Source organism: Peromyscus eremicus, chromosome 1, assembly GCF_949786415.1.
Source record: "Peromyscus eremicus chromosome 1, PerEre_H2_v1, whole genome shotgun sequence".
Lineage (NCBI taxonomy): Eukaryota > Metazoa > Chordata > Mammalia > Rodentia > Cricetidae > Peromyscus > Peromyscus eremicus.
In genome coordinates, this window is record NC_081416.1 from 59,948,708 (window position 1) to 60,091,049 (window position 142,342).

Genomic DNA, 142,342 nt, shown 5'->3' on the forward strand with positions numbered 1-142,342 from the left:
TCACTGGACTCAAGATCTTTCTATGGTCTCTCTGGGGATCTAAGGCATTCAGTAAGGTCTTTCTGCAACATAAGGCATCTCCAGGATCACTCTAGGGCCCAAGGACTTTACCAGGGTCTCACTGGGGGCTTCCTGACTTGACTAGCGCTTAAGGCCTCCCAACGGAACATAACATTCCCATGTACTCACTGAGGCATAAGGATTTCTCCAAATACCATCCTTAGCTAAAGCCTTCCTCAGGATCTCACCTGGGCCTTGGGCCTTTCCAGAGTAGTAACATCTTCAGGATTATAGCATCGTTCCCGGGGTCTCAAGGTGACTGAAGTTTATCTCCAAGTTCTAATGATACCTGATGAATTCCCAGGGTCTCACAAAGGTCAAAGGTTATCTTCAGGGCCATTCTGTGGCTTAAAGTCTGCACAGTGTCTCTCTGGGTCTCGGGCCTTCCCCAGAGGCCTCCATCCCTCCAAGGTTTATAATGGGAGCTGAGAAATTTCTCCAGGATGTCACAGATACTGAGGACTTATCCAAGATATCACAGAGGACCAAGATCTTATATCAGGTATCACACACTTTAGGTAGGCCTTCCTCATATTCTCACTGGGGCCTAAGGCCTTCTCAGATTCTGACTGGAGCCTAAGGCTTTCTGCCAGTACTTACTGAGTTCTAAGGCTTTTGCTCTATGGTTTAAGGGCTACACTGCATTCTCACTGGGGCCTAATGTCTTTACCAGGTCTTCACTGGGTCCTAAGGCTTTACTCAGGTTCTCTCTGGACCTGAGGGCTCCTCCATATTCTCAATGGGGTTGAAGGCCTCTTCTGGTACTTTCTAGAGTCTAGGGCTTTCTTTAGGTTTTCTCTGGGGCCTAAGGATTTCCCAGTTATCACTGGGACCTAAGGCCTTTCCCAGGTTCTCACTGGATCTTAAGCACTCTTCAAGGTCTCACTGGGGCCTAAGGTCTTCCCATGTTGTTACTGGATATTAAGGCCTTCCCCATATTCTCACTGGGTCTTAAAACCTTTCCCAGGTTCTCAATGGAGCCTAAAGCATTACCCAGGCTCTCGAAAGACCTAAATTTTTTTCCAAGTTCTCACAGGGCCTATAAGGCCTTCAACATGTTTTCAGGAGCTCTGAAAACATTCTCCATGTTCTCACTGTGGCCTAAAACCTTCAAAATGTTGTTCCTGGGGCTTAAGGTCTTCTCTCAGTTCTCACAGAGGCCTAAGCCCCAGGACCTAAGGCTGTCTCTAGAATCTTATTGATCTTCCCCACATTGTCAGTGGAGCCTAAAACTTTCTTTAGATAGCTACTGGGGCTTAAGGCCTTCCCAGGTTGTCACTGGATAGTAAGGCCTTCCCGGTGTTCTCGGTGAGTCTTAAATCCTTGCCCAGGTTCTCACTGGAGCCTAAGACATTACCCAGGCTCTCACCAAAAACTAAAACTTTCCCAAGTTCTTACAGGGTCTATAAGACCTTTAACTGTTTTCACTGGGTCTCTAGGCCTCACAAATGTGCTCATTTATCCTAAAAGTTTCTATAGGTTCTCGCTGGTGCTTAAAGACTTTTCCAGATTCTCACTGGGACCTAAGGCCTTCCCCAAAGACCCATTGAGGCCTTAGGTTTTCTTCAGGTTCTCACTGGGGCCTAAAATTGTCTATAGGTTCTCACTGAGGTCTAAGGCCTTTCCTATGTTCTCACTGGATCTTAAATCTTTGCCCAGGTACTCACTGGTACTAAGACATTACCCAGGGTCCAACTGGGCCTAAAAATTTTCCCTAGTTCACACAGGGTCTTTAAAGCCTTTAATGGGTTTTAACTGTGTGGTACTTTGAATAAGAATGACCACCATAGGCTCATATACTTGAATGCTTCCTTACCATGGAGTGACACTATTTGAAAGATTAGGGAGTGTGGCCTTGTTAGTGTAGGTGTGGCCTTGTTGGAGGATGTGTCACTAAGAGTGGGCTTTGAGATTATCAAAAGCCCAAGCCAGATTCAGTGACTCTCTCTTCCTTCTGTCCATAGATCTGAATATAGTACTCTCAATTATCATGTACGCCTGGGTGCCACCATGCTCCCTGCCATGAGGATAATGAACTTAGTCTCTGAAACTGTAAGCAAGCCCCAATTAAAGCTTTGCTTTATAAGAGTTACCATGGTCATGGAGTCTTTTCACAGCAACAGAACTGTGGGGCGTTTACCCAACCACCCCCACAGTTCCCCAGAGTTTTCTTGAGTGCGAGCAGCAGGAAATATTAGATAGAAGGATTTATTGCGGAGAATATCGCGGAGATAAACAGATAGAAAATAAAGGATAGCCTCGAGAGGGCCTGGAACCTATTCCAACGGGCCCCGACTGTCTCTGCCCCAGGGTTTTTATAGAGACGCCAAGGGGTGGAGCAAAAGACCTCCTCCCCCAGCACAGCCAAGTGCAGACCATCTCAGACACCTGCACTCAGTCCCGTGGTCCTAATCATCCTCTATGCGGACCTGCTGGGTAAAGCCACGAGGAACCCGAGAACGGGCTCCCACAGGTCCCCCTTTCTTAATATATAAAAAATAACTATTAATGGCTTACAGCAATCTCCATAGCTGTTACACCTCCCAATATGGGAGTAGAGGATGATAAAGATGGCATTTCTCTTTTGAATTAGGTTCAAGGTGACTACAGCAGTCTTAGCTGCCTCAAGCCCTTACTAAGCCAAAAACTCTTAAGGCGACTACAAACTTAAAGAATCCCTTAGCTTCATCATTACCATTAACAGGTTAACATAAATATTGCTATACATAGTCACAATTCTCTCAATCTTACAACTCAAAGCAAACTCTTAACAGAACCATTTGAATTAGCATATATGGTGCTATATATAGTTAACAATTTTCTCCGTCTTACAACTTTAACTCAATCATTTGAATTTTCTTGCTAACAGAACATAGGAAAAACTTCAATGTATTCACATCAAACTTAAATATTCCTTAACTCCACAAAACCAGGGTGCATTAATATCAATAGGGTAAATATAATTTCTGCAAACATAATTCAACCTCATAACTCCTCCTTTTCTTTATAATTTTTTAAACAAAATCTAAAACCTAGTTAGAAGAACCCAAACTCATACAATTCCTACAAACCCATATTGAAAAGCAATCTTCTCAATCTAACCATTAACACTTTGAAAACTTAGCAAAACATCCAAAAGCAGTTTCTTAATAAAACTCTTTACACTTTAAAAGTAGTCTCTTAATATACCCCATTTGCATTTCTTACTAACAAAAACATGACATTAATCCCTCAAACAACTTTTGAAATTAGACTAAGGAGTATTAACTCTCCCCCTTTTCTTTATAATTTAAGCAAAATCTCAAGCCTAGTTAGAAAACCCAAACTTCTGTTTAACCAGTTCCATAAGTAATTCCATTTTACATAAACAGTTCCACAAAACAATTCATGAATCACCAGTTAATAAAGCATATATGCATACACAAAACTGCATCTTGATTCTAGGTAGAAATAAATTTCTTCATTTAAACAGTTCCATTTTTTTCCCAATTCCAGCAAACAGTTCTAGGTCATTACTATGAATAAACTCAAAATTGTCCCATTGCAATGAAATCTCTACTGTTCATTTCATTTCTTAAGTCCCAAAATTCACATGATAAATTCTGGTACGAGCCTTCCAAATATGAAGAAATCCATAACCAAAATCTTTCTGTCGTTTTATCTCATTTTAAGTTCAAAAAGTTCAAACAAGAAATAAATTCTGGTATCAGGCTTTCACTTCCAAATATGAAGAGACATTTTTCAACCAAAACTTTTTGCTGTTATAAATTTTAGTTCAAACAAGCGTCTGTGAACTTATTCTCAAGCCAGAGACCTTTTTAGGTACAGTAGTATTCTAAACCGCACCGTTTTTGATGTTAGCTCAGGTTTTTCTGTGTTGCATTGATTTTCCATGATTCTCAGCTGCGGATGCCTTGTGCTAGTTCTGGCGTCCGCCATTCTTAGCTTCTTAGCGGTTTCTGGAGCTTTTGAAAACCGCTCAGACTGCCTGTTTTGCAGTCTGCTAGGACACTAAGTTCTGTATCTCAGGTTTTTTCAGCATATACATTAATAGACTCACACTTAACATTTACACTTTTTCACAAACTCACATATAACCTTTTGCCTTGCAAAGCATTTAGATTCATATTCAACATTTACACATTTTTACAAACTCATATAACATTAACATCTACTTATTTAAACTCCTTAAGGAAACTATAGAACTACTTTAGCAAATATATTTCTTATTACTTCTTATGTACTTATTTAAACTTACATTTACAACTAGCATCTTTACTTCTTACAAGCTCATCACTACATGTCTTAAGACTACCTTAGATACTTCTTGCAAGCTTATATTCTTAAAAGATCTATAGATCTATTTTACAAACTTATATAGGGCTACTATTAGCATATATTTAACTTAGCAAACACCTAAAGATTTTTTAACACAGATCTAACAAGAGAATTTCTACAAACTCACATATCTTATTTTCATCTTTTTCTATTTCTTACTCTTAATTATCACTATCTCTATTAGAAAGATTCTCTCAACTAGACAGGAAGTACATACATCATTTCTAAAGTTTAGAGTTTATAGTCAGCTTTGTTATAAAGCACTGGGATTTAGTGAGTGTTGTTGTAGAATTGTGATAGTTGTTGCTAGGGGACTGTAACCTTCCCAGGATGACACCACACTCCAAAGTTGCCAGTTCTCTCAGCCGTTCCGGACCCAGCAGAGATGCACTGTCAGCGGTAGACGGTGTTTAACTAGAGGCTGTCCCTTCACCCAAATTCATAATAGTTCCCCTAAGTGCTTCAATTCAGACAAATGTTTCTATTACAGCAGTACTCTTGGTTTGTTCTACCAAAAAACTTCCCTTCACGCTGACGGTGAAATTACCGTATTTAGCTGCTGTAAGCTCTTTGCCAAATATCGCACAGTTATTAGGTAATATAAAGTATTTTTCCAAAGGAGCTAGTAAAGCCAAAAGCGGCACAGCTCCGAACTCTATTTCCTCACTGTTTGCATTAACCAGTGACAAAACCTCAGAAACACTAATTGAGCCACTTTCATTCTGGTTCCATTGTAGGATCATCATTGGAGCTGACCTTTCTTAGTTCCAAGCTCCTTACGAAACACTCCGGTAATCACCGAGCTTCATTCTCCTCTTGTGAAAAAACACAAACATGTCCTCGACCCCATATTAACACAGGATCGGGACCCTTCCACAATCCCGAGCAGGGATCTTTCCATTTTGAATTACCCTCAGCTAAAGGACCAGGAAGATTGGAGTGAACTCTAATATGGCCCACAAAGCATGGCAGCTTTCTTTTGTAGATAGCATAAGTTTCCTTCATATCTAAGACAACGTTCAGTGTATAAACTGCTCTCTCTTGCTTTAAGGATTTTAAAGTGGCTTGTTTGATCTTATAGGTAGCTTTCTGTCATCCAACTACCGTTAAAACTTTGCACAGCTATTAGGGTAAATAAGTCATTTTACCAACCCCAAACCGCGAAGTGCCTAGTTCCATATCCTTTCAATGTTTCATTGGAACTGACACTTAAAACTCTTAGATGATTTTCCTCCTTATTCTTTTAAAAGCTGTATTTTCAGTTTACCATGAACGTATTTTTGAGCTGACAAACGTGTTTCAGGGCAATGTCGCCATCTTTAGTGGAAAAACTACCTTTCCCAGAATGCATTTCCCTTATATCAGTCCATAATAGTATCAGTCCCTTAAATCAGTCCTTTATATCATTTCCCTTATATCAGTCATTTCCCATAGTTCTTTTTGGGTCTGAGAGTCAACTTTTAAGTTCTTTTTTACCAGACTTGCTTACAAATTCTTGCCCGGGAGGTTTGAACAAAGTTTTTTGCTTTTGCAACGGGAGATTTGAACAGGCATTTTACATTTTCAATTATGGGACATTGGGAGGTTTCTGGTCTCTCCTCAGCTGGCTTTAACAGGTGTCTCTCCTTTAATTGACACTGGCCCCCAAATCAGAACTGCACCTGCCTCGTTAGCGCGCATTGAGGTGGGCAATTTCTGATAGCAACTTTCCTCGGGGCTTGTGTTTGTCTTAGCCAGTCAGTGAAAAACATTCACAACAGTTTTTTCATAGCTCTTTCAGAGAGATTTTCTCCCACTGATCTATTTCATTTTGCTTGTTCCTTCCTTCCCCAGATGCAGAGCTTCAAGTATCTGCGGCTCTGTACCTCTGCTAGCTGCCCTTGGAAGTAGGGGCTTTTTTTTTTTCTCCCCCCGAATCTGCCTCAAATTCTAGCAGCTTTTTCAGGTCATATTTTTCTGGGGAGGAATCGGTCCCTTCTGTTTCTTTAGAGTCTTTCTCCCAGACAGTTCCCAGTTTGGTCTCAGTTTATCCCCTCTACCCCAGAAACAGTTTCCGATACTACAGTGGCGGCTTTCCCTGCTACTGAAGGTAGGGCTTTTTGTCTGTTTTCCGGGTCTGTGTGATTTGCGTACAGACTGAAAAATCTAACAAGGGAGGTTTTTGCCATTTCTAAACCCCCATTAGCACAGGTGTTTTGCCTCATCAGGCCTTCACCTGGCTCAGTCCCCCAGTGGGTTGCATTTGCTTGTCTGGGTGCTCAAGGACAGAGCTTATGCCAGAGGCAATCACCCCTCAGGGCTACACTCCCTCATCTTATGGGAGTCAGTTGAAACAAAGCTTTTCTCTAAGAGGTGTTTTCTCTGACAGAAAAGAAAGCTTTACTCCTGGATAGTTCTGTTCTGCCCTGGGTGGGCTCTTTCCCCAGACAGTGTTCTGACTCAGCAGCACAACTGCTTCAGACACAGTTCAGCTTTACTGTTTTCTCAGAAAGGTCCTTACTCTGATAGGAAAGCTTTTCTCAGGTTTCTTTTTGCAGCTGTGGACCTATCAACCCGGGACTTGTAGGAAAGTGGACAACTGTGCCGTTCCCACTGGCTTTAGTTTTGTTCATTGGCAATCTTCCCCTGGGTCCTGCACCTTCCTGCCTCAGCTCTGTGCTCCAGGAAGTTTACCACTGCAGGAACCCTAGTATCCCCAAAATGCACCCCAACTCAGAGACGCTGGCCAGTCACCTCTGGGTTTTTGGTCAGAATCGAGATGCTAACAGTTTGCATGCTTCAGGGGATCTTTGCATAAGGACCATTAGGAGCACCTTTTCATTCTGAAATGCTCAACTCAGAAACAAAACCCTTGATGCCTCAGCTCGGTTGTAACTGAAAAGCTTGGCTTTTTTGCTTTTCTCAGGTAAAGTTTTCCGCCCTTTTGGGCTCTCTGTAGCTCTTTACCCACACTCTCCCAAGCGTTTCCCTCAGGGTACTCTGACCCACTGTCTTTTACTAGCTTGAAGAAACAGAGCTTAGAAGAGGTTTTTAGAACTTGTCCCTGCCTCCTGCATTGCAGGGAGGATTGTTAAAGCTTGAAAGAACTTAGGGTTTGCTGTCTTAAGAGGTTTGTTGTTTTCCCTTAGAGCTAATCACAGGTGGTCTCCATATTAATATCTTCAGGTGATTCTAATTTTTGTCCTTTTGAGAAAGTTAAAGGCTTTAGTTTTTAAGTTTAAGAGCTTTTAAGATTAAGGCTTTTTAGAGAGTTTTTTCCCCCCAAAATTTTCCAAGAAAAGCTTTTAGTTAAGAGAAAGATCTTTTTTCCCCCAGGAGAAAGACCAACTTTCCCCAAAACTTCCCAACTTTAAACTTTGGCTTTTTACACCCCCATTTTTGCCTCAGGGAGAAATCACTTTCTCCTGCCGCTTGGACTTAGCATTTCAGTTGTCCCCAGGACAAAAGCTTCCATAGGAAACTTTTTCTTCCCCATAAGCTCAAAGAGCTTTTTTACTACCCAAAAAGCCCAAAGAAAGATTTTTCCCCCAGTTTGCATTCAGAGCCCCCAAGTTAGAAAATTGAAGTTTTTCTGTCTAGTTGCCTTATTTTTTCCTACACAATCTTACACTTCTAAGTTTTTCCTAAACTATATTATTACCCTATGCCTTATACTTATTTTTCACAGATAGAAATTGAGAAAGGGATAGAAGATAGAAAATTTTGACAGAAGAGAATTTCGCTGCAGCATCGGACATCCTTCCAGTCCGCTTTCCTTTTCTCTCGAGGATAAAACCCCTGCCTCTCAAAAATATATATATAAAAAATATATAATTTCCATAACACCGGCATGCCTCATCCACTGGCAGGGCTGAACTCAGCACTTTCGCCAAAAACTCTGTAATAAAACTATTATTTTCCTTTATCTTTAGTCCCTATTACTTTGTCTTTAGTCCCTGTTCATTTGTCTTTAGTCCCCCCTTTTTTTCTTTAGTCCCTTTTTTCTTTTTTCTTTAGTCCCTGTTCATGGCGCCATTCTGTGGGGCGTTTACCCAACCACCCCCACAGTTCCCCAGAGTTTTCTTGAGTGCGAACAGCAGGAAATATTAGATAGAAGGATTTATTGCAGAGAATATCGCGGAGATAAACAGATAGAAAATAAAGGATAGCCTCGAGAGGGCCTGGAACCTATTCCAACGGGCCCCGACTGGCTCTGCCCCAGGGTTTTTATAGAGACGCCAAGGGGTGGAGCAAAAGACCTCCTCCCCCAGCACAGCCAAGTGCAGACCATCTCAGACACCTGCACTCAGTCCCGTGGTCCTAATCATCCTCTATGCGGACCTGCTGGGTAAAGCCACGAGGAACCCGAGAACGGGCTCCCACACAGAACACTAACTAAGACATATTAGGTCTAAAGATCTTCCCCAAATTCTCACTGTGGCATAAAATCTACAGGTTCTTACTGGGGTTTAAGGCCTTCTCCAGGTTCTCACAGGTATCTTGAAGGGTTTAAACTCTCCCACTCTCACAGCTGTGTTAAGGCTTCAGTTCTCTGAAAAAGGCAAAACAGGTGTCTGTCCTATGAAGGGCCATTTATCCACAATAGCCTTACACTCAGGGACGAGAGAAAACAAACACTGGCCTAAGTTAGGTCAGACTCATCATGCCTCAAGGACAAGTCCAGCAGCCCCTTCTGAGTCACGTCTGAATTTGCCCAAGCTTGTGCAAATATATCCAAAAATGATAGGACTAAATCTCAGCCAATTAAAAGTATACTAATGTAACTGCTGCTTGCTTAACCAATTATTCATGAGATGACCTAACTGTTCCTGAAACACCCCTTAGCTGTGCTTAAAAGGAACTTCCATGATCCTCTTGGGATCATAACCATTTTGTACAGGTGAACGATCCTGCATATGCTAGAATATTAATATCCACTCTTTGCTTTTATATACTATTTGGTCTGGGGTCTCCTTTAGTGTTTCCTCAGACCCTTACAATCTAAGGCCTTTCCCAAAGTCTTCATTTAGATCTTAGGCCTTCCCCAGATATTCTCTGGAGCCTAAAACTTTTACTAGTTCTCACTGGGACTCAAGGCTTCCCAGGTTGTCACTGGAATCTAAGGTTTTGCCATGTTCTCGCTGGGCCTTAAAACCTTGAGGGATAAAGCCTTCCCTATGCTACCACTATGGCCTAAAACCTTCTATAGGTTCTTACTGAAGTTCAAGGTATTCCTCAGTGTCTTAATGGTGCCTAAGGTCTTTCCCATATTCTCACAGCATCTGAAAGCTTCAGGTTCTTACTAGGGCTGAAGGCTTTCCCCAAGTTATCAATAGGGCCCAAGGCCTTCCCAGGTTCTCACTGGAACCTAAGGCATTAGCCAGGATTTAACTGGGCCCTGCAATTTTTCTCCCATTCTCAGAGGGTCTCTAAGGCCTTTGACAGATTTTCATTGGGTCTGAATATCTTCCCCATGTTCTCATTGTGGATTTTAATCTTCTATACCTTCTCAGTGGGGTTTAATCCTCACAAGATCAAAGCCCTTCTCCAAAGTCTCATTGAGGCTTTGGTCTTCCCCAGGTTCTCAGTGGAGCCTAAAACCTACTACAGGTTCTAACTGGAGCCTTCACTCTTCTGAAGGTTGTCACTGTGGTCTTGAAAGACTATAGCCCTTCAGGCTTACACCCCCAAGCCTCAGGAAAAGAGAAACTTCAAGCACCAGGAAATGAGAAACTAAAAATCTAGTTCCCAGGGCAACCTGACTCAGCCACTACTCAATCGCCCCTGTAACAATATAACAATGTAAAAAGATTTCTGTTAAGAGATGTGCTCAACTGTGACTGGGATAGTTGCAGGTGTTCCAGGAAGGATCACCGTGACCTGTGTGTAAGCTCCACTCCCGCCCTGATACCCCCCTTGAGGTTTACATAACTGTATCCCCTCTGTGATCACCCTGTGATCAGACCATGTTCTTGGTCTGATCAAAAAATTGTATGGAAATTGTAATCTTATGGTTTTTGTGGGTTTTCCTTTAAAAGCCCTTATGGGGCTGCAGTAAGATGCAACTCTTGCTCTTGGGAGCAGAGGAGCCCTTCTATATAGAAGCTTAATAAATCCTCGTGCTGTTGCATCAACTGGACTGGAGTCTGGGTTCTTGGGGCGCCCACTTGAGACCCTAAACTTTGGGGTCCAATAGTCTAAAGCCTTCCCCATGTTCTCACAAGGATCTAACATCTTATGCAAGTTTCCACTGGGTCTTAAAGCCTTGCTCAGTTTCTCAATGGGAAATTAAGTCATTACCCAAGTTCTCACTGATACATAAAAATTTTCATGAGTTCTCACAAGTTCTATAAGGCTATTGACATGTTTTCACTGGATCTCAAGACTTTCCCTTGGTTCTAACTCTGGCCTAAAACATTCTGCAGGTTCTCACTGTGGCCTAAGGCCTAAGGCCTTTCCAGGTTGTAACTGAGGTCTAAGGCCTTCCCTATGTTATCATTGAATCTTAAAGCCTTGCCAAGGCTCTTCTGGTGCCTGAGGCATTACCTAGGGTCTCAAATGTGCTTAAAATATTTTCCATGTTATCACAGAGTCTAGAAGACTTCAACAGATTTTCCCTGCATCTGAAGACTTCCCCATTTTCTCAGTGTGGCCTAAACCTTCTACAGGTTCCCACTGAATCTTAAGACAATTTCTATGTTCTCAATGTGATCTAATTCCTTTTCCATAGTTTCATTGAGGCCTACAGCCTCCCCAGCTTCTCATTGGTGCCTAAAACCTTCTACAGGTTCTTACTGAGGCCCAAGGCCTTTCCAAGTTTTAACTGGAAATTATGTCCTTCCCCATGTTCTCACTGTATTTTAAAGACTTGCCCAGGTTTCACTGGAGAAAAAGGCATTTGTAAGTGTCTCATAGGGACCTAAAAATTTCTGCATATTCCCACAGCATTTATAAGCCTTCAAGATATTTTCACTGTGTCTGAAGGCCTTCTCCATATACTCACCATGGCCTAAAGCCTTCTACATTTTTTCCACTGGAGCTTAAGACATTCCCCAGGTACTCAGTGAGATCTAAAATCTTTCTCACATTCTCACTGGTTCTTAAATCTTCCACCAGGTTCTCATCGGGGCCTAAAGCTTTCCTCCAGTTATCAGTGGCATCCTAAGACCTTCCCAGGTTGCCACTTGGGCATACAGCCTTCCTGTTTCTCATTGGTGTCTGAGGTATTTCCCAGGTTCTCATTGGGGCCTAAGGTCTTCCCATGTTGTTACTAGTCCTCAGTGTTCTCATTGGGTCTTCAAGCCTTTTCCAGGTTCTCACTGGATACAAAAGCATTACCAAGCTGTCTCATTGGGGCCCCAAAATTTTTACTAGATGTCCTGGGGTCTTTAAAGCCTCTAACTAGTTTTCACTGGGTCAAAAGACCCCATTCTCACTTTGGCATAAAACCTTTCCCAGGTTCTCATAGGTATCTGAGGCCTTCTCCAAAGTCTCACTGAGGCCTTAGGTCTTTCCCAGGTATTCACTGGTGCCTAAAATTTTCTACAGATACTCACTAGGGTCTAAGACCTTCCCATGTTCTTAATGTGTCTTTAAGCCTTGCTCAGGTTTTCATAGGAGCCTAAGGTATTACCCAGGATCTCACTGGAGCCTAAAAATTTTCTCAAATTCACACTGGTTCTATAAGGTCTTCAATACGTTTTCACTATGTCTGAAGGCCTTCTCCAGATTCTGACTGGTGCTTAAGGACTTCTCTAGGTACTCACTAGTATCTAAGGCCTTTTCCAAAGTCTCATTATGGCTTTCGGTTTTCCCCAAGTATTCACTGGAAACTAAAACCTTCTAAAGGTTCTCCCTGGGCCTAAGGATTTCTTAGGATTTCACTGGTATATAAGGCCTTCCACATGTACTCCCTGGGTCAAAAATCCTTGCCCAGGCTCTCATTGGATCCTAAGGCATTCATCAGGATCTCAATGGGACCTAAGGTCTTTCCCATGTTCTCACTGGTTCTTAAAGATTTTTCAGTTTCTCACTGGGGCCTAATGCCTTTCCTAGATTGTCAGCAGGGCTTAAGGTCTCCTCCAGGTTCTGAATGGGTCTTAAAGCCCTGTCTAGCTTCTCACAGGAGCCTAAGGTATTACCCAGGGTCTCACTGGAGCCTAAAATATTTCTCAAGTTCTCCCTGGTTCTATAAAACCCTCAACATGTTTTTACTATGTCTGAAGGCTTTCCCTATGTTCTCACTCTGGCCTTCTACAGGTTTTAACTGGGTCTAAAGGCCTTAACCACGTCCTCACTGTGATCTAAGGCCTTCCCTAAAATCTCATTGAGACATAACACTTTTTCCAGGTTATCACTGAGACCTAAAGCAATCTACAGGTTCTTACAGTGGCTTAGGGCCTTTCTAGGTTGTCACTGGAGTCTAAGTCCTTCCTCCTGTTCTCAATGAGTCTTCAAACCTTGCCCACATTCTCACTGAAGCCTAAGGCTTTCCACAGGGTTTCACTGCTGCCTAAAAACTTTCCCAAGTTCTCACAGGGTCTGTTAGACCTTTAGATTTTCTCTGGGTCTGAAGATTTTTCACATGTTCTCACTGATGCTTAAACCTTTGCCCTGGTTTTCACTGGAGCTTCAGGCATTGCCCAGGGTCTTACTGGAACGTAATAATTTTGTCAAATTCTCATTAAGTCTACAAGGCATTCAGAAAGTCTTTGCTGGGTTTGTAGGCCTTCTGCATGTTCTCTTGGTGGCTTAAAAATTTCTAGAAGTTTTCACTGGTGCCTACATTTTTCCAAAGTTATCACAGTGTCTCTAAGGTTTTTGACAGGTTCTCACTGTGTCTAAAGACTTTCTCCATGGGCTCCCTGTGGTCTACCACCTTCTACAGTTTTCTCACTGGAGCTAATGGCATTCTCCAGGTTCTCACTGTGATCTCAGGTCTTCTCTAGGTTTCTTTGAGGTCTTAAGACTTTTTTAGGATCTCACTGGAACCTAAAACCTTCTACTGATTCTCACTGGTGATTAAGTTCTCCAGTTTTTCATTATGAAATGAGGCTTCCCCTAAATTTTCATTGAGACCTTCCCTAAATTTTCTTTGAGGCCTTCTCTAGGTTCTCACTATGGCCTAAAACCTTCTACAGATTCTCACTGGAGTTTAAGGTATTCCTTAGGGTCTAAATGTGGCCTAAGGCCTTTCTCATGTTCTCAGTGTCCCTTAAATCTGCTCCAGTTTCTCAGTGTAATTTAAGGCCTCTGTGAGATTATCACTGGGTACTAAGGCTTTCACAGGTTGTCAGTGGGGCCTAAAGTCTTCCCAGATTCTCACATTTTTTTGAAGTCCTTTTGCAGTTTCTTACTGTAGCCTAAGGCTTTCTCAGGTTGTCACTGGGGTGTAAGGCTTCACCATGTTTTCACTGTGGCTTGAAGTCTCCAGGTTCTCACTGTGATCTGAACTTTCTCCAATGTGTCATTGAAGCCTTTGTCCTCCCTCAGGTTCTCACTGGAGCCTATAATCTTCCCCAGGTTCTCACTGTTTCCTAAAGACTTTTAGAGGTTCTCAGTGGGCCTAAAGGCCTTCTGCAGATTCTGACAGAGATCTAAGAAATTCTGAAAGTCTCACTGAGCCCTGTGCCTTCCCCAGGTTATCACTGGAGCCTAAAACTTCCTACAGGTTCTCTCAGGGGCCTAAAGCCTTCTCTAGCTTCTTACTGGGGACTAATGTGTTTCTTAGTTTTACTGGGGTTTAAGGCCTTCCTAGATTGTCATTGGGACCTAAGGCCTTCTGAGATACTCACTGGGGCCTTAGGACTTCTCAGGTTGTCACTATGGTCTACAGTATTCCCCATGTTCTCACTGGGTCTTAAAGCCTTGCCCAAGTTCTCAGTGGAGCCTAAGGTAATACCCATGGAATTCATGGGCCCCCATATTTTTCCATGTTCTCACAGGTTCTATAAATCCTTCATCAGTTTTTCACTGTGTCTAAAGGCTTTCCCCATGTTCTCACTGTGGCCTCAAACCTTCTGTTGATTCTCACTGAGACAAGGGCTTTCTCCAATGTCTACCTGAGGCCTGAGGCCTTCTTTGTGTTCTTATTAGAGCTAAAATGTTCTCTAAGTTCTCACTCATGCTTAAGGCCTTCTCCAGTTTCTCACTATGATCTAAGGCCTTCCTCACTGTTTCATTGAGGCCTAAGGCTTTGCTCAAGTTATCTCTGGGGCCTAAGCCTGCCCAGTTGTTGCTGGTGTCTAAGGCATTCCATAGATTCCTACTGTGGCCCAAGGCCTTCAGCAGTTGTCACTTGGGTCTAAGATATTTCTAATGTTCTCAATGGATCTTAATGCTTTGCATAAGGAGTTACTTTGTGTCTCAAGCTACCTGAAAATTTTCACACATTCTCACAGGTTACATATTAGGCCTTTGACAGGTCTGTACTAGGTCTCCAGACAGTCACCATGTTCTCACAGTGTCCCAAAAGCTCCAACATGTTATCACTGGAGCTTAAGGCCTTCTTAAGATTGTATCTGTGATCTAAAGTCTTCGCCAAAATCTCAATGTAGACTAAAGCATTCTTCAGGTTCTCACCAGGACCTAAGGCTTCTCCAAGGTAATAACTGGTGCCTAAGGCCATTCCAGGTTGTCATGGGAACTAGGCCATTCCCAGATTCTCACAGGAACCAAAAACCTCCTACAGTACTCACTAAGGCCTAAGGCATTCCCTATGTTCTCACCTGTGTTAAATCCTTGCCCAAATTCTCACTGGAGCCCGAGGTATTACCCAGGGTTTCAGGGTGACAAAAATTGTCCTAAGTTCGTACAGGTTCTATAAGACATATGAAAGCTTTTCTCTGGGTCTGAAGACCTTCCCATGTTCTCATTGTAGCCTAGAACTTTCAACATTCTCATTTGGACTTAAGGCCTTCTCTGTGTTCTCAATGATATCTAAGCACTTCTCCTTAGTGTCATTGAGGCCTTAGGCATTTCCCATGTTCTCACTGGGGCCTAAAACCTTCTACACGTACTAATTGGAGATTAAGGGTTTCCCATTTGTAACTGGGGACTAAGGCCTTATCTATGTTATCAAAGGGTCTTAAAGCCTTGCCCATGATCTAAGCAAAAGCTTAAAGTATTACCCAAGGACTCACTGGGGAATACAAACTTTCCCAAGTTCTCACAGGACTGTCTGCAATGTGTCATAGGAGATGGGTTTTGATCCAAATGTGCACTTAGAAAAACTTTGAGTCCCATTAAGAACCTTTAGGATGTTTAAGGCCGAAGGGAGAAACTAAGGATTGTTTTAGGCAAGAGAGAGAAACTGTGTAATGTTTCAGCCCCAGTGAGACTCTGAGAAAGGGCTTAGGCTCCAGTGAGAACCTGGGCATATTTGTAGATGCAGGCAGAACATGGGGAAGGCCTAAGACCCCTTTGACATCCTGACAAGATATTAAGACTGAGTGAAGACATGCATAAAGCCTCAGCCACCAGGGAGAATCTGGGAAGGTCTTAGGCTCCAAGGAATATCTTGGAAGATTTCAGACTCCAGAGATAACCCATGATGCTCCTCTGATCCCCAGTGAAAACCTGGGGAATGCCTCAGGCCTCCTTGAGTACTTCGGAAAGTCCTTAATCAACAGTGAGAAACTCTGAAAAGCCAGAGCTCCAGTGAGAATTTGTAGAAGGGTTTAGAATCCAGTGTTAACCTGGGAGAAGCAGGCAAAATGACCTCAGTGAGAATTTGGAAAAGACCTGTACCCCCTTGAGAACCTGTAGAATGTTGGTTGGTACAATGGGAACAGGAGGAACTTATCCAGGCCAGGTGAAAACCTGCTACAGGTAATTTTGATGGTGTGAAACCATGGCAAAATTTTAGGTCCAGGTGAAAGTCTGGCTTTAGGATCCAGGGAAAACCTGAACCCTAAACTTTAAAGATCCAGGGACAAGCAGAAAAAGGCCTTATGCACCAGTGATAATTGCATCCTGTGGAATTCTGTAAGGCATGATGCTCCTTTGGCCAAGGCCTTAGACAGCACAGAAAACCTGGAGGAGTTCCTGAGCCCCATTGGGAACCTATAAAAATACTTTTTCTCTAGTAAGAACTTGAGGAAGCCCTAGGTCTCAAGGAGGCATTGGAGAATGTCTCTGATCACAGTGAGAACCTGGAGGTCTCATGTGCCAAGAGACCCTGCAGTAAGTTTGAGGCCTTAATGAGAACATGGGGATGGCCTTTATACTCCAGTGAGTCCAGTGGAAGACCTTATAAAACTTGTGAGAACTGGAGCAAATTTTCAGCCTCTAGTGAGACTTGAGATGATGCTTTAGGTGCTTGTAAGAAATGAAGAGTCAAAGAGAACATGGAGAAGGCCTTAGCCACCAGTGGCTACCTGGGAAGGCCTTCCTCTCCAGGGAGAACCTTCAGAAGGCCTCTAAGTACCAGTAAGAACCTGAGGGGACCTCACATCAGAGTGAAATCCTTGGAAGACCTTAGGACCAGTGGATAACCTGGAAAAGGATGTAGGGCCCGGTGACACGCTAGGGGATCTGTAAGGCACAGTGAGAGCATAATGGAAACCTGAGCCCCTACTGAAATTCCGAGGGATGCCTTAAACTCTAGAGAGAACCATTAGAAGTCTTTAGGCTACAATGGGAATCTCTGATAGGTCTAAGATGTCGATGAGACTGGTCAGGGCCTTAGATTGAAGCGAAAAACACAGAGAAGGCCTTTAGACACATAGAGTACTTGTCAAAGATTAAGTCCCTGGAACTGGAGAGATTGCTCAATGGTTAAGAGCACTAGCTGTTCTTCCAGAGGTCCTGAGTTCAATTCCCAGCAACAACCTGGTGGCTCACAACCATCTGTAATGTGATCTGGTGCCATCTTCTGGCCTGCATGCATACATGCAGACAGAACACTGTATACATAATAAATAAATAAATCTAAAAAAAAAAAAAAAAAAAGATTAAGTCCCAGTGAGAACCTGAGCAAGGCCTCAGATACCAGTGAGAATCTGGGAAGGTCTTAGACCCCGGTGCAACCTGCAAAGGCCTTAAGCCCAACTGACAACATGGAGAAGCCTTTAGGCCCCATTGATTACTTTGGGAAACCTTAGGCTTCACTGGTTTGGGGATATTCTTAGTACAGGTCTTTAATCCCAGTACTCAGGAAGCAGAGCCAGGTGGATCTCTGTGAGTTTGAGGTCAGCCTAGGCTACAGAGTGAGTTCCAGGAAAGGCGCAAAGCTATACACAGAAACCCTGTTTCAAAAAAACAAAACCAAAAAACCCCACAAAAAAACCAAAACAAAACAAAAACCCAAAAAGAATCTGGAGAAACCATAAAGATCCAGTGAGATTCTGTTGAAAATTTTAGATCCCTGTCAGTATCAGAGGTTGGGGGGTGGGGGGGTAGGGGAAACCTCCGGAAAATTCGCAGAAGATCTTAGACTCAAGTGAGAACTTGCAGAAGGCCTTGGATCCCAGGGAGAATGTACAGAAAATTTTAGGCCACAGTGAGAACAAGGAGAAATTCTTCAGCTTCAGTGAAATCCTGGTAAAGGATTTCTAGACCCTGTGATGACTTTGGGGATAAATTTAGGCCATAGTGAATCTTTAGGTTATGCCTTAGGCTACAATAAGAACCCAGGCAAGGTTTTGAGACCCAGCAACAAACTGGGAAGGTCTTAGGCCCAAGGGACAACATGGATCTGGGAAATGCAAAGGCCTGGTGAGAACAGGAATAGACTCAGTTCTCAATGAGACTTTGGGGAAAGCCTTCTTAGACTGCAGTAGATACTTGGAGAAGGCCTTCTGGTTCAGTGAGAACACGGAGAAAGTTTTGTGAACATTGAGAACATGGGGAAGGCCTTAAGAACCAATGAAAATCTATACAAGGCCTGGTAGAGCCAGTGAGAGCTTGGGAAACATCTTTGCATCGCAAGACTCTTTGGAATGTTCTAGGAGTCAGTGCGAAGCTAGACAGGGCATCAGGCCCTGTGGAAATATGTGGAAAGACTTATGGCCTAGAGACAACCTGACATGGCCTGAGACACCAGTAATAAGCTGGGAGGGCCTTAGGTACCATCAAAAATCTGGGAAGACATGGGCCTTGGTTAAAACATTGGATAGGACATAGGCCCAAAGGAGAGACCCAGGAAGCTTTCAGACTGAGAGAACGTGGAAAAGACCACAGGCCACATCAAGACCCTGAAATATGCCTGAATCTCAAATGAAAACTGGGATAAGGTTTATAGGCCACAGCTGCAATGTGACATTGGAGATGGACCTAGTGAGTAACTGTAGAATGTTGAGAAGCCAGGGTAGCTCCTAGGCCTCAAAGAGACTTTTGAGAAGGCCTTAGAGAACAGTCAGAACCTAGAAAAGGCCTTCAGATCCAGAGAGAACAGTAATAACATGAGTATGTCTTCAGATCCAGTGTTGCAGATCTTATAAAAACTGTGAGAAATGGGGATAATTTTAAGCATCAGTGAGACCCTCTGTAATACATTAGCCTACAGTGAAAAACTGGGCAAGGATTTAAGACCAGGTGATTACATGGGGAAGGACTTAGACCTAAAGGACAACCTGAGAAGGCCTTAGGTCCCAGAGAGGACCAGGGGAAGCTTTACAACACAGTGAGAAACAAGGGGAAAAATCTTAGGCCCCACAGAGTCACTGAAGAAGGCCTTGAGCACCAATGAGAACCTGTAGAAGGCTTTGGGCACAGTGAGACCCAAGAAAGGCCTAGGGCTGCATTGAGACCTTGGAGAAGGCATTAGATACCAGTGTAAACCTGGACAAAGCCTTAAGTTCCAGTGAGAATCTGTAGAAGGTGTTAGGTTGCAGTGAGAACATTGGAGATCCTTTAGATCCAGTGAAAACCTATCAAAGGTGTTATAGAACCTATGTGAACTTGGGGAAATTTTCAGCCTTTAGTGGGATCTGTGTAATGCCTTAGGCTCCAGTGAGAACATGGGTAAGGCTATAAGACACAATGAGAACATGGAAGGCCTTAGACATCAGTGTCAACCTAGGGAGACCTTAGCCAGTGAGTATATGTAGAAGGTTTTAGGCCCCAGTGAGATCCCGGGAAAGGTCTAGGGTCTCAATGAGAATTTGAAGAAGGCCCTACATCACAGTCAGAACCTGGACGAGACCTTATGCCCCAATCAGAACCTATAGAAGGTTTTAGGTTCCAGTAAGAATTTGTGGAAGGCCTAAGGCATCAAGATGACTTTGGAGAAGGTCTTATTGCACAGTAAGAACATGAAAAAAATCCTTAAGCCCAAGTGAGAAGATATAGAAGATTTTAGGCTCTAGTGAGAATATCAGGAAGGTCTTCAGACCCAGTGAAAACCTGCTGAAGGCCGTATAGGACCTGTGAGAACTAGAAAAAAAAATTGTAGGCCTAATGTGACCTTGAGTGATACCTTAGACTGTAGTTAGAACCTGGGCAAGGCTTTAAGACACAGTGAGAAAATTGAGAAGGCCTTAGACCAGAGTGAAAACCTGTGGAAGGCCTTAGACATCATTGAGAAACTGGGAAGGTGTTAGGTTCCAGTGATAACCTGGGAAAGCCTTAGGCCTCACTGATAACCTTGGAAAGTCCTTATCCCTCTGTAAGTCTGTGAGGCAAGTCCTTAGATTACAATGAGAACCTGGCAAATTCCTTTAGCCTCAGTGAAAACTCAAGTGAGAACTAGTAGAGGTTTTAGGCCACAGTAAGAATAAGAGGAAATCCATCAGACAGAATGGAACTGGTTCAAGTTTTTATAGAACTTGTGAGAATTTAGGGAAGGTTTTAGGAGCAAGTGGAACCCCAGGTAATACCTTAGGGTCAAGTGAGAACCTGGAAAGGCTTACGACTCATTGAGAAAAAGGGGAATGCCATAGATTGCAGTGACAACCTAGAAAGTTTTTAGGTCACATTTAGAACCTTTAGAAGGTTTTATTGGCCAGTAAGAACCTGAAGAAGGCCTTCAGACACAATGGAAATACGTTGAAGGCCATATAAAACATGTGAGAAATTGGTAAAATTTTAGACACTAACGAGACCCTATGTAATGCTTTAAGCTCCAGTGAGAACATGGGTAAGGCTATAAGACATGGTAAGAACATGGAAGGTCTTAGACATCAGTGTCAACCTGAGAAGACCTTAGTCTCCAGTGAGTGCCTGTAGAAGATTTTAGGCTCCAGTGAGATCCCGAGGAAGGTCTACGGTCTCAGTGAGGATTTGAAGAAGGCCTTAGATCACAGTCAGAAGCTGGATGAGACCTTATGTCCCAATTAGAACCTATAGAAGGTTTTAGGCTCCAGTGAGAATTTGTGGAAAGCCTGAGGCATCAAGATGACTTTGGAGAAGGTCTTATACCACAGTAAGAATATGAAAAAAAAATCTTTAAGCCCAAATGAGAAGATATAGAAAATTTTAGGCTCCAGTGAGAATATCAGGAAGGTCTTCAGAATCAGTGAAAACCTGCTGAAAGCCTTGTAAAACCTGTGAGAACTAGAAAAAAAATTTAGGCACCACTGTGACCTTGAGTGGTACCTTAGACTGCAGTGAGAACATGGACAAGGCTTTAAGACCCAGTGAGAAAATTCAGAAGACCTTAGACACCAGTGAGAAACTGGGAAGGTCTTAGGTTCCAGTGATAACCTGGGAAAGTCCTTATCCCTCTGTAAGTCTGTGAGGCAAGTCCTTAGATTACAGTGAGAACCTGGCAAATGCCTTTAGCCTCAATGAAAACCTGTAGAAAGATTCAGGCCACACCCAGAACATGGGAAAATTCTTCAGACATGGTGAAAACCTGGCAAAGGATTTATAAACCATGTGAGATGTTGGGAAAATTTTAGGTCCCAGTGAAACTCTGGGTAATTCCTTAGGCTCCAGTGAAACCCTCTGAAAGGCTTTAAGACCTGGTGAGTACCTGGGGAGGCCTTAGGCCCCAGTGAAAACTAGTTGAAGGCTAATTAGACACCATTATGAATCTGGGAAGGACTTAGCCTCCATTGAGAACCTGCAGAAAGTTTTAGGCCCCAGTAAGAACATGGGGAAGCTCTTTATACCGAATGAAAATCCATCAAAGGCCTTTCAGAACTTGTGAGAAGTTGGGAAAAGTTTTAGGCCCCAGTGAGTCCCTTTGTAATGCCTTAGGCTTCATTAAAAACCTTGACAAGGGTTTAAGACCCAGTAAGAACATGAGAAAGGCCTTAGACCACAGTGAAAACCTGTGCCATCCATGGCTGTAGTGAGAAGCTACAGAGGCTTTATATAGCAGTAAGAATCTTGGAAGGCCTTAGGCCCCAGTGACCACCTGGGAAGAAATTATGCCCTAGTGATAACCTGTGAAAGGACTTAGGTACTGCTGAGAAACTGAAAAAGTTTAAAAACCCAGTGAGTACAAGGGAAAATCTTTAGGCCCCAATGAGACACTGAGGAATGCCTTTAGCTCCAGTGAGAACATCTAGAAGATTTTAGACCATAGTGAGAACATGGGAATGACCTAATGACTCATGAGAATTTGGAGAAGGCCTTAGAGACCAGTGTGAAACTGGAAAAGACCTAAAGCTCAGTCAGAACCTGCTAGAACATGGGAACATTTTATTGTTCCAGCGGGACCCTGGTTTAATGCCTTAGACACCCATGAAAACCTGGGTAAACTTTTATATCCCAGTGAAAACATGGGGAAGTCCTTAGATTCCAGTTACAACCTGGAAAGTCCCTAGGCCCCAGAAAGTACCTGTAGGTGGTTTTAGGCCCCAAGAGAACCCAGGGAAAGGCTTTAGGACTCACTGACAATTTGGAGAAGGTGTTAGAGTGTAGTCAGAATCTAGAGGATGCCTTATGTCCTAGTAAGATCCACTATGAAGCTTTAGGCCCCAGTGAGAAGCCAGAGAAGGCCTAAGGCCTCAATCAGATTTTACAAAAGGCCTTAGATCACAGTAAGAACCTGCAGAAGCCCGTAAGCCCCAACAAGAACATCTAAAATGTTTTAGGCCCTGGTGAGAACATGGGGGAAGGCTTTCAGACCCAGTGAAACACTTTCAAAGGCCTTATAGAAACTAGGAGAAGTTGGGAAATTTTTAGGATCAACTGAAACCCTGGGTAATGCCTTAGTCTCTAGTGAGAACCTTTACAAGGCTTTAATAGCCAACGAGACCATGGAGAAATCCACAGACCCTAGTGATGATGTGGGAAGACCTTAGCACCCAGTGAGGACCTGAAGAAGGCCAAAAAAGCAGTGAGAATGTGTGAAGGTCTTAGGCTCCAGGGACAAACTTGGAAGGGCTTAGGTCCCAGTGATACCCTGGAAAATGCCTTATGCCCCATGATAAACTACAGAATGCCTTATGCCACAGAGAGAACCTCTAAGATATTTAGGCTCCACTGGGAACCTGGTGAAGTCCAACTTAATAAGAGTTGGAAAAAGCGCCTTTAATCCCAGCACTCGGGAGGCAGAGCCAGGTGGATCTCTGTGAGTTCAAGGCCAGCCTGGGCTACCAAGTGAGTTCCAGGAGAGGCGCAAAGCTACACAGAGAAACCCTGTCTTGAAAAACAAAAAAACAAAAAAACAAAAAAAATTTTTTAAATAATAATAAAATAAAAACAAACCCAGGGCCAGGTATTGGGGTGAATACTGGAAGATCAGAGAGACAGAACACAAACCACAGCTGACCTCACCTGGCCAACTTCTCAGCCGATCCTGTATCCTCAAACTGAAAGCCTCTGAGTCCTCACATGAATGAATCTCAGCTGAACTGCTGCTAAAAGCCTAAAAGCTTAACCAGGCTCTAGTTCTTGGTCCTCACACTTTATATACCTTTCTGCTTCCTGCCATCACTTCCTAGGATTAAAGGCGTGTGTCACCATGCCTGGCTGTTTCCAGTATGGCTTTGAACTCACAGAGATCCAGACAGATCTCTGCCTTTAGAATGCTAGGATTAAAGGTGTGTGGGCCACCATTTTCTGGCCTCTATATCTAGTGGCTGTTCTATTCAATGATCTGAGATAAGTTTATTAGGGTGCACAATATATTGAGGAACACAATATCACCAAGGAGTGAAAACCCACTGAAGGCCTACAGTACCTGAGAGAAGTTGGGAAAATTTTAGGTTCTAGAGATACTCTGGGAAATGCTTTATGAGACCCAGTGAGAACATGGGTACTGTCTTAGACCACAGTGACAACCAGGTAAGACTTTGGACACCAGTGAGAATTTGAGAAGGCCTTAGTCCCAGGTGACAAACTAGGAAGGCCTTAGGCCCCTTAGATCCTGTAGATGGTTTTAGGCTGTAGTAAGAACCTAGAGAAGGCCTTTAGGCCCAGTGAGAACATATAGAAGGTTTAGGTCACAGGGAAGAAATGGGACAGTTCTATAGACCCAGTAAAACATGTCAAAGGCCATATGGATACTGTGAAAACTTGGGAAAATGTCTGTGCTCCAGTGAGATCCTGGGCAATGAATGCCTCAGGTTCAGTGAGAATCTGTTCAAGGATTTAAGATTCATTGAGAACTTTTGGAAGACCTTAAGGCTTATACAAACCTGTCAAAAATTTATAGAATATGTAAGAACTTGGAAACTATTTTAGGGAACAGTGAGTCCTTGGGTAATGCCTTAGTCTCCAGTGAGAACCTAGGCAAGTCTTTAAGACCCAGAGAAAACAAGGGTAAGGCCTTAGACCACAGTAACATATTGGAAGGTCTTGATTTCCATTGAGAATCTTGGAAAGCTTTAAGACCATGTGAGAACATGAGAAAGATGTTAGGCACCATTGAGACCCTGAGGAATGCCTTAAGAGTCAGTGATAACTTGTTGAAGTTTTTAGACTACAGTGAGGGCATGGGGAAGGTCTACAAACCCAGTGAAATATTTTGTAGGTCCTATAGACCCTGTGAGAACTTGTGAAAATTTTATGCCCCAGTTAGATCTTGGGTAATGCCTTATGCTCCAGGGAGAACCTGTCCAAGGTTTTTTTTTTTGTTTTGTTTTGTTTTGTTTTTTTTGGTTTTTCGAGACAGGGTTTCTCTGTGTAGCTTTGCGCCTTTCCTGGAACTCACTTGGTAGTCCAGACTGGCCTCAAACTCACAGAGATCTGCCTGGCTCTGCCTCCCGAGTGCTGGGATTAAAGGCGTGCACCACCACCGCCCGGCTGTGTCCAAGGTTTTAAGACACAGTGAGAATATAGAGAAGGCCACAGACCCCAGTTACAAACAGGAAAGGCCTTCAGCCTTGTGGTGGTTTGAATAGGAATGGCCCCATAGTCTCATGTATTTGAAAGATTTGTCATTATGGAATGGTGCTACTTGAGAGGAATTAAGAGGCAGTGTGTCACTGAGGGTGGACTTTTTGGTTTCAAAACCTCAAGCCAGCCCCAGTGTCTCTTCCTGCTACCTTCAGATCTGGATATAGAACTCTCAGATACCATATCTGCCTGTGTGCCACCACGCTTCCCACCATTGGAATAATGAACTAAACGTCTGAAACTGTAAGCAAGCCCCAATTAAATGCTTTTCTTTATAAGAAATATCATGGTCATGGTGTCTCTTCACAGCAGTAAAACACTGGTTAGCACAAGCCTCAGTGACTTTAGATTGCAGGGTGTCTTAGTTGGGGTTTCTATTGCTGTGAAGAGACACTATGACCATGACAGCTCTTATAAAGGAAAGCATTTAATTGGGAGCTGGCTTAAAATTCAGAGGTTTAGTCCACTGTCATCATGGCAGGAAGCATGGTGGCATGCAGGCAGACATGGTGCTGGAGAAGTAGCTAAGATTTCTACATCCAGATCCAAAGGCTTAGAAGGAAGAGAGAGTGACACTGGATTTGGCTTATACATCTGAGACCTCAAAGCTTGCTTCTAGTGACACACTTCCACCAAAAAGGCCACACCTACTCCAACAAGGCCATACCTCCTGACAGTGCCACTTCCTATGAGCCTATGGGGGTAAATTTCATTCAAACTGCCACACAGCTAGAACCTGGAGAAGGCCTTAAGATCCAGTGAAACATCTAGAATGTTTTAGGTGCCCTGGACTGCCTAAGATCTCAATGAAACTTTGGAGAAGGCCTTAGAATCCAGTGACAAGGCCTCAAGGAAACTTTGGGGAAGGCAACAAATCCCTGTGATAACCTGGAGAAGGCCTTAAGATTCAGTGAGAACCTGTAGAATGGTTTAGGCCCCAGTGAGGACCTAGGGGACTCAGTGAAACTTTTCAAAGCACTTACAGAGCCTATGAGAACTTGGGAACATATTTAGACCCAGGTATAACCTGGGGTAATGCCCAATGAGAATCTGGGCATAGATTTAAGATTCAATGAGAACATGAGGAAAGCCTGACACTTCTGTGACAATCTGGAAAGGCCTTGGACCCCAGTGAGAACCTGTAGAAGGTTTTAGACATCAGTGAGAACCTGAAGAAAGCCTCAGGGCTCAATGAGATTTGGAGGAAAGTCTTGGATCACAATGAAAAACTGGAGAAGGCCTTAATTTCCAGTGAGAACCTGTAGAAGAGTTTTCATCCTGGGTAGAATCTGAGGAATTCCTATGCATTGATGAAATTTGTAAAAGAAGGCTATAGCTTCACATAAGAACCTAGAGAAGGCCTTAATCCTGTATGAGAATCTTTGGAAGGTTTTAGGCCACAGTGAGAACTTGGGGAAGACACTCATACCAAATAAAATCTGTGAAAGGCCTTATAGAACCTGTGATAGCTTGGGAAATTTTTATGAACCAGTGAGATCCTGAGTAATGTCTTAGGCTCCATTGAAATTCCAGGCAAGGCTTTAAAACACAATGAGAACCTGGAGAGGCCTAAGGCCTCAATAGGACTTTGGAGAAGACCTTATAACTCAGTTACAACCTGGGAAGGCCTAAAGCTCCAGTAAGGACCTTTAGAAACTTTTAGGCCACCATGAGAACATGGGAGAGGCCCTCCAACCTAGTGGAACTTGTTGAAGGCCTTATAGAACCTGTGAGAACTTACAAAAAATTTTAGGTCTTAGTAAAACTTTGGGTAATGCTTTAGGCTTCAGTGAGACACTTGGTAAGTCTTTAAGATCCAGTCAGAAAAAGAGGAGAGCCTTAGACAGCAGTGACACCTTGTGAAGGCCTCAATCCTCAGTGATAACCTGGGGAAGCTGTGAGACCCAGTGAGAATGTGGAAAAGACCTCAGACAGCACTGAGACCTTGAAGAATGCCTTGAGCTATTGTTGGAACCTGTAGAAGTTTTGAGACCACAATGAGAATGTGATGAATGTCTACAGACCCAGTGAAAATCTTTTGAAGGCCCTATAAATTTATAAGAACTTGGGAAAATATTATGCCCCAATGAGATCCTGGGTAATGTTTTATGCTCCAGGGAGAACCTGGCCAAGGTTTTAAGACCCAGTGTGAACATGAGGATGGTCTTGGACCCTAGTTACAACCTAGGAAGGCCTTAGTCCACAATGATAACCCAGGCAGATTCTTAGTCCTTAGTGAGTTCCTGTAGAAACTTTAATACAGAGTAAAAACATGGGAAAGACCTTACCTCATTGAGAGCCTTAAGAATTCCTCAAGCTTCAGTGAAGACCTGTAGAAGGTTTTACGTCAAAATGAGAACCTTGAGAAGGTCTTAGACAATAATAAGACACTGGGTAAAAGCCTTAAATTCTAGAAAAAAGCCCGAGGAAAGTCTATAGCTCCAAAGAGAACGTCAAGAAGGTTGTAAGCCACAGTGAGAATATGGATAAAGTCCTCAAACCAACTCAAAAACTTTTGAAGGACTTATTGAAACATGTGAAAATTTGGAGAAAATTCTTCCAGCACCAATGAGACCCTGGGTAACGCCTTAGGCTCCTGAGAGAACATTGGCAAGGTTTTAAGAGCCAGTGAGAACACAGGGAATGCCTTAGACTCCAGTGACAACTTGGGAAGTGCTTAGGCTCCAGTGAGAACCAGTAGAAGGTTTCATGTTCAAGAGCAATCCTGGGGAAGAACTTAGGGTTCAGTGAGACCTGAAGAAGTGCTTAGATTGCAGAGAGAAACTGTACCAGGCCTAAAGCCCCAGTGAGAACCTGTAGACAGTTTTAGCACCTATAAGAACCTGGAGAAGGCCTAAGCTCTCAATGAAATCTAGCAAAGGACTTAGTGAAAACCTGGAGAAGGCCTTATGCCATAGTGAGAGCATGGGGAAGACCTTAGACCAATGAGAACCTTGGAAGTTCTTAGGCCCTACTGAGAACCTGTGGAAGGCCTTGGATGCCAGAAAGAATCTTGGAAGGCTTTAGAACACAGTGGCAGTCTGTGAAGGCCTCAGTCCCTACAGATAACCTGGGAAAAGCCTTAAGTCCTAGTAAGAACCTGGAGAAACTTTCAGATCCAGTAAGATCATGGAAAAGACCATAGTCCAAAATGAGACCCTGAGGATTGCCTTATGTTCCAGTGAGAACCTATAGAAGGTTTTAGGCCACGGTGAGAATCTGGGGAAAGACTTAGGCCTGAAACTTTAGTCAATGGGACTTTAGGGAAGGCCTTAGATCACAGTGAGAATGTGAGAAGGCCTTAAGCTACATTGAGAACATGTAGAAATTTTTAGGGTACAATGAGAACATGGGGGAGACCTTCAAACACAGTAAAACAAGTTTAAAGTCTTACAAAACCTATAGGAACTTGGGATAATTTTTAGGCCCCAGTGAAACCCTGTATAATGCCTTAGGTTCTGGTGAGAATCCCTGCAAGTCTTTAAGATCTAGAGAGAACTTGAGCAAAGCTTTAGAATCCAATTAAAACCTGGGAAGGACTTAGGCCACAGTGAGTACATGTAGAAGATTTTAGGCTCCAGTGAGAAACTGGGGAAGTTGTAAGGCCTCAATAAGATTTGGAGAAGGTCTTAGAACCCAGTTAAAATCTTGAGAAGGCCTTAACCTTTAGTGATAAGCTATAGAATGTTTTATGCTACAGTGAGAATGTGAGAGAGACCTTCAGACCCAGTTAAACCTATTGAAGGACTTTAGATCCTGTGAGAACCTAGGAAAATATATAGATCCTAGTGAAACCCTAGGTTATGTCTTAGGCAAGGTTTTATGACTCAGTGAAAATATGGGGAAGATTGTAGACCCCAGTGGTAAGCTTGGAAGTCTGTAGGCCCTGGTGAATACATATAGAAGGTTTTAAGCCCAACAAGGAACCTGGAGAAGCCATTCAGGAAATAGGTACACCTGTTGAAGGCCTTTTGAAACCTGTAAAATATTGGGAAAGTTTTTAGTCACCAATGAGACCCTGTGTAATGCCATATGCTCCAGTAAAATCGTGGTCAAAGCTTTAACACAGTGAGAGTAGGGAAAACACTTTAGACCCCAATGAAAATCTGTTAGGCTCCAACGACAACTAGACATGGAATAGGCCTCAATGATAACCATGTAAAGTACTTCAGCTCCAGTGAGAACATGGAGAAGCTTTATAACCCATTGAGATCATGGGAAAGACCTTAGGCCCTATTGAGCACATAAGGAATGCCTTAAGCTTCAGTGAGAACTTGTAGAAGGTTTTAGGACATGGTGAGAAATTGGGGATGGCCTAAGGCCTCAATGAGACTTTGGAGAAATCCTTATATCCCAGAAAGAACCTGTAGAAAGCTGTAGAAAATCTTCAGATCCAGTCATATAGGCCTTGAAGAAACTTAGGGAAATATTTAGGCCTCGGTGAGATCATGGGTAATGTCTTAAGCTTCAATGAGAACCTGGGCATATCTTTAATATGAAAGGCCTTAGATCCCAGTGACAACCTGGGAAGTCTCTAGGCCTCAGTTAGAACCTGTAGAAGATTTTAGGCCAAAGTGAAAACCTCTGGAAGGTCTTTGGCCACAATGAGATTCTAGGGAAAGTCTTCGATCCCAGTAAGAATCTAAAGAAGGCCACAAGCACCATTGAAAACCTATTAAAAGGTTTTGGCTCCTGTTAGAACCTGGTAAGTCTTTCTTTGCACCTCATTGAGAATATGGAGAAGGCCTTACATCCCAAAGAGAACCTAGTCAATGCCTTTAGAACCAGTGAGAAACTGTAGAAATTTGTAGGACACAGTGAGAACATGAGGAAATTCTTCAGACCCAATGATAAACTATCAAAGGTTTTAAAGCCTTTGTGAGATCTTGGGAAATTTTTCAGTACCAGAAGACCCTGAGTAATTCTTTAGGTTCTAGTGAGAACCAATGAGAACACATTGGTTTAAGACCCAGTGAGAACACAGGGAAGGTCTACACTAAAGTGAACATTTTAGAAGCCTTAGGCCCCACTGAGAACCTATAGAAGGACTTAGGTCCAAGAGAGAACCTGAGAAAGTCATTAGGCCTCAATAACTCTAAGGAGAATCTTGTATGTCATAGTTAGAACCTGGAAAAGCCCTAAGCCCAAGAGAGAACCTGTAGAAAGTTTAAGGCCACAGTGAAAACTTGGGAAGGCCTTCAGACTCAGAAAAAAAACTATTCAAAGCCTTATAGAAACTGCGAGAACTTTGGAAATTTTTAGGATTCAGCGAGACTCTGAGAAAAGCTTTAGACTCCAGAGAAGTTAGGCAAGACCATACGGGGAAAGTTTTAGACTCCAATGACAACCTGGTAAGGCCTTAGGCCCCAATGAGAATGTGCAGAAGGCCTTAGACAACAGTCAGAATTTGGGAAGGTCTTAGACCTCTGAGAAAACCTGGAAAGACCTTAGATTCCACTGAGAACTTTGTATTAGTCATGGTTCTGTAGAGTCACAGAACTTATGGAATGAATCTCTCTCTCTCTCTCTCTCTCTCTCTCTCTCTCTCTCTCTCTCTCTCTCTCCTCTTTCTCTCCATATGTGTGTGTGTGTGTGTGTGTGTGTGTGTGTGTGTGTGTGTGTGTGTAATTCATTGGAATGACTTACAGGCTGCAGTCCAACAATGGCTAGCTATGAATGGAAAGTTCAAGAACCTAGTAGTTGCTCAGTCCCAGAGACTGGGTGTTTCAGCTGGGCTTCTGTATATGCTGGAATCCTGAAGAAGTAGACTCTAGACTCTAAGGCCAATGAAGGAATGTGTGTACTGACAAGGTGAGGGCAAGCAGGTGAAGAATAAATGAACTCTTCCTTTTCTATTCTCCTTATATAAGCTTCCAGCAGAAAGTGTAGCCCAGATTAAAGTTGTGTCTTCCTGCCTCAAGATCTGGATTAAAGGTGAGTGTTTTCCAGCCTCAAGATCTGGATTGAAAGCCTGTGTCTTCCAGATCCAGATCACAAGTGTGGCCTCCATTTCTGGATTGTAGTTCATTCCAGATATAGTCAAGTTGACAACCAAGAAAAGCCATCACCAACCTGTAGAATGTTTTAGGCTACACTGAGAACCTGGGGTAGGCCTAAGGCTTCAAGGAGACTTTGGAGCAGGCCTTAGATCTCTATGGCAATCTGAATAATGCCTTTAGGCCATGGAGAATTTGTAGTTTTCAGATGTAACATTTACTTTGACTGATGTATCCATTTCTTCTGTCATATCTTCCATCTCTTGTATTCTGTTGGTGAAGCTTGCCTCTGCAGTTCCTGTTTAAATTCCTAAATTTTTTGTTTCCAGAATTCCCTCAGTGTGTGTGTTTTTTATTGCTTCTATTTCCATTCTCAGGTTTTGAACAGTTTTGTTTCTTTATACTGTTTGGTTGGTTGGTTGGTTTTTTTCCCCAGGCTTTCTTTAAAAGGTTTTTTCATTTCCTCCAATTGTTTGTATTTTTCTGGCTTTCTTTAAGGGATTTATTTATTTCCTCTTTAATGACCTCTCTCATCCTCATATATTGGTTTTATGGTCTTTTTGTCGTGCTCCAGCTAGGTTGGAAAATTCAGGGCCTGCTGTGGTAATATAGCTGGGCTCAAGTGAAGATGGATTGTCCTGGATGTTGTTGATTGTGTTCTTATGCTAGTATCTGAGCATCTGGTTTTGGGGTTATTATAGGTCTAGGTGCTGATTTCCAGGTTTTTCTTTCTTGGGTGAATGTTTTATTCCTTGCTTTCTGCTTCTTCTCCAGACTTTCAGGGAGTGTGATCACTGTGTGTTGTCTGCTTTCTGGCCTGTTCAGCAGGTGTGTTCACAGGGAATGTCTGCTGCTGTCAAAGGCTGTGACACAGTGACAAATAAGGGGAGAGAAGGCAGGAGGAGATGGTCTGTGGGATTCACAGGAGATGTGGACAGGTGAAGAGAGGCTGAAGCTAGTGTTCTGTTGCAGCACTAGGAACAAGCCTGAGACTGAGTCTGGGGGAACAGAGAGAGTAGAGAAGGTCTCTGAGGAGCATACCTTATTTTCTAAAAGGCATGGACTGTGCTAAAGGCCTTCTCTATTCACATTGGGGCATTTGGCCTTCCCCAGGTTCTCATTGTGGTCTATAATCTTCTACCAGTTTTCTCTGGATTTAAGGCTTTTTTCAAGATCTCAATGGGGCCTAAGATCTTAATCATGTTCTCACTGAGTCTTAAAGCCTTGGCCATGTTCTCATAGGATCCTAAAGCATTATTCAGGGTCTCACTGGGCCTAAAAATTTTCCCAAGTTCTCACAGGTTCTATATGGGATCCACAAGTTTTTACTGGGTCTAAAGTCCTTTCCCATGGTTCTCTCTGTTTCCTAAAACATTCTATATCTTCTCACGGGAGCTTAAGGTCTTCTCATGGTTCCACTGATTTCAAAGGCCTCTCCAAAGTCTCATATAGGCCTTCATCCTTTCCTAAATTCTCCCTGGAGCCTAAAACTTTCTAGAGTTTCTCATTCTGGCTTATGACCTTCTCCAGGTAAAGACTGTGAAAAGTTCTAAGGCCTAGACCTTGCAACAGATTCTCACTGAGGATCTAAGGCCTTCTGTAAAGTCTCCTTGAGGTCTTCTATCTTCCTTAGGTTCTAATTGGAGCCTAAAACAGTCTGCAGATTCTCACTGGAGTTTAAAGTTTTCCCCAGATTATACCTGTGGCCCTCCCCAAAGTATCATGTGGCCTAAGGCTTTCCCCAGGTTCTCATTGGGGCCTAAGGGATTTTCCTTGTTATCACTAGGGTATGAGGCCTTCCCAGGTAGTCATTGGTTCCATAGAATTTCCAGATTTCCACTAGTGTTTAAGTCCTTCTTCATGTTCTCACTAAGGTCTAAGCCCTACCCAGCTTTTTAATGGGGTCTCCTTACCCATTTCTCACTTGGTTTTAAAACTTTCCCCAGGTTCTCACTGAATCTTAATGCCTTCCCCAGATTCTCACCAGGGAAGCTTAAGTCTTGTGTAAGTTTGCTCTGGAGCTAAATGCCTGCTCTACTTTCTCACTTGGATCTAAGGACTTCTCTAGTCACATTGAGTCCTTAGGCCTACCCCCATGTTCTCATTGTGGCCTAAAACCTTCTACAGGTTCTCACTGGAGCTTAAGCAATTCCTCATGTTTGAAAGGGGATCTAAGGTTATATTCATGTTCTCACTTGGTCTTAATGCTTCCCCAGGGTATAACTGGGGCCTAAGATCTTTTCCTAGTTATCATCTGATCCTAAGGCCTTCCAAGATTTTCATTCTGACATGAGGTCTTCCCTGATTCTTACTGGAATTCCATAGATTCTCCCTGGGGCCTAGGTAGTCAATGGAGCCTAAGGCATTCCCCATGTTCTCACTGGATCTTAAATACTCACTGGAGCCCAAAGTATTACCCAGGGACTCAATGGAGCCTAAAAATTTTCCCAAGTTCTATAAGGTTGTTGATATGTTTTTACTGGGTCTGAAGGCTTTTCACATGTTCTCATTGTGGCCTAAAACTTTCTGCACGTTCTCAGTGAAGCTTAAAGTCATCTGAAGTTTCTCATTGTGATCAAAGGACTTCTCCAAAATTTTCTTGAGCCCTTAGGCCTTCCCTGTGTTCACATTGGCTCCCAAAATTTCTATAGGCTCTCACTATTGCTTAGGGACTTCTCCATGTTCTCAAGGATATCTCAGGCCCTCCCCAAAGTCTCATTGGACATTAAAATTTTGCTCAGGTTCTTAATGCTGCTTTAGCTAAGGGTTTCACTCGTGCCTAAAAGTTTTCCTAACTATTCACAGGCTCTAGAAAGCCTTTCTCAGGTTCTCACTGAGGCCTTAAACATTCTACAGTTTCTCAGTGGAACCTAGCACATGTTGTAACCTAGTGCCTAAAACATTCTACAGGTTCTTATTGGGCCTAAAGGCTTTTTCCAAGTTCCCACTTGGATAGAAAGCCTTCTTCAAAGTTTATTGAGGCCCTAGGCCTTCTCCAGATTCTCACTCTGGATAAATTTTTGTACAGGTTTTCACTGGACTTTGTGGCATTCCTCAGAGACTCATTGAGGCTTTAGGTATTTCCCATATTGTCACTGTATCTTAAAGATTCACCAGGTCCTAACTGGGGAATAAAGCCTCCCCCAGATTATCACTGGGGACTAAGTTCCCAGGTAGTCACAGGTGCCTGAGGCCTTCCCAGATCCTCACTATTGTATAAGGCCTTCTGCAGGTTCTTCCCGGGGCCTAAGGCCTCACAAGTTGTCACTATGGGCTAAGGCCTTCCTAATACATTAACTGTGTCATAAAGACTTGCCAAGGTTTTCATTGGATTCTAAAGTATAATAAAGTGTTTCACTGGTGCCTAAAAAATTTCCCAAGTTCTCACAGGTTTATAAGTGAATTTAAAAGGAATTCACTGAGTCTAAATAGTTTCCGCCACCCCATATTCTCATTGTGGCTTAAACTTTCAGAAGTTTTTATCTCAGGTTTAAAGCCTTCTCCAGGTTCTCACAGGGACCTAAGGCCCTGTCCAAAGTCTCAAGGGGACTTAAGCCTTACCCACATTTTCAATGGAGCCTAAGACTTTTTATCAAGTTCTGACTGGGTTAAAGGTATCTCACAGATTCTCACTGTGGTCTAAGGCCTTCCACAAAGTCCCATTAAGACCTAAGATTCAGAGTTAAAGATAGAAAAAAAAGTTATGGAATAAAGCCACTGAGGCCAGGCATATGTCATTTTTGTTCCTGAATAGAGACCTAGTTAGAGAGGCCATTAAGTGAAGCTGTGAAGTTGAAACCTGGATTGCCATGGAGAACCCAAGATGTTAGAGATGCTAGAGTCATGGGATACCAGCCAAGGAGAGCTGCTAACATGGAGTGGGACAAGCCCAAGAGAAGGAAGTGTGTTGCAGTCAACAAAGCTGAACAAAGTTGGGGACCTGAAGAGCACTTCAACATCAGATGAAGATGCAGAGTTTGGAGTTTGCCCAGCTGGTTTTCAAGTCTTGTTTTGCTCCAGTATTTCCTCTCTTTGCTCCCTTCCCTGTGTTTTGGAATGGTAATGTATATCCTATGTCAATATATGTTAGAAGTATGTGAACTGTGTTTTTATTTTAACTTTATAGGAGATTACAGTTAAGAGATTGCATGAGTCTCAGAAGAGATGTTGGACTTTGAAACAAGTTTGGAACCATTATGAACTATGAGGACTTTTGAAGTTGGACTGAATGCATTTTTGCATTATGATATGGCTATAAGCCTTTGGGGGCCAGGGAGTGGTATGTGGTGGTTTGAAAAAAAAAATGGCCCCCAACGGGAGTGGCACTACTAGGAGGTGTGGCCTTGATAGAGTAGGAGTGCTCTTGTTGGAGGAAGTGTGTCACCATGAGGGTGGGCTTTGAGGTTTCTTTTCTCAAGCTTCACTCAGAGTGACAGTCAACTTCCTGCTGCCTTCTGTTCAAGCTGTAGCCAGCACCACTTCTGCCTGCATGCTGCCATGCTCCCCATCATGATGATAATGGACCGAACCTCTGAAACTGTAAGCTGCCACCTCAATTAAATGTTTTCTTTGTAAGAATTGCCATGGTCATGGTGTCTATTCACAGCAAACAAACAAACAAACAAACAAACAAAAAACCCTAACTAAGACAGACACCTACATGGCCTTAGGTGGCTGACCAGACGCTGGGCATCCACATGGCCCTTGGTGACAACAGGAGACACAGATGGCAACTCAGACTCTTGCTGCTCTAGGGCAATGGACCCAGACATGGCTCTCAGCAGCAGCTTGGGCCTGGATGACATTATGGCCCTGGGTGGCAGCACAGGCCACTTAGATCAGTGTGGCTCCAGTAGCGGCCTCAGTGGCTTTATTCCATAACTTTTTTTTCTATCTTTAACTCTAAATCCAGAAACACGTTGCTTAAGCTGCCAAGTTCTGCTGCTTATTGGGGCTGGAACGTGGCCCCTTTGTTCAACTATATCACTAGCTTTTGTCCTTCACTGCCTAAGCTTGGCTGTCCTGAAACTTGCTCTATAGACCAGGCTGTCCTCAAACTCAGAGATCTGCTAACCTTTGCCTTTCCAGTGCTGAGATTAAAGGTGTGTGTCACTAACTCCTGGTTCTAAGCTTTTCTTTTCACAAGTTAGAAATTTAGAGGGGTGAGATCTTGCCCTGAGGTCATCACTCCATTTGTTCCATTTCTCAATCTATTTCTCTCCTTGAACACAGGATTTAGCTCTATTCCACTTCCTGGTGCTCTTTTTCTCCTCAAAATTTACATTTTGTAATTTACTCTTCTCAACTTGTGACTTTTAATTATAAATCTCCATTAGAATTAACACTAATATCCATACAACAGAGTCTAAACTAGGCTGTTTTGAGATGTCTTCTGCCAATAGAATTAATCCAAAACTCTTTAGCCTCAGGCAGACTCTTTGGACAAGGGCAAAAGACAATCACTCTCTTTACCAAAATATCACGAGAATGATTTCTAGGCAACATACTAATACTTTTCTGAAACATCTTGAGCCAGCTCCCAACATTTCAAATCATTATCAGCACCATTGTCTTCCATGCTCCTAATAATATCCTCTATTAAGCACTGCTTAACGCATCCTACTGCTTCCTAACCCAAAGTACCAAGGTCCATATTACTCCACACAAAGGCATGCATGGTTGGGCCTATCACAGCAATACTCCAGCCTCTGGTACTAACTTCTGTCTTAGCTAGGGTTTTTAATTGCTGTGAAGAGACACTATGGCTATGGTAACTCTTACAAAGAAAACATTTAATTGAGGTGGTGGCTTACAGTTTCAGAGGTTCTGTCCATTATCACCATGAAGGGGAGCATTGGTGGCATGCAAGCAGACATGGTACTGGCTACATCTTGATCAAATGCAGCAGAAAGTCAACTGACTGTCATACTGAGTGAAGCTTGAGAAAAGAGATCTCAAAGCCCACCCCCACAGTGACATACTTCCTCAAAAAAAAAAAAAAAAAAAAAAAGACCTAAGATTCTTGGTGTTTTCTGATAGTTCATTGTGGCCTAAGGTTTTCTCCCATTTTTTAATTAGGCCTAAAACTTCCTACAGTTTCTCACTGTGGCCTAAGGCATTGCCAGGCTATAACTGGAGTCTATAGCTCTGCCCCCATGTTCTGACTGGGTCTTACACCCTTACCCAGTGTGGTGGTTTGAATGAAAATGTTCCCTATAGGGTCATAGGGAGTGGCTCTATTAGGAGGTATGGCCTTGTTGAAGGGAGTGTGTCACTGGGGAATGGGCTTTGAGGTTTCAGAAGCTCAAGCCCTGCCTAGTGTCACTCTCTCTTTGTGCAGCCTGCTGATCCAGATGTAGAACTCTCTGTTCCTTCTCCAGCACCATGTCTGCTGGCACACCGCTTTGCTTCCTGCCATTTTGATAATGGACTAAACTTCTGAACCTGTAAGCCAGCCCCAACTAAGTGTTTTCTGTTATAAGAGTAGCCAAGGTCATGGTATCTCTTCATAGAAAAAAAAATCCTACCTAAGACACCCAGATTCTCACTGATGCCTAAGGCACTACCCAGAGTCTGAATGGGTCTTTAAAATTTACCCAAGTTCTCACATGTTCTATGAAAACAACAGGGTATATAGACCTTCCCTGTGTTCTCAGTGTGAACTATAATGCTCTACAGTTTCTTACTGGAGCTTAGAAAATTCCTCAGGATCTCTAAGGGACCTATTGTCTTTCCCATGCTCTCACGCATTCTTAAACTTCACCAGGTTCTAACTGGAGCCTATGGCCTACCATAAGTTATCACAGGGTTCTCAGGTTCCAAGGTTGTCTCTGGGACCTGAGGTCTTCCCAGAGTCTCACTGGTGTATAAGACTTTCAACCAGTCTACACTGAGGCCTAGGGCCTTATATACTGGGGTATAAGGCCTTCCCCATGTTTTCCCTGGGTCTTAAAAATCTTACAAAGTTTCTCACTATAGTCTAAGATATATTCCAGAGTCTCAGTAGTGGCCCTCAAATTTACCAAAATCTCAGTTTCTATAAGTCCTTTGACAGGTTTTTTAAAATCTTCTCTGGGTATTCATTTGGGCCTAAGGATTTCACAGGTTGTCACTGGGTCTAAGTAAGGACTTCTACATTTTTTACTGGGTCTTAAAGTTTTGCCCAGGTTCTCAATTGAGCCTAAGGCATTACCAAGGATTGGACTAAAGCCAAAATTTCCCCAAATTTCTCACAGAGTCTATAAGGTCTTTGTTGTGTAGGCAGACTTTATTTTCCAACCCACCAGTTCCCAAATAACCAACACAGAGTCTCAATATCAATTATAAATGCTCAGAAAATAGCTCAGGATTGTTACTAACTAGCTCTTACAACTTAAATTAACCTCTTTCTATTAATATATGTGCTAAAACATGGTTTGTGGTTTTACATCTCCAGCATGTCTTGTTCCCTCTGTGTCTCATGGTGACTCTTCTGACTTTGCCCTTCTTCTTCCCAGAATTCTCCTAATCTGGCTCTCTTGCCCAGCTATTGGCCAGACAGCTCTTTATTAAAATGACATATTCACAGTGTATAAAATGTGTCCCACGGCATTGAAGGGTTGTCATATCATTGGCTCTTAAAACTTTCTCATGTTCTCACTGTGACCTAAAACATTCTTCAGGTTCTCACTCATGTTTAAGACCTTCTCAAGGTTCTTACTGCTATCTAAGGCCTTCCCCAAAGTCTCATGGAGGCCACAGGCCTTCCCTAGGTTCTCACTGGGGTCTAAGACCTTTCCCAGGTTATCACTAGTGCCTTTGTCACTAGATCACAAACCTTCCCAGATTCTCACTAGTGTGTAAGATCTTCGGAACCTTCTCTCTTGGAACTATGACCTTCCCAGGATGTCACTGGGTCCTAAGCCCTTCTCTATGTTCTCAGTCAATCATAAATTCTTTTCCAGGTTCTCAATATAGCCTAAAGCTTTCCTCAAGGTCTTACTGGGGAGTAAAACTTTCTAAGGTTCCCTCTGAAGCTAAAGACATTCTCCATATTCTCAATGGAGTCTAGGGTTTTCTCCAAAGTCTTATTGAGATCTTAGGCATTGCCCAAGTTCTAAGGAACCCTAAAATCTACAGATTTTCACATAGACTTGAAACATTCTCTAGGTTTTAACCGCAACCTAAGGCATTCCCCAATGTCTCATTGAGGCCTAAGGCATTCTTCATGTTCTCCTTTGGGCCCATGTGTTTCCTTAGTTTTTACTGAAGCCTTCCCACATTGGTGATGGGATACAAGGCCTTCTAAAATTCTTACTGGTATCTAAGGCCTTTAGCGGGTTGTCACTTGGGCTTAAGGTCTTCTCAGATAGTCAATGGGATCTAAGGCTTCCCCATGTTCTCAATTGGTCTAAAGCCATCACCACATTGTTATTGGAGCATCTGGCCTTCCTTCAGATCCTCACTTGGTATAAAACCTTTTATAGGTTCTTACTGGAGTTAACAGCATTCTCAAGATGCTCATGTAGATCTGAAGCCTTCTCCAAAGCCATATTGAAGCTTTAGGCCTTCCCTTGGTTCTCACTGTGGCCTAAAATCATGTATAGGCTTCTGACTGGAGTTTAAGGCATTACTCAGAGTCTCAATTGGTCCTAAGGTCTTTCCCTTGTCCTCACTGGGTCTTAAAGCTTCCCAATGTTCTCACTGGGCACTAAGGCCTTCCCCAAGTTCTCACTGGTACCAATGGCCTTCCTAGATTTGTTTGTGTGTCTAAGAACTTCCCCAGGTTCTCATTGGGACCTAAAGTCTTAAAAGATTCTTACTGGTGTCCAAAATCCTGCTTTAGGTTCTCACTGTGCCCTATGACCTCCCTGTGTTGTCACGGGAGGCTAAGGCCTTCCCTATGTTCTCACTGGACCTTAGAGACTTGTCCAGGTTCTCATTATAGACTAAGGCATTACCCAGGTTCTCCTGTTTTTGTGGGATATTTGATAACACTGTGTAAAATTATGTCAGTGTTTATTTTAATTGCTTGATTAAAGAGCTGGATGGCTGATACCTAGGCAGGAGAGGATAGATGGAACATCCAGGAAGAGAGAGGAACTCTGGCTTAAAGAGAAAAGTGAGACATGGAGGGAGTCAGACATACTGAATGGAAGAGAGGTAAAAATCAATGTGGCAGAATGTAGATTAATATAAGCAGGTTACTTTAAGTTATAAGAGCTAGTTGGGAATAAGCCTAAACTAAAGGTCAAATTTTCAAAATTAATAGTAAGTCTCCATGTCATTATTTGGGGACTGGGGGTCCCCAAAAAAATCTGACAAGAAAGCCCAACTACTATTGGCACCCTATGTGGGGCGTGTATATCTACATAGGGCCTGAGAAAGCTGTGAAAAAATTCTGAACAAGGAGGACGCAGTTTCCTGGCAACCATGGTCTGTCATTAGGCTCAGTGCTCACAGTGTATAGAGAAATGAATTCTTTAAGAGGCCCTGCTGTACAGCCAAGCACTTGAACATCCTGCACATAACTTGGGCTAGAGACTAGATAGAAATGCCTGCTAAAGCTCAGACACAACAACTTCCCAGAGCTGGGATGATTAAGTGTGTCTGGGACAGTTAGGCACAGCTAGGATGTCCCTGAAGGGAACAGAGCTAGCTGCCAGAGCCATGTGCTAAGCAGAGCTACAAAGCAGTTTAAGGCAGTTTAAGGCTTGGCTCACATGGTCAGAGAGCTGCACAAAAAGTCAGGTCCAGATAGGAAAAAAAAAACTCTGAAAAGGTGCAATATGTTGAAAAATGTGCTTAGATGCTGAAGGAAGAAAAGAAAATGTGTAGATGTAACCAACCATCTTATTAAATAAGAAACACAGAGCCGATTCAGAGAAGAAAGCCAAGAGGTCAGAACTAAGAGCCTTATCCTTCCTGCTTCAGCTATCCTGCTTCAGCCAAGAGAGCTCTCCGAAAAAGAGACCTACTTCCTGTGTGTATGTCTTTAAATAGTCTAGATGTTCTGCCTTCTCATTGGTTGTAAACTAAACACGTGACTGCCTTGTCATTGCCTGTATGTACCGCCCTCCAGGTCCTTAAAGGCGTGTGCCACCACCACCATGCACTTGCTATGGCTCTATAACTCTGACCCCCAGGCAACTTTATTTATTAACATACAATTAAAATCACATTTCAGTACAAGTAAAATACCACCACAAAAATGGGTATAGACAGTCGCAGAAAAAGTTTAAAAATAAAAAAGTCTTTAAAGAAAGAATAAAGTAATATAAAAAGAATAAGCCACATAAGGATGAAATGAACATAGGGTTTCTGGATCCTGTATGGTGCTTTGTTGAGTTTGAATTTTTTGATGAGCCAAGGGCAAATGCTGCTCAGAGACATTGGATTATAGAAAAAAAACTGCTAAATTAAATCAGCCTATATATTTTAAGGATGTCTTAGCTTCTGAATGGAAGTCAGAAAATGTATTATGTTGGGGGAGAGGTTATGCTTTTGTTTCCACAGGAAACAAAGGGCTATGGACTTCTTCAAAATTAATAAAGATCAGATTTGATTGGAGGAGACTGCTGTGGAATAATCTTTTTGTACACTGTGAAGATTTGTCACTCAGATTGGTTTAATAAAAAGCTGATTGGCCAATACCCAGGCAGGATTTTGGTGGCAGAGAGGATGCTGGGCAGAAGAAGGGCAGAGACACAGAGAGTTGCTAGCCGTACACGGAAGGGCAGATGAGGTAAACAAGCCTGGGGTCAGCACATAAATTAATAGAAATTGATTAATTTAAGTTATAAGAGCTAGGTAAAAACCAGCCTAAGCTATCGGCTGAGCTTTCATACATAATAAGAGGTTTCCATGTGACTATTTGGGAGCTCACTGGTGGGACAGAAAAATCTGCTTATAGGAAACCTCCTGAAAATCTTGGCTTCACTCTGGATATGGAAGACGGTTGTTTGGCTTGAACTTTTTGGAGAATATCCAAGCAGGGGGATCAGGATCCATCCCTGGTGCATGGGCAGGCTTTTGGGAATCTGGTGCCTGTGGTGTAGCACCCTGTGCAGCCTTGGTACAGTGGGAAGGGGCTTGGACCTGCCTAGGCTCAGTCAGTGTGCCAGGCTCTGCTGACTCCCCATGGAAGATCTTGATTTGGGGGATGTGGGGATGTGGGATGGCTTGGGAGGGAGGGCTGGGGGGTCAGAGGAGGGAGGAGGTGGGATCTGTGGGTGGTATGTAGAGTGAGTAGAAAGTTTCTTAATAAAGAAAAATGGAAAAAAATCTTGGCTTCATACACGAGGGAAGAAACCAAGAAAAGCCAGGTGGTGGTGGCACACGCCTTTAATCCCAGCACTTGGGAGGCAGAGGCAGGCAGATCTTTGTGAGTTTGAGGCCAACCTGGTCTATAAAGCGAGATCCAGGAAAGGCGCAAAGCTACACAGAGAAACCCTGTCTCGAAAAACCAAAAAAAAAAAGAAAGAAAGGAAGGAAGGAAGGAAGGAAGGAAGGAGAGAGAGAGAAGAGAGAGAGAGAGAGAGAGAGAGAGAGAGAGAGAGAGAGAGAGAGAAAGAGAGAGAGAAAGAGAGAGAGAAAGAGAGAGAGAGAGAGAGAGAGAGAGAGAGAGAGAGAGAGAGAGAGAAGAAAAGACCAAGAAAAACCGTAAGTCAGGTGATATATATGCTGATCCCTCTACTATGGGAACAGCTCTAAGATTGGATGAGACATGGTAAATCTTGCTGACTTTAGAGTCCTCATGACTTATTATTAAATGCCATGCTTTTATATCACATGGATAAAGATTTATATTACAGTTTTGTTATACAGTCCAAATGGACTTAGAAAGTTGACAGATGTCTTTTACCTGTTCAAACAGAAAACAGAATCATCTTTAGCTGACTTGTGCACACTACACATTCCATACTTGTGTTAATGTAGTTATATATGTTACATATAAAAGTTTGTATATTTTCAGGAAAAAAGGACCAGACATCAATGAAGACAAGATGCCCAGGTGATCTAGCCTCTCAGAATGTCTCTGTTGTAGTTGTTTCAACAATCTGTATCCAGAACACCTTCAAAGTGATTAACTGAGATGGTCTGGTCTCATAGACTACTCCATTCACATGAAGATTTCAGTTAAGCCTCAAATTTTCCTATCATACCAAGACTGGACAACATCTAGCTCTCCCAGGACTTGATCATTATCTCAATTTTCTTAGAATACCCTAAAAATGAATACCCAGATAATAAGAAGTAATTTTAAGGACATGACACTCACATTCCCGAGAGGTGGGGTGGGTGGTTTTTCGTCATTCTGTAGGTTATGAATGTTTGTCATTGTTTAGGGGGGATTAGTTGCAAATTGTTGCTGGTCATGGGCAGGGAAGAAATTAAGCAAAGGAGGCTAGATTCAGGGATCTCTTTCTGCAAAGAAAAAAAGAGGAATGTAGAAAAGATAGGATAAAAAGGTAGAAATTTGAATCTACTTCTAACTAAAAAGCAACTACTAGTCTCTAATATACATTGGTATGGATTTTCATATATTGATACAAATTTAAGGTTATTTTTATTATATATATATATATATATATATATATACTATTGTTTAAGGGATTGTATCTATGTAGCTCATTTAAAAAATGTAATGTAATATTCTTGAAAGTTATTATTATAAACTAGTTAGAATAATTAGAAATGCAGGTTAGTAGTCACCAATAATAATCAAACTTGAAGTCATGGTACGTATGTTTACAAAGTCAAACATATATATTTTAGATAGCCTGGGGGTCTTCAAACATTTCAGAGACCTAAAGATAATGGCTTTTAATATCTTAGGCTTTTCATGATAGTGAAATAGCATCTGCTCCTGGCAGCATCAATCAACTTAAAAAAAAGGGGGGGGTGTCATTATTTGAAGGCTGGCAGTCCAAAAAAGTCTGACAAAAAAGTCCAGCTGCACCCTGTTGTTTAAAATCTTTTACAAGTTATCAGAGGAGCTATAAGGCCTTTGACAGATTTTTCGCTGGATTTAAAAACCTTCTCCATGTTCTCACTGTGGCCTACAACATTCTACAGGTTCTCACTGGGACATAGGGACTTCTACAGGTTCTAACTGTTTCTAAGGCCTTCCCCAAAGTTTCATTGAGGCCCAAGGCCTTCCCCAGGTTCTCACTAGTACCTAAGGCCTTCTTCTATTTATTATGGGGAACTAAGACCTTCCCAGGTTGTCACCATGGCCTAATAACTTTCCAGAATCCCACTGGTGTCTAAGGCCTTCCTCAAGTTATTATGGGGTCCTAAGAACTTCTAGGTTGTCCCTGGAGTCTGTGGCCTCTCCCTTGTTCTCACTGGATCTTAAAATCTTGTCCATATTCTCACTAGAACATAAGACATTACTAAGGGTTTTACTGGTACCTACCAAATTATCTAAGTTTCATAGTATCTAGAAGGCCTTTGGCAAGTTTTCACTTGGTCTGAGGGCATTCCCCATGTTCTTACTACAGCCTAACACATTCTGCAGGTTCTCACTGGGGCTTATGGCCTTCTCCATGTCTGCCCTGAGAGTCTAAGGCCTTCTCCAAATGCTTTTTGAGGCCATAGACCCTCCCTAGGTTCTTACTGTGCTTTAAAAACTTCTTCAAGTTCTCACTCAAACTTAAAGCATTCCTACATCTCAATGAGACCTAAGTTTTTCCCTTGTCCTCACAGGCTCTTAATGATTCCTTGGGTTCTCACTGGGATATAAGGCCTTTCCAGATTATATCTTGGCCCTAAGGCTTTCTGAGATGTTTACTGGTGTCTAAGGCCTTCCCAGGTTGTCACTGGAATCTAAAGCCTTCTCTATATTCTCACTGGATTTTAAATCTGGACCACAGTTCTTACAGGAGCCTAAGACCTTAGCCAGTTTTCACTAGGGCCTAAAATTTTGTTAAGTTCTCACAGGTTCTATAAGGCCTTTAGCAGGTTTTCACTGCTTCTGAAGATATTCTCCATGTCCTCACTTGAGCCTAACACATTCTCTAGATTCCCACTGGAGCTTAAAGCTTTCTCCAGGCTCACACTGGGATCTATGGACTTCTCCAAGTCTTATTGAGGTCTTAAGCATTTCCCAGGTTCTAACTAGGGCCTAGAACATTCTATAGTTTCTCAGTGGACCTAAAGGCCTTCTTTATCTACAGTCTCAATTGGATTTAAGTTCTTCTCCATGCACATTGAGACCTTAGGCCTTCCCCAGATTTTCACTCTCACCTAAAATTTTCTACAGATACTCACTGGAGCATAAAGCATTCCTCAGAGTCTACCAGGGGCCTAAGATATTTCCTACTTTCTCAGTGAGTCTTAAATCTTCCCCAGGTTTTCACTGCGAAGGGCCTTTCTCATGGGGGCATAAGGTATTCCTAGGTTTCACTTGGGCTGAAGGCCTTCTGAGATCCTTTCTGGTCTCTAAATGTCTGAGACCTTCTCCATGTTTTCTCTGTGTCTTAAATTCTTACTCAGGTTCTCACTGGAGCCTAAGATACATCAGGTCTCTCTGTTGCCTAAAAATTTCCCTAGTTCTCACAGGTTCTATATGGCCCACATCAGATTTTTAACTGGGCCAGAAGGTTATCCCTATTTTCTCCCCGTGACCTAAAAATTTTTACATATTCTTAATCATGCTAAAATTAGGCCTTCTCCGTGTTCTTAATGGATTCTAAAGCCTTCTCCAAAATCTTATTGAGGCCTGAGGCTTCCCAGGTTGTCACTGGGGCCTAAACTTTCTATTGGTTCTCACTCAGGCTTAAGGCCTACTCCAGGTTTTTAGTGTTATCTAAGGCTTCCTCCAATGACTCATTGAGATCTAAGGCCTTACCCGGGTTGTCACTGGGTCTAAGCCTTTCCAAAATATTCACAAGAGTCTAAGGCCTTTTCCATGTTCTCTCTGGGTCTTAAAGCCTTGCCCAGGTTCTTCCTAGAGACTAAAGTTTACTCAGGGTCTCACTGGGTCCTAGAAATTTTCCCAAATTACCGCACAATCTTTAAGGCCTTTGATAGGTTTTCAATTGCTCTAATAGCCTTCTGCTCACTCTCACAGTGGCCTAAAACTTCTTGCACGTTCTCACTCAGGATTACAGCCTTCTCCAGGTTTTCACTGTGACTGAGGACTTTTCCAAAGTGTCGTTGTGGCTTTAGTCCTCGCACAGATTCTTCCTGGAGCCTAAAATAGTCCATAGGTTCAGCTGGGCCTTAAGGTCTTTGTCAGTTTATCAAATGGGCTTAAGGTCTTTCAGGGTCGTCACTGGAGCCTAAGACCTTCCCAGATTCTCACTGATATCTAAGGCTCTCCACAGGTTTTCACTGGGACCTAAGGCCTGCCCAGGGGCTCACTGTGATCTAACGCCTTCTGCAAAATACCATTGTGGCCTTGGGTTTTTACAGGTCTCACTGGAGCAAAAAAACATTCTATAGGATCTCATTGGGGTTTTAGGCCTTCTCAGGTTCTCACTAAGGTTTAAGATCTTCCCACATGTTCTTACTGCTCTGAAAGCCCTGTGCAGGTTCTCACTGGAGCCTATGGTATTACCTAGGGTGTCACTGGGGCCTAACTTTTTTCACAAGTTCTCACAATGTCTCTATGGACTTTGACAGGTTTTCACAGGATCTGAAGGCCTTCCCCATGTTCTCAATGTGGCCTAAAACTTTCTACAGGCTGTCACTCTTGCTAAGGCCTTCTCCAGGTTCTTATCTGGATTTAAGGCTTTTTCCAAAATCTCTTTGTGACTCAACTTCTTCTACAGATTCTCTGTGAGGCCAAAAGTTTCTATAGGTTCTCTTTGGGGCATAAGGACTTCACAAGTTTTCCTAGGGCCTAAAACCTTCCCTATGTTCTCACTGGTCTTAAAGACATTCTCATGTTCTCACTGGAGCCTAAGATATTACCCAGGGTCTCTTTGGGACCTAAAAAATTTTCCAAAGTCCTCACAAAGTAATAAGTTCTTCAACACCTTTTCTCTGGGTCTGAAGATTTTTCTCCTGTTCTCAATGTGGCGTACAACATTCTACATGTTCTCACCTGGGCTGGAACCTTCTCCAGGTTCTTTCTGGGATCTAAAGCCCTTCTTCAATGTCTCATTTAGATCTTAGGCCTTTCCCATGATCTCATTGTTGCCTGAAACCTTCTACAGGTTCTCACTGGGGCTTAAGTCCTCTAGTTTCACATTGTGATATAAAACTTTCTTCAAAGTATCATTGAGGCATAAAGCCTTCCCAAGCTTCTCACAGTAGCTTGAAACCTTGTACGGAATTTCACAGGAGCTTAAGGCTTTCTTCAATATCTCACTGGGGACTAAGGCTTTCCCATCTTCTCCCTGGGACTTAGAGCTTCACCAGGTTGTGACTGGCACATAAAACCTTTTTCAGGCACTCACTGGGGCCTAAAGACTTCCCAGGGTGTCACTATAATCTAAGGCTTTCCTCTTGTTCTCCTTGAGTCTTAAAGGTTTGCCCAGGTTATCACTAGAGCCTGAGCATCACCCAGAATTTCACTGGATCCTAAAATGTTTCCCAGGTTCTCACAGGTACTATAAGAACTTTGACCAGTTTCACTGGTTCTGAAGGCTTTCTCCATATTTTCTCTGGGCCCTACGATATTCCACAAGTTCTCTCTTGGGCTTAAGGCCTTCTCAAAGCTCTCACTGTGATCTAATTCCATCTCCAAAGTCCATTTGCCTTTCCCTGGTGTTGGGCCCTGGCCCCCGTTTTGGGGGAGCTGTTGCCTTGCTTCTGACCTTGATCAGATGTCCTCCCTATGCTAATTCCATGCTGGTTTCATTCCTCCTAAACAGCTCACCAAAGGTTCCTTGTTTTTGTATCCTGCATATTGGTGTAATGCTAGAATGTAAAACATCTGTAGTGGACTTTTGCCCTCTCAGGTTTTTCCACTGTGCTGTAAGTCTGTACTTAAGGCCTCCTCCCTCCTTCAATAAAGGGCATTCTACTGAGATGAATGACCCACTATCTTGTCTCTCTTTTTAATCCTTAGCCCCTCATTCAGACATGGTGAATGGGTAGTAACATGGGCGTTGCTACACCCTGGTTCTCACTGGAGGCTAGAACCATCTATAGGTTCTCATTTTGGCTTAATGCCTTCTGAAGGTTTTGACTGTGCTATAAGTCCTTCCCTAAATCTTCAGTGAGGCCTTAGGCCATGGCTATGGTCTCACAGGAGCCTAAAACCCTTTAAATATTCTCACTGAGGCTTGAGGCTTTCTCCAGTTTCTCACTGTGATTCAAGGCCTTCTTCCAAGTCCCATTGAGGCCTAAGGCCTTTCCCAGGCTTAAGACCTTACCATGGCTTAAAACTTCTATAGATTCTCACTGGGGCTTAAGGTCTTCTCCATGTACTCACTGTGATCTAAGGCCTTCCTGAAAGCCTCATTTATGCCTGAAGCCATCCCCAAGTTCTCAATGGGCCAAGTCCTTTCTACAGGCTCTCAATGGGCTTAAGGCATTCATCATGATCTCAACAGTCTAAGGTCTTTCCCCTGTTCTCACCGGGTCTAGAAGCTTCTCCAGGTTCTTATGATGACGAAGGACTTCCCCAGATTATCATTTGGACCTAAGGCCTTCCCAAGTTGTAATTGTCATCTAAAGCCTTCCTCATGTTCTCACAGATTCTTTAACTCTTGTCCACATTCTCACAGGAGCTAAGATACTATCTTGGGTCTCACTGAGGCCTAAAAATTTTCCTAGTTCTCAGATTCTATAAGGCCTTTGATGGGTTTTCACTGAGACTGAAGGCCTTCTCCATGTTTTCACTGTGAATGAACTCTATCTATTCTCCAGGTTCTCACTGCTCTAGGCTTTCTCCAAAGTCTCTTTGAGGCGTTAGACCTTCCCCCTCTTTCTCCCAGGAGCCTAAAGCTTTCTACATGCTCTCGCTGGTGCTTAAGGCCTTCTCCAGGTTCCAACTGTAATCTGAGACCTTCCTTTCCCAAAGTCTTATTGAGGCCTAAGTCCTTCCCCAGGTTCTCACTGGAGCCTAAAACCTTCTATTGGTTCCTACTAGAGTGTAATCCCTTCTCAGGTTCTTACAGGAGCTGAAATCCTTCTAGAGGTTCTTAGTGGGCTTAAGCCCTTCTCCGGGTTCTCACTTGGATTTAAGTCCTTTCTAAAGTCTCATTGAGTCCCAAAGCCTTCTACTGGTTTTCATTGAGACCTAAAGTCTCCTGCAGGTTCTCACTGGAGCCTAAGGACTTCCTAAGTTTTCCTAGCATCTAAGATCTTCCCCATGTTCTCACTGAACTTAAAGACTTGTCCAGGTTCTTACTGGTGCCTAAGCCATTACCCAGGGTCTCACTGCGACCTAAAAAATTTTCCAAGTTCTCACATGGTCCTGTAGGTGTTTTAACAGGTTTTCACAGTGTCTGAATATTTTCCCCATGTCCCCACTGTGGCCTACAACCTTCTAAAGGTTATCACTGGAGATGAAGCCTTTTTCCAGGTGTTCACTGGGATCTATGGGCTTCTCCAATGTTTCATTTAGACCTTAGGCTGAAGCACAATCCTAATTAGTCTTATTAAATAAAAACTGGTAGTTAGATAGTAGGGTGAAAGCTGAAAGATCAGAGAAACAGAAGAGAAGCCTCTAGAGACTTCTTACCTCTATGATATCTCAGACTGAATTGGGGGGGGGGATGAGATCCTGTCTCTACCCACCTTATATTCCTGTCTCCACTTCCCGAGTGGATTTAATCCCGAGTGCTGGGATTAAAGGTGTGCACTACCACCACCCAGCTGTTTCTCTTTTAGACTGGTGCAATCTCCTGTAGCCTAGGGTGGACTTGAATGCCTGATCTTCTAGCTTCCTCCTCCCAAGTACTGGGATTAAAAGTGTGTGCCACCACTGCCTGGGCTCTATGGTTAACTAGTGGCTAGCTCCACCCTCTGGTCTCCAGGCAAGCTTTATTTGTCAGAACACAAACAAAGTATCACACATTAGGCCTTTCCAAGGATTTCACTAGAGCCTAAAACCTTCTACAGATTCTCACTGGGTTAAGGCCTTCTCCAATCTCTTACTAAAATGTAAGGCCTTCCCCTAAGTCATATTGAGGCCCAAATCCTTCCACTGACTTTATTGTGGCCTAAAACATACAGATTATCACTGGAGCTTAAGGCATTCTATACTGTCTCACTGGGACCTAGACCTTTCCCATGTTCTCATTGTGCCTTAAATCTTTGTCCAGGTTTTCACTATAGCCTAAGGATTACATAGGGTCTCATTAGTGTCTAAAATTTTCCCAATTTCTCACATGTTTTATATGGCCTTCAACATATTTCCGTTGGGTCTGAAGGCCTTCCTCAGGTTCTTACTGGCCAATAAAACCTTCTAAAGGTTCTAAATGTGGCCTAAAAACTTTCTAGGTTGTCACTGCAATCTATGGCATTCCCCTTTTCTCAATGAGTCGTAAGCCTTTCCAGGTTCTCACTTGACCCTAAGGTATTACCTGGGGTTCCACTTGCTCCTAAAACCTCCCCTAAATTCTCATAGGTTCTATAAAAACTTGAACCAGTTCCACTCTGTCTGATGGATTTCCTCTTATTCTTACTGTGGCCTAAAACCTCTACTAGTTCTTACCTGGGCTTAAGGCCTTCTATAGGTTCTGACTGTGATCTTAGGCCTTCCCATAAGGCTCCATGGAGACCTTAGGCCTTTCTAAAGTTCTCAATGTGTCTAAACCTTTCTAAAGGTTTTCACTAGAATTTAAGACATATCTCAGGGTTAAAGGTGCCTAAAGTCTTTGACATCTTTTCACTGGGTCTTAAAGTTTCACTAGGTTCTAACTGGATCTAAGCCATTACCCAGGGTCTCACTTTTTCCTAAAATTTCCCCAAAGTTTTCACATTTTCTATGAGTCCTTTGAAGGTGTAATCTTGGTTGAAGGCTGTCCCCATATCTTCACTGTAACCTAAAACATTCTATGAGCTCCCTCTGGGGCTTAAGGCCTTCTCTGGGGCCTCACAGGTATCTAAGGCCTTCTCTAAAGTCTTATGGAAGCCTTAGACCCTCCCCAGGTTCTTACTGGGGCCTAAAATCTTCTATAGGTTCTCAATTAGAGCATAAGGTCTTCCTCCAGTTTCTCACTGCAATGTCAGGCCTTGCCAAAAGTTCCATGAAAACTTAAGGCTTTCTCCAAATTCTCCCTAAAGCCTAAAATCTTCTGCAGGATCACACTGCGGCCTAAGGATTTCCAATGTAGTCACTGGGGTACAGCCTTCTCCAAAATCTCATTGATTCCTTTGGCCTGCCTCAAGTTCTCACTTGAGTGTAATACCTTCTATAGGTTCCCAGGATGTCACTGGAGTTTAAGGCCTTCCCCCTGTTCTCACTGTGTCTTACAGCTTTGCCCTGGTTCATACTGGAGCCTCAGACATTACTCCTGTTGTCACTTGGGCCTTAAATTTTTCCTAAGTTCTCACAGGGTCTATAAGACACAGAACGGGTTTTAACTAGATCTGAAGACTGCCCCCATTTCCTCATTATAGCCTAAAACCTACTACAAGTTCTCATCAGAGCTTAAGGCATTTTTCAGGATTTCAATGAGGGCTAAAGTCTTTCCCATGTTCTCATTGGATCTAAAAGATTCACTAGGTTCTAGTTGAAGATCTAACACACGTGTGCTGGATAGTTTTATGTCAACTTGACACACTATAAAATCATCAGAGAGCAGAGAATCTCAATTAAGAAAATGCCCTCAAAAGATCAGACTATAAGGAAGCTTGTACAGCATTTTCTTAATTAGTGATTGATGGGGCAGGGCCCAGCCCATTATAAATTGTGATACCTCTGGGCTGTTGGTTATGGATTCCACACAAATATAGGCTAAATAATCAATGATGAGAAAGCCACTAAGCAGCATCCTTCATGGCCTCTGCTTCAGCTCCTGCTTCCAGGTTCCTTCGCTGTTTTGAGTTCCTATCCTGACTTCCTTCAGTGATAAACACGGATATGGTAAGCAATGTGAACCCTTTTCTCCCCAATTTGCTTTTGGTCATGATGTTTCATTGCAGCCATGGAAACCCTAGCTAAGAAAAGTTGGTACCAGGAGTGGGGTATTGCTGTGACAGAACTGATCATGTTTTCAAGAGTATTGTGGAAGGACTTTAGAACTTTGGGCTAGAAGAGCCACTGAGGTATTGAGCATTGAGAGCTCAGTGAGCTGTGGTGTTGGATAAGAATGTTGAGAGCAGTGCAGATGATAGAGGCCTGGCTTGTGAAGTTTCAGAGGGAAATAGATTCTACCAGGACTTTTCTGTTAAGAATATGTAGTTATAGTTAGCTGGGTCTAAAGAATCAACTGTGATTGACAAGATACCAGAACTACAAAAGTGAAAACTTTGCTTTGCTAGGATACTTAATGCTGGTCAGTTAGAGTTGGGAATTAGCCGTGATTGACAGTAGACCAGCGTCATTAGGGTGAAATCTTCTGGAAAGTGTTTCATGATACTCAGCACACAGAAGTTGTGTACCAGACATGGCCAAGGTTATACCTTGTGCTGGCAGCTGAATTTGGTAGTGTAAAGTCACCCAGGTAGTGCTGGTTTTGAAGATGTGAAGGAGTCATGGAAAATGGCTGAGGTTTGGCACTGTGAGGTAGGGATTGAAGCCCTTGAGAGAGACCAGGAGAAGGTATTGGTGAAAGTGTATCCTAATTGTATCAAGAGACCCAGCAGTTTTAGAGATGCCAGTGCCATAGATGACCACCAAGAACAGCAGCAGCAGTGGAGTGGAGCAAGTTGGAGCCTGGAAGACAAGCTGTGTATGCTCCAGAGGACAGAGCTAGAGAAGAGACTCAAGCTCCTTTTTTTTTTTTTTTTTCCGAGACAGGGTTTCTCTGTGTAGCTTTGCGCCTCTCCTGGAACTCACTTGGTAGCCCAGGCTGGCCTCGAACTCACAGAGATCCGCCTGGCTCTGCCTCCCGAGTGCTGGGATTAAAGGCGTGCGCCACCACCGCCCGGCTCCAAGCTCCTTTTGGGAGCCCTGTTACATGATATTTAATCACACTGTGAACTCCAAGTTTATGTTTGCATTAATTAAATAAAATCAATCTTGGTTCAGAAGGCAGAACCAGCAACTAGTTGACAAAAAGTAATCATAGAGATTCAGAGGGAATCTGGAAGATGGATATAGAGGCACACAGGAAGTAGTAGAAAGGAACTTTGAGTGTGGCAGTCTTTTTTGGTTTGCAGAGCAGAAGGACACTCTCACTGAAATGCCAGCAAAAAGAGAAGATCAGCTAGTTGCTCAACCTCTTTGAGCTGGCAGGTTTTCACCCCAGCCTCTGACTCCCAAGTCTTTATTGATAAATAGAATAATAGAGATTTAGTTAAAAACTACATTGGGTAGCAGCAGCAGGAGACAGACCAGCAGTATGCAAAAGTGCCACCAGGCTGCTACTTGATAAGCAGGGCAGTAACTGTGGAGCTGCAATTACTGGCTGAAACAGCAGTAGGTTCAGGTGCAGCTGCTGTGCTGGCAGAAAGACAACAGAGCCCAGAAGATCATGAGCAATTCTCAGAATCACACAATGAGTTGTTTGCACTCTTGGAGTTTGGTTTGCTGTTAGATTGTGACTGTGCCCTGGTTCTTCCCTCTTGAAGAAAATATTTAAATTAATTTTGATTTTTACAGGAGCCCACAGCTGGAAGACTTTGAACTTTTAAAGGAGATTTTGGATTAATTTTAAAAGGATTGGATATTTTAAAGAGACTGAATTTTTAATGTGCTTAAATTTGTAAACACTGTGTGACTTTTAAAGTTAGTTATGTTTTTAATGTAAGATCTTGGTGATGAACAAGAAAGGCTTTACATGATGTGTTCCTGTATCAAGCCAACAAGGGATCAATTGTGATTCTATGTGTGTTCTATGTCAACTTGACACAATCTAAAGTCATCAAAGAACAGAGACCCTCAATTGAGAAAGTACCTCCATGATATCAGGCTGTAGGAAAGCCTGTACAGCATTTTCTTAACTAGTGATTAATGGAGAGGGCCCAGTCCATTGTGGGTGATGCTATCTGTGAGCTGATGGTTCTATAAGAAAGCAGGCTGAACAAGCCATGATGAGCAAGCCAGTAAGCAGCAGTCTCCATGCTTCAGCTCCTGCTTCCAGGTTCCTGCCTTATTTTGAGTTCCTGTCTTAACTTCCTTTGATGATGAACAATATGGAAGTATGAGCCAAATAAACCCTTTCCTCCTCAACTTGCTTTTGGTCATGATATTTCATCACAGCAATAGAAACTCTATTTAAGGCATCATATTGTTACAGGTTCCTAGGGACTTCCTAGCATTTACCTGGGGTCTGAGGCCTTCCCAGATTTTCACTAGTGTCTAATGCATTCTGCAGGTTCTCTCTGAGGACTAAGGCCTGCACAGGCTGTTTCTGGAGTCTAAGGCTTTCCCCATGTCATCTCTGGGTCTTAAAGCCTTGTCCAGCTTCTCATTGGAGGCTAAGGTATCACCCAGGGTCTCACTGGTGCCTAACAAATTTCTGAAGTTCTCAAAGGTTCTATAAGTAATTCAACAGGTTTTCTATGGGACTAAAGGCCTTACATATGGTCTCACAGTGGCCTAAAACTTTCAGCAGGCTCTCACTAGGGCTTAAGGCCTTCTACAGGTTCTAACTGGGCTCTAAGGCCTTCTCTAAATATTCATTGAGGCCTTAGGCATTCCCCAGGACACATTGGAGCCTATAACCTTCTACAGGTTCTGATGGGGCTTAAGGCCTTTCACAGATTCACACTGCAATCAAAGGCCTTTCTCAAAGTCCCATTGAGACTAAGGACTTCTCCAACATCTCCTTGAGGCCTAAGGCCTTCCTTAGTTTCCCAATGGGTCATAAAACCTTCCACAGTTCCTCAATGGGGCTTAAGGCCTTCCCATGTTGTACCTGGGACCTAAGGCCTTCCCCATGTTCTCACTGAGTCATAAAGTTTGCCCAGGTTCTCAGTGGTTTCTAAGGTATTACCCAGGGTCTCACTATGGCCTGAAAGTTTCACCAAGTTCTCACAGAATCCATAAAGTCTTGGGCATATTTTCAATGGTTTTGTAGAGCTTCTCTGTGTTCTCACCATGGCCTAAACTTTCTAGAGTTTTTTCAATTGGAGCTTAAGACATTTCTCAGGATCTCAATGGGGTGTAATGTCTTTCTCATGTTCTCATTGGGTCTTAAAGCTTTACCAGGTTCTAATTGAGGCTGAAGGCCTCATCTAGGTTATCACTAGGGACTAAGGGCTTCCCAGGTTGTCACTGGAGCTTAAGGGCTTCCCAGATTCTCACTAATGTATAAGGCCTTCTGCAGGTTCTCACTGAGATCTAAGGCCTTCCCAGATCACTGGCTCTTAAAGCCTTGACAAGTTTCTCACTGGAGTCTAAGATGTTACAAGGGTCATCACTGGTTACAAAGGCATAAAAGCTGTCCAAATTCTCAGGGTTGTCCTTTGACAAGATTTACTGGTTCTAAAGTCTTTCCTCCATGTTTTCACTGTAGCCTAAAACTTTCATCAGGTTCTCACTGGGACTTCAGGCCTTCCCCAGGTTTCCATTGGAGCCTACAACCTTCAACAGGTTCTGACTGAGGCTAAAGGTCTTTTGCAGATTCTTGCTATAATCAAAAGACTTCCCCAAAGACTTTCTCAGTCCTAATGCATTCCCCATATTCTCAATGTGAACTAAAACTTTCTGCAGGTTCTCACTGGGCTTAAGGCCTTCTTCCAGTTCACACAGGTATCTAATGCCTTCTGCAAAGTCTCATTTACACCTTAAATTTCCCCAGCTTCTCACTGTTGTCTACAACTTCTAGAGTCTCACTGGAACTCAAGGCATTCCTCAATGTTTCCCTTAAGCCTACAGTTTTCCCATTGTTCTCGCTGGATCTTAAAACTTCATTAGAGTTTCACTAGGACCTAAGGCTTTTCCAGGTTGTCACTGTGGACTAAGGACTTTCTCATGTTCTCACTGGGTCCAAAATATTTGCCGAGGTTCTCAAGGAGCCTAAGGATCTCACTGGAGCCTAAAAGTTTTCAAAATTCTCACAGGTTCTATAAGACCATTGGCAAGTTTTCACTCGGTCTGAAGATGTCCCAGTGTTCTCACTGTGGCCTAAACCATTCTACAGGTTCTCACTCATGCTAAAGACTTTCTCTAGGTTCTCACTAAGATGTAAGGCCTTTAAAGTCTCAGTTAGGCCTTAGGCCTTTCCCAGGTTCTAACTGTAGCCTGACACAGGTTCTCACTGGGGCTTAAGGCCGCCTTCAGGTTCTAACTGTTATCTAAGGCCTTCCCCAGGTTCTCACTATTGCCTAAGGCTTTTCTAAGGTTATCACTGGGACCTACAGCCTTCCCAGGTTGTCACTGAAGTCTAATACCTTCCCAGACTTTCAATGGCTTCTAAGTTTTTCTGCTGGTTTTCATTGGGGCCTAAGGCCTTCTGAGGTTTTCAATGGGATCAAAGGCATTCCCTATATTCAACTTGGTCTTAAAACCTTACTCAGGTACACACTGGGCCTAAAGTTGTTGTGTATCCCTTTACACTGTGTGAATATGTTTCTGTGATTGGTCTAATAAAGAAGCTGACTGGCCAATAACTGAACAGAATAAGGTTAGACAGGACAGCCAAACTGAGAATGCTGGGAGGAGGAAGGGCAGAGTCAGGGACACCACCAGATGCAGAGGAAACAGGATGTGTAAAAAATGAGGTAAGAAGCCATGAGCCATGTGGCAGAGGGTCAATAAGAAATATGGGTTAATATAAAATGTAAGAGTTAGCTAGTCCCATGGGGTCTTCCTTTATCATGGTCTCTCTTTCCTTGTTCTCCCTCTCTGCTCTTGATCCAACTGGGATCTCCCACTCCCCTAAGCTCTCTTTCCCTCAACCTTTGCCCTTCATTACCCCCTCTCACATCCAGTTTGCTCATGTAGATCTCATTCATTTCTCTGTCATTGGGCAATCCCTGTGTCTTTCTTACGGTCCTATTTTCTAGGTAGCCTTCCTGGAGTTGTGAGTAGCAGTCTAGTCATCCTTTGTTTTACATCTAGTATCCTCCTATGAGTGAGTACATACCATGTTTGTCTTTCTGAGTCTGGGTTACCTCACTCAGAAGCAAAGTGCTAGAGAGGTCCCCAGAAATCCACAAAAAAACCTCCACAATAGACTACTGGCAATGATCAAGAGAAAGCCCGAACTGACCTACTCTGGTGATAGGATGGCCAAACACCCTAACTGTCATGCTAGAACTCTCATCCAATGACTGATGGAAGCGGATGCAGAGATCCATGGCCAGGCCCCAGGTGTAGCTCCAGGAATCCAATCGGTGAGAAAGAGGAGGGATTGTATGAGCGAGAATTGTTGAGACCAAGATTAGAAAAAGTACAGAGACAAAAAGCCAAACTAGTGGAAACACATGAACTATGAACCAATAACTGAAGAGCCCCCAACTGGATCAGGCCCTCTGGATAAGTGAGACAGTTGATCAGCTTGAACTGTATGGGAGGCACCCAGGCAATGGGACCGGGACCTGTCCTTAGTACATGAGCTGGCTGTTTGGAACCTGGGGCCTATGCAGGGACACTTTGCTCAACCTGGGAGGAGGGGACTGGACCTTCCTGAACTGAATCTACCAGGTTGAGCTGAATCCCCAGGGGAGTCCTTGCCCTGGAGGAGATGGGAATGGGGGGAGGGATAGGGGGAGGAAAGAGGGGATGGGAGGAGGGAGGACAGGGGAATCCATGGCTGATATATAAAATTAAATCAAATTATAAAATAAAGTTATTTTGTGTTAAAGACAATACTAAACAAAAATTAAGAAAATAAAAATCATAGAAGGTGTATGAGTTATAAATTTAGTACCTTCCTCTTTATTTGAGTTAGCTAATGAACTAAAATTTATTAAACCTCCATAGTACTTGTCATGGTTGTGTATGTTTGTATTTCAAAGTGAATAAAGAAACAAAAGAAAAAAAAGAGCTAGCTAGTAACAAGCCTGAGCTTTTGACTGAGTATCTATAATTAATATTAAGTATCCATGTTGGTTATTTGGGAACTGGCAGGCAGGAAAGAAAATCCCACCTACAGAAAGAATTTTGTTCCAGGGTCTCCCTAGGACAAACTTTTGCCAAGTTCTCACATATTTGATAAGTCCCTTGATGTGTTTTCACTGGGCTGAAGGCCTTCTCAATGTTCTCACTGGGGCCTAAAACATTCTGCAGTTCTCTCTTGAACTTAAGGACTTCTAAAATTTTTCACTGTGATCTAAGGCCTTCTCCAAAGTTTCACTGAGGTCTAAGAACTCATCTAGTCCTCACTGGGGCCTAAGGTCTTCCCAGGTTGTTACTCAGTCTTAAAGCCTTGCCCAAGTCCTCTCTGGAGCCTATGGTATACTCAGAGTTTCACAGGTGCTTTTAAATTTTTCCAAGTTCTCACAGAGACTATAAGGACTTTGGCAGGCCTTTCTCCCTGTTCTCACTATAAAACATTACAGGTCCTATAAAATTTTACAGGTTTTCACTGAGGTAAAGGCCATCTCCACATTCTCTGTGAGATGTAAGGCCTTCTCCAAGTCTTACTGATGCCTTCTGCTTTCCCCCAGGTTCTCACTGGAGACTAATACCTTCTACGTGTTCTCATTGAGGCCTTTTCCAGGTTCTAACTGTGATCTAAGGCCTTCCCCAAAGGCTCATCGAGTCCCAACACCTTCTCCAGGTTCTCACTGTGGACAAAAACTTTTTACATGTTCTCACTTAGATTTAAGGCCTAAAACTTTTCCCAAGTTCTCACAGGTTCTATAAAGCCTTTGGCTGGTTTTCACTAGTTCTGAAGGACTTCTCCATGTTCTCACTGGAGTCTAATGCTTTCTATAAGTATTCACTGCGGCTTAGACTTTCTCCAGCTTCACACTAGGATCTAATGCCTTCTACAAAGTCTCATGGAGGTCTAAAGTTTTCCCCAGCTTCTCACTGTGACCTAAAATGTTCTACAGGTTCTTGCTGGAGCCTAAGGTATTACCCAGGGTTTGACTGGGGACTAAGGTTTTTCTCTTCTTCACCCTGAGTCTTAAAGCTTCCCCAGTTTCTCATTGGAATCTACAACCTTTCCCAGGCTATCACCGAGGCATCAGGCCTTCCCAGATTGTCAGCATGGTCTAAGCCCTTCCCCATGTTCTCACTGGGTGTTAAAGCCTTGCCCAGGTTCTCACTGGAGCTTGCAGCATTACCTTGGGTCTCACTGGGGCCTAAAATTGTCCCAAGTTCTCACACACTCTAGAAGGCCTTTGGCAGCTTTTCACTAGGTCTCATGGCCTCCTCTATGTTATCACTGGAGCCGGACACTCTCTGGAGCAGCAGTTCTCTTCCTGTGGGTCATGACTCCTAAAAACCTTCAGAAACACAGACATATACATTATGATTCATAACAGTAGCAAAATGACAGTCATGAAGTAGCAACAAAATAATTGTATGGTTGGGTATAACATGAATCTTAGAAGGTCTTATTAATAAAAACAAACCTGGAGCCAGTTATTGGGGTAAATGCTGGAAGATCAGAGAAGCAGAACAAGCCACAGCCACCTCACCTCACCAGTTCCTCAGCTGATCCTGTTTCCTCAGACTGGAAGCCTCTGAGTCCTCACCCGAATGAATCTCAGGTGAACTGCTGCTCAAAAGCCTGAAAGCTTAACCAGCTCTAGTTCCTGGTTTTCATACCTTATATACCTTTCTGCTTTCTGCCATTACTTCCTGGGATTAAAGGCATGAGTCACCATGCCTAGCTGTTTCCGGTGTGGCTTTGAACTCACAGAGATCCAGATGGATCTCTGCCTCCAGAAGGCTAGGATTAAAGGTGTGAGTGCCACCATTTTCTGGCCTCTATGTCTGTCTAGGGGTGTTCTGTTCTCTGACCCCGGATAAATTTATTAGGGTGCACGATATATTGGGAAACACAGTATCACCACAGTTCAGGGATCACAGTAACATGAGGAACTGTATTAAAGGGTTTCAACATTAGAAAGGTTAATAACCACTGTTCTAGAAGCACTCACTGGGTCTTAAGGCTTCCTCTGCATTCACACAGATCTAATGCCTTCTTCAAAGTCTCATTGAGGATTTAGGCCTTTCCTGGCTTCTCACTATAGCCTAAAACTTTCCACCAACTCTCAATGGAGGTTGTGGTAACCCTCAGTGTCTCAGTGGGTCGTAAGGTTTCCCCCTGTTCTTACTGTGTCTTAAAGCTTCCCCAGTTTTGGCAGGGGAGAGGTACAACCCCTGCCCATCAATGCCTGAGGCAGGTGGGTAAGCTGGCCCTGAGGTCACAGGAGTGTTCTTGCCTCCACCAGATACAACACTCTGGAGAGCAGGCTCTGTACCTGGCTTGGGCAGCAGAGTAGAGCTGACCCTGTTGGTGGATGTGTGGATGAGCCAGCCCCAAAGTTGTGAGCATGGGAGAGCTGTCCCCATTACTCATCTGTCATGTGTCGGCATGGGGGTGGGGTCTGGTTGGTCTAGGGCTGCAGGATCTCCACAACACAGGGCAGCAACAGTATGTCCAGAAAGAGTCCCAATGAGGGCACAGCATCCATGGTATAGCAGAGACTTGAACCAGGCCAATGATTCTTTGCAGTGAATGCTTGCATGTGAAAATGTATGGATAAAGGGGTTTACTGCCTGGCTCACTGCATCACACTGCAGCTTCCATGATGAGATTTTTCCTTTCTCCCCTTTCCCACTTTCTTCTCTTAAATTTTATTTTGTTTCATTGTGGGGGGAGAGAGGCAGAGATGAGTGGGATCAGGAGGCCTGATGTGAAGGACATAAAGAATAAATAAAAGAAAGTTTAAAAAAAGTTTCCCCAGTTTCTCACTGGGACTTAAGGCCTTTCCCAGGTTATCACTGGGCCATAAGGTCTTCCCAGGTTATCTTGATATTCTTACTGTTGACTAGGTGCCTCTGCAGGTTCTCACTGGAACCTAAGGCATTAAAAAGGGTCTCACTGGTACCTAAAATTTTCTCAAGTTCTCATGAAATCTATAATACCTATGGCAGTTTCCCTGGGTCTGAAAGCCCTCCCCATATTCTCCCTGTGTCTGAAACCTTTATAGGCTCCAACTGTAGATTATTGGCTTCCCCAGGTTTGCACTGCAAAATAAGGCCTTCTCCAAAGTCTCCTTGAGGCCTTAGGCCTTCCCCAGGTTTTCACTGCATGTTAAGACATTCCTCGGTGTCTCAATGGAGACTAAGGTCTTTCCCATGTTCTCACTGGGTCTTAGAGACTCCCCAGTTTCTCATTGGTTCATAAGGCTGTTTCTGGGATCACTGCGATCACTGAAGCCTAAGGCCTTCCCAGATTCTCAATGTGGCCTAAAACCTTCTACAGGTACTCACTGGCACCTAAGGCCATCCCAAGTAATCACTGGGGTAAAAGGCCTCCCTCATGTTCTCATTGGTTCTTAAAGCCTGGCCCAGTTTCCTCACTGGAGCCTAAGGTATTATCCAGGGTCTCACTTGTACCTAAAAGATTTGCCAAGTTCTCACAGGTTCTATAAATCCTTCACTATACTTTCACTGGGCCTGTAGGCCTTCTGCATGTTCTCACTATAGCCTAAAACATTCTGGATGCTCTCACTGTGGCCTAAGGCCTTCTCCAGCTTCTCACTGTGATCTAAGGCCCTCCGCAAAGTCTCTTAGTGGCCTAAGGATTTACCTGGTTCTCATTCTGGTATTGGTGGAATTATTTAGGCCACTCCACGTAGTTAAAAGGAGATTTATTTAATGGCGTAACTTACAAATTAAGGGATAGGTAGGTCGCGGGGTCTGGGGAAGGTGTATCACAGTCCAGCGGTGTTCTCTGGAGCTCTCCTCTGTCTACCTCCACCATCCAGCGTCCTGGAACCAAGAGAGCGTTCCGATCCGGATCTCGGGTCCCCAGGCGCCTCCCTTGGCCCCGCCTTGTAGGCGTGACAGTTGCCGAAGTCTCAATGGGGGTTGGAACTTCCAGAACAAAGCTGGAATGGCTACCCACTACATTCTGGCCTAAAGCCTTACCAGATTCTTACTGGTATCTAAGACCTTCTGATGGTTCTCACTGGGGCCTAAGGACTTGCCAGTTGTCACTAGGTCTTAAAGCCTTGCCCAGATTCTCAAAGGAGCTTAAGGCATAACTCAGGGTTTCACTGAGGCCCCTACATTTTCCCAAGTTCTCACAGGAACTATAAGGCCTTTGCCAGGTTTTCACTGGCTCTGACAACTTTCCCCAAGTTCTCACTGTGGCCTAAAATTTTCTATAAGTTCTCAATGGGGCTAAAGGCCTTCTCAAGATTCCCTCTGGAATCTAAAGCCTTCTCCAGAGTCTCACCGAGGACTTCTGCCTTCTGCAGTTTCTTACTGGAGACTAAAGGCTTTCATTGGGCCTTAAATATTTCTCCAGGTTCTAACTGTGATATAAGGCCTTCCCCCAAAGATTCACTGATGCCTAAAGCCTTCCCCATAGTTACAATGGTTCTAAGGCCATTTTATCCAAGTTCTCACAGAATCTATAAGGCCTGCAACAGGTTTTTACTAAGTCTAAAGGGCTTCCTCATGTTCTTCCTGTGGCCTAAATCATTCTACAAGTTCAACCATGACCTAAGGCCTTCTTCAAAGTCTAATTGAGATCTTAGGCCTTCCCAATTTCTCGCTGGTGCCAAACTTTGAACATGTTCTCACTAGGTCTGAAGGCATTGTCCAGGTTTTCATTGCAATCTAAGGCCTTCTTCAAAGTCTTGTTGATGCCTTAGAGCTTTCCCAGGTTCTATGGCCTAAAACATTCTACAGGTTTTTATTAGGTTTTAAGGCCTTCTAAAGATTCTAACTGTAATCTAAGAACTTAACCAAAGTCTGAAGGACACCGCCTAAGGACTGTCCTATGTTGCCAATGTAGGCTAGATCTTCCCAGATCATTGGTATCTAAAACCTTCTGCAGGTTCTCACTGGAGTGTTACACCTTCTATATTTCCTCACTGGGAATTAAGGCCTTCTCCATGTACACACTGGGATCTAATGCCTTCTTCATTACGGCCCTAGGCCTTTTCCCAGTTCTCACTGTGGCCTAAAACCTTCTACAGTTTCTCATTGGGGCTTCAGACATTACTCAGTGTCTTAGTGGGACCTAAGATTTTTCACTTGTTCTCATTGGGTCTTAAAGCTTCCCTATGTTCTCATTGGGAACTAAGGCATGTCCTAGGTTATCACTGGGACATAAGGCCTTCCAAGGTTGACACTGGGACAAAAGTCCTTCTAAGGTTGACACTGGGGTATAAGGCCTTCCAAGACTGATACTAGGGCATAAAGCTTTCCAAGGTTGACACTGAGGCCTAGGTCTTCCAATAGTCTTACTGGCGCCTAAAGCTTTCCCCGTGTTCTCACTGTGTCTTGAATCTCTTCTCAGGTTCATTAAAAAGTGTCTCACTTGTGGCGATATTTGTAATCAAAGAAACAAATCTTGCCTGAAGATCAGAACAGAGCCAGCCATTGAGATAAACATAGAGGTCAGGCAATGGTGGCACACACCTTTAGTCCTAGCACTCAAGTTCAAGGCCACACTGGGCTACATGAAATTGATCCAGTCTAGGAGAGAAACAGAGCCAGGCAGTGGTGGCACACAACTTTAACCTCAGTATTTGGGAAGCACACACACACCATTAATTCCAGCACTAAGAAAGTTGAGATAGGAAATGAAATGGCTGGGCAGAGAAAGGATTATAAGGTGTGAGGAGACAGAAACTAAAGCCCTTTTGGCTGAAGACTCCAAGGCATTCAGTCAGAGGATTCATGGAGTTAGTGAGGTGAAAGTATCTATGGTTTGCTCCTTTGTTTCTCTGATCTTTAACTTTCACCCTGATATCTGGCTCTGGATGTTTATTAAGACATTTAGGAATCATGCAACACTCACTGTTGCCTAAAATTTTCCAAAATTGTAAGAGATTCTATTAGACCTGTAACCAGTTTTCTCTGGATATGAATTTTTTCCCCATGTTCTCCCTGTACCCCCCAAATTTCTATGGGTTCATGCCTTGGTTTAAGGGCTTCTGCAGGTTTTCACTGTGATCCTAGGCTGCATCTAAAGTCTCATTGAGGTTTTGAGCCTTCCCAGTCTCTCACTGTTACCTAAATCCTTCTACAGGTTCTCATGGAAGCTTAAGGCATTCCTTGAGGTCCCAATGGTGTCTAATGTCTTTTCCATGTTCTTTCTGTGTCTTAAAGCCTTGCCCAGTTTCTGACTGGATCCTAAAGCATTACTCAACCTCTTAATATAGCCTAAAAATTTCTCCCAAATTCTCATAGATTCTATAAGGATGTCTATGAGTTTTCACATGAAGGCCTTCTTTGTGGTCTCATTGTGGCCAAAGACTTTTTTTATTGGGGCTTAAGGACTTTTACAGGTTCTTACTGTGATCTATGTTCCTTCCCCAAAGTCTAATTGAGGCCTAAGGCCTTTCCCAGATTTTCACATATGCCTAAGGCCTTCCCACATTGTCACTAGAACCCAGAACCTTCCCAAAGTCTCGCTGTTGTCTAAGGCCTTCCACATGTTCTCACTATGGCCTAAGGCCTTTCCCAGGGGTCTTAACTCCTTTCCCAGATTCTCATTCGAGCCTAATGCCTTCCTTAGCTTCTCACTGGACCCTAAAATTGTCTAAGTTTCTCTAGAGGGCTAAATGCCTTCTCCAAGTTCTTACTGGACTCTAAGGCCTTCTTCCAACTCTTATTAAGGCCTTTGGACTTCCCCAGGTTACCATTGGAACCTAAACATCCCAGAGGTTCTCACTATGCTTAAGGCCTTCTCCAGCTTCTTACTGTGATCTAAGTCCTTCCCCAAAGTCTCATTGAGGCCTAACGCCTTTCCTGGGTTCTCACGTGGGCCCACTCCTTTCCCAGGTTATCAATGAGACCTAAGGCCTCCCAGATTCTTAATGGTGTCCAAGGCTTTCTGAAGGTTGCCACTGGGGCCTAAGGTCTACCCAAGGATTCACTGTGCTCTGAGTCCTTCGCCATGTTCTCACTGGGTCTTAAAGCATTGCCTAGATTCTCTCTGGAACCTAAGCTTTATGGAAGATCTCACCAGGGCCTGAAATTTTTCCAAGTTTTCATACATTCTCTACAGCCATCTGCTGCTTTTTAATTGTTCTGAGGCCTTCTCCATGTTCTCCCTGTGGCCTGAAACTTTCTACAGGTTCCCACTCAGGATTAGGGCCTTCTCCAGGTTCCTACTGAGATCTAAGGCCTTCTGCAAAGTGTCAAAGGGGCCTTGGGCCTTCCCCAAGATCTCACTGGAGCTAAAGCAGTCTAGAGGTTCTCACTGTGGCATAAGGCATTCTGTAGTTTATCATGGGGCATAAGGCATTTTCCAGGTTATCACTGGGACCTAAGCCCTTCCAAGTTTGTCCCTGAAGCCTAAGACCTTCACAGATTCTCACCGCTATCTAAGGCCTTCTGAGGTGCTGAGGTCTTCCCACATCATCACTAGGGTCTGTGGATTTCTCCATGGTCTTGTTGGCTATTAAAACCTTGTACAGGTTCTCACTGGAGCCTAAGGCATTACCCAGGGTTTCAGTTGATCCTAAAAATTTCCCAACTTCTCCTAGTTTCTATAAGGCCTTTGAAAGTGTTTCACTGGGTCTGAAAGCCTTCCCGCATGTTCTCACCAGGGCCTAAAACATTTTAGATGTTCTTGTTGGGGTTTAAGGCCTTCTGCAGGTTCTTACTGTGATCTAAGGCCTTTTGTAAAATCTGATTGAGGCCTTAGGCCTTCTCTGGCTTCTCACTGGGGCCTAAAACTTCCTACTGGATCTTACTAGGACATAAGGCATCCTCTAGATTCTGACTACAATCAACACCTTCTCCAAATTGTCAGTGAGTCCTAAAGCCTTCCCCCAGGTTCTCTTGGGGCCTAAAACTACCTACAGGTACTTTCTGGGGCCTAGGGACTTCCCAGGTTGTAACTGGAATCTAAGGTCTTCCCCATGTTCTCACTGGGATATAAAAGTTTACCCAGGTTTTCATGGGTGTCTAAGGCATTAAACCAGGGTCCCGCTGGAACAATAAAATGTTCCCATGTTCTAGCAGGTTCTGACTGGAACTTTAGGTCTTCTCCAGTTTCACACTGGGTTCTAAGGCCTTCTCCAAATTCTCATGAGGCATTAGGCCATTCCCATGTTCTCACTATGGTCTAAAAGTTTCTAGATGTTCTCACTGGAGCTAAAGGCATTCCTCAGTGTCTCATTGGGGCCTAAAGATTTTCCCTTGTACTCACTGGGTTTTTTAACTTTTTCAGTTTCTCAGCAGTACCTAAGTCCTTTCACAGGTTATCACTAGGGCATAATTTTTTCCCAGGTGGTCACTGGGGCCTAAGGCCTTCAAAGATTCTTACTGCTGTATCAGGCCTCTGTAGCTTCTCACTACAGCCATGGATGGCACAGGTTTTCACTGTGGTCTAAGGCCTTTCCCATGTTCTTACTGGGTCTTAAACCCTTGTCAAGGTTTTTAATGAAGCCTAAGGCATTATAAAGGGACTCACTGGGGCCTAAAACTTTTCCTAACTTCTCACAAACTCTGAAATGGCTTTGATAGGTTTTTACTGGGTATGAAGACCTTCTCCATGTCCTTACTGTGGCCTTAAACCTTTCAGCAGGTTCTTAATGGAGACTAAGTCCTTCCCAGATTCATAATGGTGTCTAACTAGGCTTCAACTAGATTTCACTGGGTCCTAAGGCCTTCCCAGGTTGTCACTGGGTCTTATAGCCTTTCAGAGGTTTCACTGAAGTCTAAAGAATTGCGCAGATTTTCAATGGTGCCTCAAAATTTTCCCAACATCTCACATGGTCTATAAATCCTTTGCCAGGTTTTTACTGTGTCTGAAAATTTTTCCCATGTTCTTGATGTGGCCTGAATTTTTCTACAGGTTTTCACTGAGGCTAAAGGCATTTGCCAGGTTCTCATTGTAATCTAAGGACTTGCCTCACAGACTTACAGAGGGATAAGGACTTTCCAAGGTTATCAGTGAGGCCTAAGGCTTTCCCAGGTTATCACTGGAACCTAACACCTTCCCAGTTTCTCAATGATGTCTAAGGCCTTCCACAGGTTTTCACTCTGGTCTAAGGCCTTCTCAATTTTCTCACTGTGTCTTAAAGCCTTGCCCAGGTTCTAACTACAGTCTAAGGTATCACTCAAGGTCACATTAGGCCTACAATTTTTTTTTCTAGTTCTCACAGGTCCTATACGGCCTTCAGCAGGTTTTCACTGGGTCTGAAGACCTTCCTGATATTCTCACTAGAGCCTAAAATCTTCTATATCTTCTCACTTGGGCTTAAGGATTTTTTTCATGTTCTTACTGTGCAATAAGACCTTCTCCAAAGTCAACTTGATACCTTAGGCCTTCCACAAATTCTCACTGGAACCTAAAACCTTCTACAGGTTCTGACTGGGGCATAAGGTCTCATCCAGGTTCTGACTGTGATCTAGGGCCTTCCTCAAATTCTCATTGAGACCCTAGACCTTTCCCGGGATCTCACTGGGGCCTAAAACCTTCTACACATACTCACTGGCTAAGGTCTCCCTAGGTTGACACTGATGTCTAAGGCCTTCCATGTTCTCATTGTGTCTTATAGCCTTGCCCAGGTTCTCACTGAAGCCTAAGGCATTACACAGATCCCACTAAAGGCTGAAAATTTCCCCAAGTTCACACAGGTTCTATAACACCTTTGATAGGTTTTCACTGGATCTAAAGGATCTCCAATGTTCTCACTGCAACCTAACACCTTCTACAGATTCTCACTGGAACTTAAGGCTTTGTCCAGGTTTACACTGGTATCTAATGCCTTCTCCAAGGTCTCAATGCAGCCCTAGGCCTTTCTTGGGTCTCACTGTGCCCAAAGCCTTCTACAGGTTCTCATTGGTGCTCAAGGCCTTCTTCAGTGACTCTGTGGGGCCTAAGATTTTTCCCCTTGTTTCTCACTGTGTTATAAAGCTTCCACTGGTCCTCTCTGGGACCTAAGGCCTTCCCAGGTTGTCCTTTAGGTCTAAGTCCTTCCCCATGTAATCACCTGGTCTTAAATCCTTGCCCAGTTTTTCACTGTAGGCTAATGTATTACAGAGGGTCTCACTGATGCTTAAAATTCTCCCCATTTCTCACAGTATTTATAAGATCTGCAACTCTGGATCTGAAGACATACTCATGTTATCACTGTTTCCTCTGGGTCTGAAGGCCTTTTCTAGGTTCTGGCTGTTCTCTAAGGCCTTCTCAAAAGTCTCATTGAGGCCTAGGAGCTACCCTGGCTTCTCAACATTCTACAGTTACTCACTAGGTCCATCTCCAATGTCACATTGCAGCTGTGGCCTTCTGCACATTGCAGCTGTGGCCTATAACCTTGTCTCAGTTTTCATTTGAGATTCAGGCATATTTCATGGTCTTGATGTGGCCTGTGGTCTTTTCCACATTCTCTCTGGTGTGAAAGTCCTGGGTCTCTCCTTTGGGCCTATGTCCTATCCAATGTTTTAACCAAAGCCTATTTCTTCCAGATTTTCTATGGTACCTAAGGCGCTCCCAGATTATTACTGGTGTCTCAGGGCCTGTCAGGTTGTCTCTAGGCCATAAGTCTTTCCACATATTTCCACAGGGCCTGATGCCCTGTCTAGCTTCGCACTGGATCCTAGAACATTCCAATGAGTCTTGCAATGCAAAGATGTTTCCCAAGCTCTCACTAGCTGTATCAGGCCTTGCACAGATTTTCATTGGTTCATAAGGCCTTCCCCATGTTCTCAATGTTCATAAAACTTTCTCCGTGTTCTCACTGAACCAGAAGGCCTTCTCCAAGTATCCACTTCAGTCTAAGAAGGTTTTCCCAAAGTCTCATTGAGAACTGACGCTATTGGCAAATTCTCACCGGGCCTTTGCATTTGCAGATCATTACTGTTATGTAAGTCTTGTGCATGTTGTTCTTGGGCCTAAGACCTTCCCAGTTTGTTGCTGGGTCTCAAAACCTTCCCTGGGTTCTCATTGTAGCCTAAGGCATAACTGAAAGATTCACTGTGGCCTAAATATATCCCCAAGTCATCACAGGGTCTAGAAAGCCTTCACCAGGATTTCACTGAAGCTGAAGAATTTTTCCTTGTTCTCACTGTGGCCTAAAATTTTCTGTACATTCTCCCTGGGGTCTAAGGCCTTCTGCAAGTTCTCACTTGGGTCTGAGATCTTCTGCAAGTTTTCAAGAGGTTTCCATCACTCCTCCACCCTCAGTCGTGACAGAATCTAAAATTTTCAACAGATTCTCACTGGATCTTCATGGTTTCTCCAGATTCTTATGCTAACTAAGGATATCCCCCCAAAGTCTCAGTAAAGACTCAGTTACCCCTAGGTGAAATCACTGGGGCCTAGAGGCTTCTCCGTGTTGTCAATTGGGCCTAAGGCCTTTGCAGGTTGCTACTGGGGCCTAAGACCTTCCCAGATTCTAACGGCTGTCTAAGGCCTTGCTCAGGTTCTCACTGGGACTGAATCTCTGACAAGTACTCTATGTGTCTAAAGACATATGTGTTTTTACTTCATCTAAGGCCCTGATCAGTTCCATCAACATTTTAGACCTATCAGAGATTCCCATTGTGACCTAAAGACTTCTAATGGTTCTCCCTAGAGTTTAAGGCATCCCTCAGAATCTCAGTAGGGGCTCACGTTTCTCTTATGCTCTCACTGTGCCTTACAGATCCCCTCGCATGTCACCAGGCCCTACATCCTTTCCCAGGTTATCCACTGGTCCTGAGGTCTTCCAAGGATTTCACTCTGATGTGAGGTCCTCTCAGGTTCTTACTGGTTCTTAGAGGCCTTCTAAAGATTCTCCCTGGAGAGGAAGACCTTCCCAGGTAGCCACTGGTGGCTAAGGCCCTCTCCATGTTCTCTTTGACTCTTCATTTCTTATAAGCACCTAAAGCATCATCTCAAGTCTCACTAGAGGCTGAAAATTTGCTCCAGTTCTCACAAATTCTATAAGGTCTTCCACTGGACTCACTGGAGTATAAAGGCCATCCTCATGTTCTCATTAAGGCCTCGAACTTACTGCAGGGTCTCTTGGCACATGAGACCTTCTCCAGGTTCTCACTGTGATCAGAGATGTTCTCCAATGCCTCCTTGAGACCTAGGGCTTCCTCAAGTTCTTACTAGAGCAAAAGTATTTTTATAGGTTCCCAATGGGGCTCAGGAACTCCTCCAGGTTTTCCCCTCTGTCTAAGGCCTTGGCCAAAGGACCATCATGCCTTACAGAATTCCACAGGATGTAATTATCACTGGTGCATAAGGCCTTTTTCTGCTTGTCCCTGGGTCTTTAAGGTTTAGGGTTCAGGTTTTCCCTGGATCCTAAAGCCAGACTTTCACCTGGCCCTAAAATTTTGCCATGGTTTCACACCATCAAAATTACCTGTAGCAGGTTTTCACCTGGCCTGGATAAGTTTCTCTTGTTCCCACTGTACCCACCAACATTCTACAGGTTCTCAAGGGGGTACAGGTCTTCTTCAAATTCTCACTGAGGTCATTCTGTCTGCTTCTCTCAGGTTCACACTGGAATCTAAACCCTTCTACAAATTCTCACTGGAGCTCTGGCTTTTCAGAGTTTCTCACAATTGATTAAGGACTTCCTGAAGTACTCAAGGAAGCCTGAGGCATTCCCCAGGTTTTCACTGGGGATCAGAGGAGCATCATGGGTTATCTCTGGAGTCTGAAATCTTCCAAGATATTCCTTGGAGCCTAAGACCTTCCCAGATTCTCCCTGGTGGCTGAGGCTTTATGCATGTCTTTACACAGTCTTAAGATCTTGTCAGAATGTCAAAGGGTTCTTGGGCCTGTCCCATGTTCTGCCTGCATCTACAAATATGCCCAGGTTCTCACTGGAGCCTAAGCCCTTTCTCAGAGTCTCACTGGGGCTGAAACATTACACAGTTTCTCTCTCTTGCCTAAAACAATCCTTAGTTTCTCCCTTTGGCCTTAAACATCCTAAATGTTTTTAATGGGACTCAAAGTTTTTCTACATGCACATTTGGATCAAAACCCATCTCCTATGTCTCATTTCAGACAGTCCTGTGAGAACTTGGGAAACTTTTATTTTTCCTTTTTAAAAAAAAAGATTTTCTATTCATTTTACATATTAACCACAGATTCCAGTCCTTGGGTAATATTTTAGCCTTTACTTAGAATCTGGGCAAGGATTTAAGACCCTTTGATAACATAGATAAGGCCTTAGTCCCCAGTTACAAACTGGGAAACCCTTAATCTCCAATTAGTACATGTAGAAGGTTTTAGGCCCCAGTGAGAACATGGGAAATGCCTAAGGCCTCAATGACACTAAGGAGAAGTGCTTAGATATCATTGAGAACACAGAGAAGGCCTTAAGTCCAAATGAGAATGTTGAAAGTTCTAGGCTACAATGAGAACATGGGAAGGTCTTCAGACCCAGAGAAAAGCTTTCATATGTCTTATAGAACCTGTACGAACTTAGGACAATTTTTGTCACCCTGAAACCCTGGGTAATACCTCAGGCTCCAGTGAGAATTTGGGCAAGGATTTAACACAGGTGAGAACATAGGGAATGCCTTAGGCCTTAGTGAGTACTGTAGGAGGTTTTTGTTCCTGTGAGAATCTGGGAATGGCCTAGTCCCCTGTGACAACCTGGAATGGCCTTAGGCACCAGTTATTACCTTGGAAAAGCCTTAGGTCCTGGTGAGAACCTGAAGAATGCTTTAGTCCACATTGAGATTTTGGCAAAGACTTTAGATCACAGATACAACCTTAAGAAGGCCTTAAGCTCCAGTGATAACATGTTGGAGCTTTTGGGCCACTGTGAGAACATGGTGACTGTTTGGAGACCTAGTACAGACCTGTCAAAGGCCTAATATGTAACCTGTGAGAATGTGTGAAAATTTTTAGGTAGCTTGAGACACAAGGTAAATCCTTAGGTTTCAGTGAGAACCTATGCAAAGCTTTAAGATCCTTTGAGAACATGAAGAATGTCTTAGACACCAGCAACAACTGGGCAGGCTTAGGCTCCAGAGATAACTTGAGCAAAGCCTTAGGCCTCAATGAAACTGTGAGGAAGGCCTTAGATGATAGTGAGAAACTGGAGAAGGCCTTAAGCATGAGTGAGAACATGGAGAACATTTTAGATCTAATAAGAACACAAAGAAGGCCTAAGGCCTCAATTAGACATTGGAGAAAGCCTTTGATCTCAGAACCAACAGAAGGTTTGAGGCCACAGTGAGAACATGGGGGAAAGCCTTTAGACACAGTGAAAATCTGATAAAGGATTAATAGAACCTGTGAGAACATGGAAAAATTATGGGGGCCCATGAATTCCATGGGTAATTACCTTAGGCTCCACTGAGAACTTGGGCAAGGCTTTAAGACCCAGTGAGAACATGGGGAATACTGTAGACCATAGTGACAACCTGAGAAGTCCTAATGCCCCAGTGAGTATCTCAGAAGGCCTTAGGTCCCAATGACAATCTAGGAAGGCCTTAAACCCCACTAAAACTAAGAAACATGGTAGTCCCCAGTAAGAAGCTAGAGAAGGCTTTAGGCCCCTGAGAGAACCTGTAGGGAGTTTTAGGCTCCAGTGATAACCTGGGGAAGGCATAGGCTCAGTGAGACTTTCAGAATTTCTTAGATCTCTGTCAGAATCTGGAGAAGGCCTTTAGGCCCACTGAGAACCTCTAAAAGTCTTTAGGCAACAAGGAGAACCTGGGGAAGGTATAGGCTCCAGTGAGAACCTGAGGGAGGACAAAGGCTTCAATGACACATTGGAGAAAGTTCAGATCACAGTGAGAACCTGGAGACTTCAAGCCACAGTGAAAACATGGTGAAGCCTTACACCCCAGTGACAACCTGAGAAAGCCTTACACTACAGTAAGAAACTGCAAAAGGACTTCAAAAAATGTGAGAATCTGGGAAGACCTCAGGCCCCACTGACAACCTGTGAAAGCCTTAGTACCCCGTGATAATCTCACAGAGGCCTTAAATTACACTGAGAAACTGGAGCAGATTTAAGGGACACTGAGAACATGAGAAAGGCCTTAGGCCACATTTAGACCCTAAGGAATACCTGAAACTCCAGTGAGAATCTGTAGAAGGTTTTAGGCCACAGTGAGAACCTAGAGAAGGCTTCAATGAGAATTTAGGGAAGGTCTCAATGAAAATTTAGGGGAAGCCTCATTTTATAGTGAAAAACTGGAGAACTTAATCTCCAGTGAGATTCAGTAGAAGGTTTTAGGTTCCAGTGAGATCCTTAAAAAGTCTGAAGACTTCAAAGAAACCTAGAGAAGACCTGAGATCACAGTGAGAACCTGGAGAATGCCATTAGCTCCAGTGAGAAAACTGTAGAAGGTGGTAGATCACAGGAAGCCCATGGAGAAAGTCTTTAGACACAGTGAGAACCTGTCAAAAACCTTAGAGACATTGTGAGAACTTTGGAAAAATGTAGGCACTAGTGAGATCCTAGGTAATGTCTTAGCACCAGTGAGAACCTCTAGAAGCTTTTAGGTCACCATGAGAACATGCAGAAGGGCTACAAACCTAACAAAGACTTTCTGAATGCCTTGTAGACTTAGTGAGAATTTGACAAAATTATTGTGTTCCAGTAAGACCCTGGGCAATGCCTTAAGCTCCAGAGAAAACCAGGGCAAAGGTTTAAGCATCAGTGAGAACATGGAAAAATCTTCAGACCCAGAGAAAATCTAAAGGTCTAACAGACCCTGTGAGAACTTGGGAAAGTTTTTAGGCAGCAGTGAAACCCTGTGGAAAGCCTTAGGCTTCAGTGAGATTGTGGGCAAGGTTTGAAGACTCATTGAGAACAGGAGGAAGGACTTAGACTCCAGTGACAACCTAGAAAGGCCCTAAGCCACTGTAAGAACCTGTAGATTGCTTTAGGTCTCAGTGATAACCTGGAAAAAGTGTTATGTCTCAATGAGATTTTAGGGAAGGCCTTGGATCACAGTGAGAACCTGGGCCTTTAGACCCAGTTAAAACCTATAGAAGGTTTTTGGCCACAGTGAGAACATGAGGAAAGCCTTCAGACATAGTAAAAACATGTTGAGGGTTTTATAGAACCAGGGAGAACTTGAGAAATATTTTAGGCTCCAGTGAGACCCTGGGTAATACCTTAGGCTCCTGTGAGAAGCTGGACAGGGCTTTAAGACCCATTCAGAACCTGGAGGAGACCTTAAGCCCTGTTGACAATCTAGTAAAGGCATTAAGCCCCAGTGAGAAACTGAAAATCTTTAAGAACCAGTGAGAACATGGAAAAGACCTTAGGTCCCATTGAGCTCCTGATGAATGCCTTAGGATCCAATGAGAGCCTGGGCAAGGATTTTTGACCCAGGGAGTACATGGGGAAGGCCTTATATACCAGTTAAATCCTAAGAAGTCCTTAGGCCCAGGGAGAACCTTTAGAAGGTTTTAGATTCCAGTGAATACTTGGGGAAAAGCGAAAGCCTCAATGAGACTTTAGAAAAGGCCTTAGATACTAATGAGTACCTAGAGAAGGCCTTAAGCACCAGTGAGAATCTGGAGAAGGCCTTCAGACATAGTGAAAACATATTGAAGACCTTATAGAACCAGTGTGAAATTGAGAAAATTTTTAGGCCCCAGTGAGATCCTGGGTAATACCTTAGGCTCCTGTGAAAATCTGAGCAAGGCTTTAAGACACATTGAGAACATGGGAAAGACTTAGACCCCAGTGAGTATCTGTAGAAAATTTTAGGCACAAATGAATACCTAAGGAAGACCTAAGGCCTCAGTGAGACTTTGGAGAAGGCCTCAGATACCTATGAGAACCTGGGAAAGGTTTTATGCCAAAGTAAGAATGGGGTCTTTAGACCCAGTGAAAACTAGTTAGAGGCTTTAAAGACCCTGGGAAACCTAATAAAAAGTTTTGGGCCCCAATGAGACACTCGGTAATGCCTTTGTCTCCAGTGAGAATCTAGGAAAGGCTTTAAGACCCAGTGAGAACACTGAAAACTAGTAACAACATGGGAAGGCTTTAGGCCCCAGTGAGAACCTGCAAAAGGCCTTAGACACAAGTGAAAAATAGGAAGGCACTATGCCCATGTGAGAGCATGGGAAGTCCTTAGGTGCCACTGATAACCTAGGAAAATCCTTACACCACAGGGAGAACCTGGGGGAAATTTTAACACCCAATTACAACATAGGAAAAACATTAGGCCTCATTGAAACACTCAGGAATGCCTTAAGCTCCATTGAGAACCTTAGATGGTCCTAGGCCTCAGTGAGAACCTGGAGAAGGCCTTATTCCTCAATGAGATTTTGAGAAAGCCTTTAGATTGCAGTAAGAACCTGAGGATGCCCATAAGCTCCAGTGAGAACCTATAGAAGGTTTTAGGTACCAGTGAAAACCTGTGGAAGGCCTAAGGCCTCAATGAGACTTTGAAGAAGTCCTTAGATGCCTATGAAGACCTAGGGAAGGCCTTAATCTCCTTGCAAGAACCTGTAGAAGGTTTTATGCCAAAGTGAGAACACGGAGAAGATCTAAAGTGAAAACTAGTCAAAGGCTTTAAGGACCCTGTGAGACCTAGGGAATTTTTTTAGGTTCTCACATGTCACTTGGGAATGCCTTTGTCTCCAGTGAGAATGTGGGCAAGATTTAAGACCTACTGAGAACACAGGAAAGGCCTTAGGCCCTAGTGATAACCTGAGTAGGCTTTTGGCCCAGTGAGAACCTGTGAAATGCTTTAAACACCAATGAGAAACAGGAAGGCCGTATGCCCAAGTGGCAACCTGGGAAGATCTTAGGATGCCACTGATAACTGGAGGAAAGCTTTAGGCCCCGATGAGAACCTGGTGGAAGATTTAAGAACCAGTGAGAATGTGAGAAAGACTTTAGGTCCCACTGAGTACCTGAGGAATGCCTTAAGCTCCAGTGAAAAAATGTAGAAGGTTTTAGGCTATGGTGAATACATGGAGAAGGCCTTCAGACACAGTGAAAATATGTTGAAGGCTTATAAACCTTGTGAGAACATGCAGAAATTTTAAGGTTCCTATGAGACACTTACAAATGCCTTTGTCTCCAGTGATACCTGGGCAAGTCTTTAAAATACAGTGAGAACATGGGGAAGGACATAATTTCCAGTTAAAACTTGGAAAGGCCTTGGGCCTCAGTAAGAACCTGTAGAAGGTTTTAGGCACCAATGAGAAGCTGGGGAGGCTGTAGGCCTCAATGAAACTATGGAAAAGGAATTAGATCACACTGAGAACATAGAGAATGCCCATTAGTGGGAACCTGTAGAAGGTTTAGGCCACAGTGAGAAAATGGGAAAATCTTCAGATGCAGGGAAAATCTGTCAAAGTCTTCTAGACTCTGTGATAACATGGAAAAAAATTTAAGCACCATTGAGACCCTAGGCACCAGAAGAGCCTTGGCAATGCTTTAAGATTCAATGATAACACGGGGAAGGCCTTAGACCTCAGTTACAACCTGGAAAGGCCTTAGGCCTTAGGCCACAGTGAGAACCTGCAGAATATTTTAGGCCAGAGTAAGAACCAAGGGAAGGTCTTGAGATCTAGTGAAAACCTGTTAATAGCCTTATAGAACTTGTGAGAACTCATGAAAATTTTTATGTATCAGTGAGAACTTGGATATGCCTTAATTTCCCATTGAGAACCTGAGCAAGGCTTTAAGACCCAGTGGAAACTTGAATAAGATGTTAGATCCCAGTGAGAACATGGGGAAGGCTTTAGACCACAGTGATAACCTTCAGAAGAATGAAGGCTCCAGTTAGAACCTGTAGTAAGTTTTAGGCTCCACTGAGAACCTGGGGAAGACCAAAGCCTCAATGAGACTTCGGAGAAGGGCTTTGATCCTGTGAGAATCTCCAGAAGGATTAAACCCCACTGAGAATGTATAGAAGATTAAAATCCACAATGAGAACATGGAGAAGATCTTCAGACCCAGTGAAAATCTGTCAAAGGCCTTAGAGACCCTCTGAGAATGGGAGAAAAATTACAGGGCCCAGTGAGATCCTGGCTAATGCCTTAGGTTCCAGTGAGAACCTGGGAAGGCCTTGGGCCCTATTGATAACTTGGGGAAGGCCTTAGGTCCTAGTAAGAACCTGAAGCTTTCAGATGCTGTGAGAATATGGGAAAGACCTTAGGCACCATTGAGACACTGAGGAATGCCTTAAACTTCAGTAAGAACCTGTAGAAGATTCTAGGCCACAGTGGGAGCATAGGGAAGGCTTTATCCCTCAATGAGACTTTGGGGGAAGGCCTTAGATTGCAGTGATAACCTATAAAAGGCCTTAAGTCCCAGTGAGAACCTGTTGAAGGTTTTAGGCCACAGTCAAAACATGTGGGAGGTGTAGCTGGAGTTATCTCCAGTCCTGCCTGGTCCACAGCCACTCAGATCCAAATAAACACACAGACGCTTTTATTATTTAAACTGTTTGGCCTAATGACTCAGGCTTCTTGCTATCTAGTTCTTATATCTTAAATTAACCCATTTCTATTAATGTATAAGTTGCCATGTGGTTTGTGGCTTGTCACTACTTTACATCTTACTTCTCATGGCGGCGGCGACTGGCAGCGTCTCCTGACTCAGCCTTCCACTTCCCAGAATTCTCTTCTCTGCCTATCCTGCCTATACTGTACTTCCTGTCTGGCAACTGGCCAATCAGTGCTCTATCCATCAACCAAACCAGAGCAACACGTTCATGGCACACAGAGCCATAATCACAACAGTGTGGCATTAAAACCTAGTAAAAACATGTTGAAGGCCTTATAGTACCTGTGAGAACTTGAGAAAAATTTAGGCCCCAGAGAGACCCTGGCTCCTGTGTGAACTTGGTCAATGCTCTAAGACCCATTGAGAACACGAGGAAGGACTTAGATCCTAGTGACAATCTGGGAAGGCCTTGGGCCTCAGTGATAACCCGGAGAAACTTTAGGACCCAATAAGACCATGGGAAAGGCCTTAGGCCCCACCAAGACCCTGAGGAATGCCTTAGACTCTAATGAGAACCTAGGCAAGGATTTAAGGCCCACTGAGAACATGGGCAAAGCCTTAGATTCCAGTGACAACCTGGGAAGGCCTTGAGCTCCCATGAAAACCTGTAAAAGTTTTAGACTCCAGAGAATATCTGGGGAAGGTCTAACTAAGACTTTGGGAAAGGCCTTAGATTGTAAGGGTCTGAGGAAACACTAAAGGAGACCCCAGACCAAATAGTATGTAAAAGCAAAGAATGGATATTAATATTCTAGCATATGCAGGATTGTTCACCTGTACAAAATGGTTATGACCCCAAGAGGAGCATGGAAGTTCCTTTTAAGCACAGCTAAGGGGTGTTTCAGGAACAGTTAGGTCATCTCATGAATAATTGGTTAAGCAAGCAGCAGTTACATTAGTATACTTTTAATTGGCTGAGATTTAGTCCTATCATTTTTGGATATATTTGCACAAGCTTGGGCAAATTCAGACGTGACTCAGAAGGGGCTGCTGGACTTGTCCTTGAGGCATGATGAGTCTGACCTAACTTAGACCAGTGTTTGTTTTCTCTCGTCCCTGAGTGTAAGGTTATTGTGGATAAATGGCCCTTCATAGGACAGAAACCTGTTTTGCCTTTTTCAGAGAACTGAAACCTAAACTCAGCTGTGAGAGTGGGAGAGTTTAAACCCTTCAAGATACCTGTGAGAACCTGAAGAAGGCCTTAAGCCCCAGTAAGAACCTGTAGAAGATTTTACGCCACAGTGAGAATTTGGGGAAGGTCTTCAGACCTAGTATGTCTTAGTGGTCTGTTGCTGTGAAAAGACTCCAAGACTCTTATAAAGCAAAGCTTTAATTGGGGCTTGCTTACAGTTTCAGAGACTAAGTCCGTTATCCTCATGGCAGGGAGCATGGCACACAGGCAGACATGATAACTAAGAGTTCTACATTCAGATCTATGGACAGAAGGAAGAGAGAGTCACTGAGTCTGGCTTGGGTTTTTTTTCTTTTTAATTAAAGAAATTAAGAAAATTTTTCATTCATTTTACACACCAATCAAAGATACCCCTCTTCCCTCCTCCTGCCCCCTAGCCTCCCCTCCCAACCTACCCCCCACTACCACCCACAAAAAGGCAAGGCCTCCCATGGGGAGGCATATTCAGTAGAGGCAAGTCCAAGCCCTTCTCCCTGCCTCAAGGCTGCATGAGGTGTCCCATCATAGGTAATGGACTCCACAAAGCCTGCTCATGCACCAGAGATGGATTCTTATTGTACTGCCAGGGGGCCTCCCAAGCAGATCAAGCCACACAACTGTCTCACCATAAAAAAGGGCCTAGTCCAGTCCCATGTAGGCTCTACAGCCATTGATCGAACTTTCATGAGTTCCCTCTAGTTTGGTTTGGTTGTCCCTGCATGTTGCCCCATCATGATCCTCCTGCACTTGCTCATAGAATCCCTCTTCTCTCTCTTTGACTGGACTCCTGGAGCTCTATCTAGTGATTGGCTATGGATCTCTACAGCTGCTTCCATCAGTCATTGGAGAAAAGTTCTGTAATGATAGAATATTCACTGACCTGATCTCTGGGGCAAGCCAGTTCAGTTCAGGCACCCTCTCCACTATTGCTAGTAGCTCAAGTTGGGGTCATCCTTGAGGATTCCTGGCAACTTCCCTAGCACTGGGTTTCTCTCTATCCCCATGATATCTCCCTCTATCATGGTATCTCTTTCATTACATTCCCCCTCCCTCCCTGTTCCAGCTCAACCATCCCATTCCCTTATGTTCTCATCCCCTATCCCCTACCCTCCATTGTCCATCCCTCCTCCCCAATTTACTCATGGAGATCTCATCTATTTCCCCTTCCTAGGCTGGTCCATGCGTCCCTCTTTGGGTCTGGACCAAGAGGTGAGTGACTCCTCTCCCACCCAGAGGTCCGGCCTCTGGAAGCCAGGCCCTGGGACACAGCCAGTCCCCGGGAACCAACACCCAACTCTGCCCCAGTTGCTGGCTTGGGCTTTTGATAATCTCAAAGCCCACTCTTAGTGACACATCCTCCAATAAGGCCACACCTACACTAACAAGGCCACACTCCTAATCCTTTCAAATAGTGCCACTCCATGGTGACAAAGCATTCAAGTATATAAGCCTATGGTGGCCATTCTTATTCAAACCACCACACAGTGAAAACCCATTAAAGGCTTTAAAGACCCTGTGTGAACTAAGGAAAATTTTCAGGCCCAGTGAGACCCTGGGTAATGTCTTAGTACCAATGAGAACCCGGGCAAGGATTTAGGATCCAGTGAGAACATGGGGAAGGCCTTAGACCTCAGTGAGAACCTATAGAAGGCCTCAGTGAGAACCTGAAGAAAATGTAAGTCCTCACTGGGACTTTGGGGAAGGCCTTAGATCCCAGTGAGAACCTGGAGAAGGCTTTTAAACACCAGTGAAAACCTGTAGAAACTTTTAGGATAAATGAGCACATTTGTGAGGCCTAGAGACCCAGTGAAAACAGTTAAAGGTCTTATAGACCCTGTAAGAACTTGGGAAAATTTTAGTTTTTGGTGAGAGCCTGGGTAATGTCTTAGGCTCCAGTGAGAACCTGGGCAAGGATTTAAGACTCACCGAGAACACCGGGAAGGCCTTACTATCCAGTGACAACCTGGGAAGGCCTTAAGCCCCAGTAGCAATTTAAAGAAAGTTTTAGGTTCCACTGACAATGTGGGGAAGATCAATAAGATTCTAGAGACAGCCTTAGGTCCTGGGGCTTAGGCCTCTGTGAGAACCGGGAGAAGATCTTAAGCCCCAGGAACAATATTTTGAAGGTTTTAGGCCACAGTGAGAACATGGAGAATGTTTTCAGAGCTCCTGAAAACATGTTGAAGGCCTTATAGGCCCTGTGAGAACTTGGAAAAAAAAATTAGGTCTTTCGAGAGCCTGGGTAATGCTTTAGGCTCCAGTGAGAACCTGGGAAAGGTTTTAAGACCCAGTGAGAATATGGGGAAGGCCTTAATATCCAGTAACAACATGGGAAGACCTTAGGCCCCAGTGAGACCTTGAAGAGTGCTTAAGATCCAGTGAGAACCTGGGAAAGGCCTTAGGTCCCAGTGATAACTGGGAAATCCTTAGGCCCCAGAAAAAAACATGAAGAAAGCAGAGACTCCAGATAGTCCCAGAAGAGGCCTTCAGAGAATATGGAGGCCTCAGGTCCAGAGAGAACCTGAGTAAAGCCTTAGGACCCAGTGAAGACCTGGTAAAGACATTAGGCCCCAGTGAGAATGCAGTGTAGCCCTTAAACCATAGAGCAAAAGCCTTAGAACTCAGTAAGTACTGGCAGAAAGCCTTAGGCTCCAGTCAGAATCTGAGAAGGCCTTAGGCCCCAGTGAGAATATGGGGAAGGCCTAAAGTGTGTGATACCTAACAAGATCTTGGTCCTCTGTGATATCTTGGATAAGTCCTCAGTATATGTGACATCCTGGAGAAGTTCTCAGCTCCCATTATAAACCTTGGAGGGATGGAGGCCCCTGAGGAAGGCCTAAGTCCCAGAGAGACACTGTGCAGACCTTAAGCCACAGAATGGCCCTGAAGATAACCTTTGACCTCTGTGAGAGCCTGGGAATTCCTCAGGTACCATTAGAACTTGGAGATAAACTTCAGCCACCTTGAGACCCTTGGCAAGATGCTAGAATCCTGAAGATGTTACTCCTCTGGAAAGGCCCAAGGCCCAAGGCCCAGGTGAGATCCTGAGGAAGGCTTTAGCTAAGGATGGTATTTGGAGAAATCCTTATGCCTCAGTGAGAACGTGGGAAGATATTATGTTCTGTTGGGAGGCCTTAAGCGCTAGTCAAGTCAGGAAGCCCCGGTGAGACCCTGGTAAAGTCCTTGGGCCCTAGAGTGATCCTGGAGATGCCTTATGTTCCAGAAAGACCTTACTGAATGCCTTAGATCCCCAGAGAGACCATAGAAAGATCTTGAGTCCAGTGTAACCCTGGGAAATCCTTATACCTTACTGAAGCCCTGAGAAGCTCTTAAGCTCAAATCAAACTTTGAAAAAGACCTTAGGTCCCAATGAGTTCCTAAGGAAAGTATAAGGCAAGTTTAAATCCCGGAGACAGCTTTAGGCCCCACCTAGACCCTGGGGAAGACCTGGGATCTCAGTGAGAATCTGGGGAAGACCTCAGGCCCTAGTCAGTCCCTGTAGGCCTCAAGGCCTAGTGGTAACCTAGGGAAGGCCTTCAAAGTCAATAATAAGCTAGTGAAAGCATTAAGACCCACTGAGTGCCTGGGAAAGCCTTAATGAGACCCAGTGAGACTCTCAGAAGGTGCTAAGACCCAGTGAGGCCATCTGGATAGGGCTTCAGACCAGAGAGGGCCTGCAAAATGTCTTAGGCTTCAGTGCAAAGCTGGGAAGGCCTTGAGCCCTAGTACAAATCTGGGAAAGCCTTAGGGCCCAGTGAGAACCTGAGAAAGGTCTTAAGCTCCAGTGAGAACCTGGGGAGAAGGTCTGCTAACCCAGTAAGAAACAGGAGAATGTCTTAGGTCCCAGTCAGAACCTGAGAACACCTTAGGCCCCAGTGAAAATACAGGGAAAGTCTTAGGTGCAATGATACCTGATGTAAGACCTTAATCCTCTGTGATAGTTTAGATAAGTCCAAGGTCTCACACCCCAGAGAAGTTCTCTGGCTCATTACGACTCTTGAAGGGCTGTAGGCTCCTGGGAGAACTTGGGAAAGGTCTGTGCCCCAGCGAGACACTGGCCTTAGGCCACAGAAACCCTAGGGGAACCTTTGAACTTAGTGAGACCCTAAGTAAGATATTAGACCCCATTTAGACCCTGGTGATAACATTTGGCCACAGTGAGACCCTGAGGAAAGCCTTTGGCTACAGTTAGGCTCTAAGAAAAGCCTCTGACTTCAGTAAGTTCCTGGAGAAAATCTTAGGTCCCCTGAGAACCTGGTAAAGCCTGGTCCCAATGAGTCTCTGTGAAAGGCCTTAGTGTTTTTGAGACCATGAAGAAGTCCCTTAGTCTCCCGATTCAGTCACTGGAAAGGACTTAGGCCCTGGTAAGTCCATCTACAGGTTTTAGGCTTAAGTGATACCCTTGGGAAGGTGTAACAAGTACTGACATCTGAGCTTAACAAGATGGCTCAGCTTGTAATGGTTACCAAGTCTGATAACCTGTGCTTGCCCCTAGGACTCATTCTGTGGAAAGAGGGACTTGTGGATTATCATTTGACTTCCACATCTGGAAGTAAACAGACAAACAATTCATTAGTTAAAACACAGAGATAAAAGAAGAAGAAAAAGTGCTAAGACTTCAGGAAAGTCTGAGTTTTCCTGAGGCCGTGGGATCTTGGGCTGTGAAAGCCCACAGATACTCTAAAGAAAGTTTTCTTCCCTATTGAGACACTTACGTAGTGTTTGAGTACTGGTGAGACTCTGGAAGATTCTCGTGCTCTGCTGAGGCCTTGGAAAGGGTTGTGAGGCTACCGAGGCCCTGAGGAAGGAGGAGAGCATCTTTAGGACACTGTAGAAGGACCTCAAACCTCAGAGATTCTTTAGAAAACCCATGAGCCCCACTGAGACCTGGAGGAGAGCCAGGAACAATGTTAAATCTTGAGTAAGACCTTCAATCCCACGTGATCCGGAGGAAGACTAGCCTTTCCTGAGATCCTAGGGAAGTCTTGTGTGTGTGTGTGTGTGTGTGTGTGTGTGTGTGTGTGTGTGTATGATTATTTGATTTTTATTTAATCTTGTACAATATTTTAGAAGCTATGTTTCTCATGGAGTTCACTTGAGGTAAGATGTAAGATTTCTTGCATAATTCTGATCATAGTATTTCATATGATTCTTTCCTCTGTTCCTTCAATCCGTAGTGATGTTCTTTTATTTGCTCATATTGATTGAGGTTTTCTCTATTGCTTGATCATTGTTGTGACTTATCAACTTTATTAATTAAAAAGGCACTTATAATGAGAACATATTAAAATAATTAAATTAATTATTTCTATTACCCTATTTTCTTGTGTTAGTTTTCCCTTCATTTATCTGAAGGTTCTGTTATATGTACACATGTACACATGCCTTCCTGGTGCAGTGAATTATTCAAGAGCTCTCCTTTTCTTGGCTGTGACCTTGTCTTGGAGACTACCACTTTTAAAACAATGACACCTGATTTTCTTCTGTTTGTTCTCTGTATACTTAACCTTTTCCTTTCTAACTTTTTTATTAATTTTTTTTTCATTCATTTTACACACCAAAGACCCTCATCTTCCCTCCTCCTACTCCCTGCCACAAGAAGGCAAGGCCTCCCATGGAGGGTTCTCTGTTCCTTTGAGACCTTAGGAGAAGCTGTGGGTCCCACTGCAGCCATGGAGTGTTCCTGGTGTGATGTCTTGAGTGTGAAGCTTTCCCCACAGACTTGTGTGTTTGAAAATCTGGTCCCCAGCATGTGGTGCTGTTCTGGGAGACTTTATACATGAGGCCTAGCTGATAGGCCTAGGGCCGTAAGAATGAGCCTTAGTGTTATAGACCAGCTCTGCTTCCAGTCTGACTCTGCATCCTGGCCAGTGCCTCTGCAAGCTCTTGCTACCACAGACAGACCAACTCCAGCCACCATGCCTTCCGTTCCATGATGGACCATGTCCCCTCAAACCATGAGCTGCTTCTTTGGGAGATTCATTCATGGGGATATGAAAGGAACTAACACGGGGGCGGGGAGTTAGGCCCTTTCCAGGTCTTGGGAAGTCAGTGACGCCCACTGAGACCTTAGGGAGGGCCTTAAGTCCCCTTGTGACTCTCAGGAATACCATGAGTTTGGATGAGAGACAGGGAGACAGTGTGAGCCCCATGGAGTACCAAGCAGACCAGGCTTCAGGAACACCTGGAGAAAACCTAAGTCCTTTTAGGACCCTGGGGAAGGCTGTAAGAATTTGAAATAGCAGTGATATGTGATATGGCAGGACCATGGTGCTTATTGAGATTCTGAGGAAGGCTGTGAGCTCCAAAAATGCCTAGAGAAGGTCTTAGCCCCACTGAGAAACTTGGGCTGTCACTGGGTGTCATTGCCCTTAAGGGTGCTCTAAAACCTCACAGAGACTTTGGGGAAGGCATTTGTTCAGTTAAGACCCTAGGGAAGGCCCAGAGCCACAATGAAACCTTCACAGAGAGCCAGATGCTGAACCATGTGAGGCCCCAAGGAAGGCCTTAAGCCACAGGGAAACCCTGAAATAGGCTGTGAGCCCTCCTGCAACCTTGGGATGGGGTAAGCCCATTGCAGTGTTGACACATCCATGAGCTCCTTTGAGACTCAAGTTAGGTGTGATCCCCATGGAAACCTTGTTGATGTTTGAGCCCCCATGGTGGTCTTGTGGAGGGCTTAAAGCCCTGCAAGGATGCTCAGCATTATTCCTGTATGTCACTGAAACCCCAGAAAGAGTTTAAATGTGTTTCCTGTCCCAACCACCCAGTCCCAAGTAACCAACTCAGAGGCTGAATATAAATTATAAATGTTTGGCCAGTAACTCTTACATTTAAAATAAACTATACTTCTTATGTATGCTTTGCCACATGGCTCATAGCTTGTTACCTCATTTACTACACATCCTGCTTCCCTGGTGGCTGGCTGGCATCTCCTCTGACTCTACCCTTCCTCATCCCATTATTCTCAGTTTGGCCTTCCTTCCTAATTTTATCCTGTTCAGCTATTGGCCAGTCAGCTTATTTATTAAACCAATCATAGTGACATATATTCACACAGTATACAACAGAATTATTACACAGCATAAATGTCACAGAAAAAAAACATAAAGAAAGAAAGCCCTTAGCCTTTTTAAGGTCCCAAGAAGAGCCAGAACTGGTGATTCATACTTGAATTCCAGAACTTGGGAGGCTGAAACAGGAAGACTGGGAGGTTTTTTGTTTGTTTGTTTGGTTGGTTTGGTTTGGTTTGGTTTTTCGAGACAGGGTTTCTCTGTGTAGCTTTGCGCCTTTCCTGGAACTCACTTTGTAGACCAGGCTGGCCTCGAACTCACAGAGATCTGCCTGCCTCTGCCTCTTGAGTGCTGAGATTAAAGGCGTGTGCCACCACCGCCCGGCAGAAGACTGTGAGTTTAAGACAAGCCTAGCTATACCACAGGACTCCTTTCTCAAAGGAACAAACAACTAGGGAGGTTGGAGCCCCAGTGAGGCCCTCATCAAGGCCCTCATCAAGGCCCTCTAGCCTCTCTATGGTCCTGAGGACACCCCTGCCCACTGCCCCCATCTTCCCACCTGGATCCTGCTCCTTGCTTGCGCTCCTCTGGGGGTACCCACATATCCCCTGATCCAGTGGATTCACTGTAGTGTCCCAGATACCCAAAGTGTGAACAGCTGCAGCACTTCCTGGGGGACAGGGAGCAGGGAGCAAGGGGCCCACAGTTCTAGTGTATAAAGCCCTGCACAGGGTAGAGTTCTAGCTCATGCTAGAACTACACCAAGAGTTTTTGCTGATTGTTTGGGGAAGAGGGCAGTACCAAATCAGGGACAGGAGGAGTCAAGGAACCTCCAATCACTCCAAGGGGAGTCTGAGAAGGGTTTTGTAGCTGAGTAGAGCCTGCACTAAGAGATCAAGGCAGAGCCTCTGAGCTCTGTACCTTTGGTGGGGACCTTGATGGCCTTAGGTGCTTGTCTTGGGTATTGGGGTAGGAGGGTGTACCACAGGGCTTCAGTCCAGCCGACCCCTGAGTGCTCAATGGGTTTGTGCAAGGAGGGATAGAAGGGAAGGGACCAGCAAGTGCCTTGATGCCTGAATTCTGCTTTGTTCCTACCTCTGTGGGTGAGCCGTGGTCTCAGCTGAGCTAAGGACCTGGCTATCAATGGGGGCTGTGAAACAGTCCAAGGGACAGAGATACCAGGCCCCCAACAGCCCTAGCTCCCTGGGGAATGGTGTGGAAATTGCTCAGTCAAGGCCAAAGAAGGCCTCACTCTCACTGGGACAATGCCCCCTGCTGTGAACCGGATCATCAGGCCACCTTGCCCCTTATTAAGACTCTAATTACCCTAGGGCTAAGTAGAGGTGTTGACGTCCAATGAGAGCTTTCTGCAGACCCAGCACCAGGGAAGTGTTTGGAAACTGCAGCTTCAGGCCCTCTGGCCATCTGCCGACCCACCCCCCTGGAGCCCTTAATGGGCCAAACACCAGAGTCCAGGGGGCAGAGAGGAGGTGCTTTAGACTATAAAATTGGTAGGGACCCAGTACCCCCCAGCCCTACGTGACTAGCTACAATCAGAGGCCGTCAGCAAGCAGGTATGTACTCTCCTCGCTGGACCTGACTCCCTGGCCAAGACTCCAGGGACTTGAGGGAAGATGTGGGCTCCTCTCTTTCACATGCCCTTTGCTGGTCTCAACCCTGCCTGTCTTCCAGGTCACTGTTCCGTCATGGCCCTGTGGATGCGCCTTCTGCCCCTGCTGGCCCTGCTGGTCCTCTGGGAGCCCAAGCCTGGCCAGGCTTTTGTCAACCAGCACCTTTGTGGTTCCCACCTAGTGGAGGCACTCTACCTGGTCTGTGGGGAGCGTGGCTTCTTCTACACACCCAAGTCCCGGCGTGGAGTGGAGGATCCACAAGGTGAGCTCTGCCCCTGAACTCGGTCCCCAGTGCTTACCACCCTGGTTTTCTTCACCCTCACAGATTGTGTCCTGGGTGTGAAGGGTCTCAGGGTAATGGGGGGGGGGGCGGGGTCGGTGGTGCACATTTCCATGGGCAGCGGGACATAGGCAAACTTGGCAGCTGCTGGGAATGAATGACAATCCAGCTTAAGGCTCCTAGGTGGTGGAGACCTGTGGGGAGGCCCCACAATAGGCACCTATTTGGGGGGCCCGATCAAGCACTGATTGGGGGATGATGGCAGGATGTGTAGGCTTGGGAGCTCCTTGTGTCCATGCCCAGTGACTTGTCCCACATACATGCGGTCCCTGCCACCTGCCCTAACTTAGCAGGAGGGGCCAAGGTGAAAGAAAGCCTGGGGTAGGCAGGGGGCTGCTCGGCTGCTCCTGACTGGATTGTCCTGTGTGTCTTTGCATCTATGCTGCTGATGCCCCGGCCTGCTCTGACACTGCCTCCTGACAGTGGCACAGTTGGAGCTGGGTGGGGGCCCCGGAGCAGGTGACCTTCAGACCTTGGCGCTGGAGGTGGCCCAGCAGAAGCGAGGCATTGTGGACCAGTGCTGCACCAGCATCTGCTCACTCTACCAGCTGGAGAATTACTGCAACTAGCCACCTCCCCGACCCAGGCCCCCTTCCTGCAATGAATAAAACCTCTGAAGGAGCACTACAAGCTGTGTGTCTGTGTGTGTCTGTGTCTGTAGGATGTGAGCGGGCACTGGCTGGTGTGGCCCCAGCTTAGTCCACCTGTCTGGCCACGATGGCTCCTAAAGGGTCTGCCCAAGGCTCCTTCTTTGGTGCTCTCTGAACTCCCAGCTTCCTCTTGGCTCCCTAGGCAACCACAGGTGTCCACTCCACCAAATCTGGAACATAGACAGTTCCTTCCTCAAAGCAGCTAAACACTTCCAGGTAGCCCCATAACCCTTACCCTTAGTTGTCTGGGAGGACCATGATCCCGACCCCTGCTGCTTCTAGCTGAATAGAGAAGAGATAGGAGTCTTTGGAAGGTATGGGTGATGGCAGCTAGGAGCTGATGCTTCATTGCTACATAGCTCTGGCCTTCAAGGGCCTCAGAGAACTTTTAAACAAAAGAGGACCAGAATATTCCCACAGCAGCTTCCACCTGGCTTTCCTGAGTTCTGTCTGCAGAGCTATTTCAGATGGAGTCCTTGATGGGCCAGAAACTAGGCTTAGGAACTTAAACTGGAAGGCTACGGAAACCATTCCCTCAGTGCTTAGCTCTGGGAGGACAGAGGACATCCCTGATCCCTCTCAGACTCTCCAGAGACCCTTAGTGCTCTGGACAAGACAGGTATTCCACAGGGGTGAAAGGACATACTGAAGGATTCCCATAGGCACTGGGCAGGAGCGTCAGAACCCCACTTCTCAGGAGTGGTCCAGTAGTGAGTTCTAGGCAATGTGGGCCATGAGGGAGCCAGATGATGCAAGGCTTAGGGCTGGGATCTCCTGTCACTTCTCAGCCTCTCCTTCCAGCTAGGTGGGGTCTCTCACCAGATTCCTTGAACCTGACTGCTTAGCAATCCCTCTAGAAATATCTTCGGTCCTAAGGAAAAGTCACATAACATCTAGGTCTTTGGAGAATCTCAACATAGAACACCTCTCTTCAGCACCAACTGAGCACAGATTGAGTGGTACTTGTCAGTGAGATGAGAGCTTAGGAGCCTAGACAGTGATCCTGGTCACCCCAAGGCCTGGCTGACCTACCTGCCACCCAAGCCAAACTAATCTGTGTCTCCCTGAAAACTGCACCCAGGGCCAGGGATCTTGGTGGCTGGGAAGCTTCCTACAGCAGTCCTGAGGACCCCTTCCCAGCCACCTCCTCTCTGAGACAATACTACACCTCTACCTAGAGGAGACATGTCAGAAGCCCCTTGCAAGCTCTGCCCCTGAAAAGATGGCCAGAACTGAACAGGGGGGTGGATGGCTGGACACTGGGCCTGGAACAGGAGAAAGGAGGTGGCTGCGATCCTTCTAGGGGAACAACACCCCAGTGGTCCGTTAGTACAGCCTGAGACGGGGCACCCTGCTGCAGTGGAGGGGTGTGTGTGTGTGTGTGTGTGTGTGTGTGTGTGTGTGTGTGTGTGTAGAGTCTCTGTAGAGCAAGAGCGGAAGCAGGAACTAGGAAGTGGGCTGGGTGGGGGTCTGCTGAACCTCCAGAAAGCCATTAGCCATGGCTGCCTGGGCCTTGGGTGGGTGGGCAGATGTGGCACCCCACCATTCAGGAACCACAAACTCTTGGGAGTGCATATAAGTCAGAGGTGAAGGAAGCAAGAGTCTTTGGGTCCTTAGGTCTTGTGGGGCAAGCCCAGCTTTGCAGCATGGGTTCTGAGAGCTCAGAAGTGTGGTCCAGATATCAGAAGTCCGTCTATGACTTCACTCCTAGGGCCTTTGACCCAGGCCTCAAGGGAGGGGCAGGTTGTCCTCAGGACCCTTAACCTGCCTAGGCTGAGGCATATTCCTATCAGCTTCCTGGGGCCTCCTGAAACTCTGGTTTGGGGCTCTCCTTCCTATCTCTTCTCATTTGGTCTCCTCTTCTGGCCTTGAAGAGGAGAGGAGGCAGAATACTAGAGACAAGCGTGTGCTGCCTCTCAATCCCTGCAGGAGTGGACAAGAAGCAGCCACTAAAAAGGACCCCGTGCCCAGGGAGCAGAGGTCGGGCCAGTTTTTGATCAGCACCACCGTGAGTGCTAACTCCAGAGATGCCGGCTGAGGACTTCAGAGGTTCCCCTAAGGCCTCAGATCACCCCATGTAGGTCAGCCATAGACCTGCCTCAGGCGCTCCTGCTGACCTTACCTCACTCAGCCCCTTCTGGGTACAGCACAGAGGCTCCTGCCTGCCCTTGGAGCCTGGGCTCCGCTTGTCCATGGGGCCTGCAGTGATCATCATTTTCATCAAGCTATGCTGTCACTTTGGTGTTGGAGCTGGGGCTGTGTGTTATGGAGACCTGCTCCCTAACAACCCCCCACCCCTGCTGGGGCCCCTCCCCATCTCTGCCTACCGTCCAGGATCCTTTAGGGTGTTACTAAGGACAGCCAGTACACCTGCGGTGTGCTCTCGCCAGGTCTAATGAGATGGTTCAGTTCCATACGTGTGGGATAGAGAGACTCAAACTAATGCTCCGCCCAGGGTGACTGAGGCCTGGAGCCAGGGAAGCCTCTCTTCTGCTGTGCACTCACAATGCAGGTCTCCAGACACCTGAGATGATCTGCCAACGTAGCTGCCTTCCGGTTAGCTCCCCAGGATTGCGTTGGCTCCTGGCACAGATGAACTGGCACCTCAGCCCAGCCCAGGAACGGTACTTGCCTTCTTACATTATCAATAAATATTTACTGTACTCATGTTCTCCAGGCCTGAGCAGATCTTGAGTGACACGAGACATGGCTTCGGGGGGGGGCTGAAGTCCACTTTTTCTTCTTCTGAGGTCCTTAAGGCCAGAAAGGTTCTGAACCCAGGAGTGGAAAGCACCCAAAACCAGGTAGCTTTTAAGTCAACCTGCCCACTAGACAGCACCAAATACTGGTTGGTGGATCTCTGGCCTAGCTGTGAGTAAAGGAAATCCCTGAGGAGCCTTCTCAGAGACTCAAATTGGGTGTCCCTCAGGGTTTTGGAGGAGATGTTTGTGGATTTTGAACAATATAGCCAGAAATGGCTAGTCATAAAAGTGTCCAGCAGAGGGCACCAAAGCCTTGCTTTTGAGGCGCTCCCAGTCGGCAGGCCCTACTACCCTTGTTGAGGCTGCAGTTTCTCCCTTTGCTCTTCTGCGCTCCCGCGGACCAAGAGGCTTCCCAAAAGGCTGGCTGCTCTGGACTCTGGAAGGTATGAAGTTTGAGAACGAGAGGTGTCTGATCATGCTGGGTGTGACCTTTGGGGGGTCTAGACTCCCTAGATGCCCATGGAGCAGATGAACAAATGTCCAGGGGTCTGCAATATTCCTAGAATGTCTCAGGTTACAGTCATCTACTGCCTGCCTTGAATTACAGCTGCCTAGAGGAGAGTATAGGGACAATCCATGCAACTCCTCACACTACAGCTAAGCAAATAGGCCAGGGGCGCAGACTGTCTGTTTCCAGCTAGGACCTTGGTGGTAGCTCCCCAGAACCCTAGCAGGCACTGAGACTGGGAGTCAGAGGAGCCAGTGGGTCTCTTGCTCTGCTTGGAGTTTTCTTGGGCACACAGGCTGGAAGGCTAAATCCTGGTTTTCACATGAAGCTGGGTCTACAGGGACCCCAGGGTGTAGGATGCCTCACGCAAGGCCCATCTGGGACAGGGTCAGCCCTTTCCCATGTCTACTACCTTCTGCCCAGTGCTGAGAGGAAAGGAAGGTCAATTTTGAAAAGAATGCTGGGGTGGCATGCCCAGGGGTCTGAGAGTTGAAGAACAGTCTGGACACGGTGTCACTCTTCTCTCCCCCCCCCCCGCCCCCCACTATTGTTTCTGGCTTGGCCACAGAACAGCAAGGCAGATTCCTTCGAAAGTGAAGCTGTGGAGGCTGCCCTGTGTGGTCCAGTCACGCTGTGCTGGCGCCAAGCTACCCAGTGGCGTTGAGCCAGTCCCCTTGGAGTCATTGGCTCACTGCCTGGCCCCCAGGTGGCCCCCTCGGCCCCCGCCCCACACACACATATACCTTGGTACAAACACCTCACCTGCCACCCTTCTGCTGTGGGTAGCCAGAAGCCAGCCCCTGATTTGAATACCCTTGAGGCTGACCCTTGAATCTGGGCCTGGGCTGAGACATAGGGTTACCAACAAGCCTCTCTCTCCAAAAAGGACCTAAGCCAGGGCTCCTCAGACTGAGAGTTGTCACAGTGATGCAGCATCCGTCCAGTGCCTCATCCATATTCTCAAAATGACTAGATCCAACCTCTGGGCCAAGGCCACTGACTCTCGTTGGCTGAGCCAGTCAGGTCCCAATGGCCATGTGTGCCTCCTCTCTGTGGACTATTGGTGGATTATTTCCCAGACATAACCTGTATTTTGCCAACGACAGAAGTAGGTCTGAAAGCTGCCAAACCTGGACATCCACAGACCCTCATGGTTCTGTTAGGCCTCATTTCCCCACAGTCCTGCGAAGCTTAGAATCCTATGGCTGACAATGACCCACATTCCACCAGGACCTCCCTCTGACTCTCCCAGCCCATCTGTGTTTGTGGACAGCAGAGTGGGAGCTCTCAGCCCTGCCAGCTTGCGACTGTTCATGCTGGGGCCCTGGCACTCCCCCTCTGCTCTTCAAAGGGCCACCCTGGCTTAGAACTGAGTTCTATTCCAGCTGGGTCTCTGGTCTTCTGTCCATCCCTAAGACCTACTGTGACCTGGACTGCTGGGGACCTGGAAGATTCCTCATAGCTTCGCTGGGGCACAGGTCCTTAGCATGGGTCAGCAACACCTGGTAACCCAGAAGTAGTGAGAATGGACCTGGGGACCAGGGGTACACTGAGGCACTCAAATCTGTGCTCTGGCCATTGCTGACTGATCTTCTCCAGGCCTGACTTCTGAGGACCAAGCATAGCTTCCGTTGGCAGAGCTAGGCAACTGGTAGAAGGTGAATTGCCTCCACCTGAACCCAGATACTGGAAAGGAGATGTAAGGGGCTGGCTGAGTTGGAAGCAGAGCTGAGAGAGCGCCAACAAAGAAGAGACCCCCATATCCCAGCTCCAGCTGCATAGTCAGAAGGGGTTGGGGATTTAGCTCAGTGGTAGAGCGCTTGCCTAGCAAGCACAAGGCCCTGGGTTCAATCCTCAGCTCCAAAAAAAGCAAGGAAGAAGGGAGTGATGGGAAGGCTTTCTGATGGGAAGGCTTTCTGAAGCAATATCTATGCTCTACAGTCTGTAGCCTTGAGGCAGGTCCACTATGGCCTCCCTATAATCCCTAGCCAGGCACTGCTAAGAGCTCACTATGGCCTTATGCTGAGCTCTTCCCTAAGGCTGGCCATGGTACAAACAGGGGGTGGCTATAGCCACAAATTGTACAGTGTGTGTGTGTGTGTGTGTGTGTGTGTGTGTGTGTGTGTGTGTGTGTTGTGGGTGTAAGAAGAGGTTCTCACCTCCCCTTTCACCCCCACTCCCTGGGGGTGGCTATAGCCACTAATTGTACAGTGTGTGTGTGTGTGTGTGTGTGTGTGTGTGTGTGTGTGTGTGTGTTGTGGGTGTAAGAAGAGGTTCTCACCTCCCCTTTCACCCTCAGACTCCCTGGGTCAGTGGGGCTGAATCATGAGGGCTAACGGGTCAGACTGGTGGAGGGTTATGTCTTGGATCTGGGAGTCTCTGGCTTTCATCTCCTGGAGCTAGCACAGGCTCCCATGTGGGTTTTGTGGAGAAAAGGAAGCTGGTATACTTCTTGTATATGCTCCCAGGAGAGCCATGGTTAGATGGGAGCACCATACCCTAGGGGACAGGATCCCCAGGCATGGAGGACGGAGGCCTCATCTCAAAGTGAATCAGGGAGAAAGGGTTTAGGCAAGAGCAAGCTCTTGGGAGAGACCAGTAGTCCCATGCTGCAGATGAGGGAGTCCTCTGGTCCCGAGGTCCACTGTGTGTGCTGGGGCAAGGAGGTCTTTGCTGTTCTTTGAAATCTTTGCTCAGCTCTCAAGGCAGCCATAGCCAGTTTTCCACCCCAAATCCCAGAGTCCCATCTGGAGTAATGTTTTGTCTGAATAAGTAGAAGAGCCTTTATGGACAGGTCTCCCATGGTAATAGGTTCTGGATTGTTTCAGCTGCATTTCCACATGGTTCCAGAACAACCTGTGATGTCAGGAGGGAAAATGGAGCCTCTAGGTATATTGCCCAAAGTAATGAGCAGACTAGGTATTTGAACCTAGGCAGGCACCAACCCCTTGTGCCCACTCTATTTCCATATGATGCACAGTGCGTAGAAGTAGATAGACTGGGTCCCTCATCCCCAAACACAAAGTTTTCTGGGTTCTCAGCTGTGGCCTTGTAGCTTTTGAGAAGGTGGTCTTAGTCTTGGCCAGTCTGCCAAGGGGAAGAGGTCAATGGGCAGGGGTTAAGAACAAGTTCTAGGGGGCTGGAGAGATGGCTCAGTGGTTAAGAGCACCGACTGCTCTTCCAGAGGTCCTGAGTTCAATTCCCAGAAACCACATGGTGGCTGACAACCATCTGTAATGAGATCTGGTGCCCTCTTCTGGCCTGCAAGGACACATGCAGGCAGAATACTGTATACATAATAAATAAAATAAGTCTTAAAAAAAAAAAAAAAGAACAAGTTCTATGCAGGTAGGATAAGAGGGCTTTTTTTCTGGGCAATGGATTGAATCAGAGCCTCATGCTTGCAAGATACTCTACCACTGAACTACATTCCCAGCCTTAACACCTGCCCTCTTCTTCTCCCCATTTCCAAGGCTTAATAAAGCACCCTGTAATTATGATTGTGGGGAGAGAGATGTTTTCTGAGGCCTCAGTGTAATTTCTTAAATGACCACCAGATGGCAAGCTTGAGCCAGGTTTGCAAATTCCCTTTCCAGGTACACGGTGGTGAGGCTGCCAATGGGAATTAAGAACAAACTTCAGCCCACCCTAGTTCTTCCCAGGGACCCCACCTCTTATCTGGGATCCTGGAATTATACCTAGGAAGATCCCATAATAAAATTAATTTTAATATAAATATGACAGTTTTCTTAGAACTAAACTTAGATGATTCAAGGTGTTTGAGGTTTATGTAGTTTGGGATGTTCCCAAGCCCTAGGACAGGAAGATATGCAAAGAAAAAATGTCTGATAGGGTAGAGGCAAAAAAAAGCCCCAGTACAAGGCTACATAAGAGTTGCAGCTTTGCCTCTCCCTAATTCCCCTTTCTGAGTACCCCCAAATTCCTGCAGTAAGAACTTTAGATTGTGCATTGTAATTACAGATATGGCCACCAGATGTCAGCATGAGGCCACTTTAGCAGCCCGGCAAGGAAAATTAGATGCTAGGGATTTCTAGGGGTACCTCAGTGCTTTTCCATAAATGAGAGCCCAGACAGACCCCCTGAGTTAGATGACTCTCTTCTCTCCAAACCTCGAGTGAGTAAATTATTTCTGTGCTGTGTCTTCATGGCTGTACCCCAATATTTGTTCTTCTTGTGTGGTCCCTTCCTCTGGGGTCCCCTAGACTGTGTTCCTCAACCATGGAACATCCATGAAATATAATTATGAAAGGTCATTCCCCTCAAACCATAACTCACTGATGCCTAGCACCCCATTCCTGCCTCAGTGGCGCCGTGGTTTAGTTGCTCTTCCATGGGCACTCTTCACCTGTATTCTCCCCTTCCTTAAACATTCTGTGTTCTAAGACCCTAATAGAATAAAAATAAACCTGGGCTTAGTCAGAGGTAGAAATTCAGGGGGTCAGAGCTTGGATTCATTTGGAAGGAGCACAGCTCTGCTTCTCTGCATGTGACTTGTGGGATGTAGACAGCTTTTCCTTCTAGCCCCTTGGCCTTCTGCCTGCTCAGAGGGCACCTCCTTTTGTGGCACTACCAAGGAATCTCTTCATGGGTTTGGAATAAGCCTTTGCCTTCCCCATGCCAACACCTCTGGCTTGGTAAATCCCAGAATGTTCCCAGAAGGCCCTAGTGGTAACATCTTGCAATATCTAGGCATACTGCAGCAGGCAATGGAGGGGAGCACGTGCTTATTAGGGGAGCACTTCTAATTAGAGGCCCCAAAGTAAAGTTAGAATCTTTACAAGGAAAGGACTGCCTCACCTCTGTGAAGTGTGAGATGCCCTCTGCTATGTATCTCAGATATGACTTGAGGTCACCCATAAGTATAGTGAGAAATCCCACCTGCCCTTCTCCCATGGAATAGGAGGATGTCTGCATCATGCTGAGCCACCCCCATCAGATATGAATTCCCCTAAAGTTTAATTATCTTCCCCTACAGAAAGTCTCATTCTCCCCAAACATGCCTATCTCTACCACTAAGTAAGGAGTTCAGGGGGGACTTAGATAACAAAGGGAGAGGGAATAATTAAATCTTAGCCTGGGCTGATAAGCTGAGTAAGATAAAAATATTAGCTGGAGTGCAAAGGGTACGGACTAGTGGGTTTCTGTGGAGTGAACCGGTGTTTTTGAGTCTTTGCTGTACTCCCTGCTCTCCCTCAAAGCCAGGGACAAAGGTTTCAAAGTACAAACGAGACTTCAGGCAATGCTTTTATCTGAGCCCCGTCCCAGCTGCTGTCAGCCCTCAGGCTGTGCGGTAAATGGAGTTGCAGCTAAGCTAAAATGGGGTGAGAACCCAGCGGAGCAACATTCCAGAAAGGACGAACAAGTGTCACTATACATGCCATCTGCACCAGTATACTTAGTGCTTGGCACCACTCATAGAGGGCAGGGGGCCAGGTCAGGTGACCGATGACTCTAAGTTGAGTAACCATGAAACATGAAACGACACCAAGATGGCGCCGTGCCACACGGATGCACCGGAAGTACTTAAAAAGTAATTTTAATATTTATTTTGAACCTTCCTTCTAATTTGAATAAGCCACGCCCCCTTTTTACCTGTGCCACGCCCACAACATTCCAGGGTGTCAAGTGACTGCCAAGTGTCACTCTAGTGAAGTCCCACCCATTCCCCACCCCCTGCACTTAGTCCCAACCCCCTAGCAAATAGGAAGTGTTTCTAGCTTATGTTCCTACCCACATAGAGGTCCTTCCGCATATCAGGCATGGGCCAAAGCCCCGCCCCCTAATGCCCGCGTACCCTGGGGGGTGGGGGGAATTGCCATCGTCAGCTGCCCCAGAAGTCTTTGCTGCACTGTGCTAGTATATAATTTTCCAAATTTGGAGGGGTCTGCAGACCAGCGCGGAGAGGACAAGGAGGTGAGTGGCAAAGCCAGTCAGTTAGCATTTGAGCAGGTGCCTTGCTCGGTGGTGGAGAGCAGAGCCTACGGCTAGCGGCCCTGTTATCATGCAAGCTCCAAAAGACCCTCTCACCGGATCTTCAGCCTCAGCCTCAGCCTCGTCCCCTTCCACCTCTCCCTCAACTTCAACTCAGCTGGAGTGTCTGGGCACCACAACCAGAGCACCCCCTGCTTTGGAGGAGGTTGCTAATCCTGGCCCAGCCAGCAGCTCATCACCCAAGGAATTGCGGAAGAGAATCCTTGGCACCACTGAGCCCCCCGTCCTCTTTCTCCACCGTCCGGGGACTTCGGGGACTTCAAAGCGACTAGAGTACAGGTAACTAATTGGTTTTTCATTCCTTCTGTGTATGAGTGAAACTGTAGTTTAAATATTCTGATACAGTTAAGTGGGCTGGGGACTTGGGGCAGTTAGGATCCTGGTCTCTGAAGAGGGGAAGATTGCTGCTGGATCGGACTGGAGGGGGTGTGAGGGGGGGCTGTAACGTGAGCGGGTCTAAGTGTAGCGCGGACGGGTCTAAGAGAAACTTTAACTTCGGCAGGGACAGGAAAGACGATTGGGGAGGGGACTTACGGGGCTGCACAAAGCTACAAGGAAAGTAAGTTTCCCTTCACTAATTTACCATGCAAAAGGGGAGAGGCAGGTCTCTTGCTCTTCCCAGCGGGAGTACACAGCTGTTTTCACAAATGTGGAAGGAAAGAGTTTTTCTGTGTGAAAAATTTCCCCTTGGTGCACACTCGTCTCCACTCCCCGCCCCCCCCCCCCGCGCCAAATGTGCAGAGGGGCTAGAGATTCTAGAGCAGTGTGGGGTATGTATTATACATACATGCATATATACAATGAATATATATATATATATATATATATATATATACATGCATATATATATAATCTTAAAAGCAAAGCTTCCCCGTCTATATCCTATACCTCCTAACTGCCATCAGGATACTGGAGAGCAAGGAGAAGGACCAAGAGAGGATGATTTCCCTTGCTATTCTCTAGCAGGGTTTAAAAAACAAAAGCCGCTTCTGTCCTGACCATGCCGGCTGCTTTGCGTGCCTTCCCTCTAGTGCCCCCGTCCACAAATAGTAATTTGGGGCAGCAGCAGCACTCCTGAGTGCACATTCATTTGTGTATAAAGTTTTTCTTCCCTGCAGCTGGGATCCCAGACACCTTAATCCACCCAGGATAGCATTCATGGGGAGGGGGGGCTATTTCCCGGAGAAGTCCTACCACCCTTCCAGAGGCTGCCTTCCCAAAGCAGAGCCATGTGCCCTTTTGACTTTTGTTCCCATCCAAGGTGGGGGTGGGAGGAGAGGAGTGGAAGACTTTCATAGTTTTAGCTATGACCCCTCAAAGAAAGCCTTTTGTGTGCAGCACCCCTACCCGTGCCAAGGCAGAAGCCCACCCCTAATTAGGAAGGGGCCAGCTTGCCCTTCCCAAAGGAGGGTCTCCTGCCTCTCCCCGAGCAGTTGTCAAACTTGGCAAAGTGACTTCTCACCAACTGCTTTCTCCCTTCTACTTGGGAGGGTGGGGGTGGGGTGGGGGTGGTTAGGCGGCTGAAGGGACTGGGCAGGGAGGGAAGCAACCCTGACAAGTTGACCCACAGGCTTCCCTATCTAGGAGCAATGTGGGAGGGGGGCCAGACTCAGCTGGAGAAGACGTGTTTTTTGAGATAATCTCAAGGACTTTTGCTTCTCCTCAGGGGCCGAGTAGTCACCAGCGAGCTCGAGGTCATTGTGCAGGAGGAGGAACCCAAGCCCATCGCCCAGGGTCCTCCATCTCCTTCGGCGTTTAAACCTGTTGCCCAGTATGCAACCAAGCCTGCACCGAGACCTGTGCCGATACCGCCAAGGCCTGAGCCGAGGCCTGTCCCGGTACCTCCACCGAGGCCTGAGCCAAGGCCCGTGCCGGTACCTCCACCAAGGCCTGCATTTACACTGGAGCCGAGGCCTGAGCCAAGGCCTGTGCCTAAGTTGGAGCCAAGGCCTGTGCCTAAGCCTGAGCCAAGGCCTGTGCCTAAGCCTGAGCCAAAGCGTGAGCCCAGGCGTGAGCCGAGGCATGAGCCCAGGCGTGAGCCGAGGCATGAGCCCAGGCGTGAGCCGAGGCGCGAGCCAAGGCCTGTGCCTAAGTCTGAGCCGAGGCCTGAGCCAGGGCCTGAGCCTAAGTCTGAGCCCAGGCCTGAGCCAGGGCCTGAGCCGAAGCCTGAGCAGCAACCAGCCAGAGCAGCCCGCGAGTCCAGCCCCAGGGCCAGCTGCTGTGGCCTGTGGCCCAGAAGATCTCCACGCTCCCAGAACTGAATCAAGCCGCCCACCAGCCCCAGCCCTTCCCCAGAGGTGAGTGTCCATCATGCGCCCAGCAGGGCAGAGGCATCTCTAGCATAGGAGTCACATCTGGACGGCTGCAGATACTGGGCTCAGCCGAGTCCCCTGCAGCCAAGGGACTAGCAGAGGCTAGGAAATCTATTCAGTCACACAGTCAGTATCTGGAATTCAGGTGGGCTCCACGTGCCTCTCCTTGGGAGCACAGGGTATAGGCAGAGCAGTCATCCAGCAGTCTCTGTAGCCTGTAGATCCTTGAAGCTGTGCTCCCAGGAGTCCCGGAGCAAAGGTGGAAAGGGCTGAGGGTTAAAGGTCAAACAGCCCAAGAGGGAAAGGCAGAGGTTCCAGATGAGGAAAGAATCTGAGGAAAGAAAAAAAAAAAAAAAAAAGAAAGAAACGGTTAGCTAGAAGGAATTGAGAGACTGAGGAAAGCTGGGCATGGGGGGCCCTGTTCCCCCCTCCCCCTGGCTATGCAGTTGCAGCTGTGGAGGCCCAGCACTAGTGGCTTGACCTCTCTGTGTCTATCCCCATTTGTCAAAGTGTGTGACAGTCTCAGACCTCCTGGCTGAACTGTGAATAGCAAATGAAATAATGACCAAAGAGACATTGTGAGACCTGTGAAGGGCCTTAGGAGAGCTCATGTCCTGATTCCATTGTGTTCTGGAGGCCATGGGTTTCCTGTGCGTGAATGGGGATGGGAGGCAGCAAGAAAGGGCCTGGGGCCAGAAGCATTGTGGACTCTGCTGGAATAAGCTCTACTGCTTGGTGGCCCCTGCAGTTCACTGCTCAGGTACTGGGGATCAGGAAGGCAAAGGCTCTGTCAGGAAGGCTGAGCAGTGGAGGTTAGGGGAGGGGGAGCCGCGTGTGGGTCTGTGTCCTTGTGCCTAAGCCTCAAGTAGTACAGGCTTCCCAGAGTCGGCAGGGTGGGGCCCAGCAGGTAAACTCCTACCCTCCTTCCAGGCTATCATGCCCATGCCAAAGAGAAGCCGAAAACCTCCTTTTAAAGGTTGGTTCTGACACTAAAGCAATTAACACAGTGGTGTGGCCTCAGTCTATCTCCTCCACCCAGCACCCCCCCCTCCAGTGCCCCCACAGCAGCTCTTACTTACTTTTGGTTTGGGGTGTGTTGATCAGCCTGGTGGTGCAATCCTCATGTCGGTGGTTCCGGTAGTGACTTCCCAGGCTTGCAGGATAACACAGAGCACTGCCTGGGTCTTCCCGGTGTGGAGTCCCAGTGTGGTGGCCAGGTCCCCAGCAGAGTGTGGCCTCTGCAGCAGGCCTCTGTCCCTCTGGCAGGGAATGAAGGAGAGCATACCGGGGACCCTCAGAGAGGAGCTGGGTGTGCAGAATGCTGGGCTTGTTCCCAGGGCAACAGCTGAGCTGGGGAAAGACACAAAGACATGGGGAAGTAAGGAAGACCCATGGCCTGAAGGGAGGCAGACAGAGCCCCTGGCTAACGGTGCTGGCCAGGCTTAATGGGTGAATCTGAATCTTAAAGGGTATTTAATTTCTTCAGCATTTGAGCTTTTACCCAGAAAGACTTGGACTGCCATGGTGGTGGGGCAGGGCAGGGACTGAGGCGCACTTAGGGCTGAAGTCTGGTGGGTCCAGCCCTGCCTAGAGGAAACCATAGCCCCCTCCCAATAACATTCTAAGGGTGTAGTAGGTTCCTTCCTACCTCAGGGGGTGGGGGGCAAGGAATGAAAATTGAGGAAAAGAGAGGGCCTTAGAGGGAGAATCCTGTTGTTGGTCCCAGCTGAGGGTGGGTTGAGCGCTTTTGAGTCCTAGGTTGACCCGGAACTGTGTACCAGCCTCGTCACTTTGACTAAATAAGGCCAGGTGAAGGCTCCATGGAGAGTCACGTAGAGGAAGGAGAACATGCGTGTCCTTTTCCCCACCCTACCCCACCTGTATGCTCTGGTGGCTCTTCAGTGGGCACCTCAAGATGACCTCAGCGTCTCCCTACCTGGCAAAATCCAGGAGTGGTCTCCAGGGGTGTTCCCGTGGCTTCTCCAAGGCACCTCTGCAGGGTGGAAAGCAGAGATTAGGCCATGAAACAGGTCACTTTGTGACTGCTGTCTTCTCAGTTGCCTCTTAGGAGCCAAGAAGCAGGACTCCAGAAACGGGGCTCTGGTCCCAGTATCTTGTTCACCCCCAATCTGTGCCACTTCTTGGGGAAAGGTAGAGAACCCCCAGCTGGCACTTGGGAGCCAATCGGCCATTTCTTTCTATAAAAGACCCTCAGCAGAGGGCTTGTAGCCTGCCTGCTCTGGCTTCATGAGGACTGGGTGCTCACAGACACCTTTTTTTTTTTTTTTAAATGTTTCTTACTCCCAACAAATTTACAAGTATCCCGGAATGGGGATCACCATACCCCTGTCTTCCTAGCTGGAAGCTTCCTCAAGTCTATAGGCACACACCCAGGCAGGCCAAAAAAGCCAGGGATGGAGGCTGGTGGGAGGGGGGCAGCATGGGTGTGTTGGAGGGGGACATGCCAGATGTTCTTGGAATAGGACACGGGGGTGATTGTTGCGGACTGGAATTTGAAAGGGGAACATTCTCCACGTGCCTCATGCTCTGGGTGGAAAAATGGGTGTTGGGGGGGCTCTCTCAATCTTGCCAAGCTAATATGAAGGAGATGCCTCACCCTGCCTGGGTCCCCACACCTGTCGAAGGACATTAACTCCTGCCTCCCCAGAGTGTCAGGCTTTGAGAATCCACCCCAGCCACCCCATCCCCGCACCCCCCGCCATACTGTCCTCTATGGGTCTCTCTGTGAGTGATTATAGAGACAAGCAATGCTTATAGTCATGGTACCAGGGTTTTCCCCCATTCAGCTGCTCCCCAGCATCTCCTCTATCTAACACCCCACCCTACCCCCCAGGTCCCGCTAGAATCGTGGCCCTTCACCTCCACCATTGCCCAACTATGAGGGGGTGGCCTTGTTCCCAACAACAGCACGGTGAGCCTGTGTGTGGGTTTAATATTTGCCTTTAAGGAGCTGGACTTTCCCCAGCCAGAACCCAGTGGCTAGTCGCAGAAATTTTCTGAGAAAACGAAATGAGGGCCCTGGCACCCAGTCACTGCTCCCACTGTGTCATTCTGCACCCCTCTACCCCCCACTTTCTTCTCTGCTCCCCCACTTTTTACCCTCTTTCCATACTGTCTAAACAAAACTGATCCCTCCGTTGTTAATTGTTAGGGAGCGAGCAAGGCCGGATCGGCGCGTTCGGGGAGCAGGGGCGGGCAGGGGTGGCCACTGGGGGTGCCTCGGGCCCCCAAACAGAGCCAGGGACGAGCCTGCCCCCGGCGGCCGCCGGGCCGCGGCTTCGCCTAGGCTCGCGGCGCCTGAACGCGTGGGGCGCAGGGGCGGCGGGGAGCCGAACGGGGCGCCCGGAGCCCAGGGAGCCTCCGGGAGCAGCGCGCGGCTGCTTGCTCAACGTTCCGCTCCCTCGCCGACGCCTGTCCGGCTTGGCCTCCGCCACCCAAGCCCTCTGGGTGGCTATAAGGCAAAAGAACGAAAAATGCAGCTGGCTCGGGCGTACGCTCCGCCGGCGCCGGTGCTCCTGGTCTGCTCTGCCTGCTCCCCTTCCCCGCGCCCGCGTTCCCCCGTGAGGGCGCCCCTGCTCCGTGTGAGTTCCCTGGCACCGCGGATCCTTGCGCTCCGTCCTTCACAGCCTGGGAGCTCAGTTTCTCAAATGCAGTTCTAGTTCTCTAGTCTACGTGCAGCCAGAGCAACTCGGCAGCTTCTCTGCACCTCAGGCGTTGTTTCCTTGGGATCCTCAAAATTGAAGCATTGCTTTCCGGGGGCCCTCTAAAATCATTCAGTGTTTGTTTTTCTCACAAGTGAAACTTTTTTTTTTTAATATTTGATTTCCAAACTTTTCAAAAGGTGGGAATTAAGCCTCCGCTGGCTCCCCAAAATTAGATTATGTGGCCTGGGCCCCCCGAGTTTGCTTCTGTCTCTTTAGTTTCATGTGCAAGGTCTTAACTCAGTTCCCTAAAATTTAAACGTAAGCCCGGGGTCTTGAGTCCTTCTGACAAATTTTTCTTACTCGGGAGGGTGGACAGTTTCACAGCATTTAGGCGCTGTATTCACGGGGCGGGGGGCTATTTTCCCGTGTCCTTAGCACATCATTTTATATCTACAGCACTGTTCCCGCTAACTCTGTTTCCCCGCCACCCACCCTCCAGTTTCATTAACGTGGAACATAATACACTAGATTCTGTAGTCTGTTGCCCCAACCCCAAATTTTACAAGTTGAAACCCACTCAGACCTCCTAAACAATTTCCCTGGAACCCTCGAAATTCTAGCCTTTCTTACTATGTCCTCCCCTAAAGGTAGGCAATTCAAGCAACTTACACTCTCATTTCCCGGGTTCCAGAAAATCGAGGGAGTGCTTTTACAAATTACCCCTAAAACTCACTCAACAAGAACCCCCGTTTCCCCCGCCCAACACACAAGGGTCGCGGGAGTTCGGGTTTTCTAGGGCTCTTGAAACCTTTCTGGCCACTGTTATGTTTTTTAAAATACAGACGCTCTCACTCAAGCTCCCAAAGCAGGCTAAGCAATGATCTAAGGCGTGTGCTCACATGTGGCAAGAGAGCTTTCCATGCTCTCTCAATTCATACATGTCTCTCTGGGTCACAGAAGGCACAAAATTAACCACTGGCCAAAGCCTTTTTCTTTACACTAGAATGTTGAATGTCCCCAATCCTTGAACATTCTGAGTATTTTCTCTGCACCAAGTATCAAGAGTCCCTGGGTCCTTTTAGCTTTCCAATTTAAAAAAAAAAAAATTTTTTTTTTTTTTTTAATTCAAACGCCAGTTGCAAAGTCCAGTACCATCCTGGACCCTTCTCCTCATTCCCCATGTTGGCCCATGCTGAGCACCCTCAAACATTAGGCAATGTTTTCCAGGCCCCAACACACGTTTAGTTAGCCTTGGGTCACGGAAAGTTCCTGCTATGGCCCGCTGCAGTACCAGCCATGCACACACTCAGCCTCTTACATTTCAACTTTTCTTCCCCAGTCACCCTGCACAATCTCTGCACATTACAAATTTAGGGCATTGATTCTTAGGGTCCTAGGATTTAGGAACTCATAATCTCTATTCCTTGAAATGTAGGAATTGCCCCTAAAGTGTTCCAAGGATACTGAGAAACTTTAGATTCAGAAATTATTTTCCTGAGGCCCCCAAATTCAGGTACTCCAAAACAAATTGAGACTTTTTTTCTTTCAAAGAGTTGGGTTTTTATTAAACTTTAATGAACTTTGTTGAATTTATGACTCCTGCCAGAGTCACCCTAAATTTAGACAATGTTTTATGGTCCCCCAAAGCACAGTGAAAAACGTCCCAGATCCCCCAAATCCTAGGTTTTAAAAGTCTGTGTCTTACACATTTCCTAGCTACTAATTCTACTCCCTGCAATTTGGATTTCAACATCTATTGGGTAATTTTTATTGATCCCTAAAACTCACGCATGTTTCTCCAAGCGCAAACATTGTCCAAGAAAACAAACTTCCCCCTTGTTCAACAAAATGATGGACTGAAATCTGTCTAAGAAATTAAAATATTAAAAGACATTGATTTTCTGTCTTCTCAAATGGACTGTTTGCACTCCCAGTTCCCCTACATTTAGACAGCATTTCCCCATTCTCTGGAGGACTTCTTTGAAGCCACAGAAATTATAGAGGTGATTTTTCCCGGCTGCTACAAGTTCCACTGGCCTCAAGGGTAAATCTTAATCTCCACTCCTGCCCCCCAAAATAATTGACCTGGATCCCTAAAATCCCATTTCCCAATTTTAAGCAATTAAAATGAAGCTCCCCCAAATTTCATGTTGGGAATTTTCTTAAATTCAACAGCAACAACAAACTATCTAACTTCTACAAATTAATCTAGGTTTTTGTGGGTTTTCCTAAGTTTGCTGACCAAGATGTTGGGTTCCCCAAGTTAGGCTTAGATCAAAATGCCCCCTATTTTTGCATGCAATAATTTCCCTCATTCCCCAACTTGGGAGTCTATTTTTTTCTGTAATCTCAAATTTAGCTATTAACCAGTTTTCCCATTTGTGGAGTCTCTCCCGAGTCCCCCTACTTCGGGACAGTCATCCACAGGGCTGCAAGTCAAACAAGGGTCTGACTTGGGATCCCCGAAATTTGAGCATTGTTTCCGCTGGCCACTCTCAGCAGCTTCCCCTGTCCTGCGCATAACATTAGTTTCGGCCTCTTCAGTTTCCTACGGGGTCCCAGAGACAGCTCCGATTTTGGCTAAGTCTGTGTGCCCCAAATACGCTCAGGACACTGCGCGACGGCCAGGACGTGGGCAGTGCTGCTCCCTCGTCCAGGAAAACGACTGGGCATTGCCCCCAGTTTCCCCCAAATTTGGGCATTGTCCCCGGGTCTTCCAACGGACTGGGCGTTGCCCCGGGACACTGGGGACTGCCTTGGGGTCTCGCTCACCTTCAGCAACGTCCACTGCGCTCCACAGATCCTCTCCAGCCTTTCTCCTCGGATCCTCCTGCGCCTGCGGACGCGACCCTCGGCCTTGCGGTGAGCTCCCCGTGGCGCGCTCCCGGTGCCCCAGCTCTGCGGCTGCGGGCAACAGGCTACCTCGCAGTCCCCAGGGCTGCTGCCGAGCAGCGCTGGAGCGGGATGCTGGCTTCTCCCTCGGAGGCCGCGCTCCCTTAAGCTGGGTGCCCCGAAACACGCGCCACTTTGCCTGCACTCTGCAAACAACGCAGTGGTAGGGAAAGCGCCTGGCGGCCAGGAAACGGGAAGGGCAGAGCGTTGGGCAAAGCCAAACCCGGGAGAGGCGCTGAGCGCTCCGGTGGCTGGGAGCCTCCAGTCCTACGGGCCGAGGGCTTGGGGAGGCGTGCGCGGAGCGCGGGCTCAGTGATTGATGGCCGGGCCCGGAGGTTAGCCCGGGGTGCGCGGGTTTCCGCCGGTGATGGCCCCTTCCACTCCTAGAGGTGTGCGGCGTGGGCTGGCGGGGAGCAGGGTGCACCGGTTTATGAGTGGTTTCGACTCCGTAAAAATAACAATGGCTTCTTACATCGTCCGAACCCTCCAGGAGATGGTTTCCTCAGACCCTCAAATTATCGTGGTGGCCCCTGGGGCCAAACCCGCGCCTACGCAAGTTTATCGCCTTGATAACAGGGAACTGTTATCCAGGTATTCTGGGTGGGTCCCAAAGGCGTGCTGCTTAGACGCACTCCAGTGAGCTCTGGTTTACAGGTATGGTTTGAGCTACATTTCCTGCCCTGATTCTTTTTCTGCGTTAGGATGCAGACTTTGCGCTGGGCCCCACGCAGGGCCCAACTACGGCGTGGTCAAACCAGCCTTTCCTTCGTGGCGCACCTGGTGGCCCCCCGACACTGCTCAGGTATCCTACGCAAAGCACCGGGGGGCGCTCAGGATCTGGCTGCAACTCGAGGTGCCTCACAGTCCTCCCTGCCTGCTCAGGCAGGTGGCGGCTGCGCGCTCCACCCTAGCGGATCATGGGAACCGTGCACGCCTGGGAGGTAGGTCCCTGTGAGGACCCTCGGCCCAGCACCCAGCTACTTGCGCCTGAACTCTACATGCCAGGATGCGCCTACTTTGTAACCCTCTAACTGAGCACAGGTCCCTTACTACCACTGAGGCCTAGGGTGCCACGCACGTTGGTTCACACCACGCGCCCCTGTCGCACAAGCACAGGGCACCCCGGAAACATGACATAGGGCCTCGATTTTTTTTGGAACGGATACTCGGTATTTCGTGGGCCTGCTGGGGCGCCCCACGCCCCCCCACCCGGCACACCCATGCCCAGGGCCCCCGGCCCGCATTCCCCCCCCATGGCTCGAGTTGCGGGGGCGGTCCCGGGGCGGGGCGAGGGCCCTACGGGCGCCCATTGGCGCGGGCGTAAGGCCAGCGGGCCCGAGCGGGCGAGGAGCCGCGGAGTGGCGCGGCTATAAGAGCCGGGAGTTGGCGCCCGGAGTTTGCCTGCTCTCCGGCGGAGCTGCGTGAGGCCAGGCCGGCCCCCGGCCCCCCCTTCCGGCCGCCCCCGCCTCCTGGCCCACGCCCGCCCGCGCTCGGCCCGCCAGCGCCTCCATCCGGGCTGGCGGCCCCGCGTCGACGCCGTCCGCCGCCTCGCTGCTAACTCCCGCGCAGGGCGCCGTCGGCGGGGCCGCGCTCCGTCGGGCCTGCGGATCTCCCAACCGCCTCCTCCTCTATCTACCTCAACACCCCATTCCTGCTTCGCTCGAGGAGGCGGTCCCCACCGCAGGCAGTCCGGCTTGCAGGTCGCCGGCGTTGTCATCCCCCGCGCTCCCCCTCCCAGCCCTCCCCGGCGCGCAGCCCGGCCGCTCCCCTCTTCTCGCTGCTGTCCCGAGTGGCCGCGGCGCCGCCACGCCTGTCCCCCCCCAAGAGGCCCGGGCTTACGACGGCCGAGGGCTCCGTCGGCCCTAACCGAGCTGGGTGCCCGTGGCCGGGGTGACGCCTCCATTCCTCCCCCCTCAGCACCGTCCTCGGCCCTTCGAAGTTGCGTCCTTTCCTCTGCTCGCGGTGCGCCCCCCCCCCCGCGCACGCACTTACCCGCCACCTTTCCTAGGCTCCCCTCCTGCCCCCTCCCCGCTCCTCCTCGCCTCAGACTCCCTCCCCCCTCACGTCCGCCCTCTGCCTTCGCCTACCCAAGTGGATTAATTATAAGCTTTCTGTTTCTCTCGGTGCTGTCCTCTCCCGCTGTGAGCCTACCCGCCTCTCGCTGTCCTTTCTTCCTCTTTCCCTCTCTGTGGTCCCCCCCGTTTCACGTTCACTCTGTCTCTCTCACTATCTCTGCCCCCCACTATCCTTGATACAACAGCTGACCTCATTTCCCGATACCTTTCCCCCCCCCAAAGTACAATATCTGGCCCGCCCCAGCCCTAAGACAGCCCATCCTCCCTAAAGAAGCAGAAGAGACGTCGTCCCCCCCCCACCAAAAAAGCCATCCCCCCGTTCTGGCCCGTCGCACATTCGGCCCCCGCGACTCGGTCGGAGCGGCGCTGGCAGAGGAGTGCCCGGCAGAGGGGCCTTCGCCCGCTCTTCGGTTTGCAAACACGCAGCAGGGAGATTGGGTGGTAACTTCGCCGGCTTCCAGGTAAGGGCTCTCAGGGGCCCCAGACGGGTGCGCAGGGCCCGGCCTGGGCTTGGCGGGACTGGGGCGGCCGGGGGTGCGGGCTGGGGGCCGTTCCCTCTGCAAACTCGCTCTCCCCATTGCGTCGTGAGGTGGGGGAGGGGGCAGGGGTATGAGGACTGGTGGGGAGGGGGTGTGTAAGTTGAACTCACTGGAGATTTCTGGTCCTTTGGTGCGTGTTGGGGAGGGGGAGTAAACTGCTTTAAAATGTATGACTGGTGTTGTTCAGGCCCTGTCCCCGCAGGGTGCTGAGTGATGAGGAGGGGGGCAGAGTCTCCAAAGCCCACCCTGGTATGTTGACTTGGTGCCAATGAGGCTGAGGGAGGAATAGTGGGTGGGCGGGGCTAGCCCCCCCCCCAAAAAAAATTGGCAAAGGAGTCAGGCCAGATGCCACAGTTCGCTGTTTCCCGCCCCCCCCCCGCGCACACACATGCACACCCCAACTCTGTCCCCAACATTCTCAACCTAAAATGTAGGGAGAGGGGCCAGTTTCGGGCTTAGAAGGGCAGAAATGTTACAGTCTAAAGAGGAATAACTGCCCCTGCCTTTTACTGGGTGGAACTTTCCATAGGAGGATGTGGGAAGGAGCCCCTTCCCCGCCCCCCATGAGTCTGTGCAGAGAGGGCTGGGGGCGCACGATGAGGCCCCCCCTCCCACTGGTGGTGCTTTGCTAAGGAATGGTCCAAGGCTAGCTGTTGGGGGGTGCAGGAGTGAAGGGACTGGCTGGAAGGAGGGAGGGGGCGGGTGCAAAGGGGGCGGGGGGAGTGGTCAGTAGGGAGGGGGGTGGGGGTAGGGTGGAGCCGGGACTGGGAGGAGCCGACTCAGACATAAAAGCCGAGGCACTGACCAGCTCGCAAACTGGACATTAGCTTCTCCTGTGAGAGCCTTCCAGCCTCTTCCTGTCTTCCACCTCTTGCAGCCCCAGCGGCCTCCTTATCCAACTTCAGGTAACCAGGGCCGTGGAGCCAGAACCCTGCTGCCATCCCGCTCCGGCCTGCCCCATGGGGTGGTCAGGGCATCGGCTAGCCTGGGGCCTCTGCCCTTGCAGCCGGGCCTGCTGCCTCTCACAAGCCTTCGTCCTCCCTCGGCCTCTCCTGTGCTCCCCCTGGCCCCAAGCTTCCTCACCTGCTCCGTTCTCTCCTTTTTCCTTTCCCTCCGCCTGCCCCTTCCAGCAAATTTGGGACTTCCCTGGGCCCTCACCTATCCCTTACCTCTTGGTCAGTCTCCTGCCTGCTTCTGCTGGCCACCTGGGCTGGACCTGGAGCCAGTGTGATCTGGCTTTGGGAAGGGACTTCGAGGTCAGCTCCGTCTCCCCATCCCCCACCCGCACCCCCAGGACTAATTGTTGCAGCTATGGCTGGATGATTGTAAGGCGGTGGTCGTGGCATAAAGGGTGTTAGGCGGGCAGTCTGGCTCTTGTAGAGGAGGTGGACAAAGGTGACTTTTAGTTACTCGAGGGAGCTCAAACAAGTTTGTTTCTTGACTATTCCGCATTGGTCTCTCAACATGTCTTCTTTGCAGCAAGAAATCCTCTGGGCCTGTGGAGCAGAGGCTTGGGACTGCTGTCTGGAGGGCATTACTTTCTGCAGGGTCAAGGGTGGCTTACTTTGGGCCGTGGTGGCCTCTCATCTCTAAAGAAAACCATTGCCCCAGCCTGTGCCCACACGATTTGTGGCCCGTGGAGGGGGTGTGTCCCTCCAGACTGAAGTGTTCAGCCTCCCAGGGACCTGAACTGCTGTTTCTAGTACCCTGGGTAGAATTTAGTTCCTACCAGAAAGATGATCCTGTGGGTCATAGGGGGACTCTCTAGGGTCCCTGACCTTGGTTAGTAACGGTTGAGGCCTGGAATGGGACTTTAGGCTTTCTCCTGAGCTCTGAGGTGCCTTGGGAAGTCTGGACTTGGAGGGCTGGGTGACCCTGGAGAGCAAGGCTCACAGGAGTGCCAGCAGTCCCGTTGCGCTAACCATTGGATTCTTGGCCTGAGCCTTGCTCAGCATGGCCTGGGAGTGGGGGTTGGATGGGTGGAGGTGGCTCTGCTGCTTAGGGAGGGGTGGCCAGCTTAGGGGGGGCAGGGAGGTTGGCGACTGGTCCCTTTGGATGCACATGCTCCACGGTGGGTGGGGTGGAGCTGTCTGCCATCTTGGCCAGAGTAGGAGTGGCAATGGTGATGGGCCCTTGGGCTGGCCCCACCCCCATGATGTCACCACTTGGAAACCAGGTCCAGTGTCCAGCGCTGGCCCCTGCTGCTGTGGGTGTGGTCAAGCTGCAATTGCGCCTATGGGTGGGTGGTCCTCGAGGGTTTCTTACAGTTCAAAGCCACCACGCGGTGCCTTCCCGGGCTCCATTGAGTTTCTTCACACGCAAGTGGTTTTTTGACCTCAGCCATTCAAGTGCTCCCGTTTTCTGCAGGTCAAATACAGAATGAGCAAGCTGCCTTTCTAATTTAATTGCGTTTTCAATTAAGAGATGATAGGTGTCTTTGGTGGAGAGGAGCACCTTGGGACCAGGGGTGTGGCTGGGGGCCCCTCACTCAAAGCCTGCATCTCTTTTTTTCCAGATACCAATGGGGACCCCAGTGGGGAAGTCGATGTTGGTGCTTCTCGTCTCTTTGGCCTTCGCCTGGTGCTGCATTGCTGCTTACCGCCCCAGCGAGACCCTGTGCGGTGGGGAGCTTGTTGACACGCTTCAGTTTGTCTGTTCGGACCGCGGCTTTTACTTCAGTAAGTCACTCCAGAGAGGTGAGGTGGGGGGAGGGGGAGGGCCAGGCCTCCCTGGGTGGGGTGACGGTTAAGATATACTGGTTTGGCCTTGGGCTGATGCTGCCCCTCCCCCTTGGGCAGGCCTGTGGTCTCACACTCTGAAAGTTCGATAGTTTTAAAAGTTAATAAAAAGTAAAACCAAATGTGGTTGTCGGGTCTTGGCCAGGTTGAGCGTGTACATGCAGTTTGAGTTTGGGGGGGGGGGGCGGGGGGGGCGGGCAGTACAAGGGGAGAGCCAGACCTTGACCATCCACATTCAGGGGTGCTTATCTGCTTTCAATATTGCTCACACTTCTCTTAATTTCCCAGCCTGGGGGGCTGGGCATGGGCTCCCTGCTTACAGAAGATGGGGACACCCAGGTGGGGCATGCCTGGGCGGGCAGGGGCACCAGAATGGATGACTCTCCTTGCTGGCATGGGCCCTTCTGTCTTCCTCACCTGGTCCTGGACACGCGGCCTCCTCCTCTGCACCTCTACCTACCTGCCTGTGAACTGCTCTGAGTATACTCCCACTTCACACCTCTGGAAACTGCTCCTGCTCCTGGGCACTCTGAAGCCCTCTGGCACTGCAGGGCCAGCCCTTGCTCAGGGAGCCACTCCTGCACAGAGAGGCTTCCAGAATAGGAGGGTCCAAGGTGGAGCCTTCAGTGGCTCTACCCCTCAGCCTAGCCTCGGACCTGAATACGTGGGGGAGAGGGGAAAGACGGGAGAAGAGAAGGGAGTGGATTTTGGGTACCTCACTCCTCCCCTCCCGTCTTGTTCTCTCCTGCCCTTTCTTCCCTGTCTCAGCTCAGTGCTGGGGGTTTGGGGGTGGGCCCCTCAGGCTCAAGGTGGCACCAGGCCAGGACTCCAAGTCCAGGGACCACACCTGTGTCCACCATAGCCCCCTTGTGGGGCTCACCCTCTCCTCCCTGTTTTCCAAACCACTCCAGTGTGGCCTCTGGTCTCCATGGAGTTTGTGGGACAGACAGGTTGTACCATGTTAGTTGCCAGGCAGGAGGCACCAGAGGCCAGGGGCTGGTCCTGCAGCATGCACCTTTATTTCTCCTTTCTGGGCATCTCGGCCCACCTGGCTCACACTTCTACCTCATCCCCGCAGCAGGGTGACCTAGTATCAGAGCAGGGCCTGGTGGGAGGGCAGAGGTAGTTACTTCCTTCTGTAGCTTTCCCTTGGGGATCTGGGGAGGCCACCGCAATGGGTGCTGCCCCCAGCTGATGGTGACTAAAGATCTCTGCCCTGTGGAACTTCCAGGCAGGCCTTCAAGCCGTGCCAACCATCGTCGCAGCCGTGGCATCGTGGAAGAATGTTGCTTCCGCCGCTGTGACCTGGCCCTCCTGGAGACATACTGTGCCACCCCCGCTAAGTCTGAGAGGGACGTGTCAACTTCTCTGGCCGTGCTTCCGGTGAGGCTTGGGACAGAGGGCAGATTTTTAGGTAGCGGGGTGGGGTTGAGAGAATGGTGGGGGTGGGACCAAGAGACCATCAGCGTCTTGATTTGGGGTGTTATGGAGTCCACCCACGTTGGCCTCTGCCCACAAACATAGATATTTGTGGGGAGTTGTCATGAGCTGGTGTGACTCTGGGGGGGTGGGGTGGGGGCGTGTGAGACCTGGCTGAATCCTCAGGCTAACGTGCTACCCTGACGCCTGCTGACTAGCGCCTCCTCTTCAGGACGACTTCCCCAGATACCCCGTGGGCAAGTTTTTCCAATATGACACCTGGAGACGGTCCTTCCAACGACTGCGCAGAGGCCTGCCTGCCCTCCTGCGTGCCCGCCGGGGTCGCATGCTCGCCAGAGAGCTCGAAGCGTTCAGAGAGGCCAAGCGTCACCGTCCCCTGATCGCCTTACCACCCATCGATCCCGCCCACGGGGGAGCCTCTTCGGAGACGTCCAGCAGTCATCAGTGAACCAAATTGTTTGGTAATTCTGCAATGTAATACCATCACTCTGTGGCCTCCTCTTGAGCAGGGACAGTTCCATCATGTCCCACACTAAGATCTCTCTGCTCCACTTCCTTCCCTAGGCTCCCCCTCCCTCCCCCCATGCCCCGCCTCCCCACATCAGGCTACTTTGCCCCACACCATCGGGCAAGCAAACGCTTCAAAACCAAATCAATTGGCTCTAAACAACTAAACCAAATTGATTGGCTCTAAAGAACCCAAAAATTTTTACACCCCCAAATTATTCTAAAAAAATCTTTAAACAAATTGTCCCTTTAAAACAAATTGGCTTTTTAGAAACACCAGAACCATTAATTAAAAAATTAAATAACAAAAGAAATCAATTGGCTAAAAACAAACTAAAAATTAATTGGCTTAAAAACAATTGGCAAAATAAAATAATTCGGCCCCCCCCTCCTCTTCTTCCCATTTGGATCTTTAGTCAAATTGGCTTAGACTTGGATCTCAGAACCCAAGAAGAAAGGAAGGGGACCCAAAACTTTCCAGGTGGCGTGTCATGCTTCAGTGCCCTCTCCTTGTCACCACTCAGATAGGGTGCTTTTAGCTTAAGCTGGCTGAGAACAACAAAGGCCACCCAAACTCTTTCTTCACTGGCCATTCCATCACAAATGTCATCATGTCACCACCGGGCTGGGTGAGAGAACCCAAGGAAAGGAACAGAGTATGAAAACTGGAAACAAAACTTAATTGGCACAAGCCCCCAAGTTCCAAAATTCTCACTTATCTGTACCTACCTAAAAAGCACTTTTATACTCATCCCTGCAGACACACAGACATGCACGCACACACACACACACACACACACACACACACACACACACACACACACACGCACATACACACACGCACATACACACACACACACATGCACACACACGCACACTCACTCATATAGGTATACACACCCCTCAAAATTAGATGAGAACATTGAAATTGCTAAATAACTCCCATTAGAACCACATTGCCCAAACCAAGGTTCATCCCAAATTCCCTGAGCAGTTTGCATGGTTTTAGCCTTCCCTCCCAGTCCATCTAGTTTCTGCTGCTGCTTGTGGGCCCTGTGTATGATCAGGCTGTTAGTTCTGTCTTTCCTAGGGAGGGAGGTGTTCTTACAAGGCTCACTTCCATCTGGGCCAGTGCTCCCCAGCCCCCCCCCCAATGTGGGCCAATGCCTATCCACCTTATGCGTTGGCCTCCCCCAGTGTAGAATAAGTTTGGCCAGATAAGGAGATGGTACTGCCAAGTGAGACATGCTGCCCAAATAGCCTGACCCTGGGTGTGTTTCTAGGAGGAAAGATCTGGGGGACACCCCCTACCCTGAGCACACCTATGGGCCATCTCTGTCAGTCTCCTGGGGAGCCCCCACCTTTTAGGGGCTCCCCAGGAGACTCACACTGATGGTGGGGAGTGTGGGAAGTCTGGCGGTTGGAGGGGTGGGTGGGGGGCAGTGGGGGCTGGGTGGGGGGAGCTATGGGTAGGAAGTGGTCCCAGAGAGGTTTTGGATGGAAGAATCAGGAGGAGGCACAGGTCAACTTGCAGAATTACAGAATTAGGACCCCAAATTTTATGCCAATTGATCTATTCCCCTCTTTTTGTTTCTTGGGGCATCTTTTCCTTTTTTTTTTTTTTTCATTTTTTTTTTATCCCTCCTTAGCTTTTTATGCGCTCATAATCAAATTGTACCCACTCCCTAAGTAACAGGGGAGCAGTGACCACGTAATGAATGCATTAAGCTATCATCACCAAGTACCACCATGTCCTGCTCTCCGCCATTTATCACCCCTTATGATTTTTGTTTGTAATCTGTCTCTATCGCTTGGCCTGAGTTGGGAGTGGAGTCTCTGTTGTGTGCTGGCCACGCACCCACAGAGAAATAAAAGGAATTGAGAAGGCCGCTGCCTGGCCTGGCTTCTGAGGACAGTGGCTGGTCCCAGGAGTTCTGAGAAGTGGAGGGGGCGTGGGGCAGTGTCCCCTCAAGTGTCAGGACGGTGCTCGGAGGCCACAAAGATGGGGCCCCCAGCTGGCCACTGCCAGTTGGGGGGGAAGGGGATATAGATGTGAGAGTAGACAGGTTCCATCAGGCGGGAGCAAGTGGCCGCCTTCTGAGCATTTGGGGAGTCCTCCTCCCCGTCCCTCAGTGTCATCTTGCCCACTCCTCAGCGCCCCACCTTGCCCCCAGGAGGTCTGGAGCTCTACAGACCTCCTGGGGGCAAGGTGGGATGAGGCCTGGAGTTGGGGAAGCTGGGAGGCTTAAAGCCTGCAGAGCCAGGAGAGCTGTGTACAAGGGGTCGCCTGGACCCCGAGGCCCGAGGGTCTGGTGAGCCGTAGCAGCCACCCCACGGTACCTAGGACTGTGGCAGGGACCAGGGCGGCTGGAGGTTTACCTCACCCCCACCTCTGCCTCCAGTGCAGTCCCCCTGCCCAACAGTCCACTAGCAGTCTAGAGGCCTGAGGCTTCTGGGCCCAGGTGACAGGACTGGCACCACCCTGGGGGCGGTGTGTGTCAGCCCGACCATGGCACAGAGGGTTCCTCGGCAAGTGCCTGAAGAATGGGCCATTCGGAACATTGGACAGAAACTTAAAGAAGTAAATTGTTATAATTGGAGAATGTGAATTGGCCTGATACCCAAAAGATCTCGAGGCACCCTAAATTACCTGCCCATTCACCTGGACACCCACCCACTTAATGTGCCTCACTGGGATGGGTGCTTTCAGGGGCATTTGCCGACCATCCTCTGTGTCCCCGAATTTGCAGTTCTCCCCAATCATAGACCACCTTGATGCAGGCACCTACCTGGTCTCCCATGCCTAGTGTGGCCCTCCATCTTGTCTCTTCCCTATTGTCTTCGGGGGGGTCCCCTCTTGGGCCCCTCCCTTTGTCATCACCTGAAGACCCCCACGCGTCGAACGCCATTTGTCACCTGTGCCACTGTCTGTGTGATCTAGCAGTGGCCCCGGGTGTTTGCCCCAACTCAGTCCCTCTAACATGCTGTTTCTGGCAAAATCCAAAGCTGGGTTTTGTTTTTAACCTGTTAACGCTTGCAAGCCTAATAAAGCATTTAAAATACTATTTCCTGAGTTCTTTTCTGTTTTATTTGGGGGTCAAAAGGAGGGGAAGTTGGGTGGGAAGGAAGAAAAAGAAGGGTGCCTGGTACCTGGGAGGCAGCAGGTGAAGAGGAAGGCCTTTGAAGTATGCATCCCTCTGATTCGTCCCACAAGAAGTGGGCTCAGTGAAGCACTCTCCGAGGAACCCAGTGGGTTGGGGGACAACATTAGGCCCCAAATATTCAAAGATGGGGTGCTGTGGGGCTAGAGGGATCCTATGATGCTTTTCCAATGAGTCCTGTGCCACGGATATCCATCCCGGGGAACATTGCCCTTAGCTTTGGGGGTGGGGCCTGGAGACCAGGATACTTCAGGAATCCCAGTTAATGATGGACATGGGGACTCAGGGTGACAAACACCTGGGATGGGCTCCCTGTACATGTAGTCACCTCCACTGTTTCCTCTCTGAAGGCTTTGTGGGAGCCTGTCCCCAGTAGTCACTAGATCCACCTGTCCAGTGGCGATGGTCTTCGGGGTCCCTAACCCTGGGAGAAAAGTGAGGCCAACTCTAGATGCTTGAAGCCTGGCTTGGATTTCCTCATTCTTCCCTAGTGCCCCCCCCTCCCCTGCACCATCACAAGGCAGGTGGGCATCTGCCCTTCCCCCACGTGGGAGGAGCCCAGGCTGAGGCAGCTTGATGAGGCCCTGTGCCTGGGACCCTGCCCTTTTCCCAGTTACTGCTTCCCACCAGCATTTCTTTCTATTGTGTTTGGTTTTTTGAAATAGGGTCTCACACTCTACCCCAGGCAAGCTTGGAACTGCTTGGAACTGCATATGGATATCCATGCTGGCCTAGAATTCATAACAATCCCAATCCCCCTGTCTCAGCCCCCCAAGTGCTGAAATTATAGGTACAAGACAGCATACCAGTTAGCATTAGCTTTTAGTTTTGTTTTCCCTCCAGGGTCTCTTTGCTGGCCATGCTGTGGGGTGTGACCACTGGAGGTATGCAGGGGTATCTCCAGGGTAGCATACATATCCAAGGGCTGCTTCCAAACTCAGGGTGTACAGTGGTCATGGGGACTGCTTGGAAGAAGCAAGTTCATCCTTGAAGAGAAAAACTGGAGAGAAGCAAGGTGGAAATAAAAGGGACTGGGCTCCTGAGACAGCCCTGGCCTGACAGAGTTGAGGCTAGGCTGGGGCCTGGAGCTGAACTCCACACTCTGGGCAGACCACCTTCCCAGCCAGTGAGTCTTCTGAAAGCCTTCAATGTCTGCTGTGGCTGGAGGGAGGCCCAGAGCTGCCCACCTCCCTGAGGACAGTGCAGTGTGTTCCCACTCATCAGCTCCTGAAAGCCCACTGTGGCCTGTCCACTCTCTGTCAACTCTACAGTGACCTGGGCCCCTGTGGAGCTGGCATTAGGGTGTCCAGGCTCCAGATTCTCACCCCTTTCTCAGGCAGGTCCCTTTCTGACTTGCTAGCCAAGATCACCCAAACCTGGAGTTCTTGGCACCTCCTGCTGCCTCCACTTGTCCCTTGCTGCACCCCTAGAGCTCCCAGAGTAGCTTCTCACTCTCACAGCAATGGACACCTGCCTTCCGGAGTACCTGCATGACATCCTCTGACCTCCACGAAGCCCTGGGTATAATCAACCACTTTGCCCAGACCTTTTGGATTATTTCTTACCTCTCAGAAACCCCTTTAGGGCTGCCTCACCCCCACCCAGGGTTCTCTAGGACAGTCTTGGGCTCTCTTTTCTCTCCTTTTCCTGCTTGGCAAAATCTGTTTGTTAAAGAAGTTCTTCCTTCCACAGATCCAGCTATTTATCTGTCTAGTTATCTGTTTGTTTCTCTGTCTGCCCAACTTTCTAACTCTTATTCATCCATCCTCTTGCTTTTCCATCCTCCAACCAACCATCCATCCACCTACCCTCCCACTCATCTATTCCATACATATATCCACATATCTACCCAAACATCCACCCACCTGCCTACTCATACATTTAACCATTCATCCATCCATCCCTTACCCACTCATCCATTTATCCATCCAGCAGCCCATCCTTCCATCTACTGATTCACCCACTGATGTGTACTTTTCCACCCACCCATCTATCCCTCATCCACCAAGTCCACCTAGCCATCCACCATCCATCTTCCTACCTACACACCCACTAATCTACCTATATCCATACACCCACCCACCTATCCTTGCCCATTTACCCACCCACCACCCATGAACACATTCACCCATTCACTCATCTATCTCCTATCTACTGATGCACACACTCATCTACCTATCTATCCACCCACCTATCCATAGCATCCATACATCCATCCACCCATCCACTCACTCATCCAGCCACCTATCTGCCCACTCATCCCCACACCCACCTACCCATCTACCCATCTACTCATTCATGTAACCACCCATCCACCAATCCATCTACCTGTCTATTCACCTACCCATCTACTTAACCATCCATCCATCCATCCACTCACCTATCTACCCATTCACACATTGCTGTGGGATGTTCTGTATGGCAAATGTGTTGCTAATTAGTCAATAAATAAAACACTGATTGGCCATTGGCTAGGCAGGAAGTGTAGGTGGAACAAGGAGGAGAATAAAGCTGGGAAGTGGAAGACTGAGTCAGAGAGACACTGCCAGCCGCCACGATGAGAAACAGCATGTGAAGATGCCGGTAAGCCACAAGCCATGTGGCAAGGTATAGATTTATAGAAATGGATTAATTTAAGCTGTAAGAACAGTTAGCAAGAAGCCTGCCATGGCCATACAGTTTGTAACCAATGTAAGTCTCTGTGTTTACTTGGTTGGGTCTGAGGCTGTGGGACTGGCAGGCGACAGATTTATCTTGACTGTGGGCCAGGCAGGAAAACTCTAGCTACAACACATCTCACAATAGCATACTCACCTATTTATCCACCTAACCTCTCATCCATCTATCCATATATCTACCCACCCACCCATCATTCCACCCATCCATACACTAATCCATTCATCTATCCATTCATCCACCTATTCACCCATTCATCTACCCACCTATCTACCAATTCATCCATGCACATATACCCACTTATTCATCCATCAATCTATCCATCTCCCTACCTACCATCCATCTACCCATCCACAATGACTTATCCACCTATCCACCCATCAATTCATTAACTCATTAAGCCACCTATTTATCTACCCATCTGCCTACTTGCTCACCCACCAACCATCCATCTAACCATTACCCACCCACCATCCATCCATCTATCACTTACCCTATCCATACATGTGGGTGGGCACCTATAATGTTCAGGATGCAGGATGTCTCAGGAGGAGCTGGATGAGTGTGGTAGAAGTGCTGAATAGGCCTCATCAAGAAGATGGCACACAGAATGTGGCAAGTGTAGAGAAGAACATGTAATGGGAGGGATGCACATGGCTGGGCCTGGAGTATTAGAGTATCACTTGGGATGGGGTAGGATTGCAGCAGCAGGAAGTACAAATATAAAAGATGAGGTCAGAGCTAGAGCAAGGTCAGTCACATGGGCCATGTAGGTCATTGCTATTCACTCAACAAACACAGACATCTCTTCAGTGGGGTGAATGGTGTCCTCCAGAAAGACATATTTTCCTCCTGACCCTAGGACCTATGAATGTGAATGTATTTAGAGAAAGGAAGGGTCTTCGAAAATATATAAAGATTCTGATATGACATTATTTTTAATTTAGAATAGGCCTAACTCAGAAGATATGAGACAGAAAATGTTACAGAAGGAATAAGGTTATACAAAGACAGAGGCAAGGACTGGAGTGATGTAGTCACAAGCTGGGGGATGCCTGAGGGTCCTGGAAGTTGGAAGAGGCAGGAAGGACCATCATCTGGATTCTTGGGAAGAGGTGTGACCTTGGCTCTTCTTGGTAGTTGATGTTAGGCTCCCGGTCTCTAAGAGAATGTGTTCCTGTTGTAGAAGCTCCAAGTTTGGGGTTGTTTAGGAAAGAAATCGCACTGGAGTGCCCTCACTCTGTTACAGCCCAGTTCTGGATATGGAAGGTTCCACAGCAAGTAACTTCAAGAGGAGCTTCCACTCAGTGGTCTGAGCCCTGCCAGGCCTCACCTCCATTGCCCCACCTGCTCCACTCGCCTCCTTGAAGCACCAAGGTATGGGAAAAAGACCACACGCCGTTCCACTTTTGTTTAAAACATGACAGCAGCTTCTAGATAAGCCAACCAACACATGGTGACCTGAAGCCACCCTGACACACCCAGTCAACTACCTCCAACAACTGTCCCAGCCACAAGAGCCTGACATCTGGGAACCTCTGAGCCTTTGCAAGGGCTGTCTTGCCTAGATCAATTCCCTTGAGAGACCTACCCCAGGTAGCCTTTCTTGACTGGGCCATTCTCCATAAGGCCTACCCTGAGCACCCCCTGAGCACCCTGTACACAATGGCACTTCATATGCACGGGCCCCACAAAGACTAGGAACAAAGAGAACAGGCTTCAAAATGGTACCTCCCGTGCCCATTTGTTCCCCAGGACATCCTAAAGACCCTTCCATCCATTCTCTCCATGCCCACCGACCACAAGCCAGACTCTCAACTCCCTCTAGACATACTTCCCATGAAACCAGAATGCCAGGTCTAGATCTTGCCACTCTACCTGGACTCTTCTGTGGTTCACATGGACTATCAGATGAAACCCAGAGCCCGAGTAGGCGTTGGGGTTCCTCGGCATATGACCTCTTCCCCATATCTCGGTTGTGTCACACCCTTCCTTCATCCCCTGGGTCCTCTCACTTAGTGTCCCCACACCCAGACCTGTAAGGCACCCCTCGCTCCCAGACTCTTTGGTATCTGTCATCACCCAGTGGCTTTGGCATGCCTTATGCTATCCTGGGCAGTTCTGTTCTGAACCCCTCAAATGTTTGGTCTTCTTTAGATAGCAGTCTGGCCCCCGCTCGTACCCCAGAGATGCAGTAACCAAAGCACAAGATGTCTACTGTCAGATCCTCCCAGAGCTTGTCTGGAGTTTTCTGTAGCCTTACTGCAGAGCTGGCCAGGGAGATGGTGCCTCTGGGGACCCCAGGGCACCCACTACAGAGATCCAGGCTTCTCCATGCCCATCTTCTTCAAGGGTGAGTCCTACTCTTCGGTGGCCTCTTACCCTTGGACCAATTCCCTGGACCAGGTCATCAAATGCATCTTTAAGCACTTGTTACCACCTGCCCTGGCGCCTTGGCTTCCAGGGTCCTCAGGTTCCCCCCAGTCACTGGTAGGCTGGGGTTGGGGGTGGTGTCATGCTGACAGTACCCCCCAAGCCTGGCCTCTCTACCTGCTTTGCTGAGCCCTGCCCCTGCCCAACCCCCTTCTGGCTGTTGGGCTGAAGGCCTCAGGCCTCATTAGCGCAGCCTGCTGCCTCTCCCGCTCCCAGCCCCAGCCAACCCAGGCCTCCGCCGGCCAGAAACCAAGAAGAAAATGCCTGTTTATGCCAGTTATGCCGAAAGCAAAACAGTTTGTGGTTTGTGACCCAAATTTTTTGCCTTTTTTTTTTTTTTTTCAGAACATAACAAAGCCCAAGACAACTCCCTCCCTGCCCCCACCCTCCCCCCAGGCAGACAGAACTGATCTGTTTACAGCTGCTAAGCACCCCCACTGGCCTCTGCTCTGGCTGTGCCCTCATCCTGGGTACTGGGAGCCCCCAGGAAGGGACTGCAGGCCTGGTGAAGTGGTGAGGAGAGTGAAGGAGCCAGAGGAGGCTCTGTCGCCCCTGGGGCGATGTAAGAGTGACTCTGGAGGCTAGCAGTGTTAGGACTCAGTCAGACTGGATCCATCCTGGACCCATTAAGAAACACTGTCTGGTTGCTGCCCAGGTCTGCCCTGAAGTACTAAGCGCCCACCTCTATTTCACGGGACTGGTGCCTAGACCGATGGGCCCCACCTGTCCACTGGCCTCCTTCCTGCTTCTCCTTCCTCATCCCTCAAAGCCCATGGTGCCCTGGAGCCCACAGAGCAGGGATGTCCTCTGTCATTGTGGCCTGGGTCAATGGGTCAACAGATGCCCAACCAGGTGTTTCCTGGCTGCTGTTGTGAACATATGAGCTATCCCTGGGGAGCTGGCTGGGAATGACGGCTTGGGCACTGTGGAAGTTCAGTGGTCAGGGCCCTGGCCATAGAGAAGGAAGGACAGGGTCCCTGCTTGCTCTTTCTCTTAAGGGAGACAGAAAACCTAAGTAAGCCTTTCATTTGAGCCTTACCCCAGCCCCCAGTTCCTATACCCTCTCACTCCTCCCAGGGAATCCTGGTCTTCCTTCGTTTTCACCCTCCTGTGTCTGCACCAGTCTGGATCACAGAAGGGTCTTTTCTGAGTCAAGGGGGCCCTGAGATAAGTTCCACTTACTTACCAGAGGGGCCAGAAAGATGGCACCTGGGCCTGAAAAGGACCTCCCTACCCATGAGAGATCTTCCTCCCTTGCATCTGAAGAGGGCAAAGCAGGAAGTCCTGGACATGGAGGGCTGGAAGAGTCTCTTTTTAGAAGGAACAACCAGGAGGTCAAAGCACCCCAGGATTGAGTCCTGGCTCTGAACCTCAGCTCACCCTGCCAAGGGCTCTGGGTGGCAACAGGGAGATTTTAGGGAGAGACCAAGACACCCAGATGTAAGTTTAGGAAAGATGCTGTAAGTGTGAGGTACACTGGAGCTAAGGAAGGCTTGTGGGGTGGGGATGGTTGCAACAGGAGGGGCAGGTTGGGGTGGGGAGCAGGGCGGTGCTCCAGTTGGGAGGAGCACAGTATGGACCAACACCACTACACAGACTAGATTGAGGTGTTCTCACCCCTCCTAGCCCCATAGAGGGCAGGCCTGGGCTCCTCTGCTGGTGGGGTTGAGGGGCAAGCAGAGAGTACCGTCTTGGAGGCCATTGGGGGCTGCCCTTGGCCAGGCTGGCAGGCTCTCCTTACTGGCCTGGAGCAATGCTTTGGGAAGGTCTGGCCAGTACCTCTACTTCCCCCTCCCCTGCCTGTCATCCCTGGCCTCCCCTCGATCAGGACCAGATGTGCCTTGGAGCAGGAATTCTAGCTATTTGGTTAGCCAGCCGCTTGCTGGACTTTCTGATAAGGCAAATTGGTTCTCTACAGAGTTGGTCGTGGAAGACAAGGAGGAGGAGGAGGAGGAGGAGGAGGAGGAGGAGGAGGAGGAGGAGGAGAGAGAAAAAGATGCCCACCCTCCCCATCTTCCTGTGCCTATGACACCCCTAGACAGGTCCCTGGCCTAGCTCCAGAAGCTCCTTTTCTGATACACACTGGGGTGATGGAAGGTGTGCCAGTGCCCAGAATGTGGCGGTAGGCTGAGGCTAGGGGAGCCTCCCTGTTCCCTGGGTTCAGAGCCTGGTAGGGGGAAAGAAATGGAGAGCAGAACTCCTACAGTGATGGGGTAGCTGTTGCTATGGTCACACTATTCCCTCAATGGTTCTACAACCCCAGATCTAGCTCAGCACAGGGATCCTCTGTGACATCTGGGACTGAGAACTTACTGCTTCCCAGATGTGGGACCCACTTTCCTTCCTTCCTTCCTTTTCTTTCCTTTTCTTGTTAGTCAACTTTCTTATCAGACCTCAGAGGAGCCCCTAGAACCATGAAGATGGACGGAATTCTGTTCTTGTCAGAATTTCATTCTGGTCCTCAGGATAATCGTAGTGAACAGGACACAATCCATCTTCATAAGCCTGATAGAGAGGAGAGAGGCTGAGGAGATAGCCAGGCTAACACTTTACAAAGCCTTGTCATGTCCTCTCCCAAGGTGTTCTTCGAATCCTCCCCAAGTAGAAGCTCTGTGGCTCTCCTGTTGGAGCTGGAGAGCTCCTCCTTCTGGAACCGGGCACTCAGATCTGCACTCTAGGTCCCTGAATTCCACAAAGGCATATTGTTTCTATTCTGTCAATGGCATTGTCTTGCTAGGACCACTTTGGATCTCAATTTGGTCTTCCAGAACTTGGCTTTTATCTTCCAGCATTGAACCTTCAATAGTTGAACCTAGAATAGTACATAATGGAAAGCAGGAATTCAGTGTGGGCTGCATGAATGGGAGGGAAGGTATATGGATGTATGAACGCATGGATGAATATGTGGGTAGTGAATATATAGAAAGATAGATGGGTGGACACAGGCATGAACATGTAGATGGGTTGGTGGATGAATAGATGCAAGGATAGAGTTATTGTTGGGTGGACAAATACATGTATGGATATGTGGATGGACTGACTGATGGATGGGCTGATGAAGAGATGCAAGGATAGATGGGTAGATGAATGGATGGATGGTTAGATAGATAGATGGATGGATGAATGGATATATGTATGAATATGCAGATGACTGGCAGATGGAAGGGTGGGATGGACAGATGCATGAATGTGCAGATAGATTGGTGGATTGATGAATGGGTGAGTGGATAGATAGATGCATGATGTATAGGTAGTTAGATGGATAGATAGAGTATAGGTTGAAGGTTGGATAGATGTGTGAATGTGTGAATGGTTGGATGGATGGATAGATACATTCATGACTGTGTGAATGGGTTGGCAGGTTTGGAAAGGTGAATGGATAGATGCTTGAATATATCAATGTATAGAAGGATAGATGGATAGAAAAATGAATGGGAAAGTAGATGGATGTGTCAACTGTTCACCCACAAGCATCTACCCGAGTTCTCATCTGAGATAGTCTTAGTGGAGAATGAGTGAAGAGAATAAAGACATTATAATCTACAGAATACCTGTTCCTATAGTAAGTGTATGTGCTCATTCTGGTTGTATTATATCCTCCTTCCATAGTCTGCCCAAGCATAGGGATGAGATATATTTATTAATTAAATAGAATGTAAGTTGAATACCTAGATTTTTCTGGAGGACCTAGAAAATCTGAGCACATCAACAACCAGGCTTCTACCTAGAAGTTATAAAATCTCCCAGAGAAAGTATGATAGTTTTATGGTCAGATTTCTGAACTCTAAGGTCATCATTATGCTATACAAAGCACAGAAGATGGTTAGCATAAAATCCTGATACCAAACCGAATCATGGTAGCACACACACAAAAAGGAAATCCACAGTTTAAAGTTACATATGAAGAAAGATACAAAAATTGCATATCATTCAAACCACTACAGACTGAGTTCCTTGTATCCTGACACACCATCCCCCAAGTCTCCTTATATTCCATCACTTCATCACTCAAATTGCTTGGTATCCCATCTCACCACTCACCATGTTCATCAAGGTCTCTCCAAAGCTTCTTTTTAAAATTAATTTTAATATTTTATATATAAGAGTGTATGTCTATGTACCACATGTGTGCCTGGTGCCCACAGAGGCCAGACAAGGCATCAGATCCCCTGTAACTGGAGTTACAGACATCTATGAGCTGTCATGGGGTTATGGGAATCAAATCAGGGTCCTCTGGAAAAGCAGGCAGTGTTCTTAACCTCTGAGCCATCTCTCCAACCCACCCCCAGTTTCTTACAGCCAAATGTAGTGGTTGTTTCTTTATCAGACTTGCCAGCTCAGCTGCACTTGTGACTGCTAAACTCCTACCCATCCTGAAATTATCTGGGTTCTATCTCCTCACAAACTATCAAAATCCTAACACAGCAGCACTCCCACAGAGAGAAACTATAAACCCTGAGCTGCAGCAAACAAAAAATGAGCTAGGATCTCCAGATAACAAGCAAAAGCAGGTAGATCCTGAAAGGAGAGTCAGGGCATGGTGTGGTAACCAAAATCTGAGTAGCAGCAAGTCAGCTGCCTTTCTGATTGGAGAATGCTCCTGCAGTGATGGAAAGTTATTAAAGAATGAGAAAAGAACCCTCAGAAGGAGTCAGAAGGAAGAGTTACTCGTTGCTTTTGTCATTGCTGTTACCAAATTCCTGACAAGAAGCTACTTAGGGGAAGAAAGGTTTGTTCTGGCTAACAGTTTAAGGGAATGTAGTCAGTCATGGTGGGGCAGCCATAGTAGCAATTCACGGCGGCATTGGTGGAAGCTTGTTCACATCTGGATGGGCCAGGAAGCAGAGAGGAGATTGGAAACAGAGCTGGACTATAAACTGAAAGTCTTGCCCCAAAGTGATCCATTTCCTCTATCTAGACACTACCTCCCAAAGACTCATAGCACCCCCAAAACAGCACCACAGCTGGAGACCAAGCATTCAAACATGTGAACCCACTGGGATTATTTCACATCTAAACTACAAGAAGACATCCACTCCACTCACATTCTGCTGGGGCTGGGCTGAGGAGAGCTGAGAGCTGAGGCGAGACAATTCACAGGTGGTGCTGATCATGTCAATCACCTGTCCATGCAGATGCCTCAGTGTTCTCCAGAGCAGTGCAGCAGTCTTCACAGGTAATGTTTACAATGCAAGGCACCATGTCAAATTACATGAGAAGGTAAGGGATAAACCCGTGTCTTATTCCCAGGGAAAAAGACAACTGTGAAGCTAGCCCTGGCATTAGGGTGATTAGACAGACTTTACAATGTCTCTAGGGGGCTGTAAAGGAAGCTAGATAATCAGTGAATAAGAAAGTATGGTATCTCAGCAGGCAAACATTATTTAAAGATGGTTTGGACTGAAAAGTACAGTTTCTGAAATATTAAAAAGAAAGAAATATTACTGGAAGGGGTTAGCTACAGGCACAGGGAAGATATAGAACAAGACAATACATTCAATATGAATATGAGAATGGGAGCAACAAAGAATAATATGAGGACTGGAGAGATGGCCCAGCAGTTAAGAACACTGACTGTTCCTGCAGAAGACCTGGGTTTGGTTTCTAGTACCCAAATGGAGGCTCACAACCACTAGCTTCAGGGAATTCCATGCTCTCTTCTGACCTCCTTAGGCATGAGGCATACATGTGGTATATATATATATATATATATATATATATATATATATATATATATATATATATATATATATATATATATGAAAAATGCTCATACACATAAAATAAAATAAATAGTTAAAAATTAAAAGTAGTAATATGTAGACTGAAGGGCAAATGGATGGTGTCAGAAGTTTTAATCCTTGGTTAACTAACTGGGGTTCCAAGAAAGGAGAGAGCAAGAGGTGGGGTGTGTCATAGGACTATGGGACCATATAACTATATAACTATAGTCATAGGACTATAACTAGAAACTTCCCAAGTTAGTTAAAAGCCTACACTTACCATTTCAAGTAGTTCATAAAAACCAAAACAGGATCAGTTCAAAGAAAATTGTGCCTAAACTCACCAAAATCACATTGATAAAAGAGAAAACACAAAAGAAAATCTCAAGAGAATGACATGGTACCTAACAGGAGGATGAGTCAGAAGACTATAGATAGCTCATCAGGAAACATGGCAGTCAGAAAGCAACAGAACCACAGTGATCAGAGCCTTGAACTTGCTTCCATCAGCTGGTGCTGTGCCTACTCTGTCCAGTTGGCCTGTTTGTCTTCTTAGCTGCCAACTTGACACAGCCTAGAATCACCTGAGAAGGGAACCCCAATAGTGATTGCCCAGATCAGATTGACCTGCGGGTGTGTTTTTGGGGGATTGTCTTGGTTGTTCATTGATGTAGGATGGCCCAGCAACTGTGGGCGGCACCATTCCCCAGGTAGGTGATCCTGGACTGCATAAGAAAACTAACTGAGCACAAACCTATGAACAAGTCAGCAAGTGGCATTCCTCCATGACACCTGCCTTGAGTTCCATCAGTGGTAGACTATGACCTGGAAGTGTAAGCCAAATAAACCCTTTCCTCCTCTAAGTAGCTTTTGGCACAAGTGTTTTATCACAGCCTCCATGAAACTAGAACACCTGCTCATCTTGTTTCATTTTTGGTCCCCCTTTCCTTAAAGGTCATGTGCCTAGTCCTGACCTTTCCTCTTTTTCTGACTTTCTTAGACCTACATCCTGGAGACCCCTGAGTATGGATCTTTTATTTCATGGTCCTGGCTTTGAGTCCAGGTCTCCAAACCTGCTCAGTTCATCTGCCAGAAAATTCTCAGGGTAGTATTCCTCAGGACTACCCACCCTAGTCCTGCAGCTGCCTGAGCCAGGATCCTGTGGTGGAATATTGTGGGCATGACTCTACCATTGCTATCATTTGTACTCATGAGATCCTTATGAGGTTGGGCCTGTTAACATTCCTTCATAGGAGGGGGAAGGCTGGTCAACACACACTCCCCTGAAGTTCCAGCCACTTTCACACGCCTGTTCCCCACTCCTCAGCTGTATGTAATCCTGCTGACATGATCTTGGGATGTATCAGGTGCAAAGCAAGGGGGTGAGGTTTTGATGATGCAGCTTTGGTCACCCCTCACCCATGTTCCTATAAGTAACCCCAACTAAACCCACTTGTCCACAAAGCTGGGTTGGGATGGAATTAATCCTCCCTTGGGTCTGCTGATGCTGTCCTATCTGGAGTGAATTTGTTTGTTCACATCACTCCTTCTCTCTTGCCCTTCATCTCAGGCAAAGGACCTGTTGAATCTCCAGCCTTCCTGTCTATAAGCCAGCCTTCACTCAGAAGTTTCCAGGGACCAAGGACCACTTAATAATACTTGCTGCTCATCTGTCTGTTACTTCATTCATCCTCAAAGTATAGCTCGTTCTCCCTATTCATTGACTGAACCATGAAAGAAAAACTAGTCAGTCATTTCCTAGTTCTGGAGTGGCCCAAGTCAGGCACTGAGCTGGATATCACAGAAGAGCTAAGGAAGGACGGGAATGCTGCATGGGACCTGTCTCTGCAAACTCACCATCTGGAGGGGGCAGTGACAGCTAATAAGGACTTCAGTGAGTTGATACATAATTATGGGCTGTGGAGAATAGCAAGGCCTCTGGGTGTAAACCCTCCTATGCCTGAGTCAGTACTCAACTTTTGCCCCCTAAGTCCAAGGCCAGAGATATCTGGGGACCTCTCATCTAGACTGTCCCCAGCCTTGTATCCTAGGCATTTCTCCTCTATCAGACACAGGCTCTGGAGGTTGAGATGGGGTGGGAGCAGATCATTCAACTGCCTTCCCTGGCTGGGAATGCATTCTACTGCATTCCCTGAGGTAATAGCTCCATGGGATGGCTCCTGGGTAAGTTCTAGGGTTGGCATAGATTCATGTGTCATCTCAAAGCTGCCTCAGGGTTCTCTGGCATCTCAGGGAAGGCCCAAGGACTTTCGTGGTGGGGGTCTATTCTCATGTTCCATTTTCAGCAAATCACTCACTATGGACGCAGAGGTGACTGGCTTCCATTGCCAAGTTCCCTCACTCTGACTCATATGTCTGTCACATTCCCCCAAGTACTCATGGACTGAGACTGCTCCATACTCACCGGAAAACGCTCCTGACATTCCCAGAAGTATCCACCAGCCTCATCCCTCAGCTAGGTAGACTGAAACTCCAGCAGGAGGGCTCAAGCTTGAGGATGCTTGGACTCTTGCTGTTGGACATGTGTCATCCTATCCAACAAGCACCTCTGGATTCAGGTATAGGAGGTACTGCCTAGAGCTTGGAAGAGCTAGAAAAGAGGGAAGGCTATCTAGGAGGAAAGGTTCCAAGGCCCTGTGTTCTTCCACATTATAAGAAAGGCAAGGACCTCCTGATGAGCCTGTGGCCTAGGCAGAATGATGGAAGGAAGAGTGATTTCCCTCCCCTGCCAAGGTCTATACATGCTCTAGCCTACTGTCCTTTTGGCTGTTTGTGGCCTCCCACCTAGGGGCCCATCTGTATGCACCAACCAAGTCAGATCTGAGCACAGGAGAGGTACTGGAGACCTCCTACAGTGCCATGGCATCATCCATGGTGGAGTTAGGCCTTTGTGCCTCATTCTAGATAAAGGATGAATGGGCACATTGGTTGCCCTGGAGCAAAAGTGTTTCCGGCTCGGGTAAGGAGGAAGGAAAGAGCGGCTGGGTTGGGCGTGACTCCTCCTAGCCTTCCACCCGATGAAAAACACAAGAACCAGACAAGAAGCTGATGGCATAAGCAGCTTAATCCTGATATATCTCACTCATGGCTGTTCCATGGAAACTCCTCATGGCCACTGTGGGCCACCGAATTTGAATTCATGTAATTCTATGACATTCTAGGGAGCTCTTCATTGTTTTGCATGAGAAGAAACTTGGGGCCGGCCTGTCACAGTGAGAAACTGTGTGCTTGTTTTTTGCCACACTCCGTCTATCATTAGCACAGGAGCAGATTTTGCTTAATACAAGTCAAAAGTCCAAGAAACCCCAAACTCTGTGGCTGCTGGATTTGAGCAAGGGGCCTTATGAGAGGCAGCCACAGGTGTGCTGGGTAGACTGAAGACAGCACTTCTAGCTTGGAACAGGAGAAGATGAACATCTCCAGAAAAGGAGATGTCTCGTGGGGGCTTTGCAGCAGAAAACTTCATGGAGATAATGGAAAGGGAAAACATGCTAGATAATGGAAGGTGGGGCCAAGGAATGGCTAGGACCAAAGTGTGGAGAGCAGGATAGGTCTATGGTGGTGGTAGTAGTGAGGCTGAGACACTCCCACCAAGACACTCCAGCAAGGACAGTGTGCTGGGGCTGGAACAAGGGGGCTAGCCTGGAGACCTCTGGGAGCATAGTAAGCTCCAGGCACCGCCTAGCTGACAGCTAGCTGAAGAATGTCCTTGATGGACATTAAATCTCAATCCTGGAGTATGTCTTTTTAATATTCAATATGTATAGCTTTATCTCAAGAAAAGCTCTTTTAGGGAGCCAATATAATTTCTAGGAATGTAAAGTTCTGAGGCCAGAATGACTGAGAAATGAGGTCACAGAGCACAGAGCTCAGGGGCCACCAGTTGTGCCTAACATCGGTATAAAAAATAGTGTGTTGTCTGTATAAATCTTGGTGTGCTGTCCAGCTTCTGTGTGCCTCAGTTTCCCATTGTGACAAGCAGAGACTCCATGAGGGTGTGCCTCACACAGGATGAGCTGTGTAAACAGCCTGGTTTATGTGGTTCCCCATGAAGTGGAGCTAGTGGCCTCGGAATCAAATATGTAGTCAATCACTTGACAAGGTAAATTCTTATTAGGGCCAGCTAGAGAGATGGCTCCGTGGTTAAGAGCACTACTGCTCTTACAGAGGACCTGGGTTTTGTTTCCAGAACCTTCATGGGAACTCACAACCACAGACATTGGTCCTGGCCTCTGCCTCTGTGGGCAGAATGCGTACAAATGCACGCTCCCCACCCCTAGAGAGTTATTCCCAGCAGTTAAGGGAAATGACCTTACAAATCATCTTGAGATGGTTCACTACCACAGAACCTGCATCCAAAGGCTTATAGCAGCTTTGTTCCTAATTGCCTGGATGTCCCTCAGCAGGTAAGTGGGTGAACAGCTGGCATCTGTTGGATGCCCAGGGCTGTTGCTCCATGCTAAAAAGAAGTTAGTTGTCAGTCATGGGACCAACACACATGGGGACAAGAAGCCAGACTGGAAAGACTCCACCATGCTGCAACATTCTACAGAGGGCAAAATCACCATAAGGTCAAAGAATCAGTGGCTAACAGCACTCGGGACAACAATGGGGATGGGTGGAGCCTAAGGGATGTTGAGGATGGTGGAAGTATTCTGTTTGACACTGTAAGGATGGACAAGTGGCATTACACATTTGTCTCATCTATGAGAATGTATGATTCCAAGAGTGACTCCAATGGAAGCGTGTACTTTAGTTAATAGTGTGTGTTGACACTGACTGGACCAGGTGAAAGCCAAGTCCCACACCAGTGGAAGCTATTAATGACAGGGGAAGCTGGCTGCTGGGTTCTTCGTGTTGTTTCCAGGTTGACCTTGAACTCAAGACCCTGTAGACCTTGACCTTGAACTTCTGATGCTCCTGCCTCCACCCTGGAATAACAGGTAGGCACTACCACACTCTTTATGCCATACTAGGTATTGAACCTAGGACTTCTTGCATGCTGGGCAGACACACTACAACTGACCCACATCCCCAGCTCTCTGCACCATTCTATAGACCTAGTGAGGGTTTTAATTCTTTTTAATGCTTACTTAATTTTTTATGTCTGTGAGTGTTTTGTCTGCATGTATGTGCACCACATACGTCCCAGGTGCCCGCAGAAGTCAGTAGAAGGCATTGGATCCCCTGGAACCTAAGGAATCCTCCTGTTTCTACCTCCTCAGCTTTGGGATTATGTGGTAAGGCATGCTTGTCTTTTGATGTAGGGACAGGTCCCAGAACCCAGGCTCAGAGCATTTCCTTCTCTTTAGGGATGGGATCCCTTTCTGGGATTGCATTTGTCTTGCCTTCAAACCAGCTGGTTGAGAGCTCTCTGCTGGGCTGGCTACCCATTCGTGCTCCTCCAAGTTTCCTTCTGAGCCTCCTTCGGCCATTTCCCAACCTCAGCACTGCTTCAGTACAGGTCCACGGAGACGCTACCTCCACCAGAGGTGGGGCGGTGTAGAAAGCCATTTTCCCCAGCTCTCAAATTAAATCAACAGTGGGGCTATGGGCAATAGGAGAGACTGTTGAGAAGGGGCAGGCCCCAGAACCTAGGCTCATTTCCTTCTCTTTTATTTTTTTTTTTAATCTACTGGTCTTTATGCTCAACCCTTTTTGGCCCCCATTAGAGAGCTACTGGTGGTAGTCTACTCAGAGCAACTGACCTCAAAAGTGAGTGTGTGAGAGAGAGAGAACATGTGCATACATGCCTTGGGGAAGTCACTCTTCCTGGCCTCACCTGGCCAAATTTAGGAAGCCCAGGGGTCCCCAGGGTCCTGTCTGGACATGTCCTCAGTGTCTGGGACAGCCCCTAGCCACCTGAGTTCTTGGCTCCAGCACTATCTAGACCGTGGGTGTCCTGGAGACCCCGAGTGTCCTGGAGACCCCAGCCCCCCACCTCACATTTGTAGAAAAACAGCTGCTTCCTGTTTGTGTCCAGATTTCAGTTGTTTTCCTGTGCTGAGGGTCTAAGGAACCGTGAGTTGGTTGTCCCAACTCTGCAGGGCCCGCTGCTCTGAGGAGAAACTTAATCACTTTGTTTTCTTGGTTTAGGTTTTGCTTTTTAATAAAAAAATGACCCTGCTCTGCTCCAGCCCTGGGGCCTGCAGCGTTCCTTGCATAATAGGCGTCAATTTAAATGCTCTGCCCCAGCTGGCAGAGCTGGGCCGTGGGCTCCCAGGGGAGGGTGGTGGGCCTCCAGGACTGGGCTTGCCAGGACTAGAGCATTTGGGAGGCAAAGAACAGACCAGAAGGAGCTCCTCACCCCCATCCTTGGCAGCAGAGCCCCAGAAAGCCCTGACCTTTCCCAGCCATGGGTCAGTGCTGAGGAGGACTCTCAGTATCACATCAGGTCTGGGCCCCACAGGGAAGGGGGTCAGGGAAGGCAGAGTGGATGACCTCTGGGGTCCCTGACTTCCTGCAGGAGTCTCCTCCTACCCTTTCTTTCCCCTTCATCCCTCTCTCCTCCCTCCTTTGCCCAAGGAAGATAGGGTGGCCCCCCAATCCATGCTGTCTCTAATATTCTTTTCTCAGAGTTGTAGTAACTTGGCTTGGACCAACAGCACTGGCTTACCGCACAGGGTTCCAAAGCGTGCCCCAGGGTCTATTGTGTACCCCACAAAGCACCCCAGTTTCCCCTTCCTGTCATTAATGTATCTACCAAGTTGCGGGGTCAGGAGCAAGGGGCAGTAGTGAGTATCCTTCCTACATACCAGCATTGTTGGGGCTCAGGGCTCAGAAGCTCACTCTCAGAGTCCACACGCCCTGTTCTTCACACTGCTATTCATCATCACCTCGGGAGTGGGGAGGGGGAGACTGCTTCCAGAACGGAGGGCAGGAAGTGATGGCGATGACTGGCAGAGTGGTAGTCAGGTGACAGGGAACTGAGCAGTAGAGGGATGTGTGAGGTGGTACACCCTGAGAGGATAGGAGGGGCCAGAGAGGGCGAGAGACAGGAAGTCAGGCCCTGAACAGTGGTGGGGCTGAGGAAGGGCAGGAGGATGGGAAGGGAAAAGGGTAGTAGGACTCCTGAGAGGGTCAGGTGGGCAAAGGCCTTCGGCATGGGAAAAGGATGGCAGACGCCAGGCTATGGATAGCATCTGCTGCTTCTCTCATTCCAAGCTAAGTTGTGGAAGAAGCCAGTGGCCTCTGATCATGGGAGTCATCTTTCAAGATGGCCCTAGGGAGCTTCACTTCTGCCCCTCCCTCTCTGCTATCAGGACAGTAGAAACAGCATTTCAAAGGGGAGGTAGGGGTCCTTAAGCAGCCATACAAAACAGACATGGGCCCTCCTGTCTGTCTTTGTTTCTTTCTGGGTCTGGGCTCACAGGCCCTGTGCTGAGTTCTACATGGAAGGAACTGAGGCCTCCCACCCGTAGCCTGACACCTGCGGGGCACGGTTCCATTTCAGCAAAGCTTTCCTGGCTTGGGGTAGACTGCAAAGTTCCCAGGGCATAGAGCTCTGAGAAGGAAACCTAGGTGGGTATGGTGGCTCAGGCCCAGGCTCTCTCTAGGCCTATATCTCTGACTGTTCCCCATAAGGAGCTGAGGCGGCTCAGGCCTGCCTAAAAAGGAGTCTCAAGCCAGGTTTCTATAGCACCGGTGACTGGCACACTCTAGGTTCTGGAAACTTGATGGGCTAATCTGGGCACTAATCCTAGCAACAGACTGGACCTGCAGCTGTGAGAAGACCTGAGGGGACACTGACATGAGACCCTCCTGTCCAGGGTTGGCTCCCCACAGCTGGTTTGGTTCTGCATCTTGCCACTGGGTTAAACTGGCCCCAGAAGTAAGACTTGCTTCGACCTTTCCTGGGCCACTTCTGGGCACCTGAGGACCCTATGGCGGCTCTCACTCAGAGGTTGCCAGGGATCAGAGGAGATTAGCAGGTGAGGGAGGCTGTATGCAGTATGGCTCCTTGTTGTGAGACGTCAGGAGCCTAGTGACCTTTGAGGAAGGCTCAGGGACTCTGGCACATTCACTGGGTGGGGGCTCTAAACTGGGGCAGGGCAACAGAAGAGAGTTTTCTGGGTTACTGGAGCCCTAAGGAAGGACAGAGCTTGGAGTCTTAGACCAAGGTGGCCTTTACTATGTACAGGCATGCATGGGTGTGTGCATGTATGTACGGGTGTGGGTGCACGCACATGTGTGCACGCATGTGTGTGAGAAAGAGAGAGAGAGAGATATCACATGAAAAAACGTGATAAGTTTCTACACCTTCATCTCTTGAGCTACTCGGGTCTTCTTGTGTGCATGCTTCTATGAAATTCCCTTCATCTAACAATGATCAAGAAGATGCTGGCTCTGCCTGATGGGGCACAGTCCATTTGCACTGACTTCAGCTGTGCCCACCTGTGTGACAGCAGCAGACTGAAGGAATGCAGGGCCAGTTCTATGCAACTTCCCATGTGTTTCTCCAGAACCCTTCAGGCAAGTGGGCAACCATGGGTCTGTGGCCAGATTCTCTGACCAATGAATGACTGGAGGTCTGGGACTTGGGCTGGAGCTTCTGGCTCTCCCTCAGCCTAGGCAGAAAGAGAAAAAGAGCTACCTGGAGCAGCTTCAGTTCCCTGTCTCGGACATGAGACCACACAGTTGCAATTGTCTCATGCTAGGATGAGATAGTGAGAACCACCACACTTCCTGGCCATGAAGGAGGCGTGAGGAAAGGGATGCCACTGAGGTAGCCACAGGCTGAGTCCCTTAAAACAGCCAGAGATAGACAGGGTAAGAGCAGGAGGGCAGCAGGGCCTCTTGGCTTCCTTTATACTTCTTCTTTCATGTTCTTCTCCAGAGAGGCCCCGTCCCACCCTGCTCCACAGCAGTCCTTCTCTGGGGTCAGTATGTGGGGCTGTATTGCATGTACATGGGCCGTAGGTCCTGGGAGGCCCAGAGACAGGAAGGACTCCTAGAGCCATCTCTGAGTTCCTGGCAGCCCCCGAGGAACAGAATCTCTGGTCCTGGGAGTGACCCAGATTTCCTCCAGAGACCTGGCTTCCTTACTTCTCCTCCTGTTGTCCCCAGGGGTGGTACGTCTAGGGGCAGAAGCTAGAGGCCAGCCTTGACCTGAGTTTCAACAGGATGCCAAGAGCTGGGACGCCAGCAGGAAGGACTGGACCCAGAACCTATGTCTTCCTCCCCAGCTGGGCATGGTGGCCTGGGAGGCAGAGGATGAGTTGAGGAGGGGGACGAGGGAAGGGAAGGGAGGAGCCGAAGCAGGATGACTGTAAGGAAGAGGATGAGGGGCCTCTAGTTAGGGACTTGAAGAAAAGACAATAATAAGAAACCAGAGTCCCTCCTTGATGAGCGGATGGGGAAGACAGAGCATCGCCTCTCTTCTCCTTTCTCCCCAGAAGGCAGCCTGGAACAGCTGGCTCCAGCAGTCTCGGTCCCAGGGGAGGCATCACCTCACGGGGAAGCCTCTGACAGAGGTGCTTCCTTGGTCTTTTCTGCTTTCCTGCTCCCACCCCCCAGCTCCATGCATCCCATTCTTAGGGCCCCAGCACCCCCAGCAGATGAGGAGGGAGCTTGGGTGGAGCAGGGTGGAGGTGCAGCAAGACTAAGCCAGGCCCATTGTTTAGAAAAGGAGGAACTGACTTCAGCTCTGGGAGCAGGGCCTCCCACCCTCCCAGGTTTCCTGAGCACTGGCTGGCCAGAGTGGGCTTTGTCCACCTTATTTGGGATTGAGAAGCCACACTGCTATGTGGCCTGGGGGTCAAGGCATGAAACCACAAATTTGCAGTATGTGTAGAGGGTATCTTTACAGCCATTCTCTGTGCTTAGAGCTTAGCTAAAGAAAGCACCATTAGAATATCCATTTAATACTCTATCTGGCCACAGCTTTTCTATATGCCCCCTACCCATCCATACATCCTATTTCTCTTCCACCTGCTCACATCTTCAATCATATCCAAACACCTATACCTAACATCAATCAATCCATCCATCTCACTTAAATCCCTCACTATCCATCTGTCCAAAAATCTACATATCTTACTCAACTATATAGCTAGCCAGCCAGCCACCATTCATCTACTTCTATCCCTTCATCTACCCACTCATTCATACATCTACCCACCCCCTATCATCCTGTCCATCTACTTATCAGTCCATCCATCCATCCATCCATCCATCCATTCACACATCAGTCCATCCATCTGTCCACATATCCATCCATCCATATGCCTACCACCTATCATATCCATTCACAAGCCCATGTTTGCCCATTCATCTACCTATAATTTGTCATCTATTCATCCACCATTACTCTATCTATCCATCATCTGTTCATCCATCCATCTTCATATCAGCCCATACATCTCTGTAACGGTTGTAATGAGAATGGCTCATGTGTTTGAATGCTTGGTCTCTAGTTGGTGGACTGTTTGGGGAAGGATTAGGAGGGGTGTTGTTGGAGGAAGTGTGTTACTGGGGGTGGGATTTGAGGTTTCAAAAGCCCATGCCAGACCTAGTCAGTCTCAGTCTCAGTCAGTGTCCCTGTCTGTCTGTCTGTCTGTCTATCTGACTTGAGTCCTTGGATCAGTTACAAGCTTGCAGCAACTGCTATAACACCATGTCTGCTGCCACGCTCCCCACCATGACAGTCATGGATTCACCTTCTGAAACTGTAAGCAAGCCCCCAATTAAATGCTTTCTTTTATAAGATGCCTTGGTCATAGTGTCTCTTCAAAGAATAGAAAAGTAACTAAGACAATCTCCCAACACCATTTCTACCATTTTGTAGCGTCTTGATTTGATTTGGTAACTGGAAGTCATTGCTGAGAAAATTTCTTCAGTAAAGGTTTTTGTTTTGTTTTGCTTTGTTTCTTTGTTGTTATTGTTTGGCGGGGGGGGGGGGGTAGTAATGCTGCCTCCTTTCATGCTCTATATTGATGACTTGCAGATTTGAGCCATTGTGAGTGATGCCTGACACCATGCCCAGGATATGAGACTGATCCATTATATAGATGGAGATGATGCCGTCATACAGGAGACACTAAGAGAGCTGGGGTTCCCAAGGCTGCCAGTGTGGGGAAGGGTAAGTCTGATCTCTGATAGACCGTGGCAAAGTATCTTTCTCTTCTGGTCTGGCCTTCTCTGTAAAGGGGGTATAAGATTGCTGTAAGGGTTGGTAAGAGGAGTCTGCTGGACACCTCCAATATGTTTCCTTGAGGTGAAGGTCACTCCTCTCTTTGACCCTGCTCTAAAGTCCCTTGGGGCTGAGACTAAACTTCCAGCCCCAAATAGAATCTCTGAAGTGATTTAGTGAGTTTCTTCGGGGAAGACTCAAGTAAGGAAAGATGGTACATCCAATTAGGGCCACAGTAGCCCTGCTAAGATATCTGGTTCTGAAGCTACTTCTCTGGTGCCATGTGTGGAGGGCCTTGAGACTTTTCCTCTTTAATGAGTGGTACTTCTGAGCATGGAATCCTGGGTCTAGCTTGGACCGCTCTTTAGGACCCCAGCCCCTCTGCCTCTCAGTCACCCTGACCCTCCCCTCCAATACCCTTCAAGGATGGCTCTCTCTACCTTTTCCTTCCTTCCAGCTTCCATCTGCCTGAATCAGGGAGTGTCTATATGCTGGGGCATTCTCTCATTATAGGCTCCTAAATACCTCCCCTTTTCTCATTGAGAGGTGAGCAGGCATCCAGATGTAAAGCAACCTGTGAAATGATCCCCTGACTATTGTCCACCTGTCCTCCAAATTGGGACTCATGTAGATTAGAAAAGTACAAAGGAAATGTAAGATGTTTGTCCTCCAGGCTTTGAGCTTGAAGAAAGTGTGCAGGGTTCTGAGGAATGGTAAACAGGCCTAGGTTGGCCTGGGAGGACCAAGATGGGAGCAGAGGGTCCCAGTACCTTGGACTCAGAGGGAACTTCCTCTTGTGCTGGGCAGGTTTCCTGTCTGGCCTAGGGAAGTGACCTCCCCCCTGCATACTCCCCACTACAGACAGTGATGTCAGCATCTGAGATAACAAGGCACTGTCCTGGTACATACCCCCTCCCACCACCCCTGTGTAGTACCACTGTAATCTGGGCTGTCTGGGGCAAAGAGGCCACCTCAGTTGGGGAAAAGCTACCATTGGGATGGGCTTCTGGTTGACTTGGTGTGACAGGTCTGCAGGTCCCACTAGGAAAGACTGGGTGTCACTCTGCCCTTGTTATCTTTGCTGTATGTATGTTAAGACCCAGCTGTCTTTGTCAGAGGCACATGGGACCTGGATCCCAGCTAGATATGCATTGGATGCTCAATAAATATATAGATAAATAGGTGTGGCCTTAATGAACTTGGCAAATGGGATGAGGGTTGTATTTGAGTCTCTTTGCGGACATTTTGCTCAGGCCAACCTGGGTAAGCCTTGTAGGTCTGATCTTCCATGCCTGGCCACCACAGTGGACATGTGGGGCTTAAATACTATTGATATGGTCTTGTGGTGCTATTGTAGGGCCTGACCATAGGTCACCCCTTCCTGTAGCCCATTTTTGCTGCCCAAAGGGAAGCAAAGCTCCAGTTGAAGCAGCCACTGAGCCACTTCTGTTTTCAGACAGGCTGTGTGTGACGTCAGGCTCCTCCTCTCAAAGCACTGGGGCAAAAGGTGTTGCCAGCAGATGAGTGGGCAGAACAATATCCCGAGGGCTCATAGCTCAGTTTCCTGGCACTAGCCAGTCCCTTGGCATCCAAAGCCACACCTCACTGAGATGTCCTGTGCCAGCTGGCAGAGCCAACCTGGGGATGTTTAATTGTATTTTGCAATAAAAACCATGGGCAGAGAAGCTATTCCTAGAATGCTAGGGCTTAGATAGGACTGCGTGAGCCAGACTGGTGAGGACTTGCCATTCCTGAGGACCCCAATGACCGCAAGTGGTAGGGGCCAGAGTGAGGGTCTCCATCAGAAAGTGCTGGGCACAGTGGGTGATTGGAGTCAGGTGAGGCGCTATCAAATGGACTACAGATGAGCAAGGCTGGACCAGCACACTAAGCACAGAACTCACCAGAACAGGTAACAGCAGGGAGTGGAGGCAGCCACGTACCACCTCAGCCTCTCAGTATCACTAGGGTAAATGGGAAGGGACACTTGAATTTGGATGCCCGTGAGGTGAAGAACAACTGGGGATGGTATTGGGTAAGCACTGGGAGCAAGGTGAAGGGGCTATGGTAAGGCTCTTGGCAGAAAATGATGATGCTGGCTGTGAGGTGGGACTGGCTAAAAGGCCTGAGCGGGTTGGGAGGTGATAGTGGTCACTCTATAGGGAGATGAGGTCCCAAGTGTTCACCTGAGATTGTGGCACACGATGCAGGCTTGGCTTGGGATGCGGATGTTTTCTAGGATAATGACGTAGCTGCTTTCCAGGGAACCCAATGTTTCATGGACTCTTTAGGCCTGCCTGGGCTTATTCTGGGCCCCTTGGCACACAGAGGCAGCCACAAGGTCATGACTTGGGGCTGGGAACTTGGCATATCTTTGACATTCTGGGTGCTTTTTGAGATGTGCTGGCAGAGTGGGGTACAGGAAGGAAGATGTTATCTGGCAGGAGCGTGTGCCAAAGATCCATCTGGTGTACCTAGCTGGCAGCTCAGGCCCTCAGCCTATACCTGTTCCAGTGTGCTGGCTTTCTTGGCTTAGCTCTACTTGCTGGGTGACAGGCAGCTTGGTGGACCCCATTCAAGAGCAAAGGCGGAGACTGAACACCGGTAACGTAGCCCCATTAATAGCCCAGGCAAGCCCGCCTCATGGGCGGAGCTAGGGCTGCTCTGTCCAGCCATTATCCACGCTCCTTGGCTGATTCCCTCCAACCCCAGCATCAGCAAAAAGAAAGGCAGCCCCACTTTCCTGAAGCCACCACAGGGGTGAGTACAGGATGGACAGTACCTCTGTACCCAGGGCTAGGTCTGTGGGCGAATATGAGAGGATGGGACTCAGCAGGCATGGCCATCCTGCAGGGTCAGCATGAACTGACCCTGCAGAAGAAGAGAGCCTGGCTTCAAATACCAAATTGGCTGCAGCTTGAGACAGAGACTATCCACAAGGGACACACGAGGTCTCCTGCTGGGTCTCACACTCCATGCATAGTGACCCATCTGATGGCATGGGGCCTTGAAAGTGGGCCTTTAGGGAATGTTGACAATCTATGCCATTCCAGATATCCTGAGAGCCTTGCTGGTAGCTTAGGTCCTGCACTGTCCCTGGGTCATGTGGGGCCTGGACCTCATACATGCTTCCTCTCAGCCAAAATGCCTTCTGTATTCAGTTCTCCCCTCCATGACTTCTTGGCATGACTATGGCTGGCAGGTGGGCAGAGGAGGGCCAACTGGAAGGCCTTCCACATCCCCTATAGCCACATCTCTGGCCCCCATATTGCTGTGAGTAAAACTAGATCCTTCCTTCAAGCTCTATACCCAAGCTCCATACCCCTACTCCTGCATACTGCTTAGGAACCATGTAATTTCCTAGACCATGGAATGAAGTATTCAGGAGACACCAATGCTCACAGGGCCAGGTGAGGCCTGGCAGGCTCTGGGTATTCTTAAGTATCCATTGCCATATGGATGTACCAAGGTCTTTGAGTCTAGAACAGAGGCCTATAGGTCTGATACTGTGACAGAATGGAACACACCAAATAGAGGCTCAAAAATTCCATGGATCCCGAAACAGGGACCTTGATTTTGTAAGAGAGTTAAGGGTGGTTCAGGGGTCTGGGTGGGTAAGGCAGAAGTAGAAGGATTGTGGCTGTGTCTAGAAGCCCTGGGAGGTCAGAGTGATTAGTCCGAGGGTTCAGGGCCAGCTCCCTTCCTCCAAAGTGTCCTTAGGAGGACATATCTAAGTAGGGAACATAGTTTTGGTAGCCGGTGAAGAGTCAGCTCTACCTAAGTGGACAGTTGGAAAGTCTGGGGCAGGACAGGACAGGACCTTGGCTGCCAGAATTTGGTGAGACAATTGTCCCTCAGTCTCCC

The 142,342-nt window shown here is 47.1% G+C and overlaps 2 protein-coding genes, 1 long non-coding RNA gene and 1 other non-coding gene across 6 annotated transcripts; all 4 read left to right on the forward strand.

The window, feature by feature from the left end:
* The first annotated feature begins 30,203 nt into the window (after nucleotides 1-30,203).
* Nucleotides 30,204-78,374, forward strand: LOC131898508 (uncharacterized). Of its 2 annotated transcripts, none has more exons than XR_009375949.1 (3): nucleotides 30,204-30,543; nucleotides 42,559-42,597; nucleotides 78,261-78,374. It is a non-coding gene; the product is annotated as an uncharacterized LOC131898508 (long non-coding RNA). The 2 variants fall into 2 exon arrangements; XR_009375950.1 differs by lacking the exon at nucleotides 78,261-78,374 and adding an exon at nucleotides 51,506-51,689.
* Nucleotides 78,375-87,020: 8,646 nt separating this feature from the next.
* Nucleotides 87,021-87,923, forward strand: Ins (insulin). Its single transcript, XM_059249719.1, has 2 exons — nucleotides 87,021-87,215; nucleotides 87,717-87,923. Exons 1-2 carry the CDS (start codon nucleotides 87,029-87,031, stop codon nucleotides 87,860-87,862), a joined length of 333 nt encoding a protein of 110 aa, XP_059105702.1. The 5' UTR covers nucleotides 87,021-87,028; the 3' UTR covers nucleotides 87,863-87,923.
* Nucleotides 87,924-92,945: 5,022 nt separating this feature from the next.
* On the forward strand, nucleotides 92,946-93,018 carry Trnaa-agc (transfer RNA alanine (anticodon AGC)). Its single transcript has one exon. It is a non-coding gene; the product is annotated as a tRNA-Ala (tRNA).
* Nucleotides 93,019-111,166: 18,148 nt separating this feature from the next.
* On the forward strand, nucleotides 111,167-114,177 carry Igf2 (insulin like growth factor 2). 2 transcript variants are annotated; one of them, XM_059249724.1, is made up of 3 exons: nucleotides 111,167-111,326; nucleotides 112,618-112,769; nucleotides 113,024-114,177. In XM_059249724.1, the coding sequence occupies exons 1-3, from the start codon at nucleotides 111,170-111,172 to the stop codon at nucleotides 113,204-113,206; spliced, it is 492 nt and encodes a 163-aa protein (XP_059105707.1). In that variant the 5' UTR covers nucleotides 111,167-111,169; the 3' UTR covers nucleotides 113,207-114,177. The 2 variants fall into 2 exon arrangements, with proteins under 2 accessions (XP_059105707.1, XP_059105706.1); XM_059249723.1 differs by having other exon boundaries at nucleotides 113,038-114,177.
* Nucleotides 114,178-142,342: the final 28,165 nt, after the last annotated feature.

Coding starts and splice junctions, on each gene's coding strand:
- Ins (XM_059249719.1), top strand. CDS start 87,029: ATGGCCCTGTGGATGCGCCTTCTGCCCCTGCTGGCCCTGCTGGTCCTC. Junction 87,216..87,716: donor TGGAGTGGAGGATCCACAAG/GTGAGCTCTGCC, acceptor GCCTCCTGACAG/TGGCACAGTTGGAGCTGGGT.
- Igf2 (XM_059249723.1), top strand. CDS start 111,170: ATGGGGACCCCAGTGGGGAAGTCGATGTTGGTGCTTCTCGTCTCTTTG. Junction 111,327..112,617: donor GGACCGCGGCTTTTACTTCA/GTAAGTCACTCC, acceptor TGGAACTTCCAG/GCAGGCCTTCAAGCCGTGCC. Junction 112,770..113,037: donor CTTCTCTGGCCGTGCTTCCG/GTGAGGCTTGGG, acceptor CCTCCTCTTCAG/GACGACTTCCCCAGATACCC.